The sequence below is a fragment of the Eretmochelys imbricata genome, chromosome 3 (assembly GCF_965152235.1).
Source record: "Eretmochelys imbricata isolate rEreImb1 chromosome 3, rEreImb1.hap1, whole genome shotgun sequence".
NCBI lineage: Eukaryota > Metazoa > Chordata > Testudines > Cheloniidae > Eretmochelys > Eretmochelys imbricata.
In genome coordinates this window covers 39,506,045-39,650,223 of record NC_135574.1, presented here as the reverse complement: position 1 = coordinate 39,650,223, position 144,179 = coordinate 39,506,045, and the positions used below count along the sequence as shown (strand labels likewise).

The 144,179-nt window shown below is 42.2% G+C and overlaps 1 protein-coding gene across 7 annotated transcripts; it reads right to left on the bottom strand.

The window, feature by feature from the left end:
- Positions 1-26,420: 26,420 nt before the first annotated feature.
- Positions 26,421-90,567, bottom strand: FBXO25 (F-box protein 25). 7 transcript variants are annotated; one of them, XM_077812598.1, is made up of 11 exons: positions 90,462-90,567; positions 80,833-80,976; positions 70,635-70,747; positions 69,488-69,537; positions 64,794-64,907; positions 49,802-49,895; positions 48,809-48,993; positions 45,881-46,063; positions 43,338-43,481; positions 33,117-33,143; positions 26,421-27,706 (listed from the first exon to the last, which is right to left on the bottom strand). In XM_077812598.1, exons 2-11 carry the CDS (start codon positions 80,967-80,969, stop codon positions 27,617-27,619), a joined length of 1,137 nt encoding a protein of 378 aa, XP_077668724.1. In that variant the 5' UTR covers positions 80,970-80,976; positions 90,462-90,567; the 3' UTR covers positions 26,421-27,616. The 7 variants fall into 7 exon arrangements, with proteins under 7 accessions (XP_077668724.1, XP_077668725.1, XP_077668726.1 ...); XM_077812599.1 differs by having other exon boundaries at positions 64,794-64,886; XM_077812600.1 differs by lacking the exon at positions 33,117-33,143.
- Between the last annotated feature and the right edge of the window lie 53,612 nt (positions 90,568-144,179).

Genomic DNA, 144,179 nt, shown 5'->3' with positions numbered 1-144,179 from the left:
TCAAATTGTTTAATCTTGGTCCTACGTTTATTTTTTGTAAGAAAGGATCTGATGATGCCCTTTGGCATTTTCAGTATAGCTAAGCAATTGCAAGTACATTCACACACACACAAGCTTTAATGCTTTTTTGTTATAAGGCTCCATCTTATATTGATACTTTTATTTTTAGTGAAAAAGGGGCAAAGCATGAAACTTTACACTAGAGATGTGAGATGTATATAAAACACTAAAAGTGCCTCTTTATAATATGCCATTATTTTAATGACATAATTAGTAGTATGTCCAACATCAGATCTAAAACCAGTTTCCATTTTGTTTCATATATACTGTATAAATACTACTTTAACACTTAGGGAAAAAAACCCCCTAATGTTTCATCAAATACAGATGTTAGGATTTTTCTCTCCTGAATGTTAAACTGGTATTATAAGTTACAAATTAGATAGAGTATAACATATGTCATTTGTAACTCTTTCTATATTATATATTCTACAGCAATACGACTACCATGAGTAGGAAGCTCAAATACCCATTTCAAACAAAATCAAAACCTTTTATAAGAAATTAAAATGTACTGTTAATATGCTAAGCATGTCTTGCTGTATATATATTTTTCACAAGAAGTCTCTGCTAACCAAAAGGATGCTTGCAATTTTCTTTAAACGTTTCTGCTGGTGCCTGTCTTTCCGCTGCCACATTTGCCCCCCAACGCATACACTGATGTATGTCCTTCTGGTTTGCAGTATCCAAATGGATATTCATTTGAAATCAGTGAAATATCTGCTATATAGGTCTGCCTGTATGGAAACAGTGTGTCAAAGCATGTCTTTTTTAAAAATAGAACGTTATGAGACACTGTTTTAAAATTATATAAAGGAACAACAGTGGTAGCTGCTGCAAAACGGGGTCTCTTGGTTTTAGTAAATTTATTATTACAAAAATTAATAGGGGAGAGGGGGCTGGAGTTATATTATGCTGTATACGAGTTAGGTAATATTATTATTTGGCTCCATTAGGAAAAATACAAATTCACCTTAGGCAAGAAACAGGTTTATACAAACTTCTGTCCTGGGCATGAGTATAGAAAATCCTTGCTAATTTTTGTAAAAGATACTCTGTTCTACAGTTCATGGAAAGCATTTGTAGAGCAGGAGCAAAAGTGTGGCATGTTGGCAGTTAGTGCTAACATAAAGGGATTGAAGCAAATCTACTAGGAACCCTGAATGTTTTACTGAGGGAGAAGAGTCAAGGATGCCATTTTTTCCTCCAGTGGAAGCTCCGTTTATACTGTTACCAGTAAAAGTTATGCCTTGCACATTATACTGCTAAGTGCCTGTATTTCACCTTGCTGATGTATTTGTGATGCACAGCTGAACTGAGAAGTTAATTTTCATTTTTTGTTTTTAAATTTCCAATAAAGGATATAGTCTCAAGGCAGAAATTTATTATAAAAGAAAACTGTATCTAAATGGGAACTTGAGATATGTAAATGTAAAGTCTGACTTCCTTAGCTATACAAATGTTTTTAAAAAAGTGGTTTCCTCAGACATAATTCTTTAATTATAAAGACAAATATTAAATTTAATATAATTTATTGTTCTGCTTTGGTAACATTTCTGTTTTGAGAACACAGTGGTGTGACATTTTCTTTTGTAATGTTCATAGACTTTTTGTTAAATATCTATCCAGAGATTATGATTTTTTTTCTTTTTAAATGTTTAGCTACACTATACATTCATGGACTTATGCTGTACATAACTCCATGTGTGGAACAGGAGTAGAATATGCCCCTTAAAATTTGTTTTGAAATTGCATTTCAATCCTATGTGAACTGGCTTAGAAGAAAGATAGCATCAAAATTGTATACTAAGATTGCACAAAATGAATAAAATATTGTTTATATTGCTTTTTCATTGCCAATCTGCATGATTGTTGTCTTGAACTTAATGGGAGTAAGATGCTCCGTAGCTGTAACTAGTCACTTAATAGTAAATGTTCTTTTTCTGGGTGTTTTTATTTATTAGCATCACTTGCAAAAATATAGTATTTTCACATCTTAATAAAGAATCAATTTGAACTGAAATGCCTCATTCCATAATTTTTGTTCCATATTTGTGCCTGTATATGTGATCTGATTTGCCATAAAGCTATGTGATTAGTGTTTGTATGTAACTCTCAGGTTCTTGAGTCATCTTAGAATTCATTCAAAGAAGTGATAGATATGTCTAAACAAATACATATGTATATAATGATGCACGTTTGAATTCTCCTAGAAGTAGCAGATATCCTAGCTATGAAGCATTGCCTGTTCTTGTAGTGAGAGAATTTGACTTGTCTTGACTGATACTCACTTGTTTGTTAATAATTCCATAACTGTTGTGAAAGCAAGAGCAGAATGATACCCTACTGCATTCTGAAGATTTCAAAGTTAGTAATATGCTATCTTTACGTAGGAAGGACATCTCAATATGCTGATTCCTCCTTGCTTGTTTACTGATTTTGTTGGGATTGTGATATATAACAAAGGCTTGAGAGATGTTTAGTGGGTTTTATTGTATGTTTTGGGTTTTTTGCTTGCTGGTTCTTGCTGACTGTTTTTCTTGGCTACAACTAGAAGGATTGTAAGAGTGGTATCCTTTATCATGGCATGCTGGATAATCAACAAATGGATAAAGAGCACAAAGTTGAGAAACAAAGGATATTGAACGTAGTGTACATTTTACTTTAATTTCAGATTTCTCTGTAGGAATAGGGCAGTGAAGCATGTGGTGAAAAATCAGGCAAAAGTGACTAAAATATTTGTATACTCTAATCTCATGTAAACTCTGAGCTAGTTTCACAGGGAAGGAGAAGAACTGCTTGTAAAGTAAATTTCAGATAGACTTGTCCTCTATCTCAGATGGAAGAGGCTATTTACTTCAGAATTTGGGAAGTCAGAGACATCAAATTCTGGCATCCACTGAAAGACACAAGAAAACAATTATATTGTCTTACCTTTACCAGTTTATTAAATGGTTCAAGAACTTGTCTGTTTAAACTTTTATGCTGCTGAGAGCAGGGTGGATAAAAATTGATGATTTATAAAAATCAGATTTTTTTAATACAAATATATTTTTCTTTTAAAAATCTATTTTAAAGTAATTTTTTGAAATTGATAACCTGTGTTACAGCCTAAATTTAATCTATGATATTAATTTAAATAAATAAAAAAATTAAGCAGTAATTGTGTAACCCTTCTGCCAGGTGGCACCAGCAGCAACCAGGACCAAGTTCAATACCTATGGGCTCCTTTCCATCGATACAACACAGAATCAGCTTGAGCCCCCACCCAGTAACCTGGGAAAATTACACAGCACTCTTGGGCACCTCTGAGAGGCAATACTTCCCCACTCACAAGCACAGAATCTGAGAGTAGAAAAGAAACTTCTAATGAAAGGAGAGAAGTTACCTGACATTAATTAGGGAAAACTTTACAAGCAGGATTCATAATCCTAAAACTGTGATAGGACACCCACCCCAGAGTGCGTGGGGCAGTGTCTTTTGCCTCATGTTCCTGAGTTCTACAACCAAAAGTTCCTATTCTGTGCCCCTCTGCTCCCTCACCATACCCCACTCACAGTGGTTGTCCTTGGTCAGTGAGGCGTATTTGGGTGAGTTCACCTCCCACCAGGGGAAGAAAGCACCTTGCTTGCTCTGAGCACTTGTTCTGGCTGGCCGCTCTACCAGCCACTCGTTCCACTCCGCTGGTTCCCTGCCAGCCGCTCGCTCTGACCTCTGCCTCCCCATTTCACTCACCCGTCACCTTTTGCCACCTGCCTCTCTGCTGTGACCTCTGCAAGTCAGTTTCTTGAGGTTTCACCCAGCTCTTAGTGATCTTCAGCTCTTATGCTGGACAGAAACATGGTCCCACCACAAGTGATTGTCAGATCTTTTGAGCACCTAAAATAACAAAAGGCTCCTAATGGAGCTTATTTAGCTCTGTCTTTGAAAAGTGGGGAAGAACAGGTTACACCAGACCGGGGACACTCCTTCTGGCTCGCTATCCCCACTCCTCTTATTTTCACAGGGATCTGGTATTCAAGCCCCTGGCTTAATCACCCTGTCAACTGAGGACAACCCCCTTGTTTGGGACAGGTTAAGCACAGTTCTGCCCCCCTTTATTCATATAATACAGACAATAACACTGATAATATTTCACTACCCCTGCATTCAGTACTAAAGTGATTTGTAACCCAACACCAGCCAAACTTGATCACTTGGAGCTACACAGCTCCTGTCTGCTGGACACTTATGCAAAGTAGGTGTATTAAATACAGTTTGCTCCTGAAGTCTCTCCTCCTCCCAGATAGCTGTCAGGGGAAAACTCGTTTAGACCCAGATTACATCTGCTTGCTGCCAAAGTTTTAAAGCAAGCCAAACTAATGAACAGGCTAAGCACATGAAATCTGTTGTTTTTTTTTTTTTTAAAGTGCTAAACCAGCTTTTGATAGCAATGTCTTCATTTCACTTATTCAGGTAGTTCAGTTCATTTAAAGTTAAGAAACTGATTGGGAGTTGAAAAAGCAGGAAAGCTTGTTTTCCTCTTCCAGTCTATGAATAAAAATTAGGTGTGAGGGGGTGAGATTGACAAATTCTAAAGTCTTGAAGGACATGATGACCAGAAATGATCAGCTAGATACAGGTAATACTACTTTTGTTTAATAAATAAGGTAGCTTTAAATGCAAACCATTCTTTTGTATCCACACATTTAAGATAGTTTAATAAAAGTTTTAAATGCTATTTTTATAATTTTTAATTGAACTCCCAATTTCTATCCAAACCGAGCTTGACATAAATCACAAGTAAAAAATTAATCATCTAATAAATAAGAAATGCATCATTTACCATTTTTGTAACATAATACAAAATTGTAAAAATTAAGACTTTGAATAAATGTATGTACATGGTATGTCCTCCTGATTAGCAGAAAGTACCAACTTTAGTGTAAAGTCTATAGTTAGTTTCAATTCAACACATTTTGATAGTTACCAACCAACAAGAATCAACCTTTCTTTAGGAAAATTATTCAAATACACATGCAAAAAAAGATTAAAATTGATTATTTACGTAAGAACAGCCATATTTGGTCAGACCAATGGTCCATGTAGCCCAGTATCCTGTGTTTCGACAGTGGCCAATGCCAGGTGCTTCAGAGGGAATGAAGAGAACAGGTCCTCATCAAGTGATCCACCCTGTTGCCCCTTCTCAGCCTCTGGCAAACAGAGGCTAGGGACACTTCAGAGCATGATCTGGGTAATAGCCATTGATGGACTTACCCTGCATGAACTTATCTAGTTCTTTTTTGAACCCTGTTTTAGTCTTGGTCTTCACTACATCCTCTGGCAAAGAGTTCCACAGGTTGTCTTTGCATTGTGTGAAGAAATACTTCCTTTTGTTTGTTTTAAACCTGCTGCCTATTAATTTCATTTGGTGACCCCTAGTGCTTGTGTTATGAAAAGGAGTAAATAACACTTCCTTATTTACTTTCTTCACACCGGTCATGATTTTATAGACCTCTGTCATATCCCCTCTTAGTCATCTTTTCTAAACTGAAAAGTTGCAGTCTTCTTATTAATATGTCCTCATAAATCAAGGTTTCCTGCTTGCTGATTTTAAATCAGGATTTAAATCACTTTGATTTAAATCAATCCATTCTGTCTGAGAGTAAAGAATACAGATGAAAATTAACTACTGTAACTTGAATGTGGTTCTGATGGCTTCATTAGCTTCCATTTGTGGAGGTCTCCGATTTCTCTGATTCTAAGGATACAAACATTCAACATGGCCAACTGCTCTCATTCTGGAAGCATGACTACCGAAGGGTTCCAAGGGCACCATAGCAGTTCCCCACATTGCCTTACCAACAGAGCTGGTATCTGGCTCCTTGGACACAGGCTCAACAACAGCAGGATCAACTGGGTTAGTCATAAAAAGAAAAGGAGTACTTGTGGCACCTTAGAGACTAACCAATTTATTTGAGCATAAGCTTTCGTGAGCTACAGCTCACTTCATTGGATGCATACTGTGGAAAGTGTAGAAGATCTTTTTATACACACAAAACATGAAAAAATACCTCCCCCCCGCCCCACTCTCCTGCTGGTAATAGCTTATCTAAAGTGACCACTCTCCTTACAATGTGTATGATAATCAGGTTGGGCCATTTCCAGCACAAATCCAGGGTTTAACAAGAACGTCTGGGGGGTGGGGGGTAGGAAGAAACAAGGGGAAATAGGTTACCTTGCATAATGACTTAGCCACTCCCAGTCTCTATTCAAGCCTAAGTTAATTGTATCCAATTTGCAAATGAATTCCAATTCAACAGTCTCTCGCTGGAGTCTGGATTTGAAGTTTTTTTGTTGTAATATCGCAACTTTCAAAGCCCGTTGCCAACTGCCAACATATCTATTCAGGGGACACCATCACAGGGCCTAATAACATCAGCCACACTATCAGAGGCTCGTTCACCTGCACATCCACCAATGTGATATATGCCATCATGTGCCAGCAATGCCCCTCTGCCATGTACATTGGTCAAACTGGACAGTCTCTACGTAAAAGAATAAATGGACACAAATCAGATGTCAAGAATTATAACATTCATAAACCAGTCGGAGAACACTTCAATCTCTCTGGTCACGCGATTACAGACATGAAAGTTGCGATATTACAACAAAAAAACTTCAAATCCAGACTCCAGCGAGAGACTATTGAATTGGAATTCATTTGCAAATTGGATACAATTACCTTAGGCTTGAATAGAGACTGGGAGTGGCTAAGTCATTATGCAAGGTAACCTATTTCCCCTTGTCTTTTCCTAACCCCTCCCCCCGCAGACGTTCTTGTTAAACCCTGGATTTGTGCTGGAAATGGCCCACCTTGATTATCATACACATTGTAAGGAGAGTGGTCACTTTACATAAGCTATTACCAACAGGAGAGTGGGTGGGGGGGGGGGGGGGAAGAACCTGAATTTGTGCTGGAAGTGGCCCAACTTGATTATCAGACACATTGTAAGGAGAATGATCACTTTAGATAAGCTATTACCAGCAGGAGAGTGTGGGGGGGGAGGTATTTTTTCATGCTTTGTGTGTATAAAAAGATCATCTACACTTTCCACAGTATGCATCCAATGAAGTGAGCTGTAGCTCATGAAAGCTTATGCTCAAATAAATTGGTTAGTCTCTAAGGTGCCACAAGTACTCCTTTTCTTTCTGTGGATACAGACTAACACGGCTGTTACTCTGAAACCTGGGTTAGTCATTAGTATCAGAGGGGTAGCCATGTTAGTCTGTATCCACAAAAACAACAAGGAGTCTGGTGGCACCTTAAAGACTAACAGATTTATTTGCGCCTAAGCTTTCGTGGGTAAAAAATGATTTAAGCTTATGGCCTCAACCCTCGAAAGCTTAGGCGCAAATAAATCTGTTAGTCTTTAAGGTGCCACCAGACTCCTCGCTGTTTTTGTGGGTTGGTCATAGTGGAGCTCATGGCCTCAGTATTCGCTTTCAGAGTGGTCCCGTTCAACTCAGGAGGACTCCCCCATTTTGCCCCCACAACCTTTGTCTTTTGGAAATGGGCTAATCGGTCCATCCTGTAGCCCCAACTCTGATGGTACCAGCAGATCGGGAGAGACTCCCTTTGTTGTCTTCAGATGCTGCCATGTCATTGACACCTTCCTCTCCACCAGATGACTACTGACAGTTTCAAGAGCTGCTACGGATGATAGCCAGGGCTCTTAAGAGCCACTAGAAAAGGTGATGGACAGTCAGCATCAGTCACTAGATATCCTGCAGGCATCTGTACCCACGAGGGTGACTCCCTCAATCAATGAGGCCATTCAATCATTGCACACTCTGTGGCATACCCCAGCCATGTGCATGCCAACCTCAAAGGGAGTCGAGAAAGATACTGTGTCCCCCCATAAGAGATCTGAATTTCTATTTTCTATATTCTCACATCCTCCACCTAACTCCTTGGTGATACAGGCTGTGTCAGCGCAATCCAAACACCACCACCCACCCTTTACCTCGGCAGGCAGGTAGGATAAGAGACTGCACCTCATGATTTGAAAGGTCTTCTTGGCTGGACTACCGTTCCAGATCTCTAACTACTTGGTACTAATGGCCAAGTATGACTTTATAAACTATGGCTGGATGGAAGAATTTGCAGATAAGCTATCTCTGCAGGATTATACTAGATTCCAAATGATTTTACAAGAGGGCAAATTGGTTGCCAGGTCTATACTTGAGGCTGCAGTTGATTCCGCAGACATGTCCTCGCGTGTATTGGTGACTGGAATTGTCATGAGGAGGGAATCCTGGTTACGTGCCTCAGGTTTCCCTAGAGATGTGTAGAACACAACTGAGGCCCTTCTCTTTGACGAAACACATCTCTTTGACAAGAAAACTGATGGTTCCTTACACTTTCTAAAAGACTGTACAGCTACCTTCGGCATATATATATACCGGCACCAAAGAGAAAATTTGATCACCCACCACCCGTCCAATGCTATAGAGCTCCTCACTTCTACCGCCAATGGGCCTATGAACCTCCTCAGAAGCACCCTAAGGTTCACAGAGCCCATCCGTCTGTTCTGGCAATGTTGACCTCTGCAGAACACACTCAGTCATTGCAAAAATGATGCCTAGAGAGCTGTCAGCCACTCTGTATACCGATGCTTCTACCCTCCACACCTTTTGGGGGTCATCTCAAACTTTTGTACCAGCTTGGAGCGCTATAACAATGGACAAGTGGGTCTTAGATGTCGTTTGATGTGGCTACACTAGAGGTTTATGGTGACACCTCCACATCTCCCATTCCAACCCTCCTCAGCGATTCCTCTCATGGCAGTATTCTTAACCTAGAGGTAGACTCCTTTCTACAGAGAGGAGCAGTGAAGCCAGTCCCTGAAGCCTTTTGGGGCATAGGGTTCTATTCCAACTCTTTCCTGGTACCCAAAAAGAAAGGGGGTGCAGACCAATCTTGGATCTCTGACACCTCAACTGTTCAATTAGGAAGCTGAAATTCTGAATGGTCATGCTTGCGGCCATCATTCCCTCACTAGAAAAAGGCATGTAGTTTACGGCTCTCAACATGCAAGATGCCTACTTCCATACTGACATACATCCGACCCACAGAAGGTTCCTGAGATTCAAAGTGGGGCATTGACACTTCCAATACAGAGTTCTCCCATTCAGACTTACCACTGTCCCACAAGTTTTACAAAGGTTTTCTCTGTGGTAGGGACCCATCTGTGACATCAGGGAATGCTAGTCTTCCCATACCTAGAGACTGGCAGCATGTCCCAGATAGGAAGCTTGTGCATCAACCTCCCAGCTTCTTCTACTCCTCTCCTTCATAGGAGTGAGCATCAATGTGAAAAATCAACTTTACTCGGTCCCTGGAATATATATGAGCTTGCATTTATTTGACCTCTGAACAAACTTGTCTACCAAAGAACTGATTACTGGACCAAATAGCCCTGATAACCTCCAACTCTTCGGTCTCAGCCAGGACCTGACTCTCCATCCTAGGTCACATGGCAGTGAACATATATATTATGCCTTTTGCCTGCATATTCCTTTGCTGTCTACAGCTATGGCTGCAAAGAGTCTATTCTCCTATGTACCAGTCAATGAACATCATACTCAACGTTCACTGGAGGTCATCTCTTCTCTCTGTTGGTAGATCAAGTCTGGTCTGGGATGCCCTTCCTCTTATCCTCGCTGACCATGACAGTCATAATGGATGCATCGCTCTCAGGCTGGGGCTCTCACATTGGAGATGACATGACACAAGGCACCTGGACCACGCCAGAGGCCAGGATGCACATAAACATTCTTGAACTTTGGGCAGTACACAAAGCATGTCACGTGTTCTTACCAACTATCCTCTGTCACCACATCCTCGTCATGTCAGATACCACCACCACCACCACCACCACCACCACCACAGTATACTACATAAACAAACAAGGGGGCACAAGGCCCCCAGTGCTGTATATGGAGGTGATTCACCTTTGAGTATGGTGCATCAAACAATATATCCTTTTGGCAGCAGCCTACCTTTCAGGCACCCAGAATGTGATTGCAGATTCTTTCAGCAGGAACTTTGGAACTGACCACAAATGGAAGTTGCACAACACTACAATCATGGAGATCTTTGGTCACTGGGGTACGCCAATCAGAAATCTCTTTGCATCTCACACCAACACCAAGTGCACCCAGTATTGCTCCAGGGGAGGACTCGGTGCCCACTCATTGGGCAACACTCTGGTTGCTGACTTAGTCAGACTGGACAAACAATACCCCCCCCCAACTCCTACCCTGTGCCCTCCACGAACTCCAGCAGGACAAAATGACAGTTATTCTGGTTCTGTTTTTCCCAATTCTGATTCCCTCCTCTTCTCCACATGTTGAAACAACCTCCACTCCTGCTTTAGCCATTTCCGGTGTTGCTGATGCAACACAACGGCAGACTCAGTCATCCAGATCCATGGATGCTACACCGGACAGGATGGTTTTTGAATGGACACCTCCATTAGCATGAGAATGCTCATTGGTGGTGCAAGACATCCTCTCCAGTAGCTGAAAGGACTGCACGAGGTGATCGTATCAGGCCAAATGAACATGGTTTGCCTCCTGGGCATCCCCATGCTCTTCGACTATTTCCTCCATCTGAAAACTCTGGGACATTCTCTCAGCTCTGTCAGCACTTTCCATCCTCCAGTGGAAGAGCATTTGATTTTTAACCACCCCTTGACAACTTGGTTCTGGAAGGGCCTTTTACATAAATACCCATCCATTCAGCCCAGTGCTCCCCAATGGGATCTCAACCTAGTCCTTACCTGTTTAATGAACTCTCCCTTTGAACCCTGGCCTCCTGCCCTCTCTCGCCTCTCAATTTAGGTCCCTTTCTTATTGCCGTTACCTCAGCGAGGAAGGTTGGTGAGCTGGGAGCCATGGTGACAACCCTCCCCACCCTTCCACCACGTTTCATGTGGACAAGGTCTTTATGACTGAATCCCAAGTTTCTGTTAAAGGTGGTTTCCCAATTCCATCTGAACCAACCCGTACATCTGCCAACCTTCTTTCCAAAACCACATGCCTTGAATGAGGAATGGCGGCTTCATTCCCTTGATGTGCGTAGGGCCCTTTTATCTACAAAGGACAAAGCCATTCTATAAGTTTCCCAAGCTATTTATCACCATAGCAGAGAGAATTAAAGGACATGCCCTTTCCACCCAGAGAATCTCTAAGTGGGTCTTAGGCTGCATTACACGCTGCTATCAATTGTCAGGGTGTTCCCCACCAGATGGGATATGAGCTGATTCCACAAGAGTGCAAGCATCAACTATAGCCATGCTCCGCAACATGCCACTTGTGGACATATGCAAGATGGCCACATGGAGTTTGGCACAGACCTTTCCCTCCCAGTATGCTCTAGTATGTGATTCCCCGACAGATGCTTCGTTCAGCGCAGTGGTCCCCTGTTCTGTGATTCCATCATCTTCCTCACATCCGTCTCGTATCTAGGTACTGCTTGTCAATCACCCTGTGTGGAATTACAATAGAGACCATCACTTGAAAAAGAAGGGGAGGTTACTTACCTGTAACTGGCGATTCTTCAAGATGTGTGGTCCCAGTGTGTATTCCTATCCCACCCTCCTCCTCCTCTGCTGCGGATCTGATAAGTCTGTGGTGTAGAAGGAACTGAAGATGCTAGTGGTTTGCCCTGCCCTTTATTGCTTCGAGAAACCATGAGGAAACACAAGGGTGCATGCATGGACCACCAAACAATACTATTTTCAAAAGCTCTGGCTCTGGGATCATGGCGCATGCGCATAACTCTCAGTGGAATATAGAGAAGGGTCACACATCTAGAAGAACCTCCAGTTACAGATAAGTAATCTCCCCTTCCTGCAGATGGGCTTACATTCAGGTTGACTCCTGTAAAAGGTAAATGCTTTACCTTTTAAACATTCAGACAATGTCTTGTAATTTCAGCATATGAGAGAGGCAAACAAAGGAAAACAAATCAAGTATCATTTCCCATTAGGAAGTAAACTATTGTTTCATAGGATGAGGACCTTCATTTCCCTAAATTCTTAAAAGGATTATAAAACTCATACTACAGATCAGTAAAACTTAACTGCAAAATAAATAGGATTGTTATACAAAATTGCAGCATGTACCAAAATAGATGTAATTTGCTTGAAATTTAAGTGTAAATTTCTGACTGAGGAGATATGAGCCATTAGCAATTATCTTTGAAAAGTCATGGAAGAAGGGAGAGGTTATAGAGCACTGGAAAAGGGCAACTATAGTGCCAATCTATAAAAAGGGCAACTATAGTGCCAATCTATAAAAAGGGAAATGAGACAACTTGGAGAATTACAGACCAGTCAGCTTAAATTCAGTACCTGGAAAGATAATGAAGCAATCAGTTTGCAAACACCTAAATATAATAAGGTGATAAGTAACAGAAAACATGGATTTGTCAAGAACAAACCATGTCAAATCAGCCTAATAGGTTTGTTGGACAGGGTAACAAACCTTGTGGATACAGGGGCAGTGATACACGTAGTATATCTTGACTTTTGATACTGTCTCGCATGACTTTCCCATACACAAACTGGGGAAATACAGTCTGGATCGCGCTACTATAAGGTGGGTGCATAACTGGTTAGAAAACCATTTCCAGAGAGTAGTTATTAGTGGTTCACAGTCAAGCTGGAAGGGCATATCTAGTGGGTTCCTACAGGGATCAGTTCTGGGTCTGGTTCTGTTCAGTATCTTCATTAGTGATTTAGATAGTGGCATAAACAGTACACTTATAAATATGTTTGCAGACAATACCAAGATGGGAGAGGTTGCAAGTGCTTTGGAAGATGGGATTAAAATTCAAAATGATCTGGACAAACTGGAGAAATGATATGAAGACTGAGGTGGAGGCCCTGAACTCATCACCTGTGTAGTATTGTGGAAGCTAGGTATGGAGCAAAAAAGGAATGTTAAGGACAAGTGACGGAGTGGATGTGCTGGCATAAGGAACGAAGGAAGGTATGGTGAGGAGTAAGGAAACAGGAGCAAGACGGAATGTAAAATTGGAGACTGCTCTTTTTTTTTTTATTGTTACAATGTCATATTAATTATATTCCATTTTTCTATATGTCAGACAGAGCTATAATACAGGCTCAAACGCATATCCAAACAGGCTCTCTGTTACATGTCAAGTGAAATCATTTAAGAGTAGTTTACCACCTTCTTCGAAAAAAGAAAAGGAGTACTCGTGGCACCTTAGAGACGGTGCCACAAGGACCCCTTTTCTTTTTGCGAATACAGACTAACACGGCTGTTACTCTGACACCTTCTTCGAGTGTTTGCATGTGTATTCCACTGTAGGTGTGTGTGCACCTCGTGCACCGTTGTAAGAGTTTTTTTCCTTCAGCAGTGTGAGCGTCTTAGGGTTTCCTCACCCCACTGTACACAGGTATAAAGGGCCACGCTGCCCATGCCTCCCTCAGTTCTTTCCTACTGCCAGTGACGTTTATTGGACCCATGGTCTTTGCATTTGCAAGTTTTCCTTCCCTTCTTGTGTCTATACAGTACCTGTCATGTTAGTTTTGCCTAGAGTAGTGTTTTTTGTATATGTTTAGTGACTAGAGTAAGTTTAGTTCATTTCTTAATTAAGCTCGGTCTCCAGTGCCTCTTTGGGTACTGGGTCTGGTAGCAAACTAGTGCTGCTTTCTTCTGGCTTCCAGGCCTGTCACTCCTTTGACAAACCTATGCCAGTGAGTGACCCTTGCCCCAGCTGCCTTAAGTGTCTGGGGGAGGCACATATAGGTGACAAATGTTACATTGGTAGAGGGTTGAAACCTTTGTCCCAGAAAGCCTAGGGCTGCCAGGCTCAAATACTTACTCATGGAGCCTGTGCTCTGCTCTCTGTTGGAACATTCCTGCTCAGAACGGGTACCAAGCACGTCCAACTCTGGCAGGAGTGCTCTGCCTAGTCTAGCTGAGCCTTTAGGCATTGGTAGTGAAGAAGAGATTTGGTAAGTCTTCAGAGGATTCCAGGCCGGGACCATTGAAGCCTTCTTGATGTAACTCGGTGCCTTGACTGGATGCTGAAGGGCATTTGAAGAAGAGGCACCCCTGGGTACAGTCTGTTGACTCTGGAGCCCAGGAAAGGTCTATTACACCAGTCAGTATTGTTAGCTGCTACTGTTAGTGTCTTGGTGGCTTCCATCAAGGGGGAAACCTGCTATGGTCTCCCTGGAAAGCAGAGAAGATCAGTCCTAATACCATACATTTAACATGAGGAAAAACCCCAGCCAAGGTACAAAATGGGAGGATATACCTAAACAGCAGCAAGCATCGTATTAAAACAAATTTGTTTTCCTTCTTTTTCCATGCTACTGCCCCTATATTACTTTTTCATCTAGTCCACTACTGTATTATAGTTGTTGCAGGGCAGTTGTGTAATCCACTTTAGGAGGGGAGTGCACGCAAAAGTGTCTGTGGTATTAGTGGATCCCAGGAGGAAAAAGTCTGAGAACCACAGCCACTGCCCCATGCTTGTCAGGATAAAGGGTATTAAAGCAAAGTGGAAAAAAATGCTTTGAGAATGAGGAATTTTGATCCACAATCTGATCATTGTATGGAAACAGAGAAGTATGACTGTGGCAAATTAATTACATTTCCTCCATTACTACTTAGTTTTGAATAATATAGAAAAAGTGACCATTCAAGTGGAAAGAGACTATATAAAGATTAAATACATCCAACTTTAAGTAAGCTCATAATTAAGCAGTAACAGTTTGTGCATGCCTCAGGGATTTTTACATAGGTTTAGAGCTGAAAGTTAAAATTACCCACAAAGTGTACTAATCCCTTAGAAATGGATGCCTGAGCAAGTTTTAATCATATTTTAAACTGAACTTATACAGAAAGAAAACTGAGAAAAACATTCAAAGCCATTTGTTAGCTAAGTGTGATTAGCAGAGTGACTGAAAGACAATTAGACAAGTATATGTGCTTCACATGAGAGAGGCCATATATAGCCTGTGTAGGAGATACAGCATGGCCCAATAGTTAGACTGAGAGCTGGGAGCTCTAGTTTACTCTGCTACTAACTGGCTCAGTTTACCCATCTTTAAAATAGGCCATAGGAAAGTATGATACTATCATACCTCCCTATTGCTATGCCTACATTGGCACATATGTTTGGTTACTTGATCGTATGCATCCTCGCTCATGTTCCCTTCCCCCTGCAGTTTGTCCACATATGCTGTGCTAGAAATGGGTATAACACTATATTTATATGTATACCTGCGTTCATACTGCCACTATTACTATGTGACATCAGCACTACCATTTTAGGGATGGTATCCCAAGGTTTAGTGCATCAAATTTAATTGCTTTGTGGTGTTAGTACTATCCCCCCCGCCCCCTTCGACCATCACACATTTGCTTATGAGAGTTCCTGCTCACATGTCCCTCCTGCCAAACTGGGTGGAAGACATAGCAATTGGATAATGATCTGGTTTTGCTCCTGCTTCTTGTTGTGAGACAATGTTTATGCAGCAGCGTAGGTGATCAGCAACATGCTGATTGGAATTTCTGACACATCCAAGGTGGCTGACTTCGAGGGTGAATGACCATTCATCTGGCTCCCAAGATGAGCTGGTGAATACGGGTACTGCCCAGGGTGGACCGTTGCTTCTGGTGCAGGAGAACGAGCACAGTGTAGTGGGATCATGTCATTTTGGAACCCTGCTGTCACACAGTGGGAATTTTTTTGTAAATATTTTGTATGAGTATTGTGTACCTCAGTTTCGCCTATATCCTGCATTTTCCACCCGAAGGAGTGGAAAAAGGCTGTTTACTCTCAGGCAGGCTACTACACAGATGTAGCTGATGTCCGGCTGTCTCAAGTTTGGGGCCCATGTCATTGGACAGTCCATGAAGACAGTGGCAAAGCCAACCTCCAGGACATTTGCTACCTCGCAATTAAAGACCATGGATAGTCCACCCCTCTGCAGAAAGCCTGCTGTGTTTGACCTGCTGGGAACAAAGGACTGAGGTGGGGACTGGCCTGGGAATTTGAACAAAGAGGACAGAGAGGGAGCCAAGGATGGACACCACTTGGCTGAGACTTTTGGTAATCAGAATGGACCATGCTGTGACTTTTTTCTCTATGCTAACCAAGGACTTTCTAGGTTGTGTTCCAGACATCTAATAAACCCTACTGCTTTTACAATGCTGGCTGAGAGTCACTGCAGATGCCGAAGGTGTGGGGCATTGCTGCCTTTGAATGTAGAAGTATCTCTCAGGTGTCCATCTGAGGTGGACTCACTGACGGGAGCTCCCTGTGTGAAGCAGGGGTGACGAAGGCGTGGAGGTTCAATCCAAGGAGGTGATGAAGCCAAAGTGAAAGAGTGAGATCCTAAGGGGGTCTGTCACACTGAAGGGGTCCTCCCAGGGTCTGTTCCAGAGCTGTTCCAGAGCACCGTCCCTGATGCCTGGAATGACCAGCAGTGGCTTCAGAACTTCTGAATGAGAAACCAGACCTTCATGGAGCTGTGTGAGGAGCCTGCACCACGACTCTAGTGCAAGAGATCTCGATTCAGAGAAGCCATACTGGTTCAGAAGTGGGTAGCTATTGCTGCATGGAAGCTGGCAACACCATACAACTGCCAGTCCATTGCAAACCACTTCAGGGTTGGAAATTCCATTATCAGGGTCAGGATTGTGCAGGTTTGCAAGACAATTAACACTGATCTACCCATGGGTGGTTGCCATAAGCAGAGTTGCAGAACTAATAGCTCAATTACAGAGGATCAGGTTTCCAAACTCTGCCATTGATAGCGCCCACATCCCAATACTGTGCCCGCCAAAAGGGGCGAGTGAGTATGTGAACCTAAATGATTACCATTCACTCGCTCGGCAAGGGTTAATGGACCACAGAGGCAGATTCATCAGTTCCTATGCGGGAAACACTGGAGAGTTTAATGATGCCAGGGTGCTGAGGAGATCGGGATTGTACTTCAAGAAGTATCACAGGGGTAGCTGTGTTAGTCTGGATCTGTAAAAGCGGCAAAGAGTCCTGTGGTACCTTATAGACTAACAGACATATTGGAGCATAAATCCTACCTGTCACATGGGGCCACAACCCCTAACTCACCCAGCAATATTGTCAATCTAACCAGCTATACACTCAGCTCGGAAGAAGTCTGTCCAATCTTGGGGACTCTCTTTCTGCCCGCTACCCCCACAAACATGATACAGTTCTGCTGTGATCTGCAGCCTACTTTCGCCATCTCCAACTCAAAAATACTTTCAAGGTAACACTGATACCCTCCGACCAACAGCACAAGAAGAACAACTCCACATTGACTTCTCCTGAGGGTTGAAATGACAGTCTGGACCTATACGTAGGATGCTTTCGCTGATGTGCACAGGCAGAAATTGTGGAAAAAACAACATCGCTTGCCTCATAACTTAAGTCGTGCAGAATGCAATGCCATCCACAGCCTCAGAAACAACCCTGACATTATAATCAGAGGCTGATAAAGGAGGTGCTGTTGTCATCATGAACAGGTCTGACTACCAAAAGGAGGCTGCCAGACAACTCTCCAATGCCAAATTCTTCAGGCCACTTTCCTCAGATCCCACTGAGGAATACACTAAAAAACCGCACCATCTACTCAGGACACTCCCTACACTAACACAGGAACAAATCAACATTCCCTTAGAATGACCCCGGTTGGGAATCTATCTACTACCCAAGATCCACAAACCCGGAAATCCTGGATGCCCCATCATCTCTGGCATTGGCACTGTCACTGAAGGACCATCTGGATATGTGGACTCTCTACTGAGACCCAACGTCATCAGCACTCCCAGCTATCTCTGTGACCCCACTGATTTCCTGAGAAAACTACAATGCATTGATGATCTTCCAGAAAACACAACCCTAGCCATCATTGATGAAGAGGCTTTCTACACAAACATCCCACACACAGATGGAATACAAGCTGTCAGGAACAGTATCCCTGATGATGCCACAGCACAACTGGTTGCTGAGCTCTGTGACTTTATCCTCACGCACAATTATTTCAAAATTGGTAACAAAATATACCTCCAGACCAGTGGCACCGCTATGGGCACCCGCATAGCCCCACAATATGCCAACATTTTTATGGCTGACATGGAACAACGCTTCCTCAGCTCTCGTCCACTCACGCCCCTTCTCTACCTACGCTACATTGATGACATCTTCATCAGCTAGAGCAGTGGGAAGGAAACCCTGGAAGAATTCCACCACGATTTCAATAGCTTCCACCCCACCATCAACCTCAGCCTGGACCAATCTACACGGAAGGTTCACTTCCTAGACACCACGGTGCAAATAAGTGACAGTCACGTTAACATCACCCTATACCAAAAACCCACCGACCGCTATGCCTACCTTCATGCCTCCAGCTTCCATCCCGGACACACCACACGATCCATTGTCTACAGCCAAAAGAAAAGGAGTACTTGTGGCACCTTAAAGACTAACCAATTTATTTGAGCATAAGCTACAGCCAGGTGCTGAGGTACAACCGCATTTGCTCCAACCCCTCAGACAGAGACCAACACCTACAAGATCTTCACCAAGCATTCTCAAAACTACGATACCCACATGAGGAAATAAGGAAACAGATCAACAGAGCCAGACGTGTGCCCAGAAGCCTCCTGCTGCAAGACAAGCCCAAGAAAGAAACCAACAGAAGTCCCCTGGCCATCACGTACAGTCCTCATCTAAAACCTCTCTAACGCATCATCAGTGATCTACAACCCATCCTGGACAACGATCCCTCAGTTTCACAGGCCTTGGGAGGCAGGCCAGTCCTCGCCCACAGACAACCCGCCAACCTGAAGCATATTCTCACCAGCAACTACACACCGCACTATAGTAACTAACTCAGGAACCAATCCATGCAACAAACCTCGATGCCAACTCTGTCCACATATCTACACCAGTGACACCATCACAGGACCTAACCAAATCAGCCACACCATCACCGGTTCATTCACCTGCATGTCCACCAATGTAATCTACGCCATCATGTGCCAGCAATGCCCCTCTATGTACATTGGCCAAACTGGACAGTCCCTACGTAAAAGGATAAATGGACACAAATCAGATATTAGGAATGGCAATATACAAAAACCTGTAGGAGAACACTTCAACCTCCCTGGACACACAGTAGCAGATTTAAAGGTAGCCATCCTGCAGCAAAAAACCTTCAGGACCAGACTTCAAAGAGAAACTGCTGAGCTTCAGTTCATTTGCAAATTTGACATCATCAGCTCAGGATTAAACAGAGACTGTGAATGGCTCACCAACTGCAAAAGCAGTTTCTCCTTCCTCCCTCCTTCTCTTCACCTCAACTGCTAGAAGCCGGCCTCATCCTCCCTCGTTATCCCTAGCCTGATTCTTGCTTGCATATTTATAGCTGCCTCTGGAAATTTCCACTATATGCATCTAATGAAGTGCGTATTCACCCATGAAAGTTTATGCTCCAATACATCTGTTAGTCTATAAGGTGCCACAGGACTCTTTGCCGCTTTTACTTTAAGAAGGAACTTTGTCTCAGAAATGATTTGGTTCTCTACGGCATATCTGTGCCAACTGTTATTTTGGAATCCTACATACCTGTTCCTAACTTGGCTTGTGAAACCCCAACATGACTGAATCTGGGAAAAGAGAATTTAGTTACAAATGCAATAGCTGCAGAATGATTGTGGAATATGAGTTTTGTAGGCTGAAATCTCAGTGGTGCTGTCCACATGTCTGGATGCCAGCGTGGCCAGTGACATTCATATAACTGTTGCCTGCTGCACTCCCCATAATGTTTGTGAAGGTAAAAGGAAGTGCTTGCCTCCTGTGTGGGCACAGGACAAGTCGGGTTTACAAACTCTGTACAGGCAGCTAGATCTCACCTACATGCATGCTGGTCCTGGGTCCCAGAAGGCAAGGGAAATCAGAGATGCCATATATGCACATATCTTGGCACAGCAGGGAGGCAGAGGATGACATCTACCTGTGCTGAGGCAAAGTGTCACCCAGCTGCTGGAAAAGCACCTGATGGAACATTGCACGTACTTGTGGGGCTACATGGTTTTGTTCACTTGTAGCTGGAGATCATTAGCCCTTCGTTCCTGTGACAGTTCACAAATCACAGACCATTATAACAGGGAATCTCTACTGTGTTATCGTCTTAGTGTTGGGTTAGTGCTGTGCAGGGTGGTGGGTGAGTTGTACTGCAGTCATTGTGCAGAGCTTTCATCTTAGCTTTTCACACTTGTTTCCAAACCTCTGGTATCGGGAGCACTCAATCTCTCCCAATGACCTTATCAACATTTGCTTTATGGAGATCTGTTTTTTAAACCATTCTTTACAGCCGTGCTACCTGCACTTAGCAGATGTTATGGAGCACTCATCCCAGAATTGAAACTGCTTAGAGTTTGGGGGGAGGGGGGAAGAGGGGCTATTTATCACAGGGTAATGGCAGAGGCCTGTATTGTTACTTGGACTGTGCTTTGTTTCCTGCATGTGAATCAAGCCATAAAGACATTTCTCTACCTATTTTTAGTGCTGTGAGTTCTGTTGATTTAAAGCTAGCAGTGCTCTCTGTAAGCACATAACACTAACCACACTTTCACCATTCCTCCCTTGTATCCTTGGTACTGTGGCTATTTCCTAACCTAGGGGAGGAGCGGGTGGGAGTTGTCAGTGTGGGATGGGCAAAATCATGCTTGCACTGTGATGGTACTAGACAGTTGCACTATTCCAGTTCATGTGTTGTGATTCCTGTGACCCAATCCTGAACCTGAAAACATCTTACATTCACCACAGTGAAGGAGGCTCCACAAACAGGTTAAGGAAAGTATAACATCTATTAAAAGTACTGTACAGAATGTGTAATTGAAATATTTTTAAAAGGCAATGTAAACCAGCAAAACATAACGGGGACTGACTCCTTGAGCAACAGCCAAATTTTGATGTCTCTGTACCTATCTCTTTGCTCTTGCCCGACAAGGGGGGAATGATTGGGGACAAACAGAGACATCTCCTGTCTGGGGATTGGGTTTGGGCACTTGGTGGGGTTCAGGGAGTCCTCTTGGCTCATTGTTCTCCTCCTGGTTTAGGGTGCCAGTGGAGGGTGTGGTCCTAGAAATCCTGCAGGCTCCTCCAGGTTGCTCAGGGGGTGGTCTGGGAGGAGGAGGAGGAGGTGGTGGTGGTAATTTAACGAAGATGCAGTGGCTATGGTAGCACGTGGACCCCCAACGCATTAGGGCCCCAGTTCTATCAGTCTTTCCATTATAGCATGCTCCTGTTTCCTATGGTGTAACACCTGCCCTATAAACTGATGCATCAGTGTCTCTTTCTGCTGAAAAGCCTGAACCTCCCATGCCCTATGGCACCTAGACTGGTCCTGGTTTCTCCTGTCCATGCCAATTAACAGGTCCTTCAAGATACTCCTCCCTCTACGGTGCTGCTCCTGCCCACCTGGTGGAATGGTTTTCCTCGTGGGAGCCAGACATCCTGCCAATCCAAAGACAAGGGCAGCATTATTTTTTGTCCTTTGGAAGAAGCCAAGAAATTCCCCCCCATAAGTTTGCTGTGAAAGGCCACAATATTGATACTTTTCAGCATTCCAGAGCTGCAATTGTTAGACTGCCCTGGATTTTCAGACTTTTGCAGTCCATGAGGAAAGAGCAGTGGCTACGAAGGGTAAGATACATGTACTAATGTTTTATGAAATTTCCATAGTGTGTCAAGGGGTGGGGTGGAGTGTGGGTGACAGTTCCTTCCAGGGGCTAAGTTACCAGTTTGCAATTTCTTATTTTTTTTTTAGGCTGGGCAACCTTTGGAGAACATAATGTGTTTTCAAGGTAGCCAGGCTGAAAAGAGAAGTGGCATTCCACTTCTGTGGAGGAAACCTATGCCAGAGAGATGTTTCTACTAAGGGGCAATGTTAGAGGGCTTTCCTTTCACACTCTCCCCTGCTTCTTGTCACGCAGACAGAAAGCAGAAAACCAGAAGTCTGAAGTATAGACAATGCAATGTTTATTGAGGTTAGTTTCCAGCAAACGTGTTCCATAACTCTTGACTCTGCAGAGCCTTGTTTCCCAGTGTCTTGTCCCCCTCCCCCCCCCAGGAGGCATGCTCCCGGTCCCACCCCTTACAACTTAGGGTCATGTTCCATTTTGGGTCTGGGGGTCTTCATCCCACCTCTTTTGTACCCAGTGGGAGGGGTAAGGAGTGAGTTTGTGCTCCAGGTCAGGGACAGGCATTTCTTTGGTCTTTTAGTGTTTTATACCTCCCCTATAAGTCCCTTTGCCCCTCCCAACTGGTTGCTTGCTTTTGCTTTGATAGGTGTTGAGGCAATCTTAAAGTGTGCTCTGAGTAACACTTTAACTGCTCTTATCTATTCCCATTGTATTAACAAATCCATCTGACTAGGCAGAAGCAACATCACAGTGTCTTTGTCTACACATATCAGTAGAAGAGTATCAAAATTCTATCCCAGGCAAACAAACAGACCTATATACTACAAAGCACCCCTCTACCTGTTACTGAATGGAGGGGTTTGGTCACCTATAACAATGGACCAAAATGATTTCCACTTCCATTGAAGCTCAGGATGCAGCTGGAGTTTCTGCTACAACAAAAGTTTGTTGTATATACTTCCGGAACTGGGAGGCAAGTCAACTGGAACTTGACTATATTCTCAGCTAGCATACGGAGCTTTGATGGAAAGGGAAATATGAACCATGAACAATGCGCACACACACCCTCCTCCACCCTGGCATCACCACAAAATCTTGCCCTGTGCCTGCCTAACAATGATGAATTAAACAGAGAAAGAAAAAGACACAGTACAACTTTATTTTTGTACTCTGATGTTTCAGGTCAGCACCAGATCACTCTTGCCTCTCCTCTGCAAAGGGACATCCTCTTGGGTTTATGCAGCTGCCAGGCAGGGTCCTGCCCTCAGCCCCATTTCCTGCAGCATGTCTCAGGGTGGGGCAATGACATACTCAGGAATGGTAAAAATTCTGTTGTCTTCCAAGTGAGAAAGGATCGCTGTGACTAACTTTTCCTCAGACAACCAAAAAGTTTTCCCTTCGCTTTCCTGCGTCTAACCTGCATCTGCCACCTCAACTTCACCTCCATTCTCTGGGTTTCTGATGTAAGGGGACAGTATATTTGGGGTTGGCTGAGAGAACTGAAACTGTATAATCTTCCAAGGGACAAAAGAGAGCTGTTGCTAACTTTAGATAAACAACCATAAGTTTTTTATAATGAACCATCCCCAACTGGGAATCTTTCTAAACCCACTCCCTCTTCCTCTGATCCACACAGCACCAGAACCATCAGTGCCTGCATGTTGGGTGAGAAATGAACAAAGATTGTTTGTTGATCGGCTTTATTGCTTCTGCAAAATGCATAATGGCTAACTGGCAATCAATAAAATGATTGATTTATAGCTGTGTTTTGCTCAGGGAACCTGTAAAGATGGAAGTGGAGTAGGGAGCTGGGCTTAAAATCAGGATTATAGCACCAGAGTAAGAGGGGATATTGGCAGGGAGGGTGGGGCAGTCCATTCTAACTCACCAGCCTTGGGTCTTGCTGTGGTTCAGGTTTGGTGGGGGCAGGGTGTGTGTGGATTTTGTCAACCAGCTTCTTTGGGTAGAGGGGGCAGAGTCACGGGCTCCATGTCCTGCAAGTCTTCCACAACTTCCTTCATGGTCCCTGTTGCCACCTCACCCTGGCCTCCATTGGCATCCCAGCAATGAGGCTGGCAGTGTTGGGGGGTGTGCGTGTGAGCAACTTCAGGCACTGCCCTGGCAGCCCTGGACGGCACCTGGTCCAGCTCATCATAGAAGGGGTATGAACAAGGAGCCTTCCCGGAGTGACTTTTGGAGTCTTTACTGTCCTGTATAAGAGCCTCATGTGCTTGATATGTTCCCATCATTGGGCCAGAGGCCACTGTATGCCCACCTGCAGCAGCCTGCATGAAATCTCCAGGTACAAGTGTATGTTCCTGTTGCTCCGGGGAAAGTTGTAGAGGATGCTGTACCCCAGCCACACACTGATGGGGCCTGGGTGTGGTCAGTGGGCCAGGTGGCTGCTCTCAGAACAGGCTCCATGTTCATGTGTACTGGTTAAAAAAAAAAAAGTGCAGTGGAGAACTGCTCTGGTGTGGTCAGCACAGCTTGCTACTACTGGTGAAAATGGGGCAACAGACAGGGATCTTTATAGATAGGGTAAAGGACAGACAAAAGATTTCAGTGCCCTGTGGGTATTGGAGGACTATGGAAATGCAGAACCAGGTACATGCCCATTGCCTCTATCCACCCAGCCCCCTGGAACATGTACAGGGCCATGCCACAATCCAAGATGGGTCCTTACATACACCCCCTCAAGCATGCTAACTTACCCTGTACTTACATTCAGCTACATGTTTCCAGGGTTTAGCGGTGGAAAGTAGGGGGGCTTCTGGCATGATCACATGCATGGACATGTGTACAGGCACTAGTGATGTTGTAACCTATAAGTGTGAGATTTACTCAACTTTTGTAACGCATTGGGCACCTCAGCTGAAAGCGCTGTGCAAAGTAAGCAGGCAGCTAGTGTGAGGTCAGATAATCTGTGCAGTACTGTAGCATGTTAAGTATGGTGAAACATTTAATAAATAAATATTTACTATGCAATGCGCCAGAGGCCAGAGCACACATTTGTTATAATTTGTGCTAATGCTCTAATCGAATGACAGGGTCTCTACTTTTGCCTTTGAAATGTGAATTGAGCCCCCCCCCCCCCAAAAAAAAAAAAAACCAAAAAACAAACCCAAGTCATCTAAAGTTAGGGTGACCAACTCTAGAAAAAAAAGTTTCAGAGTAACAGCCGTGTTAGTCTGTATTCGCAAAAAGAAAAGGAGTACTTGTGGCACCTTAGAGACTAACCAATTTATTTGAGCATGAGCTTTCGTGAGCTACAGCTCACTTCATCAGATGCATACCGTGGAAAAAGTCTGCTGCAGTTTCCACGGTATGCATCTGATGAAGTGAGCTGTAGCTCACAAAAGCTCATGCTCAAATAAATTGGTTAGTCTCTAAGGTGCCACAAGTACTCCTTTTCTTTTTTCTAGAAAAAAAATCTCCCTTACCTTAGACTAAGCCAAAAGTATTTGAACAAAGGAGCTTCAAGGATCAAGGGCTAAAAATTCACCAATATTAGAAGGGGCAAAGAATAAAGTACTGCAGAACGAGTAAAGTGAACGAATCAGCTTGAATACCTGGACCATATAATAGCTCTTAGGGTTTTGTTGTATCTCCCAACGCTGTAGTCTCTACCTTAATGCAGATTGGTTTAGCGCATCCCTCTATGACCGTCCCCTCCTCTTGTCCCTTCTTTTGTTACACGAAGGGCTGCTTTAGTTAAATCATGCCAGCTATGGTGTGAAAGCTTTCTGAAAAAGGAGACCCTTGTCTTATGTCCTAAAAGTGGTCAGAGGATCTGACTTTCTTGGGGACCTGATTCATAGTCAAATCCCTTAATGAGATGATTGTGTGAAAAATCCTGTAGCCTATGAAGTCAATGGCAAAACTCCCATTGACTTTAATGGGCCCAACATTTAAGCCCTTAAGCTCTGCTTCTTATATGCTTTACCCTGGTCTTACTAAACTGCACTGTCTCAGAGAACACAACTGGCTTGACAGCGTGTGCATGGAGAGAGGGTTACTAGAACTGGCAACAGAAGCACACTAGTGCAGTGGCGTAATTGGAGCCCGGAGGTTGTGTGTGGAGGGTGGTCTGTCCTGTAGAGGAGGTGGCAGCTGCATTCTGCACGAACAGTAAACCCTGCTTCCTTACCGTCCTCCCAAGCATCCCAAGTTAAATGTTAGACTCAAAACAAACACCAACACAACCCCAAAACCAACTGCATCGAGGAGGGAGTCTTATGAGCTCAACATCTGATTTTTATTTATTTCAGCTTTAGGGCAAAAAGGTTTGTTACCTTTCACATGGGCATCGATAAGGACATGGCAGCAGTATGAAACCGAGGGAAGAACAGTTCCCTTACCGTAAAGAGCTAACTTTTCTTTTCAAGCACTTAAATATTCTCTTTCCTGCACAATCCACCCGTGCTAAAGGTCTGGCTCTGTTAATATAAATTAAAAATGATAGGAGAACAGTAGATATCTACATTTTTCTTGTTCGGTTAACAAATGCTAACCTATATTGGTGATGGACACAGAAGCCAGTGCTATAAATTCAAACAGACTCATTTCTAAATGCAAAAGAAATTGCTAGAGAATAATAGGTAAAACATGATTTATTACATTGTGTACAAAACTAGATTCAAAACAAGCAGTGTGATATATAATATGTTTTGTCTTTACATTACACAGTTGGTAAATGACCTCTCCAAAAAACTTTGTGAATAACTTTGTTATTTCTTCCTGTCTCTGGACAGCGCCCCTCCCCTCCTCTGTAATTTACAAGGTATAAGAAGGTAGCTTCCTGCAGAATTCACATCTCTATGGGGTTAGTCAGCAGGAGGTGCTCCAGATCAACAAGCGACCTTTTAGTGCAAAGAATTTCCAGCTCGGAGCCTCAGTTACTAGAACAATATAATACCACCACTGTACCAGAGGCCTAGCAACGTGCTGTATTAATTTTCTGCTCAATAATGTGTCCTTTCTTGAGGATGTCTAAAAGTCCTTCTGCAATAGTTTAACACCAAATGTAAAATAAAAATTAAATAAAAATAAAAGACAGCGGCTACCATTGGAAAAATCCATCATTCTTCAGCGCCACTGAACAGCTTCCCATACTATTTAGGATGTCTTTAAACAGGTTTGATGTAGTTAATAAAATACCTTTTAAGAAAATAAATATTTTGCATAATGTATGTACAGAGGTTGGTTTCCTTCATAACAGGTTCAACAACAGATAATCACAACTCTATATTTTATTCACACACAAACTCACAATGATTAATGCCAACTTGGTAACTGACTTGATATTTATGAAGGAGTCCAAAAAGGTATCAGATGAATATTTATAAATGTGCAAAGTGTATGTAAGTACTTGGAAAATGGTGGCATAAAAAGAGTGAAGGATTAAGACAAATTGCTTTTGGTCACTCCAAGAATAGCCCTTCCAACAACTCTCTCCCCCAAGTCTCAACAGGCTTAATGAAATGTTAAATCAGTACAAAATGGACTTAAAGGCAGGACTAAAAATGTACTCTTTCTTGGATTCAAAAGAGCCTTTTGTAGACATGCCTACAGAATGTGTCTTCATTGGAGATATTTATTCCTCTTCAGTTCATTTCTGCACACAACAGCATTTGGAATACACCTCTCCAATTTCCCCCCTCCCTCCTAGACATCCCTTTTTACTATGAAGTACATTTAAAAAGATACTGCACACAAAGCATAATACATACTGCATGATTCTTCACAAAGATGACCAAAAATAAGAACGAAAACAAGGCCATTGCACCTCTTAAAATTTGAAGAGATCAATGAAGTGCTGTGGAGAAACTGGCATGAAACAGGTGTCTGGATCATTGGCTGTGCAGGGATGCCCTGTATCCTAGCAAAATTAAGAGGAGGGAAAAAAGTTATTTTCTCCTTTAAAAAAATACTCACAAAAACAAAAAGCTGCTGAGTATTGATTTTAAAAGAAAAGAACTGCAAGAATTCACACCTCAGTTTTACATTTTAAAAAGACAAATTAAGTAGCTGGACAGCCGACTAGACCAGTTTTTTAAGTCACTGGCCTTCTGGAACTCTGGTTCAAAGCCTACAAGGCCCTTCCCAAGAAAAAATTGCCAAGAACATATAGTTACTTAGATTGGAAGCTCCTTGGGACAATGACTATCTCTTTTGTTATGTGTACACCGTGCCTATACAGCAACACAATGGGGCTCCAAGCCCTGATTGGGGTTTCTAGGCACTGCTGTGATACAACCAAGAAATCATAGAACAAGCTTCTCCACATTCCCTCTCCCTTTGTCCCAAGGGCTTTTGGACCTGTATAAAACAGACAGAGACAGCCTGTACTCCAGCAAACTTGAAAGCAGAAAAGATGCACTGGGTGGTGAGGAGGAAATAGTTACCTTAGATCCTTACTCTTTAATGTTGCCTGGCTTTAGGCCTTAAGGAAAATGTGAACCTTTACGATGGATATGAAAGGGGGGTGGGAAGGGGGCGGGATTGCACACTGGAATAGGGATGACCCACCATGAAAATAGGGGGTTGCAGCATGGAAAGTAGGGGTTTGCAATGCTGGTGGCACTGGAAGAGAGAATGGGGAATACAATAAGTGATTAGATCTATAGGCAGACAGTTGTGTGGGACTCCGAAAGCAAGGTTGAGAGGTTTAATCTTGACGTGAGGGCCAAGGCAAAGCCAGTGAAGTGATTCAGAAAGGGAAATGACATGGTCTGATCAACCAGCAAGGAGTATAATTTTGGCGGTGACACTTTGAATGGCTTGGAAGGGAAAGAGAGCAGTGCTAAGGCAGTGGTGGTGGGAGTTGCACTAATGGCCAGAGCTGGCGTGGGTATGGATTAGTATTTTAGGTGATATGCCTTAACTCACTTTTGGGCAGATCATTATAGAGAGGAGAGAGTACACAAACAAATGGGAGAAGAACTTTAATTAGAGCTTCGGGATTGGATACCATACATTACAGTATTGGCTTTACACACACACATGCAAACAGTAACATAAACCTACAGGCAGTATGGTTAACATTCTTAAGGCAGAATGACTGGGGAAAGGAAATGGAGAGAAAACTGTAGGGACAGCTAAATAAAAGTAGCAGCATTTACATTTTATCAATCCGAATGCCCAATTGTTTATCTGACATGGCTGGTGGACCAATACGTTTTGGAGCAATATTATTCTTGGAGAACTGTACAGTAGCACTTCTTCTGTTTCTTTTTAATTCTTCCTCCCTAAATAATTATCCCCTCCATTCCCCATCTTTTCTCACTTTAGTGCTAGCTGTGTGCTCAACAAGACAATCCCTACAACAAACATAGTTACACGTGAAGAAACAGAAATACAGGAGACATCTGTTTCTTGTTTTACTTTTTTCCTAGCTGTTTCCCCCTCCCACTTTCCCCTTCTAGTATTAACTATTGGGGGGGAGGGGTGGGGTTGTAACATTTTATTTTTAAAGAAGTAAGAGCAGGAGCAATGTGGAACTTTGCAAGTGGAAAATGCTGCAGAATCAGATTCTCCTGCAATGGACTCCAGTTCTAAAGATTTTCAGTGCTACTTACTGTCCTCTTCTGCAAGGGAGGAAGTGGTCAAGTCATTGAAGGCTACTTCAAATTGTTCCTCAGATCTGTTGGGAAGCTAGGGCAGGAAACTCAGGGCTCTTCCCCTCTACAAATACCATGGATTTGAAGGAACCAGTTACAACATAGTTCTTGTGTTGGAGCAAGCTGTATTTGTAGTGGGGAAAAGGCCCTTTCGTGTGCCTGCCAAGAGGCTTAAAAGGCCGTGGGGATTGCCACATATATCCATTTAGGAGAAACTCTCAAGGAGTAAAAAGAAAAGGAGTACTTGTGGCACCTTAGAGACTAACAAATTTATCTGAGCATAAGATGAAGTGAGCTGTAGCCCACGAAAGCTTCTGCTCAAATAAATGTGTTAGTCTCTAAGGTGTCACAAGTACTCCTTTTCTTTTTGCGAATACAGACTAACACAGCTGCTACTCTGAAACCTCTCAAGGAGTACGCAGTGCTTGTCATTTATCATTTCAATAGCATTACTTTTGAGTTTTAAAGACTTAACACTCTTAATGCTTAAGTGGTAAACTGTGGACAAAAAGCCTTGTGTGGCAGCATAAACTGGAACAGGAGACAGAGGTGAAAGCAGCTATTTTTATTGCGGATCCCCACGCTGCTTCTAACTCACAGCCAACAAGCTGTGCTCTTTTAGTTTTTCCATTTCAACATTTCCTTTATCTTCTGAAAAATTACTTTCAGAAGAAGGATGATAGGAAACTGAAAACAAAAACTGTCAAAATGTATTAGTTGTAATTAAACTGGGACACGTCCTAATTTCCATGCTTTGAGCTGTAAGGAGACCAACATGCACGCTTCTGGGTAGTTTTTAAGAACTCCTTCCCTGCCATGGTTATTTTACTATTTTCTTATATTTCACTGTACCAACATAAAATGCCAACAGCATTCAGAAGGAATGTGAGACAGAGTGTGTTTTAAAGTTATGTGCATTTTGGTTAATATCTCTTGCAAATACTCAAACATATACTAAGCATGCATAAAATGCCAATCATACCTTCAGTATTTTATCATGCATACTTATTTTCGGTGATTAGATTCAACAAGTCTAAAATATCCTAGCAAAGGCTTGCTAAATTTGACACTTTAAAATGCAAGCTTTCATAACAGTGGAAAAATCATAGAAATTGGATCACTCCTCCTCACCCCCCCCCCCCACTGTACTGTATTTAATTATTTGGGAAGATACAAGGTTGATGTCCCATTTCCCATATGTCTCCCCCCCCACACACACACACACAAAAGAAGGGCAGCAGCAGAGCAAGCTTCCTGCACTGCTGTGGTCCTTGTTCTAGACAGAATATTTGTAGCAGGGGTGAGGAGAGTGTAATTCGCACCCAATTCTCAGTTTCTCCACAGATACAGCCAGTTGTGACACTGGAGGAATGGCTGACAGATCTCCAGTTTGTTTTGCATATGGCATTTTCAGTCACTGACTTTTGATCTATACTGGACTGGTCAGGGTTTAAATTGTGACCTCAAGTTGAAAGGCTCCGTCAATGCTATCCCACTGAGCCATCTGGTTTTGCTTTAAAACTAATGTTATTGAGAGCCTAGCCTCAGCATGAGGCTCTTGTATTGCTGAAAAACATTTAGGATTTGAGTTAATTTTATGATTAAATGCTCACATGCCTTTTGTAACCTGTAACAACCATTATCAGAAGGAAATGCTATAGCTGCAGTAAGCACAAAGTCCTGAACAAGTCTGGATAGTGAGGTGAGTAAATATCTTAAAAGACAATGTTCATAAAGCTCATAAACACCTGCTTTTTAGTGTACTTGCTACGTATAACCATAAATCCAGTGTGTTGAGCAGAAAGGCTCAAAGAAGATAAAAACACAGTAAAGAAATCATACAGCCTCTACCATTAACGTTACACACCACTGCTGTCAATGGAAGTATTCCACTGACATTTCAATGAGGAAAAAACGGAACTGTATTTCACAGAAAGCAAGAACTTAAAAATGGGAGCTCTGAATTCAAGTCCTTAAAATCTAGGGATGGAAGCACACATATGTAGGCACAATAGTGCAAGCTAAGGATGAAGCATCCATTTTAAATGGCGGTCTAGATGCCATGGAACTTTTGAAAGGGAGAGTCTCATTCTCTAAAAATAAATACCTTAGTCTAGGTTTAAAGAAAAAAAGTGTTAAATGAGATTTTAAAATGAAGATTATTTATGTCCCTTCTTTTGCTTACTGTCTAAGGACAGAGTCTGAGAGCAGGGTGCTCTTTTAATGACATGGGAAGCAGGGAGAAAAGCTGATAAAAAAGTGAACATCTCACAATAAGGTCCCTAACTGAACTGCCTTCAGAGACAGGGAGGATAGGAGATGCTGCAGTCAGCACAGAAAGATGCCAAGGGCTTGGAACAGATGAAAGCTGAACCTCACTTATTCTCTTGAGAAGGGCTCTTCTACAAACTGCAATGGCAGAGGAGTCTTTCTCCCTGGAAATCAGATACTGTAACTAGCCAGCTAGCACCCACCTTCTCCCCATTGCCATCAGAACTCATTTCCCAGCTTCTGGGACCTCTGCCTACCAGAGCTAGATTCCTGGAGAAGAGTTAGTTTTGTTGCCCTCCACAGTCTTTCTAAATGTAATTCTAAGCCACAGCCTGTCAGGTGTTGTCTGTTTTGTTCGTCACAACAGCATGAAAAACACCTTCCCAAGCTCCTCCTTTCAGTCAGGAAGAGAAGTCTGAAGAACAATCAACTAAAATCCATTTTTGTTTTTTAAACCCAGATAGCAATATTACTATGGAAGAGCGTTATGGATTTGAAGAGCTATATGCATGTTTTTATCAGAGGTAAGGCATTGCATATCCGCTGGTGAATCTGAATGCTCTTGCTTCTGAGAGTTATTTTGATTTAAAATCTTGCTCATGCATAATGATTCACTTCCAATTGAATTTCAAGAAATCTATTTAACTAGATCAAAACAAATGTAAGTTGAAAGAAAATGTGCACTGCCTACAAGGAGCACCGAATGATAAATATTATTGTTTTCTTCTCAAAATTTCAGCTTCATTGCAAATTATGAAGTTCCCATGACAACCATAGGCCTCCAGTGCTCTAATGTGTAATTCTTTTCTGTAAATGTCTCATTCAGAAAGCAATGTCATCATTTCCTTTTCCTCCAATCACAAGAGGTCTTTTTTAAAAAACTACTATTTGTAGAAGGTCTTCGAGTAAAACAGGTTAAAGTGTCATTAAATTATTCAGTGGGGTAAAAGCAATTCCAGTACCTTTGTTTCATATTGCAGAGACAGAATTCTGTAATGTTGCCTTTACTGTTCTCAGATTTCAGTGCTGAACTAAATCCATTAGAATGTGGAAACAGCCATTAATGCCTACTTTGTGCAAAATTCATCCTTCGTGTAAGAGGGCATAAATTTCTGAGTTCAGTGACAGCTGCACCTGCTTACATCAGAGGCTGAATTTAGTGCCTTGAGTTGAAACAGTACAGTGAGGAACACTGCAATAAAAATAGCAACAACAGCAAAAAGTGCAAAGCTGAGCTTGGAAGATTACAGTATCTAAATAGTGTCAACAGCTGCAGAAATAGCTTGTTCTTAGCCCATCATGACAAACCGAAACATCAATTACAATTGAACATCTTGTTCACTTCAACATTACAGAATCAGCATCGATAAAAGCAGGGATGAAACACATATGAAATACCTTGAATAACAAAGCAAGGTGGTAGTCCTTTGGGATCATGAAGGAAGAAGCAGGAAGGAGTGCAATAAAGTAAAAGAGAGGAAACATTAAGATTTATTGGACTGGCAGTCATTTGGAATAAGAAGCTTAGTATATGATTTTGATTATTATTTGCCATAGGAATATTCTGCACTAGATTATTTTAATCCGTTGGCAAACAAAGCCTACATAACAAACTACTGCGAAAACTCAGAGGAGTAAGAACAGGTGTTAGAGCACATCATCTGCTTGAAATATCTTTTAGTCACTGCATAGTGCTTCAATGATCTGTTTACCGTTGAAAAAATTACCATTAAAGAAGGACAAATATTCCATCAGTCATGTCCAGCTCTAGACCTGCTGAAATGTATTATCCAGTTAGCAATGGAAGAAATTTACCCACATTGGTGACACCACATAATAGTATGGAAGAGTTATGATATAAACAAAAAGCGCTCACAAAGATGCATCACTTAATAGTACTAGATGCCAGCATTTTTACTCCACTGAGTAATTACATAGTTAGTCTATATTAAAAATGATCAGTCTTTTTTTGAAAAATCACTTCTCAAAGTGTCATTTGAGATGTTGAGTGTGCGCTATATTCATTTCCTCTTTTAATATTAAAGAGTACAAGATGTTCTTTTATATATTACCACACCTCCTATGAAGTAGTTAGTAATGATTTCACTTCTGTATTTAAGTTTTCTACGATCATTTGTTTTAAAGGAATACTATCAATAAAAAAACCCTATACATTGCTGTCTGAAGGTTTTATAAAACTATTGTTACAAATAACAGCTATGATTACTAGAACTGAATGACTGAAAAACTGAAAAGTGAGAAAATTTTCTTTACTGTCTGTGTGTGTGTGTGTCACTGTTTCCATGTATAGTCAGCTATTCTCCTTTTTGTGTGAGTTTTTCACATAACAGGAGATAAAACAACTTTTTTGTTTTAAGATAGGAAAACAACTGTAAAACAAAAACAAAAAAAGAGCAAAGGGTCCAAAATTACTTTGAACTTTTAAAAAAATGACCAGATTTTGAATTATTGGTATCCAATTAAGAAAACATCTTCCTTTATTTTCTTCATAGTATGTACTGATAATATATAATTTAACAAACTCTTATCAGTTCCCCTCTGCCCCCACAAAATTTAAAGTAACTAGCTAGCGTTTTTCCTTTAAAAAAATAAAACACATGGAAATTTTAAAGTTCCAGAATAAATCAAACATTTAGAAAACGTGTCCAAAAGCATTGTAAAGGATCAATTTTCAGTTTGGAAAAAATAGGTGTTAATTACAGATACTATAATGATATTAGCCAACCACTGTACTGTATGCAATTTATTGACACCAAGTTAAAACCATGTACCACACTGACCCCTAACAGAGAGTTTGTCACAACTTGGGTTACTATCATTAATATATTTAAACTGGTATACCTCTTTTTCCAGTTAAGATAGCTGTTTCCAAAGAGCACAAAGTCTCATCAGAGATGACAAGACCAAAAGTTTCATTTCCCTTGGTTGATTTCTCTTTTTTTGGTTAAAAAGCTTGTGAAAGGGTCTGAGCAAGAAGGCAATTCAGGCTCCATGCTGATCAAGCCTTTGGCAGGCATCTCTGCCAACAAGGGTGCCACTTATAGTGTAGAAATCATCCATTTAATATGAAGTAACACCACTAATTATTTCAGCACTATCAAACATTTGTCAGATGGTATTGATGTGGTTCACATTCCAATGCTGTAGAGGAGATAAACCTCCATATCTTATCACTAATCCCAAAAGACATCCATGCTTATTCCACACCAGAAATCATAATCCTATCTGATATCACGATCAGTTGCTATGGAGGTGATTATGGTGTCACAAAGATTACTACATTTGCATTTGGAGAAATGTGTTTATTAACTCTGCAGCCATACCACTTCTACTAGATCCCTCAAGTCAGCAGGATCAGGCATGGTCACAGTACTGGAATGAGAAAAGGAGGAACTGTGGCACCTTAGAGACTTAACAAATTTATTTTAACAAATTTGTTCTGAGTACTGGAATGGTAATTCAGTCTTCTTAGTGTATGTGCAACATGAATCTTGGTCACGTGTCACCTGAGGCACCACCGAATTTGGTCCTCTGGTTGGATCATTAGCTTCCCCTGTTTGGGCTGCATACTGACCGGGTCCACCTGGTCATACCAAATGGACTGAAGGTGAAAAATCCATTGCTATCTACATATTGCACAGATCACAGTGAGAGATTATGCCACACACTATCAAAGAAACTGAGGAAGCACCTGATCAGCATCCTATACAGCAAACAGGAAAACGTCAAAAAAGAGCTCTCCAACCTGGAGACTCTCATAAATAACCAACCTTCCATACGAACGGACTTTACTAAAATAAGACAGGAGATCTACATTACATGCTTCACCTCTCTACAAAGGAAAAAGGACTGTAAGCTGTCTAAAATCCTACCTGCCAAAAGGGGCCACAACAGTGGTACCCCAACTCACCCAGCAATATCGTCAATCTACCCAGCTACACACTCAGGCCAGAAGAAGAGTCTGTCCTATCTCGGGGACTCTCTTTCTGCCCCGCCACCCCCACAAACATGATATAGTTCTGTGGTGATCTGGAAGCCTACTTTCGCCGTCTCCGACTCAAAGAATACTTTCAAGGTAACACTGAACAGCACACTGATACACAGATACCCTCCCATCAACAGCACAAAAAGAACTCCACATGGACTCCTCCTGAGGGTCGAAATGACAGTCTGGACCTATACATAGGATGCTTCCGCTGACGTGCACAGGCAGAAGTTGTGGAAAAAACAACATCGCTTGCCTCAGAACTTAAGTCGTGCAGAACGCAATGCCATCCACAGCCTCAGAAACAACCCTGACATTATAATCAGAGGCTGATAAAGGAGGTGCTATTGTCATCATGAACAGGTCTGACTACCAAAAGGAGGCTGCCAGACAACTCTCCAATACCAAATTCTACAGGCCGCTTTCCTCAGATCCCATGGAGGAATACACTAAGAAACCGCACCATCTACTCAGGACACTCCCTACACTAACACAGGAACAAATCAACATACCCTTAGATCCCCAACCAGGGTTATTCTATCTATTACCCAAGATCCACAAACCCGGAAATCCTGGACACCCCGTCATCTCAGACATTGGCACTCTCACTGAAGGACTGTCCGGATATGTGGACTGTCTACTCAAACCCTACGCCACCAGCACTCCCAGCTATCTCCGTGACACCACTGATTTCCTGAGAAAACGACAATGCATTTGTAGTTAGTCTCTAAGTACTCCTTTTCTTTTTACAATGCATTGGTGATCTTCCAGAAAACACCATCCTAGCCACCATGGATGTAAAAGCTCTCTACACAAACATACCACACACAGATGGAATACAAGCTGCCAAGAACAGTATCCCTTATGATGCCACAGCACAACTGGTTGCTGAGCTCTGTAACTTTATCCTCACGCACAATGATTTCAAATTTGGTGACAAAATATACCTCCAGACCAGTGGCACCGCTATGGGCACCCGCATAGCCCCACAATATGCCAATACTTTTATGGCTGACCTGGAACAACACTTCCTCAGCTCTCGTCCACTCACGCCCCTTCTCTACCTATGCTACATTGCTGACATCTTCATCATCTAGACCCAGGGGAAGGAAACCCTGGAAGAATTCCCCCATGATTTCAATAAGTTCCACCCCACCATCAACCTCAGCCTGGACCAATCTACACGGAAGGTCCACTTCCTAGACACCACGGTGCAAATAAGTGACTGTCACGTACCACCACCCTATACCGAAAACCCACCGACTGCTATGCCTACCTTCATGCCTCCAGCTTCCATCCCGGACAAACCACACGATCCATTGTCTACAGCCAGGTGCTGAGGTACAACCGCATTTGCTCCAACCCCTCAGACAGAGACCAACACTTACAAGATCTTCACTAAGCATTCTCAAAACTACGATACCCATATGAGGAAATAAGGAAACAGATCAACAGAGCCAGACGTGTAGCCAGTAGCCTCCTGCTGCAAGACAAGCCCAAGAAAGAAACCAACAGAACTCCCCTGGCCATCACGTACAGTCCTCATCTAAAACCTCTCCAATGCATCATCAGTGATCTACAACCCATCCTGGACAACGATCCCTCAGTTTCACAGGCCTTGGGAGGCAGGCCAGTCCTCGCCCACAGACAACCCGCCAACCTGAAGCATATTCTCACCAGCAACTACACACCGCACCATAGTAACTCTAACTCAGGAACCAATCCATGAAACAAACCTCGATGCCAACTCTGTCCACATATCTACACCAGCGACACCATCACAGTACCTAGCCAGATCAGCCACACCATCACTGATTCATTCACCTGCATGTCCACCAATGTAATCTATGCCATCATGTGCCAGCAATGCCCCTCTGCTATGTACATCGACCAAACTGGACAGTCCCTACGTAAAAGGATAAATGGACACAAATCAGATATTAGGAATGGCAATATACAAAAACCTGTAGGAGAACACTTCAACCTCCCTGGACACACAGTAGCAGATTTAAAGGTAGCCATCCTGCAGCAAAAAACCTTCAGGACCAGACTTCAAAGAGAAACTGCTGAGCTTCAGTTCATTTGCAAATTTGACATCATCAGCTCAGGATTAAACAGAGACTGTGAATGGCTAACCAACTACAAAAGCAGTTTCTCCTTCCTCCCTCCTTCTCTTCACCTCAACTGCTAGAAGCCAGCCTCATCCTCCCTCGTTATCCCTAGCCTGATTCTTGCTTGCATATTTATAGCTGCCTCTGGAAATTTCCACTATATGCATCCGACGAAATGGGTATTCACCCACGAAAGCTTATGCTCCAATACGTCTGTTAGTCTATAAGGTGCCACAGGACTCTTTGCCACTTTTACAGATCCAGACTAACACAGCTACCCCTCTGATTCTGACCGGGAGTGTGACATGAATGCTGATCCATGCTCCCTGGTAATTCAGTAAGTTGCCCTCTTCTCTCAGGTTTAGTGCTGAACCAATAACGCACAACAAAGTTTTGAAGGTGTGTGTGTTTGTGTGTGTGTGTTCTGCTACAGCTACCATCTTTTGGATGATGTAAACCAGAGATTCTGAGTCACTAACAGTCATAATACACTTCCTACAAGAAAAAAGTATTAGCTTTGGTACGCTGGCTGGTTGGAGGAGTTATTAAAAAGGTGCACAATACACAGAAGACACTCAACTTTACAGCACCTTCATATCAGAGACAAACAGCACATTCTCCCAGTGACCCAAGAGCTCGGCTGACATCAGCAACTGGAGGAAATGCAGCTGGCTGAAGCGGAATCCTGGAAAGACTGAAATGATGCTGGTGGAATGACAGAAACACTCCAAAAAACTCACTATTTTTATATCACCATCTTCCTTTGAGGGCATTTGCTTTCAGATAGTTCTAGTTCATAGCCTCAGTGGGCACTGGGCCTGTGGAGGCCAAAACTGCCACTGCTGCAAAAACCTCCTTCTTCATTCATAGCTGGTGGGAAACCTATTCAGATTTAGCCACGGTGTCCAATCATAGAATCATAGAATATCAGGGTTGGAAGGGACCTCAGGAGGTCATCTAGTCCACCCCCCTGCTCAAAGCAGGACCAATCCCCAGTTAAATCATCCCAGCCAGGGCTTAGTCAAGCCTGACCTTAAAAACTTCTAAGGAAGGAGATTCTACCACCTCCCTAGGTAACGCATTCCAGTGTTTCATCACCCTCCTAGTGAAAACGTTTTTCCTAATATCCAACCTAAACCTCCCCCACTGCAACTTGAGACCATTACTCCTTGTCCTGTCCTCTTCTACCACTGAGAATAGTCTAGAACCATCCTCTCTGGAACCACCTCTCAGGTAGTTGAAAGCAGCTATCAAATCCCCCCTCATTCTTCTCTTCTGCAGACTAAACAATCCCAGTTCCCTCAGCCTCTCCTCATAAGTCATGTGTTCCAGACCCCTAATCATTTTTGTTGCCCTTCGCTGGACTCTCTCCAATTTATCCACATCCTTCTTGTAGTGTGGGGCCCAAAACTGGACACAGTACTCCAGATGAGGCCTCACCAATGTCGAATATAGGGGAACGATCACGTCCCTCGATCTGCTCGCTATGCCCCTACTTATACATCCCAAAATGCCATTGGCCTTCTTGGCAGCAAGGGCACACTGTTGACTCGTATCCAGCTTCTCGTCCACTGTCACCCCTAAGTCCTTTTCCGCAGAACTGCTGCCTAGCCATTCGGTCCCTAGTCTGTAGCTGTGCATTGGGTTCTTCCGTCCTAAGTGCAGGACCCTGCACTTATCCTTATTGAACCTCATCAGATTTCTTTTGGCCCAATCCTCCAATTTGTCCAGGTCCCTCTGTATCCTATCCCTGCCCTCCACCGTATCTACCACTCCTCCCAGTTTAGTATCATCCGTAAATTTCCTGAGAGTGCAATCCACACCATCCTCCAGATCATTTATGAAGATATTGAACAAAACCGGTCCCAGGACCGACCCTTGGGGCACTCCACTTGACACCGGCTGCCAACTAGACATGGAGCCATTGATCACTACCCGTTGAGCACGACAATCTAGCCAACTTTCTACCCACCTTATAGTGCATTCATCCAGCCCATACTTCTTTAACTTGCTGACAAGAATACTGTGGGAGACCGTATCAAAAGCTTTGCTAAAGTCAAGAAACAATACATCCACTGCTTTCCCTTCATCCACAGAACCAGTAATCTCATCATAGAAGGCGATTAGATTAGTCAGGCATGACCTTCCCTTGGTGAATCCATGCTGACTGTTCCTGATCACTTTCCTCTCATGTAAGTGCTTCAGGATTGATTCCTTGAGGACCTGCTCCATGATTTTTCCGGGGACTGAGGTGAGGCTGACTGGCCTGTAGTTCCCAGGATCCTCCTTCTTCCCTTTTTTAAAGATTGGCACTACATTAGCCTTTTTCCAGTCATCTGGGACTTCCCCCGTTCGCCACAAGTTTTCAAAGATAACGGCCAATGGCTCTGCAATCACAGCTGCCAATTCCTTTAGCACTCTCGGATGCAACTCGTCCGGCCCCATGGACTTGTGCACGTCCAGCTTTTCTAAATAGTCCCTAACCACCTCTTTCTCCACAGAGGGCTGGCCATCTATTCCCCATGTTGTGATGCCCAGCGCAGCAGTCTGGGAGCTGTCCTTGTTAGTGAAGACAGAGGCAAAGAAAGCATTGAGCACATTAGCTTTTTCCACATCCTCTGTCACTAGGTTGCCTCCCTCATTCAGTAAGGGGCCCACACTTTCCTTGGCTTTCTTCTTGTTGCCAACATACCTGAAGAAACTCTTCTTGTTACTCTTGACATCTCTTGCTAGCTGCAGCTCCAGGTGCGATTTGGCCCTCCTGATTTCATTCCTACATGCCCGAGCAATATTTTTATACTCTTCCCTGGTCATATGTCCAAACTTCCACTTCTTGCAAGCTTCTTTTTTATGTTTAAGATGAGCTAGGATTTCACCGTTAAGCCAAGCTGGTCGCCTGCCATATTTACTATTCTTTCGACTCATTGGGATGGTTTGTCCCTGTAACCTCAACAGGGATTCCTTGAAATACAGCCAGCTCTCCTGGACTCCTTTCCCCTTCATGTTAGTCCCCCAGGGGATCGTACCCATGATTGGCATGTTCATCACCTTGAAGCTTGACTATTGTAATCCTCTGCACCCAAGTCCAAAACCCACCAAATAGAAAAGCTACTACTGGTTCAGAACACCTTAGCCTCTGTGCTCAGCCACAATGGTTGCTCAGTGCTCTGCCTCCTGCTCTTGCTCCCCTTGGATTCAAGGTTTTCATCCACTGCTTCAAATGTCTTGATGTGGCTGTCACAAGTTACCAACAGGACCTCTCCATCCTGCATGATCATGACCTCCCATCAAACCTACATTCCAGTGGAACTGGAAACATCAAAGTGAAACATGCAGAAGATGTAGATTTTTTGCCCATAGGACCATGAATTTTGAACCTGCTCCCTCATGAGATCAGGGTGCCAACAAACTTCAGTACCTTAAGAACCAAATGCAACCCTCCCCACCCTCCTCCTTCTTTGACCTAGCCACCTTAAGCTAACACAACAATAAAAAGTCCCACCAAAACAGAGTTAGTAGCACTAAGCTGAGCTGTTAGACCACTTTGCATAGAGAAAGAATTCGTTCCCCACTACCATCAAACTTTAGTAATTATTTTAAAAAGGTGAAGATTTTTGTCACATTCCCATATCCGCTTTTTCTGAGAGCCTGAAAACTAAAGCCACTCCTTAATCTGAGAACAGTTTAAAAACTATCTGAAAGAAGTTATGAAAATCCACAGTCAGCCCAATCAAACAACGCACTTCTGTATATGAAGTCTTGCAACAGCAATCACTAGTGCCAGTGCCAGCAAGAAATTATTGTTACTCCTGTCTGGGAATTGATCTGCAGAACAGCACTCAGAACTCCTACCATAGGAGGATGGAATCAATAAATACACTTGCATGGAATACTCCACAATTCTTATTATCTAGCCATTCTATCCATGTACGTGGCATTTCTGCTTCCTCCTATACTCCCCCATGATCCTTGAACTTAAGCTCCAGACTCTTAGGAATACCACGAATTTGGTCTTTCCCAGCATTAAATGCACTACACTGTGAAACATAACAGTAGCAAACATCTGAACGGAGGCAAAATGTCAAACAGTATCCAGTTATCCCCTTACACAGGAATACCCCAGCAACAAAAGCCTTTAGAAATCAGAAAGAGAACTAGTATACACAAGAATTGAAAAACCCAACTCTCTCATAACTGCACAGTCATGTAACCATCGACATTTTATCAGGGGAAAACTGTCTCCTACTGACTAGGTAGCAAGTTACAGGACAGTCTCTACTGCAATGGACAGCTTTTATTCCCTAGCAAACCTTTATCAGAAGTGAAAGAACTATACATCAATAGTTTGTCCAGACTTTTTTAAAGCAGACACCTATACTGACTGCATGTTTTTGTACTGCTGATGTAATTATTAAGGTCTGCAGGTACAGACAAGATAACAAGGATATTCACATTCAGAATGACATGATTCATACATTGCTATTGGCATACATGCTATTACTCCTCACTGGACAAATTACAAAGTCATGCAGAGGACCCATAGTCACACAGGAAGAATTATCTTCTTTGGGAGGAGAGGGAGGAAAGAGCAGAAAATAAATCTTACACAGTCTTGCTTTCACGTAAATGTCTTTAGAATTTCAGAATAATGGAAAAACAACAAAATATAATGTATAAAAGCAAAATGATTTCTCAGGAGAAGATTTTTCAAGGTTTCCAAGCAACTCTTGCTTCTTATTTTCCATTTAAAATCATAATCTACTGTAGTCTTTGGGCTGCAAATTGAAGTCAGTCAGAAAGAGGCATCTAATCCACTTTTCCAGCCATCAAATGTTAAACCAAAATGGGATTATTATGACTTCAGGTGAGAGTTAAGAAACAGATTACCCAAGATCCTCCTTCAAGGCCAAATATACTTACTACCAAACAGCAAGATAAGGGAAACGCAAAATGTATGTTTAGAAAGATCATTTCTAACAAGTTCTTCAATGCTTTTCACAAGACACAGCTGGTTACTAAATCATGTAAAATATTACATCACTGCTGTGGAAATACTGTGGTAAAATGTTTTTACTATTGATCCTTTTTATTGGCTGCCATAATGTTGAAGCTAGTCCTCTGCCTGCTTCCCCCACATCCCTGCGCATTAGTGCATTACAGCTGTGTAACAAAAAGGCTGCTGGAAGGTAGGGAGTAACACTCTAATCATCTTTCTTTCTAAACACACAGAGTATCAATTTCTGGTACAGATTTTAAAACTATAAATAGCACAGAAATTGAACTTTTGATTTCTCATTTTGGCTGGAAACATCTTTTGGAACAACACACCAACCTATGTAGGTGTGACCACTTTACTTAGTTTGATTTACGGCCCAATTAACTTTTCACCTGAGATGGCACACAATTATACAACACTAACATTTCCCCAGTCAATGATATTTTTTTCAGTAGCTAACTCTCAAAGTATTTTCTAATATTAAATTATACATTTCCAGTTCTTACCTTCCAAAACAGAATACTACAATGTCGACAAAAATGTAACGTGTCCCCATATTGTTCCTTTATTGGATAACATTTCTGAAGTGCAAAGTACATCAGCTTCCAGTCAATGTGACCTTTTTCCGACAGGATCAAATGCCTACAGAACTGAACATAAAATTAATATTTTAATTTAAACTGTTAGCAGAAAGTAATCAAGCCAATCAAAGGCTGAAGTATAAAAGAATAGTTCAAGATAAATTATTTTATAAATGGGGCTCTCTCAGGCTAATATTCTGACTCATATACACAACTTCATGGAGTGTCAACTAGAAACTCTGAAGCACAGTTTTAGAGACCCATCCATATAAAGGTGATTTATACCATATTCTAGCCTGTACCCCTCTAAATATTTGAGGCCTTCCCAAGCCAACTAAGTTAGGTAGATCAATACAAAACAGAAACTACAGATTTGTTAAGCTACGCTGGGCCATACTCATCATTGGGGCAACTCCATTGACTTGAAAGAGCCAAGTTAATAATTCTCTTGTTGCATATGAGTACTATTTTAAGAGTTATATAGAAAAAAATTGCACTGAATATTTTCTTCACTTATAAACTGATGAAAGATGATCATGTATTACAACTAGTGGCTTATTGTAAGGACTGTAGCTGTAAAATACTCCCCTGTAAAGTACAGGCAAAGCAACCAAGGCTTTAGACTTTATAAATGTAGTCTTAGGCTACATATTTTTCACAATTAAGGCCTTTTACACAATTATTAGAAACTTAAATAATTCTTTTCTTTTAATTTTAAATAAATGCATGTTAGTCTTACTTGCACATGCTTTGTATATCTTTTTTGGGAGCATGGGACATTGAAGCACATGGATAGATGTACTGCCTAATTTTTCCAAGCAACAGTGCAAGAATCCTTCAGATCAATGTGGTTGCTACTGGTGAAGGTTAAGGTCTTACTGCTGCTTGTAAAGTGACACATTTTTAACATGAGGCAAATTACAGTTAAATAGCTGCCCAAAACCCCTACAGATTCAGTTAGGTTATTAGTCCACTTAAAAGCTGCTTGGAAACTACATGTTAGAGTTCAGAGAGACTTTTTTTTACAGAAGTATTTTTACACGAGTATTTAGAGATCCTGTATCTGACATGCTACACTGATGTGCTGGAGTGATTTTTATTTCTTATATAATCTTAAGATAACAGCTTCCTCTCCAGCCATTGTGATCGTTGTTCAAAATCCTTCTCCTCTTCCCCTCCTCAAAATTCCCTGTCTTTGTACATCAAATTCAAAATGCTCAACCCCACCCCGCCTACTTCTTCCTATGCCTGCTCCCATGGCCTACATTTACCCCTCCTGAGCTCTCCTTTGGAGTACTACTTCTATTCCCCTGCCTTTGCATCTTTTGCCAAGGTGCCATGTCAGTTTGAGACTCCTTCCATCCCTCTCTTGTGAAACAATCACCATTTATTTATTAGTTAAGATCCATTTTGAGCTCAGTGGTATACAGTCAATCGCAGCTCCCACTAGCCGCGGTTCGCTGTTCCAGGCCAATGGGGGCTGCGGGAAGCGGCGTGGGCCAAGGGATGTGCTGGCCGCTGCTTCCTGCAGCTCCCATCAGCCCGGAACAGCAAACCGTGGTCAGTGGGAGCTGCGATCGGCTGAACCTGTGTACACGGGAAGTAAACAAATCATCCCAGCCTGTCAGCAGATTTCCCTGAGGGGCCCGGTGCCAAAGGTTGCCGATCCCTGTTCTACACTATTCTCCTCTTTGACAATTAGGAGTGGAAGGAGGGTCAATTTTTCTAAGTTTAGTCTAAGGCCTTAGAGTTCATACAATGTAACAGGAAGAGGCTATTCTGACTCACTTCCAACCAGTACTGGATTTTCTTTGACAGTTGTTTGGAAAGCAGCTCAGACTCTTAGCCTTGTGTGTTAAAGGGCAATGGTATATGTGTACACATATACACACACACCCCGCTAGTGGGACTTTAAAGAATGGGTAGGTTCAAGTCCAGATGGTCATGAATATCAATGTTATCAGGTAAACTCTGAGACTAATAAATGCGTGGTAAAAGTTACTTGTATGCAAGAAAATCTACTCATAATAGTCTAGGTAGAGAAATATAATCTAGAAGATCATGACTGACTGTTCAGACTTGTATAATTTATGAAAAATCTTAGCTTGAAACACCTATTACCTTGGCATCTAAAATGCATATACTAAAGCTTTAAAAGTCCAATCTGCCACAGTTGGCAGGAATTATGGGAAATATGGAGGAAAAAAAGCTTAGTGTAGACATTGCCTCCACTGCACTCCCCTCCACTGCGCGGGAAACATCCGGATAGAGTCTCTTGGGTTGATGTACAGAGCACATTTCTCACAGAAATCAATGGGAACTGAGGGTAGACACCGCCTCTAAAAAAACATCACTTTCCCGTTACCCACATTGCTATGGTTCAATGTGAAAGCAAGGGCAAAGTCACTGAGGAATTCATACTGAGATCATCAGTATCAGATTTAACACACACAACTCTCTCTCGTTACCTGTTTTTCTGCAAAATGGTACTGGCAAAGTTTTTTCCATAACTGCCTGTCTTCGCTGAGCATGTACAGTGTTGGGGTCACTTGACCTAGGGTAATAATGTCCCAGCCATCTGAGAACCTGTATAAAATGTTATTCAGCATATGCAGAGGAAGATCGCTGAGCGTGAGACCATTGTTGACTTGCTGAAAAAAAAGAGTTAACTTTTAACTGCATGGAGTTGTTAGTATAACATAAGAAGGGTTTTCAATTTTAGGTTTAAACCAATATAGCTACCTCAGTTATTTTTATTTCACTTTTTAAAATTTTATATATTTTATAATTATATGTATGTATGTGTGTTTCCCTGAAAAAATATGGACCTGTTTTGGTTTTTTTTGCCAGTTTGATATTTTGATCATTTGGTTTTCAATGTTTGTTAGATTATTCTGCAAGTTTGTTATTGAAAATTAAATATCTCAAGGAACAGAAGTTGAATAATGTGGTTTTGCAGCTCTTAGTTTTTCTGGTGTTAAGTGAATGAAAATTCTTAGAACGTAAAGTTATGCTTTGGATGAAAAAGCTTTGGAAATTAAAAGCAAAAAAATAAAAATAAAAATAAAAAATCCAAAATATGCAGTCTGAAAATTAGTTAAAAGTTGCATACAACACCAACTTTCAGAAAAATGCACACTCTAAAAACTTTAGTTAAAGAGTCAGAGAAACCACTGTTAAAATTAAGCACTGAAGTTTATGTCAATTATTCAACAGATGTACAATACATAGATATGGAATGTAAAAGTCAGAGGGAAGAGAGTAGGACAAATCCCACCTCTGCAGAGCCTCCCAACAGATGAAATAGTGATTCTGGCACACTGATAGGAGAGCAAATATAGAGTGGGCGACCCAAGGGAGTATGTATACCTGACCAGAGTCCTCTTCTATGGGGTCTCTGTGCAGCAGCACCTAGGGTGGGGATTAGAGAGGTTCTCTTCCTTGCAGCAGGGGCATGGGAGATGTAAAAAGTGCCTCTCCCTTTCCTCTACTTGAACCTAATGAAAGGGGGCTGGGCACAACAAGAGACATGGTTAGGGACTATATAGAGCTAGCACTGCTGTCAGTGTTTTGTGCAAGGGATGACAGTGACCCCACCTAGTGGGGCTGACCAGATGCAAAGGGAACATATGCAATCTTATTACAACAGCTGCACCCCCTAGGGTAGCTGGGTCCAATAGACAGCTCTAGCTTAATGCCACAATTTAGTTCATTACACTCATTAGTCTTGCTTATAGAATATACTTTCTGTAGTGACATCTTGTGTATAGTTTTTGAGAGATCATCATGCTCAGGCACCTGTGAACATAATGACTCCAATCTTGCACTTGTAATACATAACTAAAGAAAAATCACTCAGTGGAAGTTACTGACATAAAATAAAGGAAACAACAAGTCAAGCACCTGTTATCTGTCAAGCAAGGATGGTGTTTTAGTTTGTTGGCCACGTGACAAATATCTTCAAGGCTGAATTTCCCCTTTTTTTGTGTGATCTATCTTCTATTTCAAAATTTGTTGTGATTTATTCAGGGCAGAATGATAAAGTAACAAGACAGAGGGATGTGTTGGCTGCTGCTTCCTGCAGCCCCCATTGGCCTGGAACAGCGAACCGCGGCCAGTGGGAGCTGCAATCAGCCAAACCTGCGGACATTGCAGGTACACAAACCGTCCTGGCCCGCCAGCGGATTTCCCTGATAGGCCGCATACCAAAGATTGCTGATCCCTGTTCTAGGTGCTTAGCCAGTGACTTCTACCAGTTTGGTGGTTTCACTTTCTTTAAAACTTCACTAGCAAATGTGTGCTGTTAAATATTATTTATTTAAATGATTTAAAGAGATTATAATAAATGTAGATCTTAACATATGTAGTCTCTTTCAAATTTAGTTCTAAACAGGTTTATTTTTAAAAAGAAAAATGTATTTAATTTAAATCCGATTTAAACCAAAACAATGTGATTTAAGTTAAAAAAAAGATTTTTTAAATAAATGTGTATCCCCCATGATTATCACATAGACCCTTAGAAACTTCAGACATCTTATTTTCAAAAATTGCCATTGTAAATGCTTAAAGTGATGGACACAGCATTGGGGTGGGTAGTGGAACTGGGTGAGATGGCGGGCTAGTACTCCACCCCTAAGTAAGCTTGCGCACACCTGAGGGAGGAGTGGACTGGCGGAGGCAAGAGCCCGGAAGCAGAGAGAAACACCTGGGACTCTCCTTCCTAGCCTGCAGCTGACTGCCCTTCCTCCTACTCCCCTCACCAAGTCTCAGTACCTCCCTTCGCTTCCTCTCCTAACCCTCTGTCGCCCCCTACAGTATGCTAAAAAAAAAAAAAGCTGTGACCCAAGTCCAAACTTTTAAAGCTTCCAGAAGTCCATAAGTTACCTAGTTTCATAGAAAAAAACCCTGTTGGATTGCAAAGCTTTGGAATCGCTACTTCAATGCTTTAGTCATGTTTTTTTGGTCCCTCTCTAATCTTGGATTTCAGGTCTGTCTCTCCTTAGTAAGGTAGAGTTATCATATGTCTCTGACCAGTGAATAATTATCTCTAAATAGTCAGATTAAGGTCGACAGCGAGCTATCCGTTTTGAAATTTATGGTTGGGCTATCAGAAAATCAAGTCTGTGAACATCCGTCAGGAGTCAGTTAATGCATGTTGCTAAAATTACTGTTGTGCTTTTCACAAAAAAAGGATATTAAAATACTTAGTGAGCGTGAAAAAATTTAACTTTAATTTTATATCTTTATGTCATCATTTGTGCTGAATAACTAATGAAGTCAAGTAAAAGTGGCTTTAGACATATTTAAAACTTTGCTTGTACACAGATTAAAAGCCAGTATTCAAAGCACCTTCTCCCTCTTTACCTCATATTTCTGATTTAACAAATTTAATATACCTTGTTCATCTGAAGATTTTTTAGCTGTTGTTGCCATGTAAGGATAGTTTCTAATCGGCAAATCCAAATATTGATGTTCCCCACCAACACAGATTTCCCTACTCCCCTAATCAGTATACAGAGAGTAGAACTCAGATCCTGAAGAAGATCTTTGATTAAGCGTGGATTGTGTTGGTCTTCCAAAACTGGAAAAGAAAAATAAGAGGTACTCTTTTGATTTGTTACCATTAACCCAAGTTATTGACATTTCCCTATCTGAACTAACTCAAACTGCAGCTGAGCAGTGGTTTCACTTCCAAACTAAATGTCCTGATCCCACAATGGAATTTGCCCTGGCAGGTCCCACAGATGCAGGATTGATGCTTAAGACAATACTGCTATCAAGGCATCAGTGCAACACTTTGTGCCATGCGTTAATAAAATTAATGCTGCATCTTAGTTTTTCAAGTGGATTTCCTATTTTCAGTAGATAGTATTAAATGTCTTCCAAATACAATGGTCACCTTTAAAAAAACCCAACATTTTCCAACATTAATATGCAAGAGCCCAGTTTTCTTATTATACACACCAGGAATAATTGCAGTTTCTTGCATACCTCTGTTGGGTAACTTGGCAAATTTGGACTAAAATGTTTTAGTTCATCATGTAAAGGAATTTTTAAAAAAAGACATACACAGGTATTCATGTTAATAAAAACAGGAATAATTTTGTTCAGAACTAAGAAATTTTAGATTTGACAAAGAGTACAGAATAGTAAAAGAGAAACCATGAACTTCTGACTGTGAAGGATAATCTCTGATTTCACTTTATACATTTGTTTTGAATGATATTCTTCAATGTTAAGAAACTGGTTAAAAAGTATATTAGATTTCCACTAATTAAATATGCCATTACCTTTGTTTTGTGACATAAAGCAGTACATATAAAAATAATGAAACTAACTGAAAGGTCAGAAAAAGTAACTCAGTCAATGCTAATGAACCACGAACATACCCTTTCGTACAATTTTGTCCAAAATATTGAAGTAGTTCTTCTGTGCTGCACCACTCAGTGAGGTTAGCTGAGATTTTGCAATTAGCTGCAACAACTAAATCAGAAAAAATTAACATTAGAATGAAGGACTATAAAAATCGCGCATGCTTTAAATAGATATTCTTCTATGAAAGACTGTAGCATCACAGTTTTGGCTTATGAAAACATTAGTAGCTACAGTTCTAGGGAGAGAAAAAAGGATATAAATTAAAGAAAACTGAAAGTGTACATAAGGTTCCATTATTTAAATAACCTCCCATTAGTAACTCATATTGAGACATACATTTTCAGTGTACTGTACAAATATTAATTATATTTCTGAGGTTACTACCAAATAGACTTAAAAAAAAATCCACAGTAAGATTAGTAAAATATAGTTACATTTCTTGCAGCTCCTGGGGTAATTCCTCTCTTCACCTCAGTTCTTAGAAAAGCTACCATGTACAAATGCAAAGGGCGCATAATTCAAAACTTGCTTTAAGCGTTAAGTTTTCTGACAGAGCATGTACACTGATGGTTATAATTTTTTCCCTTTTTAATCTTCACATTCTGATTTTGTTTTAAATTGCCATGCCAAACTGAAAATTCCACAGCGATCAGATTGAAGGACTGACTCTAAACAAAGTTAACAGAAGCCATATAGCTGTCTGAAAGGCGCTACTCCTGAGAATTCTCAGAAAGGGTAGCTGTGCATCTAAGAGCTTTCTGCAGCTCCATCATGGCAGTATTCAATTGCTCATGAGATAAATTACATTTGCCTAGTGAGGTCCACTGAACATCATGGAGTGGTATTACTTTAGATGGGATACATAGGCCAAAGGCATTAACATAACTCAGTCATTATCCAACATTCATAATAGTTTAAACAAGGTTCAGGATTTGGTACGCAGAGACCTCAGCCTGCACAGTACCGTAGCAAAAAAAAAAAAAAAAAAAAAATTAAATATCCTTTAAACTTTTTACTAAAATTATAGAAAAGAAGGAAAAACAGTTAAAGCTTTTGAAATGTAGAGTATTACATAAGGCTTTCATTTTAACAACTTCCCTTTCTCTATAGCTGCAGAAAGCTTTCAGAAGAATAATATACCCTGTGTTTGACTGTCTTTTTTAGATGGTATCAAAGATGGCAATAACAATCCTTTCTGATAGAGCCCTGCACGGATATGTAATTTGTATCTGCATCCGATCTGTGGATATCCACATCCCCGGATGTGGAGATCTGTGAATATAAGTGAATATCTGCAGATTTGCAAAGCTGTAGTTTTTGGGAAAAGAAGTTACCTGAGATGGGCTGAAGCTGTCATTGTTGCTGTTAAAGTCTAGAGGAAGGAACAGAAAGGACAGAAGATGCAGCTTCTGCCTCTGAAATGATTCTCATTTGCAACCTCACTGCTGGAGAAACACACGTAGAGCTCACAGAGTATGTCTTCACTACCCGCCGGATCGGCAGGCAGCAATCGATCCAGTGGGGATCGATTTATCGCGTCTAGTCTAGATGCGATAAATCGACCCCCCAAGCACTCTCCCGTCAACTCCTGTACTCCAGTGCTGTGAGAGGCGCAGGCAGAGTTGACTGGGGAGCGGCAGCAGTCGACTCACCACGGTGAAGACACCACGGTAAGTCCATCTAAGTACGTCGACTTCAGCTACGTTATTCACGTAGCTGAAGTTGCGTAACTTATATCGATTCCACCCCCCCAGTGTAGACCAGGGCTCAGTCTTATCACCATTGTGAGACATGCAAAACATAAACCAGCATCAGGCTCTTTAGGGTATTGCTCTTAGTTGCTCATTCCTGGTCACAGGCTTACAGCAGTATTATATAATATATAGTCTTGGCCAGATAAACCAGACTCTTATTAGACAGAAGGAAAAAGGAGGGAAGGTAGGAAAGAGAAAAAATAAGCGGGGGGAGAAAAAGGATACATGTGGGCTGGGGGAGACAAAGTCTCACATCCCAGGTGGTGACTGAGATTCAGGCAGAGGTGGCAGTGTCATATGGGTGTCTCTCTCTAGCCTGGTCTGGATAGGACATCTCTCAGGAAGATGAAGGCCTGAGGTCCCAGGTGGCAGTGGAGGTAGCAGCCATGATGGTGAAGCTCATTCCAGTAGCCAATTTTTCTCCCAAAGTCTTTTTCTTTAAGGATCCTAAAAGGGAATGGTGGGTGGAATAGCCCATCCCCTAATTATTTTGTCCACCATTTAAGGCTAGTTTCTGACACACTAGTTTTGATGCTTTCTGGTTCCACAGTTCTTTTATTCACCATGCATGATTTTAGCAGTCCTTGGTTCTGTCAGCAGACCTTTTGTTTGTACTAATTCAGTCTGTCTCCCTTTCATATCTTTTCCCATCAACATTTGTAATAGGCTGTTGTGACATCTTATGAACTTATACCTCACTTTTTACAGTTGAACTCACACTTAGAATAAACCTGTAGGCTCAATTAGTACAGACCAAACCATACTGATAATGTGAGAAAGCTCTTTCAAAGGGTCTTGTAGCATGCACAAATGTGGCCAGGCTGATGTCCAGTCTCCTCTGGAAGCTTGTTTCACAGCTAGCCACTTCACTGAGAATACTTCATCTCTGCTCTCACATATTCCATCACAGTCTTTGTAAGCTACAGGGAGACAGTAAAGGCCGCTGTCTTGGAGGTTCATGGATGGAGATGTGGACTCTGATATGTATGGGTCCTGGCTCATTGAAAGATTTGAGGATCAGGTTTTGAATACAAAACGGTAGTCAGTATACTGACTGGAGCACGGGCATGATGCGCTCATCATGGTGCATCCTGCTCAAGAGGGAAGCTGCCACATTCCTCATGAACTGGAGGCCCCAGCATTGCTTCCACCTTCAGCCCTAGGAAAAGATAACTGCAGTAATCTGATGATGAATGGTGTGCATATAATCATATTACCACAAAAGTTATACAGTACTTGAATAGAAGCCAAAATGGATATGAATATTCATAAATAAATATTAATTTGAGAAATTTGCAATAATATTCTAAGAATTAAACCCCATCTCTTGAAACACAGGTGAGTCTGGTGCTGATCTAGAGCACACTGAAATGCAGATGGAGAACTTTGCTTTTGACCTTAGTGTACAGTTAGTATTTGAAGATAACAATCATAGCTACTGACTGATTTTCTCACTTCTACAAATGATGAGACTTGCTGTTATTTTCCTCCTATTTCAGCTCAAATGGTCTCCACCCCTCAGGCTAGGGAAAACTGTTGTCGGAACGGCCAGAATGCAGTTGCATGGCAGCTCACAGAATTCCCTCTAGGAAACTCTCAATGATAGGTGGGTGGTGAGAAGAAGGGTTGGAGTTGGCCTGAAAGGGGATGCAGCCAGAGATGATCAAAGTCCTTCTGCACATGAATGTCCAGCTTTTAAAAAGTCAGGAGCGATTTTTCCCCTCTGTGTTTTTTTTCTTCTTCTTTCTTTAAAGTTGTAGCCTTCCCTTGTTTTGAAGCTGAAGAGTGTGCTAACTCCTGGACAAAGAGATAGGCTGCTCTGAGCCCTTAAGCAGTATAAAGGAGCTTCAATTTGAATGCATGCAAAGGAAATCCTGGTGCAAGTGACACCATTAAAACCCATTTCCACTGAGCTCTTAGGCAGTTCTGTTACAAAGAACAGAAGGCACGTCTAAGAAAAAAAATGCATTTTGTCACAATGAATATCAAATTGCATTAAAGGTAACGTAGAAAATAAGAAGTTAGATGTTGGGGCCTACATTAATGATAAATCAGAAGTTGGAGATGGAAATGAGACAGTACAGAATTTTGATACTGGCACAAATAACTTATTTGCATAGTGAGACATCAGAACAAAAACAAAAGACTTATTCACAGCTGCAATCACTATATTAAAATGCTTTTATAGATCAGCTTTCTAGATGAGTTGATTGAATTCACACTCATCTCCGACCAATACTACAATGGGAAAACTAGGTAGTTTGCTACTCACTCTACTGATTCTCTTAATTTCTCATCAGGTTTCGGTATTCATAATAGAAGAGAATATGCATATAAAGAATATGCATATGCATAGAATATGCATATAAAGAGCTTGTTTAGATAGACTTTTTCCTAAAGGAAAAAAGTAGAGGTTGCAATTTCCAGCACTCACAAGCTGACGTTTAACTAATGTGCACTAAGTGTGCTCAGCCATTTTAATTTCATTACTTTAAAAAGGAGATCCAAGGTCAATTCTTTCTGACTACACTGTAGTTAAGTCACATTATGAAAGAGAACTTTTTGAACTTGGGCCTGGACAATTTCAGCAAAGCTCAATCAACATTTTCCAGGATCTCACACTTCAAAGGTGGTATTCCCAATCCCTTGAAAAGCCGTACAGAGAGTTTTATTCTATACTATAGTACCTTCCTAATTGGTGCTAATAAATGGGAAGCCCATTGCCATTTTGAACGTGAACAAATAAAATGCATTAAAGCTTTTAAAGTACATATAAAAATACATTTTATTGTTCTGGACTATGGTGGTTGTTTTGTTACTGCATAATGTATTAAAGCATATTTTACAAATATAAGTGATGTCATAAGACTTTATTATAAAACCTCACTACAAAACTCTACTAAATACTTGCTTGAGAAGTAGGGGGAATAGACTGCTAGGTTTGCTGGGGATTTTTAGTACAGATTAGGACTGTAGTTTTCTTAATGGGGCTTACATTTATGCTCCTAAAATATTAATCTCCAGCTCCTTCTCAGAGAAGATAAGATCCTACCAAAGGGGAGATGCATTAGGTCATTAAGTAGGAGTTAAAAAAACAACAGAGATAGAGAATACCCTTCTGGCACCTAAGGGGAAGAAAAAGGAGATCTAATGCCACTTCATGAAACACTAACTCAATTTAGATAAATTTTGGAACTGTGAGCAACTGATAATTGGGGATTATTTTATTTCAAGCAAATCCACATGAAGCCTTCGGACCTTGCTGCAGCAAATGTGCAGGCAATTTGTGGTGACCAGCTATGGAGATAAGAGAGTCAGCAAATCCTAGACCAGAACAACCACTATCTGCTGAGCTAACGGCTGACTGCTTCTTCTCTCCTTCCTTCGACACCACTGAATGCAAATCCACAAGATGTGGCAGTTTTTTAGGAATCCAAAAGCACAGAGCACAAGAACTTAAAAGATGTATTTAGGATGAGATTTTAAAACATTTTTCTAGACACTCCTATAAATTCCACTGCAGAATGGTGCATATAAGTGAAGGAAAATGAAACTCTAAGCTTTCCTACGCAGTATGAGCTTCATAATTGGTTGACCCTTTTACAAACATTGCAGCGATTTGCAGACATCACTGACCGTTGGGGGATTCCAATGTTGTTACAATAGACCTAAGAAAGGAATGGAGTAGAACTTGCACTGTGATTTTGTTTTTATTGAGAGCCCGGAGACATCCAGAAAGGGGCTTTTACAATTTTTCAACAAAACAAGTGTCATTCCCCACACCATAAATAGGTTTGCCAACGGTCTAATCACAAAAACTCAAACTCTCTTGCCTGCCCCACCCCTTCCTTGAGACCCCACTCGTGTCCTGCCCCTTTTCTGAGGCCCCGCTCTGCTCATTCCATCCCCCCTCCCTCTGTTGCTCGCTTTCCCACACCCTCACTCACTTTCACCGGGCTGAGGCAGGCGGTTGGGGTGTGGACTCTGGGCTGCGGCCGAGGGGTTCGGAGTATGGAAGGCGGTGCAAACTCTGGGAGGGAGTTTGGGTGCAGGAGGGGGCTCAGGACTGGGGCAGGGGATTGGGATGGAGGAGGTGAGCGGTGTGAGTTCTGGGACGGAGTTTGGGCGCAGGAGAAGGCTCCAGGCTGGGGTAGGGGTGCAGGAGGGGATGCGGGCTCTGGAAGGGAGTTTGGGTGCAGGAGGGGCCTCCGAGGTGGGGGCTGGAGTGTGGAAGGGGATGAGGGGTCCAGGCCCCGGCCGTGTGGCACTTACCTCAGGCAGCTCCTGGTCAGTGGTACAGCCTGCCCTGGCTCCACGCTGCTCCTGGAAGCACCTGGCACATCTAGCAGTGGCTCCTAGGTGGAGGTGGGGCCAGGGGGTCTCTGTGCGCTGCCCCAGCCCTGAGCGCTGACTCCGTAGCTCCCCTTGGCCAGGAACAGTGGCATCAGGATCTGTGGCAGCGACACTTGCGGGTGCGGGAAACGTGTGGAGTCCCCTGTGCCTCCCAGGGGCCGCAGGGATGTGCCAGCCGCTTCCGGGAGCAGCATGGAGCCAGGGCAGCCAGGGAGCCTGCCTTAGCCCTGCTGCACTGCCAGACTTTTAGCAGCCTAAAATCTCCCGGTTTGGCTTCAGTAGCCTCCGGGATATAGAGCCTGATTCCGGGAGACTCCTGGCGAAACCAGGAGGGTTGGCAACCCTAACCATAAAGAATGGTGTCTTCCCCTTCTGGACAAAAAAGCTTTCCTGCACATTCTGCTCACCATCCTCATGTCAGGACAAGAACTTTGCCCATATTAATTATTTTGGAAATAAAGTCTTAATTGAGAGAGTTGCAGCTCTGGTTGGAAAATGCTGTTTCTCACAGTCATCTTTTCTGATTTTATTACTGATTTCGCAACAAAAAAGCCAGATGACTGTTCTGTGTTTGTTTACACTTAGCCATAATACAGGCACTCGCACAGAGCTGAACTGGGGCCTCAGAAGAGTTACTTCGTTCCACATGGCAATGGAAGAAATTCTTGAATTATATCATACTGCTTTAACTTGACACAGCAAACAGAAGTATGTTACAAACACACTGTATAAACATAGTCAGCATTAGGTCTATTAACAACTAAATGTTACTCTTGGACAACAGAAGAAGACTGCAACATAGGAACGGTCATACTGAATCAGAACTGAGGTTCATCTAGTCCACTATTCTGTCTCCAAGAGAGGCCAACACCAGAAGCTTCAGTAGAAGATGTAAGAAATCTGCAACAGGAAGATGTGGGGTAATCTGCCCCCCTGCATTAGGTCTTTTTTTGATTTCCAATAGTTAAAAGATAGGCCTAAGCACTGAAGCATGAGGTATAATACCCCTTCCAAAATTTATCATAAAATATCACTATTTTGGATATTCTTGATATCCATATAAATATCCAATCCCATCTGAGCCTTGATAAGTTCTTGGCCTCAACAACTTCCTGTGGCTGAGAGTTCCACAACTTAATTACAGGTTATGTGAAAAAGTATTTCTTTTTATTGTTTTTTTACTTCCCCAACTCTTACCTTAATCCAATATTCCTTTGTTCTTGTGTTATGAGACAGCAAAAGCCTAGGTTTCTAATTACCATCTCTCTATTATTTATTTTATATACTTTTACCTTGGGTCACAAAAGGACAGGATATCTCTGTATTCACCTGCTACACACTACTGCAATGATATTTGTACAAAACATGTGTTGTGGGGTATCATTTGAAAATTAATATCACAGTGGTCAATATCATCATTGTAAAAATATATGTAACATTGTATGCAAAGTTATGAATTCTCTCTGTGTGATGTTATTAGAATGTGTTTAAAACCAGGCGGTCTAGCCTGGGAAGAGGCAATAAACAGGTTTGTCTTAGACAAAGAAATGTGGGTTTATCTCAATTTACATATTAGCAATAAACAAAGCCATCAAGCTAAACCAGCAGGGAACATCCTGAGACTGACCTCGGGAGATGGAGAATTAGCATGGCTCCTGCACCACAGAGAGACATAGGAGACTGAATCCCTAGGAGACCTTCCTGACTTTCAAGACAAAAAAAATTCTGTTGGGAATGTAAGGGACAGATAGAGACTCCATCTTTATCTTACCTCGCAGGAGAAAAAGAAACCAAGCAGTCTGTGTTCCATTTGTTGGGTCCTGGCCAGAGTGCCTGCTCAAAGAATGACTAGTGAGAAAACTACCTTGAGCAAAGTCTGTAGCTTTTTAAGGACGGTCTTAGCCATTAGAAAGCATATTTTAACTTTGGTTTGTTTGTAACCTGTTCTACCTCCAATATTTTCTACTTTGTATCACTTAACCCATGTCCTTTTGTTAATGAACTTGTTTTACTTTTAATCTAAACCAACCTAGTGCTGTATTTGAATTTAAGTGATTGTTAACTCCAGTTAAAGTGATAAGCTGTACTTTGGTCTCTTTAAAAAAGCATCAAACATTATTATTTCTCTGTGTGTTCCAGGAGAGGGCTGGACACAGTCCAGACCAGTGAGAGGTTATATAACTGCCTGCTGTGGTCTTCTGCTATGGCTCACATCCTGGACACCAATAGCCAGCTGACAAGCATGTACGTAGTTCCCTGAGTCTATGTGCTGTACAGCCCTGATGCAAGACTGACCACAGCAGCCTACTTATAACAAAACAGCTGCCCCTGGTCTTCACCAGCCTTCATTACAACTTGCAGGGTGATTCCAATGCACCCCCCGTCCCAATTTCCCCACAACCATCTGCCCTGAAACACACAGAGAAACTTTAGAGCCTTCAAGTCCACTCAGTCCTACTTCTCATTCAGCCAATCGCTAAGACAAACAAGTTTGTTTACATTTACAGGAGATAATGTTACCCACTTCTTATTTACAAGGTCACCAGAAAGTAGATCAGGCGTTCGCATGGCACTCTTGTAGCCGGCACTGCAAGTATTTATGTGCCAGATATGCTAAATATTCATATGCCCCTTCATGCTTTGGCCACCATTCTAGAGGACATGCTTTCATGCTGATGACGCTCATTAAAAAAAATAATGTGTTGATTAAATTTGTGACTGAACTCCTTGGAGGAGAATTGTCTGTCTCCGGCTCTATTTTACCTGCATTCTGTCATATAGTTCATATTAATAGTAGTCTCGGATGATGACTCAGCACATGTTCATTTTAAGAACACTTTCGCTCCAGATTTGACAATATGCAAAGAAGGTACTAATGTGAGATTTCTAAAGATAGCTACATCGCTCGACCCCAGGTTTCAGAATCTGAAGTGCCTTCCAAAATCTAAGAGGGATGAGGTGTTGTCATAAATATAAAGGGAAGGGTAAACACCTTTAAATTCCTCCTGGCCAGAGGAAAAACCCTTTCACCTGTAAAGGGTTAAGAAGCTAAGATAACCTCGCAGGCACCTGACCAAAATGACCAATGAGGAGACAAGATACTTTCAAAGCTAGTGGGGAGGGCGGGGACAAAGGGTCCTGTCTGTCTGCGTGATGCTTTTGCCGGGACCAGAGCAAGAATGCAGGTCAGAACTCCTGTTAAGAGTTAGTAAGCAATCTAGTTAGATATGTGTTAGATTCTGTTTTGTTTAAATGGCTGATAAAATAAGTTGTGCTGAATGGAATGTATATTTCTGTTTTTGTGTCTTTTTGTAACGTAAGGTTTTGCCTAGAGAGATTCTCTATGTTTTGAATCTGATTACCCTGTAAGGTATTTACCATCCTGATTTTAAAGAGGTGATTCTTTTACTTTTTCTTCAATTAAAATTCTTCTTTTAAGAACCTGATTGCTTTTTCATTGTTCTTAAGATCCAAGGGTTTGGGTCTGTGTTCACCTATGCAAACTGGTGAGGATTTTTACCAAGCCTTCCCCAGGAAAGGGGGTGTAGTGCTTGGGGGAGTACTGGGGGGGGGGGGGAGACGTTTCCAAGTGGACACTTCCCCTGTTATTCTTTGTGTAACACTTTGGTGATGGCAGCTTTTAACCTAAGCTGGTAAGAATAAGCTTACGGGGTCTTTCATGAAGGTCCCCACATCTGTACCCTAGAGTTCAGAGTGGGGAAGGAACCTTGACAGGTGTGGAGCATGCTTTCAGAAGTCTTAAAAGAGCAACACTCCGATGCGGGAACTACAGAACCCAAACCACCAAAAGAGAAAATCAACTTTCTGCTGGTGGCATCTGACTCAGATGATGAAAATGAACATGCGTCAGTCTGCACTGCTTTGGATTGTTATTGAGCAGAGCCTGTCATCTGCATGCACGAATGTCCTCTAGAATGGTGGTTGAAGCATGAGGGTCATATGAATCTTTAGCGCATCTGGCATGTAAATATCTTGCGTCGCTGGCTACAAAAGTGCCATGAGAACACCTGTTCTCACCTTTCGGGTGACACTGTGAACAAGAAGCAGGGAGCATTATCTCCTCCAAATGTAAACAAACGTGTTTGTCTGCGTGACTGGCTGAACAAGAAATAGAACTGAGTGGACTTCTAGGCTCTAAAGTTTTACATTCCTTTATTTTTTGAATGCAGTTATTTTTTGTACATAAGTCTACATTTGTAAGTTCAACTTTCATAATAATGAGATTGCACTACAGTACTTGTATTAGGTGAATTGAAAAATACGATTTCTTTTGTTTTTTTACAGTGCAAATATTTGTAAACAAAAAAAAATATAAAGTGAGCACTGTCACTTTGCATTATGTGTTGTAATTGAAATGAATATATTTGAAAATGTAGAAAACATCCATAAATATTTAAATAAATGGTATTCTGTTACTGTTTAACATTGCAATTAATTGGGCAATTACTTTTTTTAATCATGCGATTCATCGCTTGACAGTCCTATTAGTAACATTTGCAAATGTTACTATTTCATTACTTGCTGCCATTTCCAAATCATTAATAAATGCATTAATCACAGAACCTAGAATGGAACCTTGAGATACCCTGCTGGGAACCTTCTGCCATGATGAAAATTGACCATTTAATTTTACTCTTTTTGCTTTCTGTCTCCCAGCTAGTTTTTAATCCATGACAATATGTTGCCTGTCACCCTGTGACTACTTCACTTCCTTAGTAGCCTCTTGTTTGTGACCTTGTCAATCGCTTTTTGGAAATCTGAAGAAATGGTTATACACAAAAACTACATCAGAAATATTAAGATTACAATTCAAACACTCAGATTAAGAAACGCTGCAATTAAGGTTGACTGTGCCAACTTTTAACGTAATACTTTTGAATATAGTTTCCTAGATTTTTAACAAAGAAAATTGAAAAAACAAATATCACATTGCATCATACTCATACCGAAATGGGTCAGTAGCAGGGCTGGAACCTTTAGATCCACAGCACAGACCTCTAACACTTGAGCTAATGGAGTAAATCGATAGTAGTAGGCTGTCCTCCTGTGTAGTTATGGCAGGGTGGACTAGGTCCAGAGGCCCCCTGCTCAAGAACTCACGGCCCTGCATCACCCTGTCCCAGAACAGAGCAGCGGAAAGTTCTCCAGGCAGCCTAGAATTGTGTTTGCAGGCACTATCGGCCAAAAAAAGGGGGCACACATGAGAGGCAGGTGCTGACTCCGTTACATTATGGTAGCAAAAGTGGGATCTTCAGACTGAACTTCTCCAAAAGGGGTCAGGTCAGATACAACTGTTTTACTGGGGCAAGCTTTTAACTGTTTTACTGCAAGCTTTTAACTGTTTTATTGTGTGAGGCCAGAGGCAGAGGTCAAAGGAGGACCAGAGGCAGATGCAGCCATGGAAAACAGGCAAGATTTTAATTATTTATTGAGCAGAGGCCGAAGTGAGCCAGAGGCAGAGGTAGCCCAAGCGGAGTACAACCTGACTAAGGGGGACATGAGAAAAGACTGAGTGGAAGAACCGCCACCCCAAATCTGCCTTGCCGCCTGCGTCACCCTGTCCCAGAATAGAACAGCAAGTAGTCCTCCAGGGAGTCTAGAGTGGCTGCAGAAAAGCGGCCAATCAGAGGGGCTGCTGGAGCGACCAATAAGGGGCCAGAAGGGACCATTAAAAGGCAAGTAGCACAGCAGAGCCTTCAGTTGCTGGAGCTTGATGAGGCAGGCTGAGCCCAGGACCCAGCCAGACCAGGCAGCACTGAGATGGGCCCTGACTGGGTGGTTGAAGAAGGCAGTGCCTCTGGGAAGAAGACTTAGAGCTATGGCTCCATACCAGGGCCGAGAAAGAACTTGGACTTTATAAATTGGAAGGGGGGACAGGGTGTGGCTCAGCCAGAGGACTGAGCAGCCGAAGGCCCGCCGAGAGAACTAGCAGCTGGGGGTGATGCTCGCGAGAAGCAGGTGCCAGCCTGATGTAAGACCAAAAAAGAAAAGCAGGCTCACACCTAACCGAGAGAAAGGGGGCCATCCACAAGAAGACATGAAAAGAACTGTGTTTGCAGGCACTATCAGCCAGACAAAAAAGGGGGCATGCATGAGAGGCGGGTGCTGGCCCCGTTACAGTAGTCCAGTAGTGGAGAAGAATTGGGACACACACTTTGCCAGAGGCTTTCAGAGAGATTTGTTGACAGAGGAATGATAATACTAAGGAATCTTGGGTTCTATTCCAGGTTATGGAGGGGAATGGGCACAGATCATTGTGCCACTGTTCCACCCACCAAACCTGAACCCTCCTGAATCAGTCCCAGTCTTGTCTCTCCCCTTCAGCATACAGTTAAATTTTGGAAAAGCTATAAGCCACTGAAAACAGGTTTTATAAATGGGAAGAATTATGTAACCTTAACTAAGGCAGATCTGGTTGCACTGCTTATAATGCCAACCAGTTCTCCTTTATTTACTACTTTTGACATGTTCTTTGATTAGTTGTGTGCGGAGACCCAGCTGCTTAGACTTTATTATATCATGATCTTCCATGTACTTTGTTAATCTTTTGCTAAATTATTGTTTCAACCAATCTGACAGGTACATATGTAAGGCTTACTAGACTGTAAATTCACTGGATCAACCTCTGGAGCTTCTGCTTTTTTTTTTTTTTTTTTAAAAGCTTGATACCCTACAATCCTCTGAACAGTGCCTATTTTTAATTATTGCATGTTTTTGTTAACAGCTCAGCTACTTCTACTTAGACTTCTTCAGAACTCTTGGTTTACCATTTGGGCCTGGTAACTTACTCTTTTTTAAATCAACAATTTGCTCCAACATCTATTCTGACACGTCTGAATAGATCACCTTTATTACAAGTAAAGAACAGGTCCTGACTAAGAAGTTCTCCAGCATTCTCGGTGGTGAAGATTGAGGCAAAGAAATGTCCTTATCATCCTTAATTGTCCCCTTCAACTATTGATGATTCGGTGGACACACTGATTCTTCTGCAGGCTTCCTGCTTTTGATATTTTTTTTTAAAGTATCTCTTTGTTTTTATCTTTAGCTGTTTGTTCTTTGAAATCCATTTTGGGCCTTCTAGTTCCATCTCTTATTGGCTGCTGTAATTTATGCGCCTGTTTATTGGCTTTACTACGGTCAGATTTCCAAGTTTTGAAGTATTTCTGTTTGCTCAAGTAGCCTCTTGAGCACTGTCATTTAGCCATATTTGTTTAAATACTCTTCGCTTTCTCGCAGTAAACATTTTCTGAGATTGTTACTGTTTTTGAGTACCATCCCTGCATTCACCAAGGATTTAAATTTCTTTATTTTTACTTCAGGGCCTTTTTGACTAACCTTCTCATTTGACTGAAACCTCACTTTTTCAAGTTTAATGTCACTGTCACTTTATAGTACATTATCTGCCCCTTGGCTTTTGAATCTAGATAACAGTGTGTTACTTAAAACTAAGTTAAGGCTAGCCTCTCTTGTTAGATGCTCTAGAACAAATTGTTCCAAGAAGCAATCACTAAAAGGTGTTGAGAAATTGCTTCTCTAAAACTTTGCCCTGTTCTGTCATTTGTGAAATAGACGAAGATAAACATGGCAAGAACAGCGTCTCATTAAAGTAATTTTTGGAAGATGGACAGGCTAGAAGATTTTTAAAAATCTGGGTGCTGCTCCCAAAGTTTTAGGGGAAATAATAATAGTAGAAAGGGAATACCACTTATCTCACTAAATGCCTGCCACTTATAAAGCATGTGCTGCAGCAAAGATTGACAGAGTGGTGTAATGACACCTCATAGCTAGGGTTGTCAACTTTCTAAGTACAGAAAACTGAACCCCTTTGCTCCACCCCTACCCTGTTTCTTCCCCCAAGGCCCTGCCCTCTGCTCACCCTCACCCCCCTCCCTCAGTTGCTCACTCTCCACCCCCGCATTTTGCTCACTCCCCCCCTCTCATGGGATGCACTTGCTGCCTGCAGAGTCAGGCTCGGAGGAGCTGACATGGAACCTGCCCACCTGCAAAATCGGGGCACAGCGGTGGGCGATCCCTAGAGCAAGGAGCTGGGGGGAGGGGTCGGTTCCTGTAGCGAGGGGTTAGGGCTCGGGCAATCAGGGCATGCTGGGACAGAATGGGGGTGGACAGGATCCCTCCTCCCCCTGGGTGGCGGGACCTACCTCTTGGAACCTGGTCTGGAAACAAGCCACCACTCTGTCAGGCATCAGCAGCTGAGCAGAGAGCAGGCTCTTCTATGTGGCTCCAGCCACGACAGCTCCTCTTCCCACCCCCTAGCAGCAGAGACCAGTTACTGCGGCCAAGTGGACTTTTAGTGCCCGGTCAGCTGTGCTGACCAGACGCTGCTAGGTTCCCTTTTCGGACAGACGTTCCCGTCGAAAACCAGACACCTGGCAACCCTACTCATAGCACTCACACTTCGTTGTTTTAAAAAAACAATACGCTACAGAAAATTTTCTAATTCATAATGCATTATCAAAAATTATTAAAATTGCAGTTGTGAAAATAATTTAAACAAACGTATTATAGTTTATTTTGCAGAATATTAATAGTGGGGTCTTAATTTGCTGTTTTATGAATTTTTTATAATGCAAAAAACTAACTACTGAAGTTACCATCAATGTTTCTCTGAAAAGCCATCAGAAAAGAGTTATTGGCCTATTTTCTTCCTTCTGCAGTCTGAGGCGTTTCACAGTATAATAAATCAGTTTTCAACACACAAAAATAAAAGTTTACTTCAGAACTTGGGTATTTTTATATATATTTTTAAATGCATATTTTTATGCAAACAGCTTATTTATGTAGTTGCATATTACCAATGTATAATTATACTAGACAAACCAGCAAAACATTTATGAAATATATAATATAAACAGCTTACTTTGACCACATAATTGAACCTTCTGATGTCCTGAATTGCACTTGAAAAATCTAAACGATTAAAAGCTTCTCCCAATGTGCAATAGCCATGTCTCTTGAAAAAGAAGAAAACATACTTTAAGAGCAAACAAAGAAAAAAATGGTTCAGTTAATCATCACTAATGTTCTGAATCAAGAAAGCTCTTAAGCATGTACTTAGAGTTAAACTTATGCCTAAGCACCCTTATGGAACAGGGATACTTTCCTGAATCTAGGCCAAGCATTCATTTGATTTCTTAGAGCAGGAATCGGCAACCTTTGGCCCGCGGCCTGCCAGGGCCAATGAGGGCTGCGGAAAGCGGTGGCCTGCACATTCATTGGCCTGTGCCGCTTCCCGCAGCCCCCATTGGCCTAGAACAGCGAACTGCGGCCACTGGGAGCTGCGATCAACTGAACCTGCGAACATGGCAGGTAAACAAACTGGCCCAGCCTGCCTTACCCTGGTGGGCCACGTGCCAAAGGTTGCCGATCCCTGTCTTCGAGAGAAAAGATGAGGAAATTACAACCGCTCCGTTTTGAACTAAAAACTAAAATGCCACACATTAGTAAGGCCTTATCTTCATTCCATGTGAATACTCCGGGGAGAATTCTGAGGCAAAAATAAAAAATTCTGTGCACAATACTTTAAAATTCTGCATATTTTATTTGTCAAAATAACACAATTTAATCACACCAGTTTCAATTTTGGTAATTTATTTCAAAATACCTGTTAGCAAGTATGTCTGTAACAACAGAGACAACAAAAGAGATTCAGGAAATGTTTTTTTGACAAATAGATTCCTTACAAGGCATATTATTACAGAAATTGATGTATCTTTGTTGACTGTTATCTTCTATTTCAGTGAAATTAAATATTTCATTTAAACAAAGTCATTACACAAATGTACTGTAACGTCCTGGCCTAAGGGGGTGCTAGCATCCTTACGGACTATTTTGCGTCTGTCTGTCATGTCCTGTTCAAGTTCAAACTTCTGTGTGTATTGTAAGGTTTTAGGGCCAAGCTACTGAGGCAGGAATGGGGGTTGGTGAGTTAGCAGTAGTTTAGTTGTAGGATAGTGGTGGTTAGCATGGGGAAATGGAGAACTCGGGTAGTGTGTATGTGTTGGGGCAAGTGTGCACATAAGTGTGTTTGTATGGACCTGGCCGTATACATGGTTCAGGCTCATGTGCGCACAGACGTTACGTGTATACATAACTAATACATCTGAAACATGCAAAACTGGAAAATGGAAACAATTTGGTGGAACTCACAAATTCTGCATGAAAAATAAAATTCTATGAGGAACATTAATTCTGCACAAAATCTGCATTTTGCAGTGGCGCATAATTTCAGCAGGAATATGTGCAAGCCATGGGATAAGTAAACATGTGCTTGTAAGTGCCTGGTAGCCTACCTCACTACTACACAATCATTGTGGACATCAGTACATTGCTGTCATGTCCCGTGTCTGTACTGTCATTGTATGTAGCAGTAACAAGCAATACAATTATCTTGGCTCGTATCTTGAGATTGTGTCACTCTGTGCAGGGTGCTGTAGGACAACTTGTCTGTTCACTCTTGGGACTGTGGGAGGAAATGGTCTAGGCCCACAAAATTCATTTACTGGCAGTAACCAAGCAGTAATCAAGCTGATGTAGTGGTGTGCCGTTTGGCTCCCTAATCACCACGGCCAAGAACTACTGTTTTTTATGGATGCAATGTTTTGTTTTTGTGCCTCTGCACTAGCTGCTAGGAGATGTGGGCAGGGATTTCAGAGGCTGTTTTGGGGCTAGAGGAAATTGAGGTAGCAACATGCAGTCAGAAGTAGCATACAAGGAATTGGACACGGCCAAGTGGACATGGACTGAGACGATGTTGTTTTTAAATGGCAGATAATCCCAACTTCTGTGTAGGAACACACCCACACACTGGTGGGAGCACATGATGATGGAAACATGGGATGACTAGCCATGAGTAAGGCTGCGAGGCTGTCACAGAGGTCACGGATTCCATGACTTTCTGTGACCTCTGCAGCAGTAACAGTTTGGGTGTGTGGGAGGGGTCTATGGGCGAGGGGGGGTGCAGGGCTCCCCAGCTCCCATAGTCATGGCCCTGCAGCTCCTAAGTGGAGAGACCAGGGGGCCCCACGTGCTGCCCTTGCCAACAAGCCCCACCCCCACAGCTCCCATTGGCTGCAGTTCCCAGCCAATGGGAGTTGCGCAGATGGCGCTTGTGTTGGGAGCAGTGTGTTGATCCCCCTGGCCCCTCTGCTGCCTAGGAGCTGCAGGGACATGTGGAGACAGGTAGGGAGCCTGCTAGCCCTGCCAACCCTCCCCTCCCAGCATCACACGGCCTGGATCCTTCCCCCCCAGAGCACCCACAGCCCCCCCGACCATCTCCCCAGAGGACTCGTGGGACCCCAGGAACACACCCTCCCCCCAGAGCACCCGCAGGCCCCCTCCCTCCCACCGAAGTTTTAGTTAGGGGTATATAGTAAAAGTCATGAACAGGTCATGGACCATGAATTTCTGTTTACTGCCCATGACCTGTCCATGACTTTTACTAAAAATACCCGTGATGAAAATGTAGCCTTAGCCATGAGGCCAGAACTTTACACAGACCACTACTTCTGGGTAGTATGACAAAGCTCCGAGCCTGTATTGGTGGGTCCCATGCCTCCAGGCGGATTCAGTGGCCTCAGAAGCGCGCTAAGGCCCTCAATATGATCTCCCTTTCCCTGTATAGCAGCAAAGGTCACAGCTTATTGAGCTACTTTCATCACAGGCCAGTATGGGAGGTGGGAAGGTGGAATACCCACAGTCTCTGTTGCTCCTTAGAGGTCAGTAGGTGCAGTTTGTCCTCCCTCCTGGACCAAAGTCTGCTTCCCCTCTCAAGGGGATCTCTGTAGATCATGGGGAGGGGAGAAGGGGAGAACCCGGGCCCGCCCTCTACTTCGGGTTCCAGTGCAGGTACCCTAATGGTAGCAGCTGTTGGCGGCTTTCCCTTCACCACTGATGCTGCTTTGATTCCCTGGGCCACTTCCCCGTGGTCCCCTTTTCCACGCTTCACCCTTACCTCAGGACTCAACAATGCTTCCTCTCCTCCAGCCCCTTTCACCTGGGCTTCTCCCGAGAAAACTGGAAAGGAGAGCTTTTAAGCAGTATGAGTGGGACCTTAATTGGTTCCAGCTGTCTCCATTAGCCCCTAACTGCCTCTTTGCCAGTTAATTGAGGTCAGGTGCCGGCATTAGCCTAATGACCTTAACTAGTTTAAATTGGCGTCAGGTGTCTTGATTGGCCTGGAGTAGCCTTTGTTTGGCTATCCTGGGAACAAGGACCTGCTCATTCTGAGGCTGATATACTGGCCTTCCACTATTCTCTTATATCTTTCTGGTCTGAGTCTGTCACAGTAGGAACACAAGCACATTATGAAGGAAACATAGGATGACTAGCCATGAGCCCAGAACTTTCACATGAAGAACCACACATTCATGGAACTGAGTAAGGTGCTTCCCTGGCGTTTAAGAGACAGAGCACCCAGATGTGAGAACGAATAGTGGTTTAGAAGAGCGTTTCTATTGCCCTTTATAAACTGCCAACTTCAGACTGTTGCAGATCTGTTGGTAATCAGATAAGATGCTGAGTTCTCCCCTACTTCTTCAGTGTGCATACTCTCTACCACACTGTGCTCTTCTAGGGATGTTTAAGGGAACATCTCTTGTGAATCGGACACAAGCTTGTGGATGAGACTATAGCCATCCACATCTCTGCCTCTCCCTCTCCTTGCTGGCTGGGCTAGGTCATATCTCCATGGACATCCAAATTCTGAACCCTCACCCCTCCTAGCTCCACATATGAGTCCGTGCTGAAACAGGTCTCCGCGCTCACAGGGCTGCTCAGAACACAGCCCATTTCACTGTAAAATGAACATGTTGCTGGGGCATTACCACACTTCTTATTCTTTTTCCTGGTCTTCTAGGAGTTCACCTCGAACCCCTGTATTCTCTCTCTGCACTGCTGTTTGGTCTGCTCAATCCCGTGATCAGCCAGCAGCTCCTCAGACATACCTTTTGTACAGTTTGACATTCCTCTTTGTACAGTTAAAGATGGGGGTTTGGTTTACTTCAGCCCAAAGCTGCAGCAAGATGCTGGTGCGTTCATAAGGCCAGGAGGCTGCATGCCAATACGCATGCTTCTTAGGGGCCATTGTTCTGCTGTTTCAAACACTGGGGATAGAATAGCTGGGGAAACTGCAAGCAGGGTGGGACTATGCACTTTCCTGAGCAGAGGGAAGTGAAGGGAAACCATCTTTGGTCAGGGCTCAGGGCACAGAGAGATGGAAAGGTAGAACACATGAATAGGTACCCAATGGGCTTATGGGAATTAATTGAAGGACTAGGATATCTCAATTGTTGAGCAGCTACAGATACCCTTGTTTTAACTACATTGACCTTGTGGTAGAAACATGTGCTAAAAACTACCTTGTGGTCTGCCCTATTGTTCAGAGTGTGATGGCTGCCCCACTGTAAGATTGTCTGAATGTGTTTGGGGGTGGGGGGGCACCCAGAGCTGAGTATGAGGTTAGCATGCAGTGAAGATAAGGTTTAAGATGTGTACTTAAACACCACATGTAATCAGGCAGCAAATAAGGACTGCAAGACAGCACAGGACACTTACTTCTCTGGTGCTTTCTTTGTGAACATAGATCCATTTTTCACGATAAAAACCTAAAAACAAATAAATTAATGTAACAATTTTAACTTTCAGCACATTGGGTAATATTTATTAAATAAAAAGTTACACAAATGTATCATTCTTAATAAAACTCTTTGCAAATGAGAGGGGGTTTTTAAGATAGTTTTAATGAAGGCTACTTACAAAAGTTTGAAACAGCTGATGGATAAACCGTTCCAAAAGTACCTAAGTGACTTAGGCACTTGGATAAAATTTTATCCTATGTAGTAAATTACACATACAAAAAACTAAGCAAAAAGAAAACTATTTAGGTTGCAAAGCCAAGCATTCAAAGTAAGGAAACTCCAGATTTTAGGCTGCACCAGCAACCTATGTTCTGTCCTCTTGTGAGTATACATTAGGATACAGTTTTAATTACATGATCGCATGTTTTACAGGACCCCACCCTCATTCTGTGCACATATTCTGCTGTCTCCCCTGAATATTCTGTGCCCTGGGGTTCCCCCGTGTTGTCCCCTCAACCCTGAGCAATTTGTGCCTCCTACCTCCACCCTCAGTGTTCTGTATGCCCCTTTCTGTCTCTCCATGATCTGTGTCTTCAAGGATTGTGAATAACTGTATCCCCCCACAGTTTTTTTTTAAATCACTAAGTACTCTAGATGCTGTGATTAAAAGTAAAGAAAAAAAAAATTCAATAAAAATTCATTTTTCCAAGAGCTGTTTCACTACCGACAAGTTGAATTAAAATTACATATAAGATTAGCTTAAACTTATAAAGACAGTAACTAAAAAGTAAGTTTACATATTCAGAAGAACCTCAGTTTAAAGAAAAAAACAGAAAAAGAAAGTAAAAGCAGCATCAGTAGACTCTGATTATTAGAATGGTATCACAATTCACAAATGTATTTTCATTAGGATCATCAAGATCTCATGCTTGCTGATTAATGATAGAGTAGTTTAGAAAAGCTGTATCGTTTATGTATGCATTATTAATACTGAGTGTTTGTAGAAGCAGTACTAACAAGGATTAGTGAATTATGCCCTTATGAGTAAGCTTTATAGAAATATTTAAATACTTTAAAGTTATAAAACATCCTCCAAACTAGAACTAAAAGCAATCTAGTCTTACATTGTGATTTTGATTTATTCCGAAAATGGTCTTTTTTCCTTTTCTTGGCTGCAAATTCACAATCTTCAGTTCTGTATATTTCTTCATCATCATCATCATCATCAGCTAAGATGCTGAAATAAACATACATTTAATTAAAGAACCATCTAATGATAAATATTTAACTATAGAGGGCTTGCACCTCACTCTGTCAATTGGAAATTCACAATTTAAAGAGAACATCATGTCAGGTGGTCCCCAAATATTACCACAGCAGGGATCTTAGCAGAGAAATTGTCATGTTCAGCACTTCCTCTCTCATTTTCATGATTGTGTAGTATTCTTGTTTCAAATACAGTAATAACTTCCATAGGAAATTAATATTAAGAACATATTTAAAACTTTTAAAAGTGTAATTTAGGAGGAGAAACTAATGAGGAGCCAGCATCATATGATCAAGCACCTTTCTTCAAACCGCTATTGTGTGCGCATAGATCACCACTGGCTCATGGACTACAGTCTGGAAACCACTGCAGTATATCAAGGTTCTCAGATTCCAAGACCAGAAAGAACCACTGTGTTCCTGGAGCATATGACTCTTGGGAAAATTGTTTCAATAATTAATTACCCTCACTGTTAAAAATGCATAGCTTATATCCAGTCTGAATTTGTCTAGTTTCAACTTCCAGCCATTGGAATGAGGTTATATCTTTCTCTGTTAGACTGAAGAGCCCATTATTAAATATTTGTTCCCCATGTAGGTACTTATAAACTGTAATCAAGTCACTTCTTCTTGTTCTCCTTGTTAAGCTACATAGATGGAAGAAGCTCAATCTATCGCTATAAAGCATGTTTTCTAATCCTTTAATCTTTTTTGTGACTTTTCTCTGAAATCTCTCCAATTTATGAACATCTTTCTTAAATTGTGGATACCTGAATGGGACACAGTATTCGAGCGGTGGTTGCACCGGTGCTAAATACTGAGGTAAAATAACTTCTCTACTCCAACTTGAGATACCCATTTATGGATCCAAGGATTGCATTATCCACAGCACTGCATTGGAAGTTCATGTTCAGCTGATTATCCACCATGACCTCCAAATCTTTTTCAGAGTCACTGCTTCCCAGGACAGAGTATCCTGTCCTGAAAGCACGGCCTACATTCTTTGTCCTTAGATGTAGGCATTTATTTTTAGTCATACTAAAACACATTGTTTTATTGCACCCAGCTTACCTAGTGATCCAGATTGTTCTGTGTAAGATACCTGTCATCTTCATTATTTGCCACTCCCCCAATTTTTGAGTCATTTGCAAACTTTATCAATGATGATTTTATGTTTCCTCCCAGGTCATTAGTAAAAATGTTAAGCAGCGTATGGCCAAGAACCAATCTCAACATCCTTAATACCACACCATTTAAAGATGATTCCCCTTTTACAACTACATTTTGAGATCTATGAATTAGCCAGTTTTTAATCCATTTAATGTGTGCCAAGTTAATTTTATATCATTCTAGCTTTTTTAACCATAATGTCATGCAGTACCGAATCAAATGCCTTACAGAAATCTAAGTATATTAAAATTAACACACTGTTTCCTTTATCATAAAAAAAAGGTAACAAGTTAGTTTGACAGGATCTGTTTTTTCATAAACCCATGCAGACTGGCATTAATTATATATTCTCCTTTATTTCTTAATCAAATCTCATATCAGCTGCTCCATTATCTTGATTGGGATCAATGTCATACTGACAGGCCTATAATTACCTGGGTCATCCTGTTTACCTTTTTTAAACATTAGCACAACATTAGATTTCTTCCAATCTTATGGAACTTCCCTGGTGTTCCAAGACTTAGTGAAAGCAACATTAAGGTCCAGTAAGCTCCTCAGCCTGCTCTTTTAAAACTCTTGGACACAAGTTACCAGACCTGCTGATTTTAAAAATGTCTAACTTTGGTAGCTGCTGTTTAACATCCTGCTGAGATACTAGTGGAATGGAAAGAGTGATATCAGATATATATCAGCTATGACTACATACCCCTCCACCCCCCACCAAATACAGAAGAGAAATATTTATTGACCCTTTCAGACTTTTCTGCATTATTATTGATAATTCTATGATTTCCATATAGTAATAGACCAATACCATTGTTAGGATTCTTTTTATTTCTAATATACTTGAACTCCTTATTTGTTTTTAATTCTACCAACCATACATATCTTTGTATCCATTTGCTTCCTTTATACATTTTTTAGAATTCTTAGTTTCTCATTACTATCAACTTCCCTTTTCTTCCATTCACATATATTATTTTGAGGAAGGCCAGTAACAAGCTTTGGCACTCTAAGGGAACATGATCTCTTGCAGGAAAAACTGATGAGAATACGTTTTTTCCATTTACTAAATGTCACAGAAACACAGTATACAACTGAAACGCCACTGCTACAATTTAGCAAAGCTTTCAGTGAAGTGATCGTTGTAGCAGAGATTATCTGACTAGGATCACAACATTAGTTATTTTAGGCTCTCTCTACAATATTGAGGAAAGTGCTATTGTACTAGAGATTTTCGGGGGTGGGGTGGGTTTGGAGGGATAGCAATCTAATTGCAAAATGATATCATTATCCTCAACAATGTATGTCTGCACCAATACGTCCCTATGAAGTAACCAAAACAGGAAAATCATTTTTTTAAAAATTACCATGCTTTTGTTGAGGTGGGAAATTAATTTTAGTGATGTATTTTGACTTTCACATACTAACTTTGTGTGTGTGCGCGTGCGCACGTGTGTGTATATATATATACACACACACCAGGTAGCGAGAGTATAACAGTAATATAGAAACATGTACCATAATGGACCTTAAAGTCTATTCTTGAACAGTAATTCACTACACAGTTAAGCTTCCCTGCCAAAAAAACAGTTGAAGTGTTTGGTAACAACTAAAGCAAGTTTTATATCCCCCCAAATCCTGGATTATTTTTATCTTCTCTACAATTAATGAAAGAACTATCAATAGGGTGTTAGGAGAAAAAACACTGTAGACCCTAGAGCTGAATTTTTCCAAATTTTGATTTTTCAAATAAATTTTTACAAAAAAAGTTTTCTGCTCTGCTAAATGCAAAGAACAAAATGCTAATACAAACCTCTTTACTTTGTAACACAATGCACATTTTTATGCCTTGATCTAAGTGTTTCATCCACTATTTGAATACGTTAACACGAATTACAGCACATATGTATTGTGCTAAATTGTGATTTATTTTAAAGCAAAGGTGTTACAATTATGTCTAAGGCACAGAAAACTTAGCAAGATGGTGATACAATTCCCCCAAAACAAAGACTTAGAGAGTTATTTTGCAGAAGGGAAATTTCTGACTGAAGGCTAGTTTTTATATAACTACGGCTTAAGAAAAACCAGTAGCTGTATTTACTTTTAAGGTAGTAAATCCTTCTTGGAGCGTGATCAAATGAGAGACACAATACATATCAGATAACTTTCAACTTTAAAAGGAGGAATTCTGATCAAGTGCAGAATTTATTGCCTGATTTATTTAATTACTCACTTATTTTACAGCCAATAATGTTGAATCGTAAATCATATGAGACTGCTTCAGCCAGTCAAGAAACTGGAAATGTAATATTATACATTAATGTCAAAACACAAATAAAAAATCACTTTGTTTAAGTTACACAAGTAAGAGAGTAAAGGCATTTACAAATAAATAGATCCAATAAAATATCTACCTTATTGATAGACATTTGAATACCTGCCACGGATTTTGTTGAGCTCCCCCACCTGGACACTTACCAGACTGCTGTGAGGAGATCCAACCCTGAATCCCACCTGCCCCTAGCTTGATGCTGTTAGGCAGAGCTTTGACCAGTTGTTCTCAAATTTTTGTATTGGTGATCCCTTTCACACAGTAAGCCTCTGATTATATATTATATACCCCCTTATAAATTAAAACATATTTTTTATATTTAACACTATTATAAATGCTAGAGGTGAACCGGGGTTTGCGGGTGGATGTTGACAGCTCGCTACCCCCCGCCATGTAATAACCTTGCAACCCCCTAAGGGGTCACAACGCCCAGTTTGAGAACCCCTGTCTTAGGCACTGTCCCAGGCTTTGAGCCTCTAGGCCTGCACTCCAGGTGCAGACCTCATGTCTGACACCACTCTTTATAGTGGAAATCCTGCAGTCCAATTGCCTAAGGCCCTGCAACTAGTGTTGTCTTCCCATTGCCTTCCCCAGCAGTTTTTGAGTGTTTCTCAGAATCTCCTCTTCTGGTTTGCAGTTTACCTCTTCAGAGGTACAAAATAGTGAAAGCAAACAGACAGACATTGTACAAGATCATCAAATATCATTACTCTTCACTTATGTGGCATAACAAATATACAGATCTATAAAAAAAAAAATGAACACACCCGTGTGTTTTTCCCTGCTTCAGGTTCCTTACCACTCTAGAGAGTTCTTTGGGCCTGGCCAGAGCTTTCTGCAGTGTTTGGGATCCTTTTCCTGCAGCTCATGGGTCTCTCCAAAATCATGGAGCGTTCCTAGGTCAGCTAGCTTTATCTACCTTGATTGGTTCCGCAAACGCACACAACCCTCCCACAAAAGCATACCAATTTCTTCCCATCTCCTGCACAAAGCTTCCTGTCTCAGTGAATCTCTTGAGTTTATAGTTATATGTCTCACCACTAGCACCTGGTTCCTTTGTTGTAACTGCTGTGAATTTTCTTCTCTCCACTTCTCCACCCTCCTGCAGAGAAAAATGGTTGAACTGGTTCTCCTAGGCTTCAGCCAACCCATTGTACCAAAGTGCTTCCACCTAAATAGGTGACCATTACAGACTAACAATCTACCACTGTACTTAGTCTGGGAGAGACATGCTACAGGTGTCACCAAATGGTGGATTTCACATCTGCATAGAGGCATTTAATAGTACAACTACCACCACAATTCATAAGTCCTACATAAACAGATTCCCCAAATTGTCACAACCTTAAATGATGTATATATAGTCCAGTGATAAGAGGGTGACCCAAGAAGATTATCTGAAGAACTATATTAGAAGCTCTGATCATGCTGTTTTGCAATGGTTTTACATACTTAATATACTCTCAAGAAGCAAAAAATTAAGAGTCCCTCCAGCTCCCATTCCTCTTTTTATCACATTTATATATTTTTTTTAAAAAAAAGCCAATGAACCAAAGAAAAAAACTACTCACCTGTACATTAAAAAATCTTTTTTTTTAAGCTGAGAAAAAAACTCCAGAGCCCAGCATAAAGTCAAAGCAGTTTCTTAAAGTAAGGCTTTTCTTTCCAGGTCAGCAGATAACTAGAGGAAACAGCAACGCTAACCATACAAAGACATAAAGATAAGCAAGAGTGCTTACTTTTACAAAACACTGATAACTAAGATTGTTTTCACTGTGAAGGCAGCCAACCTTGTGTAGATAAACAGAATCGCTAAAGCTATAGGTCAGTGGTTCTCAAATTAGGGCTGCCGCTTGTTCAGGGAAAGCCCCTGATGGGCTGGGCCGGTTTGTTTACCTGCTGCGTCTGCAGGTTCGGCTGATCGCGGCTCCCACTGGCTGTGGTTCGCCGCTCCAGGCCAATGGGGGCTGCGGGAAGGGCAACCAGCACATCCCTCGGCCCACGTCGCTTCCCACAGCCCCCACTGGCCTGGAGCAGCAAACCGCAGCCAGCGGGAGTCGCGATCGGCCGAACCTGCGGATGCGGCAGGTAAACAAACTGGCCCGGCCCACCAGGGGCTTTCCCTCAACAAGCGGCGGCCCTAGTTTGAGAACCACTGCTATAGGGCACTGAAGCTCAACAATGAGTAAAATTGCTTTTATTTCCCCAGCATCATTCTTTGACAGAAAAAGTGTATACAAGGCTTATACCACTCATGAGTATTCATTTATATTAAAACAGCTGAGTTTGCCATATGAATCTATTTTTCATTGTCAGTTTAGATGTAAGAAGCATCAGCAATAGCCTAGATGTTGTAAGTCACCAGGGCAAGTAAAAGTGCATTTGAAAACAACCCATGCCTAGGCATTAAAAGGCAAACATTAAATTACATCAATCCATAGCTATTTGTTGATACTAAATAGTTAAATCCAGCATTGAGTGTTAAACTGTCTTTTATCAAAGTGACGTAACACAGGACACTGGAAGCTTTTAGATGAAGATCTTTTTAACACCAGAAATATTGTCCTACACAGCAAAAACTATGTTTAGCTTTTGCCCTGCAGAAATTCAAGTCACAGAAACAGACTCACAAAGCAAGTTAAACAACTTCACTCACCCGCACACACTTCCATTCCTCTCCCAGTGATGGATTTTAGAGAGAGGGAAATAGCATCGCAATTACCTTTTACTGCAGTTTAAGCCTAAGGAAATAGTCCATTACCATTACATAGTAACTGTCCTTGAAAGACTATGTTTGAATTTTATATATAAAAACCAACAAAAGTTCTTATTTGAAATTGATGTTCCCCAAAGCCAGCAAACTTCCAAGTACTATAATTAGTGTTATTGTAGACTTTTTAAAAAAATTTTTGGTAAATCCACTTTTGGAGAATAGACTTTTTTTTTTTAATAGACTTGTTAGAAACCTGTCTAAAATGAGAAGTATAGCTCTTGCCTACCCACTTACACAGACTGCAAAGGAACAGTTAGACTGCTAAGCACAGTTGTCCCTTTATAAAGAAAGCACACAGCATATTCATGGATGCAGTATAATATAATACTACTCAAGGACCACTTACAACATGCTACTTCCATTAGCTGAAATTAATTGTCCCACATTTTATCAAGCTTTATTCTTCCTCATTCAGTGCTACATTCCATTTTCTAAAGTAAAAAGGGGTTGATGGGATTAGTTGTCATTCAATTTCTGTATTTTTTTTTTGTTTCAAAGGAGCTTAGAGTGCTATAGTAGAACCAGTAAGCAAAAATGGATGTATGGTTTCATGTTGCACAAATAATTACATATACGGTGTTTAACAGTGAGAATGGAATTCTATAGATGGACATTCAAGTTTAAAGGGAATTCAACAAATTATTACAGAACAGATGCAAAGTCCACAGTAACTCTAAGTATTTCATATGCAATCACTTGGAAGTGTCCTAATTCACCACAGCGTCTGTTTAGAAATTTAAAAACTTAAAATTATCCTTCTATAACTATATCTAGTTTCATGTTAAGTTTAACAGATACTTAAGAAAAAATGTTTCAAATAGCAGCAGATTAGTTCCTTTGAAAAGAAAGCTATAGAATTTCAAGATCAATAGACTTCTAAGAGCTCAAGCTGGACCATTTCCTAACTGTGAAGAGGAAACTAAGTACAAAAAGAGAAATTAAGGTTTTTTTTCCAGTCAACACTGGAATCAAATAAAATATGAAGATACAAACAGAACAAAGTCCTTGACAATTTAAATGTTTGCTTACAAGAACAGAAACATATAATTCATATGTATAGTACTAAGAAACTTCCATTAAGTTAACACAAAGAAATCTCTACAAGTAGGTCATAAGAATTACATAACTTTACATATACTCTTTCACAAAATGCCACAGAGTTAAGTCTCCTGTTTTTATTTTTCAACTGCAACTATTATTTAAGGGATACAGGCAAAGGAGCAAGGATCTGTTTCAGAAGATATCTGAAGGCAAGAGTTGATAAGATGAAAGGATAACCGAATACTGTTCCAGACAACAAGAGCAGTTACAGAAAAGGAGCCTTTCACACTCATTCTAGGGAAATTGTCTGAAAAAACAGAAAGGTCTGTGATAGCTAAGCACAGAGAGAAGGATGGTATGTAGAAAGCAGCAACGTCTGAGATGTAGGCAAGTCTCAAGACGGGTTTAAAAGAGATGGGCATAGAACTCACTCTTTGGTCACTCAACAATTTAGGATTGCATTTTGCACATGACCAATTGAAAAAAGAAAAGGAGTACTTGTGGCACCTTAGAGACTAACAAATTTATCAGAGCATAAGCTTTCGTGAGCTACAGCTCACTACTTCATCGATGAAGTGAGCTGTAGCTCACGAAAGCTTATGCTCAAATAAATTGGTTAGTCTCTAAGGTGCCACAGGTACTCCTTTTCTTTTTGCGAAAACAGACTAACACAGCTGCTAGTCTGAAACATGACCAGTTGAGGCATTTTTAGAGCACAGGGTGCACATCGACACAAGGTTTTCCATATTTGCTAATAAATTACCTTTTCAGTTATTTTTTCCACACCCAAATCAATTAACATACTGTGCTCATTCGTACATTAATTGCCATTTTCAATGAACTAATGACTTGAACACTGTATGCTCCCTTTCCTCAGGATGATAAACTGGTTACACTGCAGGTCCTAACCAAGAGCACTGTCCTCCGACTAATTTTGGGGGAAAGGAACGAATATAAATTCAGCAGGAACAGAACTACAGAAAGACAGATCATTTATTCCATAAAAGTTTACTAAAATTTGCAATATATACTATTCCACTCTCAAATTAACTAACACATTAAACAGGTTTATTTCTCAATGGATCTCAAGAGCCAAATGCATGCTTGACTCATTGCAGAGAATTTCCAGTAATATCAATGATGTTTGCGTATGGGTTAAAGGCACAAAGTGGCAGCTTTAAATTAGGGTCTGATCAAATGCCAGTTAAAGTTAACAGAAAGTCTTCCGGCTACCACTGAAGTTGGTGGACCAGGGTTTTAATGCCTAACATTTGAATCCTGAAAACCCTATCAATGATGTCTGAGGATGACTTTGGTAAATAAGTCAGATACAAACAATGGTACCTAGAATCAGACTGAATGTGGGCAAGAGTTCTGAAAGCTTCACACTGCACTATTAAAGCATCTTAATCTGTAGTGCTCCTACGTAGAATACATTTCAATTACTGTCCTAAGAGAAGACTGTAGTTGTAGCCATGTCAGTCCCAGGATATTAGAGAGAGACAAGCTGGGTGAGGTAATATCTTTCATTGGATCAACTTCTGTTGGTGAGAGAGACAAACTTCAGGTCAGAGGAAGAACTCTGTGTAGCTCAAAGGCTTGTCTCTCTCACCAACAGAAGTTGGTCCAATAAAAGATATTATCTCAACCACATTGTCTCTCTAAGACAGTGGTTCTCAACTCTGGTCCACCGCTTGTTCAGGGAAAGCCCCTGGCGCGCCGGGCCAGTTTGTTTACCTGCCGCATCTGTAGGTTCGGCCGATCGCAGCTCCCACTGACCGCGGTTCACCGCTCTAGGCCAATGGGGGCTGCGGGAAGGGTGGCCAGCACATCCCTCGGCCTGCGCCGCTTTCTGCAGCCCCCATTGGCCTGGAGCGGCGAACCGCGGCCAGTGGGAGCCACGATCGGCCGAACCTGTGGACGCAGCAGGTAAACAAACCTGCCCGGTGTGCCAGGGGCTTTCCCTGAACAAGTGGTGGACCAGAGTTGAGAACCACTGCTCTAAGAGAAAATTGCCATTCATGACATATTGCCTAGCAGTTCTGATCTGGGCAACATTCCAATAAGGACTATTATGAGGCCATCAACTTTCACTTGTAACAGTGGCTAAATTTGACCCCAGTTTTCCAGAGATGCTAAACTAACACCCTATTCCACCTTGTCCCGACACATGAAAATACTAGAAGTCTTGCAAAAGTTGTATACCTTTTAGTTGTAATATACTATTAAGTACGTAAATTATCCAAGTTTACTAAGATATCTAGAGCAGCCATTTGGCAAGTGAACATCACCGCAAGGTGGACAGATGTTACTTAAAAAAAAAGAAGTAAATTTTACCAACTACCTCGTATAATTGCTACACTCTAGATAATCATATCATCTTCCTTAAAATATTGATTAAAAGTTATGGTAATGTTTTCCCATTATTCTAGGAGACTATAAATTTTGAATATAAGAATTAATCACATATCAAGTGAGCCTCTTCCTTGCCCCCCCCCCACCAAAGTTGGAGTTTCAAATAATTTCCTCTCATCAAAATGCTGATTGACATTCCCTGTCCAAGGTGCTTGTGATTACAGCTCTGCATTGCTAATAAGTGCAGATGAGAAGAACGTGCGGAACACAAAAAAAGTTTCAGTTTGAATAAGACACACCCTGTTACAGCAAACTTTAAACTATGAACACAATCCTTCCTACTTCCTGGTTGAATTTTATTAATCTTTGTTCTGAAACTTACACAGTGTGACTGATGTTGTTGAGCTGGCTGCTCTCATCCTCAAGTTCTGGACTGAAGGAGTCACATCTTTTCCAACCATCTTCTGTTTTAATCCATCTCCATCCTGGAGATCTCCAGTCTTGGCCCAAAAATGGCATGGTTTCCCTATAAGCAATAAGTAGTTTATTCGTGACAGGTATATTTTAAATTTAAATATTCCTGGAAATGTTTCAGAAACTCCCTCACACTTCCTAATTCATTACTCCACCTTCCCCCATTTTAAACAGGGCAATCAAGTTTTGGAAAAATTAGGTTTCTACAGTTAACAGTGTCTGGCAAAGAAAAAGCTGTTCCTTTTTCTCCTTTGTGATGCATAAAAGGATGACCTGCAATTTTATAAAACAAACTTTTTACTGCATTAGAAATTCAGGAGTCATGTACCTTCCCCCCCGCTAGAATTCTGAAAGAGAGGGAGAACTAGTAAGTTTGACAAAGATACAAGAGAACTGAAAGCTGATTAAATTGAGAAAGGAAATGATTTTTATTCAGATAATTTAAGAGCTGTTTTGTTAACATGTATTTAATGCAAACAAGTCAAAAAGATGAAAGAAAAACTTGTTAAAGATACAAAAGCTCCTTCTGTTAAGGAGTTAGTGAGTTTCCAATCTACAATTCTTGATTTTCCAAGTTCTCTCCCAGAAAACAGGCAAGATTAAACATGACATTCATGATATTTCTAAGGCACAAATGCAGCACATATGTTTGAAAATTGTGGGGGACTTTTTAAACTCAGTTATTTAATAAATCAGCAAGAGGGCACACACCCAAATCCCACCTCTCTCAACCCCAGGTTCCCTTCAAAATACCTGCAGTAAGAAATGAAGTGTTTCCTTCATGTGTAAAATGCATGAACAGGAGATTGTTAGGTCAGAGATCATTACTGTTCTGGAAGTAAGAGAACTTCATGAAAGATAGTAAATTGGAGTTACTACACGTGAGGATACAATACAATAAAAAGAAATTAGAAACAAAAACAAAAAATGGAAAACTACATGCTAATAAATCTTGGGAATTTTCCACCTCCCCATATTAAAAAAAAAAGTGAAAAATCTATGAAAGATTTATGAACAAAAGACACTATGTGATTCAGTGGATGTTTATTCCTGAGACATACAAAGAAAAGTATACTATTCAAAATAAAACGTTTGTGAACTTTAAGTGAAACACAGGAGTTCCCAGTCAATTAAATACTAATATTATGTCTACACTATCCCACAGTTTGGACTAAGAAGGTGTGAACAGCAGTGCGCACCAAAGAGCTGCACTGTAATTCCTCTGTGTGGTCCCCTTGGGACATTTAAGTTTGCACTTCCAGTGCCAGAGGGGAGTTATAGTGCAGCACTTTTGCGTGCACAGCTATTCACATCCCCTTAGTCCAGGGGTGGCCAACCTGTGGCTCTGGAACCACATGCGGCCCTTCAGAAGTTAATATGTGGCTCCTTGAATAGGCACTGACTCTGGGGCTGGAACTACAGGTGCCAACTTTTCAATGTGCCACGAGGTGCTCACTGATCAATCCCTGGTTCTGCCACAGGCCCTGCCCCCACCCCACCCATTCCCGCCCCCTCCCCTCAGCCTGCAGTGCCCTCGCTTCTCCTTCCTTTCCCCCAGAGCCTCCTGCACGCCGATACAGCTGATTGGGAGGTGTGGGGAGGGAGGGGTAGGTGCTGATTGGCGGGGCTGCTGGTAGGTGGGAGGCACTGGGGGAAGGTGGGTGGGGGAGCTGATGGGGAGCTGCTGACATATTACTGTGGCTCCTTGGCAATGTACATTGGTAAATTCTGGCTCCTTCTCAGGCTCAGGTTGGCCATCCCTGTCTTAGTCCACACTGCGGGGGAGCGTAAACATGCCCTAAATGGCTGGACAGAAGTGCAGATTTTGTAAAACTGACAATTATAATTCATCTCTCCTGGCTTCCATGAATTTGCTTATACAATTTTGCACCAAATTGGTTGAAGGAACTATGCACCCTAAGTGGGGGCTTGGGTTCAAGTCCCTGCTCCAGAGTGTGGACCTGAATCTGGGTCTCCCACATCAGTTCCCTAACCACTGGGCTACTGGGTATTAAGAGGGTGGCACCATCTCCTCCTTGTTGGGTTTTGTGAATGATGCCTATATGCTCTTAAACATCTAGCCCCCAAATTTGAAATGTTTCATTTTGATGTTTGGTTTGACATTTCCAAAGTTCTCTTTTTTTTTTTTGTTTTGACCAAATAATTTTGGCCAGTTCTACTCAGGATTATGCTCCAGACACCACATTTTAGTCTCTTATTATGAGATCAGTCATGTTGGCTAAGTAATAGAAAAGTTCAACGCCTTTTCCTAATATATTTTCAGTGTTGTCATATATACTTCCAGTTCTTCATTGCAAACCAGATCAAGCCAGATTTCAATTGAGAGTCCCACAGTAGCATTAGCAAATTGTAAGGTGCTCCAAAACATCCTTTGGCTATGTTTTTAAATGCAGTAGTTCGCTGTAGAGCTCGTTACTGTTTAACGTGAGCTGTGATTAAAGCCTCTTCATATGAATTGCAATACACTTATGACAGCCGGATACTAGTACAGAGACACAATCATCCTGAGAGTTCTAATGTGTCATAAGGAAATTGAGCCATTAATATCTTTATTCGGTCAATTAAACATGAGGCTGATGATGGGTTATATTTATTTTATATTTTTGAAATTCTACAATCTGTTATAGAGATCTGGTAAAAAAATGAAAAAGAGTTTTGAGACATGGAACAACTTCTTTATTCCAAAATTTTAAACAAAATACTTTTGAAAAAAAAATGAATTTTCTAAATATTGGATTTGTTTTTCTCTCTTTCTTTGACAGAGTGGCAAATTTACTCTGTTTCATTTTTCCTTTTGCCACTAATTTCTCCAACTTTGGAAAAGGTTTGAAAATTTATAGAATGGCAAAAAGAAAAAGTCTAGATTTCATTTTATTGTTTTCAGTAGGAAAGAAAACAAAAAGAAAGGTGAGAAACGGAAAAGACAAAGTCCAAAACGCTAAAAAAAATAAATTTGATTTTCAAAACCTGAAAACCAAACAAAAAATTTAAATTCCAAGTGAAAAATTTCCATTTTGATGTTTCCTAATTTTTGCAAGGGATCATACACCTCAAATTTGTTTAATAAAACACCCTTCATTTTTCTAATGGGAAAATGTTTTGGTTGAAAATATTAAACTGTTCTATGCGGGAGGCATTACCCATATTTTCCTCCATGAGTGTTAAATAGTGTGCTGAACAACTTCATAATATAGGTTGTGCAAATGGCATAAGCTGCAATTATATTTTCCTAGATTCCTTAATGGCAATCTGGACACAATATTCTGTAGGGTTTTTTTGTTTGTTTTTTGTTTTTTAGGAGAGAGGGAGAGAGAGAAAGTCAATTAGGGCTGCTAATTTTGGTTGGAGGTTCCTGGAGATTTCATCACATGACATAATCTTCAATTAAAGATTACTCTTTAATTCTTGGAGACTCCACGACAATCCTGGAGGGCTGGAAACCCTAAAATCAATAGCATTAAATAGGACAATCAGAAGCCTTAATCAGGACGCTTCTCATGTTCAAACCATCTTGTATTAATGTCAATGTTCCTACTTTTAGTTCTGCCTTTAATTTCTCCTGTTTCTTCACTTGCAGCTTCTAGTAGGTGAACTTCAATTTTTAAATCTGTCCGCAGGAGTACATCTCTCTCCAAGGCAGAGTGTTTCAGTCATTTCTTTAAACTGCATACATTGTGCTGCACTGAAGGCAATGTTGTTCCTATAAAAGGCTGTTTTATCCTTCTTATCAAATATCTGGCGTTCAGGTGTTTGTGACAGTCACCATCTGAGCTATGCCACTAGAGTGTCAAAGGAAAAAAAATAGATCCAGCTACATTAAGTCAATGTGTTAAGTGCTACAGAAAGAACTGGAACATAGACAAAATAATCACCAGTTAATGTTTGTTTTTGGGCATCTCATTACCAGAAAGATACTGACAACATGGGAGGAGTTCAGAGCATCAAAAGTCATTACAGACTGGATGGAATGCATGTGAATAGTCTCACTAAAGTTATGAAGACATTTAAGAACATGAATGGGAATGTTAAGGCAGCAAAGAAATTCAATATAGAGAGATTCAAGTATTGCTTTGTGATCTTGTATAGGGCTTGATTAGTTACTACTAGCATCACATTGTTTTAAAAAAGAAGAAATTGAACTCTCTTTTTAATGTTTAACTTATTTCCTTTATTGGCAGCAGAAGTATTGATATTAAAGACTCTAAAGATGACAAAGGGCTGCACTGGCTTCTGGGATTACCATAGTTTTCTCCACAAATAAATGTAAAGGTTTGTTCCCTCCTCCCTCCCATATCAAGCAATGGGCTTCCTCACATCCATAAAGGTAAGCAGGCGTGCAAGTATATGGGTAGGACTTGAACTTAAAACTGTGTCATTCAAATTTTACATCAAACGGGAAGGATATAAAATGGAACAACTGATTATCAGTGAAACCCTAGTAAAATAGCGAATAAATTCAATTCTTTTAAAAAAAAAGTTAATTTTTCTTTTTTTAAGCTCTTGAACTTTGAGAGACTGAGTCAGTCAGAGTGAGTCAGTACAATTATGCATAAACACTCCTATAAAAGTTGTGTCTGCTTCAAAACAACATGCCTTAGTATACATGGTCAATAAACTCTTGATTACTTTATAGCCTTAAAGATGACCTGCAAACCAATGGGACTGAAATGAAAGTCTTCATTAGGAAATAAAAATTCAGTAAATGTTTTCTCTACCCCCTACAAAACTGATAGCTGGATTGAAGGTTTTAAAAATACTAATGGAAGTGGCAGCCAAATGCACACATCAGACAATACTTTTGCTGCTCCTACATAAACTTTAGAAACTTGTATCTAGAATCTGGATCACTTAGGTCCTTCTTTCTTACACTTTTATGACCTCCCATGTTTAGGGCAAGTAAGCATATTTATACTTCCCGGGTGGAACAAAACAAAACAAAAAATCACTAGGAAACAACTAATTTAATTAGCAATAAAACTCTTGTGGAGAAAGCCATAGTGAGACACAGCCACAGAAAGTCAATAACTCCATGTGAGATTAGCACATGATGACCTGAATTTTCTATTAAAAAAAAAAAAGAGAACAAAAATATTGTTTTTCTATTAAAAAAAGAGAACATTTAATATTGCACAAGATGAAAATATCTATCTATCTCAGGGGCGTGCAAACTTTTTGGCCTGAAGGCCACATCGGGTTTCCAAAATTGTATGGAGGGCCGGTTAGGGGAGGCTGTGTCTCCCCAGACAGCTAGGTGTGGCCTTGCCTCTGCCTCCTATCCGACCCCCCTGCTTCTCGCCCACTGACAGCTCCCCCGGGACTCCTATCCCATCCACAACCCACTGCTCCCTGTCCCCTGACTGCCCCCAGAACCTCTGCCCCTGACTGCCCCCCGCCACCCCATCCAACCCCCCCGCTTCCTGACTGCCCCCTGGAAACCCTGCCCCATCCAACCCCCTGTTCTCCGCCCTCTGACCACCCCAATCCCATCCACACCCCCAATCCCTGACCACCCCCCCCCCCAATTCCCCTGCCCTCTATCCAACCCCCCCCGCTCCCTGCCCCCTTACCACGCCGCCCAGAGCACCGGGTCAGGTCGCAGCTCTGCAACTGCGCTGCCCGGCCGCCCAGAGCGTTGTGCCAGCGGCGCGGCATGCTGAGGCTGTGGGGGAGGGGGAACAGCAGGGAGGGGCTAGGGACTAGCCACCCAGGCCAGGAGCCGGGCAGGAGGGTCCTGCGGGGCAGATGTGGCTCACGGGCTGTAGTTTGTCCACCTCTGGTCTAGCTCTAGCTAAAAATGCTGCAACATGCTTCTCACCCATCTTTATTTGAGAAACAGTAACTCCTCACTTAACGTTGTAGTTATGTTCTTGAAAAATGCGACTTTAAGTGGACTATAAGGTGGATAGAAAGTTGGCTAGATTGTCGGGCTCAACAATTGTTGGCTCAATTGTCGGGTAGTGATCAATAGCTCCATGTCTAGTTGGCAGCCGGTATCAAGTGGAGTGCCCCAAGAGTCAGTCCTGGGGCCGGTTTTGTTCAATATCTTCATAAATGATCTGGAGGATGGTGTGGATTGCACCCTCAGCAAGTTTGCAGATGACACTAAACTGGGAGGAGAGGTAGATACGCTGGAGGGTAGGGATAGGATACAGAGGGCCCTAGATAAATTAGAGGATTGGGCCAAAAGAAATCTGATGAGGTTCAACAAGTGCAAAGTCCTGCACTTAGGATGGAAGAATCCCACGTACCGCTACAGACTAGGGACCGAATGGCTAGGCAGCAGTTCTGCAGAAAAGGATCTAGGGGTTACAGTGGACGAGAAGCTGGATATGAGTCAACAGTGTGCCCTTGTTGCCAAGAAGGCCAATGGCTTTTTGGGATGTATATGTAGGGGCATTGCCAGCAGATCGAGGGACGTGATCATTCCCCTCTATTCGACATTGGTGAGGTCTCATCTGGAGTACTGTGTCCAGTTTTGGGCCCCACACTACAAGAAGGATGTGGAAAAATTGGAAAGAGTCCAGTGGAGGGCAACAAAAATGATTAGGGGACTGGAACACATGACTTATGAGGAGAGGCTGAGGGAACTGGGACTGTTTAGTCTGCAGAAGAGAAGAATGAGGGGGGATTTATAGCTGCTTTCAACTACCTGAAAGGGGGTTCCAAAGAGGATGGATCTAGACTGTTCTCAGTGGCAGCTGATGACAGAACAAGGAGTAATCGTTGCACTCAGGTTGCAGTGGGGGAGGTTTAGGTTGGATATTAGGAAAAACTTTTTCACTAGGAGGGTGGTGAAACACTGGAATGCGTTACCTAGGGAGGTGGTGGAATCTCCTTCCTTAGGAATTTTTAAGGTCAGGCTTGACAAAACCCTGACTGGGATGATTTGGTTGGGGATTGGTCCTGCTTTGAGCAGGGGGTTGGACTAGATGACCTCCTGAGGTCCCTTCCAACCCTGATATTCTATGATTCTAAGTGAAACGATGCTAAGTGAATCCAATTTCCCCATAAGAATGAATGTAAACGGGGGGGGGTTAGTTCCAGGAAAACTTTTTTTTGCCATACAGTACAGTACTATAAGTTGGGAGGTACCCCCGCCTTACCCCACACAGGCACAGCCCACTGGCACTGGAGACAATGAGGCAGGCAAGGAGGCTGAAGGTGCTGTAGGCTAGGAGAAGCATGTTGCGCAGCCAGCAGCTTCCCCTACTCTGCAAGCACCAGGGGTGGGGGAGGGGGGGCTCAACCCTCAGCCCACGCACTCCACCCCTTCCCCCAAGCCCCCACCCTTAACCCGCCTCTTCTTTCCCCCCATTTTTACTCTGCATGCCACGTCCTTGCTCCTCCCCGCTCCTCCCCTGCCTTCTGCCCACGGCAATCAGCTGGTTTGTGGCATTCTGTAGGGAGGGATCAGGAGCAAGGACTTGGCATGCGGGCTCCCCCTCCCTCACTCCCTCCCCTGCCTCTCAAATGCCGCAAGCCAGCTGATTGCCGAGGGCAGGAGGCAGGGGAGGTGCGCCACATCCTCACTCCTCCCCCTCCCCGCAGCAATCAGCTGGTTTGCGGTGTTTGCGCGGCAGGGGAGGGAGGGGGAGCCTGCACGCTGAGTCCTTGCTCCTCCCCCCTCCCTACAGAATGCCGCAAGCCAGCTGATTGCCGCGGGCAGGAGGCAGGGGGAGGAGGGGGAAGGCACTGATCCACGGGGTCTGCCTGCAGGTGGGAGGCATTGTGGGGTGGAGGAGACGTGGAGGGGATCTGATAGGGGGACGGCCAGCTGTGGACAAAGCAGGCAGCCAAACAAGGTTATAGCGAAGCACTGCACAACTTTAAATGGAGCATGTTCTGTAATTGACCACGGATGTAAGATTGAAACAATGTTAAGTGAGAGGATGTTAAGTGGGGCGTTACTGTACATAGACCATGGAGATTATAACCCGCTATGCAGTGATCTGCTTTTATGAACTTGGCTTCTCTCCTGGAGCATCTCAGGCTCAAAACTCTTACAGATATGCCAGAAAACAAGAGAAGCTGCATTTAAGGAAATTAGAGCCAACAGGGCCCTACATTAGAAAATGGTCCAGCTGCAGAATTGAGCCTTCGCTTTGATCCTCCTCATCTCCTGGAAAACTACTAACATAGCCCTCAGCTGAACAAAGTTTCGCTATTCCTGAACTCACCAGTTTTAAGAGCTGCCAGCCCATATGAACTTTATACAATTATAAATACCTCTTACATAGAGTGAGATTTTCATGATCTCATTACCTCATGCGGAGAAAACTCCTTTGCACCACCACAGCAAGAATAGAGTTCTCTAGACTTTTGAATGTTGGACCCATTATATTTTTGTTTTCCTCACATCTCTTTCCCTGAAAAACTTACCCTCCAACTTCACACAACAGATAATTTACAATAAACTTGGTTATTTGATTTGCAGTGATTGGCACTACAGAAAAAAACAGATATTGTTTAGCTTCTGGGTTTCCAAGCACTGAAAGCACAAATAAGAGTTGGTTTCTTGGGTTTTTTGGGTCTCCACCCTTTCCTCAAAAGAAATGGGAAATCTTGACAGAGTAAAGAATTGCAAGGCATTTTTGAGATTGTTTTGCTTGTGGTGGGGTGGATAAAGCATCACACATGAAACTGACAGCACTTAAAGTCCCATTAACAGAACAGAAAATCCCTCATCAGACAAAGTTAGAAAGATGTGATCCTATACTACTCCATCCCTCCCCGTTCAGCACTCTGGACTCTGCACCATGAGGACTTCCCTGCTGAAAAGCCATCTCCTCATTTTCTATCACCAGCCCTGCTCACTCCCCGGCTCCTTCTCAGTAATCAAGGAATACAGCATCCTCCCTTGAATTCCCAGAGTTTTCATGGCCTCCCATCGCAAGTCTCCCATGCCTCCCCATGACAGACAGCTGCCTCGCTCAAACCCAGAAACCCATCTGCCACTCCCTACCCTGGACCACTAGGCCTATGCCTCTAATTCACCTCTTCCCTAATCTGCAGGCTCCTAAATGTACCCGGTTTCTAACTCCAGCAACTCCTGCCCCCAGCAACCTAGGGTAAAAATCTGTTCCCCCAACTGCCTTCACTTCGCACACTGCCCAACCACACAGCCCACTGCTATCCTATTCCTTGCTCCTCTAGACATCCCCAGCCTCTTGATCCCAGCAACCCTCTCTCCATGTTCAGCCCCATCCAAACAACACCGTTGCCCCCTCCTGTCCCGTCCCAGCCCTCCCGATCCCTGCCCCTCCCATCCCAGCCCCCCAATCCCTGTCCCAGCCCAGCCCCCGATTCCTTCCCTCTCCTACTCCAGCCCTCCCCCCCACACCTCAGCCCAGCCCCCTCTTGCCCCAGCCCCCTCCTGCTCTGGTTCCCACCCGCTCAGGCCCCCGCCCCATTCAGCGCCAGCCCCGCCCCCAGCAGCCCTACCCCGCAAACCCCGGCCTGGCTCCCGCTGCCCTGGCCCCGCGGCAGGCCCGGGGAAGCGCGGCGCGCAGCGCTCACCTGACGGAACCCAAGCAGCTCCAGGGCTGATGATGGAACTAACAGCGAGGCTAAAGTCCCCACCCTCCCGCTCCCGCTGATTGGCCGCTTGCCGCGGCGCTTGTTGCTACCCGGAAGTATGCTTTTCGATTGGTTACGACGTTTGTGACGTCACGGGCTTGCTAAACCGGCCGCGTCACGTGACTGTGGAGCGCGAGAAGCACATGTCAATGTTTTGGTTGGCGGCGGAGAGGCCCGGCTCCGCTCTGTGAGCGGGCTGGGCGGGACAGGGGGCGTGTCCCGGGTTCTGAGGCAGCAGGAGCCGCGGCACCGCGGGAGTCCGTTCTCTAAGGGTCCATTGTGACGTCACCAGACCAAACCCCCTTCCCTAGGGTCGCGAGCTGGAGGCTCGGCCTCGCCCCAGGGTGACTGGTGTGGGGCAGCGGCTCCCCCTGAGCCCCCTAGCGGTAAGGCTGGGGCGGTAACGAGCCACCCCGGTTGCCAGAGCCTTTCTGCTCCGGCTCGTTTCCAGCCCGCACGTGGCTTGGTGCCTGGGCTCCTGCTCGGGAGAGCTGGGCGCGCAGAGGAGGGGTTGCTCTTGGTAGGGGCGGTTTGTTGGGTTTGAACTATCCAGGCTGCTGTCTGTGTACTTATGTTAGAGAAAGTCAGGACAAAGCAATGCGCTTGGAGCAAGAGGTGGTGAGGTTTGTGAATGGCCTTAGTTCCTGGGGTGGCTAGTTCCACGCTCTCAAGCCTGCCCTAAAAGGTGTATTTAAACTGCAATTAAAAACCCAGGGCTGGCCCATGCCAGCTGACCAGACCTCCCAGCGCTCTGGGGCACCATTTCAGATTGCGGGGCAACTTTAACTGTGATTCCAAACACTAGTTGGGCACCTGAAAACTTTCTTGGTTGTTTTTTTTTTAAGATAATAACTTAGATACAGTGCTCCTGTCAGATAATAATTTCCAATTCCTATATAAAGAAAGAAAATTAAATAAATATTAGACCCACTCAGCTCTAATAGGAAGGTGTTCTGACATCTTGTGTCAATTCACTTAAGGGATGCTGGTTCAGTTTAAAAAATTAATGTATATTTTTACTTTGTTACTAACTCTTTGAATATAACAATTGAAACAATTGTAGAAAAGACTAGATTACTTTCTATCACATTTTTGCAGTTCATCAGGCTTGGAATAGATCATTTAACTTTTGGAAACATCCTATTGGGGCAAGGCCCTGTGAGTTTATACTGCTCCAGCTTGGGGCTCTAGGGGTGTTACCCCACTACAAATAATAGACTAGAAAATGACTTTAGCAGGCATGAAACTGACACTCTCAAGTCATTTTCATAGTATTGCCAACCCCAAATGTTCAAAAATCAAGAATCAGGCTCACCAAAAATCATGAGATTGGCTTTAAAATAATGAGAGTATGTAAAAATAATAGATTTGGTGTTCTTTTTATTTACATTCTTCTTTTTGAGCCTTTAAGGTGCACTGGTGTCACATTTTGAAGCTTCTCCACAGCCACAAGGGCTAGAAACTGCATTATTTTTTTTTAAAGAATGAAGGCTGAAATCATTACATATCACTTGACTCCAGCAGCTGGGACTTTAAGGAAAACAGTTATCATGAGACTCATGACAAAATCATGAGTTAACAACACTGCTTTCTGTTTAAAGGCTAGTTACTTTCCAGAAGGCTCTTAAACACAACACTGCAGTGATTGAGTTGCAGTTTTCACAGGAGAATATTTTAAATCAAACACCAAGAAAATTCAATGTTTTGAAGTTGGGGAAAAAATTGAGACTTCTGAGGTATATCAGGGCCACTGCAGGCAGGAAAGGAAAATAGGCACAGGAGCTCTAGGCAGCTCTCTGTGAAAGAAAGTTGGAGGGTCAAATCTTCTAGTCCTTAATCAAGTAAAATTTCTGTTGCCCTCAGTGCCTCCATTCATAGATATAAACATCACAGTGACCATGTGTGGTCAATAACTATACACTTCATACTTAAATATCTGAGCCATCTTATCCAGAGTTACACGTCTTGTATGCATTGGCTCAGGGACTACATTTTCTTGCATATTCTGAACAGTGCTGAGCGCACAGATTGTGCCCAGTGAATAACACAAATCATGACAATAATGGTCGATTTTATGGACTTTGTGGATAAAATTTCTGTTCTTTGGCCTGAATACAGCTGAAACCCTAAGAATTTCATGTATAATCACATCTGATACTCAGATGACACTTCCTCATTCCTTCCTTTTCTCAAACTCAGAACAAAAAAGGACAAAACAAAATGGTTTTCAGTTAAAATCTAAAATTGCAAAGCAGGCATTGCTGTACAACTCAGCCTGGGGCAGAACCTGCCACCCATTGGCAGTTAAGTGCTCTTCTCTCATCTGACTCTCATTCTCTTACTTTCTTCATCTTTCCTGACCTCTTTGTTGCTTTTGATACTGCAACCATGACATTGTTCCCAATCACCTGGAACCATGTGCTGGAGTCCCAGAGAACTGGCCTTTTTGTTTTTTCTCCCATCCATCAGAGGCCTCTTTTACGCAGCATGCAGCCAAGAGAAAGGCTAGTCCAGTGGATAGGGAGCTAGCCCTCAGAGACCTGGGTTCTACTCTCCCCTCCACCCCACATGGACTTCTTGCATGACCTCAGGTCAGTGCCTTAGGGACAGAGTTTAAAATGTTTTTAAGCACTCAAAGATGTAGCTAGGGTATCTAGTGGGGTTTACAAAGCATGTAGCCTTTTAGGCACTTTTGAAAATCCCATTAGGTGCCTAAAGACTTTTGAAAATCTGGCTGTTAGTCTCTCTGTGCCTCAGTGCCCCATCTGTACACTGGGGATACTGCTCTGCCTCACCAAGGGGATGTGATGTGAGGTGCTCAGATACTACAGTGATAGGGCCATATAAGTACCAGAGGTAGAGTGGGAACTTCTTTATACCACTGCTATCCCTTCCCTAGGTTTTGGCCCCTTCTTTTCACTTATGGCCCTCATATATTCCTCTTTTTTGAATGTAACCCCGTTGGCTCAGAAGGCTTGGCTGTATCTCTCTTCAACTCCATTTCCCCCCAAGGGATTCCTGTTTTACAGGTTCATTTAAGGACTGCCAGATCCTTAATTTAATTATCAGCCTTGACTTATCTTAATCACCCTGCCTCTGTTTGTAAACAAAACACTGACTCCCTTCTCCAGGGACACAAGCTGGGAGAAGCACCTCTCTGCAGAACTCATACTCCGCACTATTTTTGAGCAGTTAAGAGCTCTGCCTGGAAGCACACCCCCTGTATGAAACTCCGGGGGAGGTGGGTCAGTAGTCCCCCTCTGCCCTATCTAAATGGCACCCTTGCCGGTGCTTGGGCTGTGAGTAGGGTTACCACCTGGTCGGTATTTGAATGGGCTGGCTGGTTTTTTATGGAGTTGCCAGAAAAATAATTTAAGCTCCCTTTTCTTTTCCCATGGATCTAAAGATTTGCATTATCATTACAATACACTGGGTTTTAGCTAATGTTAAAAGTTTAGTATCAGAGGGGTAGCTGTGTTAGTCTGGATCTGTAAAAGTGGCAAAGAGTCCTGTGGCACCTTATAGACTAACAGACATATTGGAGCATAAGCTTTTGTGGGTGAATACCCACTTCGTCGGATGCATGTAGTGGAAATTTCCAGAGACAGGTACAAATATGCAAGCAAGAATCAGGCTAGGGATAATGAGGTTTGTTCAATCAGGGAGGATGAGGCCCTCTTCTAGCAGTTGTGGTGTGAACACCAAGGGAGGAGAAACTGCTTTTGCAGTTGGTGAGCCATTCACAGTCTTTGTTTAATCCTGAGCTGATGGTGTCAGATTTGCAAATGAACTGAAGCTCAACAAGAAAAGGAGTACTTGTGGCACCTTAGAGACTAACCAATTTATTTGAGCATGAGCTTTCGTGAGCTACAGCTCACTTCGTTTCTCTTTGAAGCCTGGTCCTGAAGTTTTTTTGCTGCAGGATGGCTACCTTTAAATCTGCTAGTGTGTGTCCAGGGAGGTTGAAGTGTTCTCCTACAGGTTTTTGTATATTGCCTTTCCCAATATCTGATTTGTGTCCATTTATCCTTTTACGTAGGGACTGTCCAGTTTGGCCGATGTACATAGCAGAGGGGCATTGCTGGCACATGATGGCGTAGGTTACATTGGTGGACTTGCAGGTGAATGAACCGGTGATGGTGTGGCTGATCTGGCTAGGTCCTGTGATGGTGTCGCTGGTGTAGATACGTGCACAGAGTTGGCATCGAGGTTTGTGGCATGGATTGGTTCCTGAGTTAGAGTTACTATGGTGCGGTGTGTAGTTGCTGGTGAGAATATGCTTCAGGTTGGCGGGTTGTCTGTGGGCGAGGACTGGCCTGCCTCCCAAGGCCTGTGAAAGTGAGGGATCGTTGTCCAGGATGGGTTGTAGATCATGTGTGTGTGTGAGAGGGTTTGAGTCACGGGGGAGTGAGGAGATGTGTGATGTTATCAATCTTCATCTATACATTTTGTCTCTCTAGACACTATCAGTGGCTTGTGAAGGAGGGGTTTGTGGAGTTGGCTTGTGGTTGGGGTTGTGGTGGGTTTGCCTTATGTGGGGGCATGCCGGATTTTTTGCATTTCAAAGGTGGTAATTCTAGCTGTGGGGCTGTTGAACTGCGGTGTAGACATTCAAGCTTGGGCTGGAGACCAGGCTGTAGGACCTTGTGAGGGTCTGAGAGCTCAGGCTGGAGCCTGAGGCTGAATGTCTACACTGCAATTAGCTTGCATCTTAGCCCAAGCCCTGTGAGCCTGAGTCAGCTGGCATGGGCTAGCCACACGTTCTTAGCTGCAGTATAGACATACCCTAAGACAGACTACTGTACCCCTTTCCAGACTACCCCTTTCAGGTGTCTGATTTGTCTTGTGTACCTCCAAGTTTCACCTGACTTAAAAACTACTTGCTTACAAAATCACACATAAAAATACAAAAGGGTCACAGCGCATTATTATTAAAAAATTGCTTACTTTCTCATTTTTACCATATAATTATAAAATAAATCAATGTGAATGTAAATATTGTACTTACATGTCAGTATATAGCGTATAGAGCAATATAAACAAGTCATTGTGTGAAATTTTAGTTTGTATTGATTTCTGTAGTGCTTTTTATCTAGATGAGTTGATGTACCCTCTGGAAGATCTTTGCGTACCCCCAAGAGTACGCATCCCCCTCGCTGAGAACCATTGCTCTGAGAAAGTTCTGTTTACCACACAAACGAACTTTACCCCATCTTGTGAAGAGTGCCATTGCAACAGAGGAGCATAGTTGTCAACCACAGTCTTCATCCCAGAGCTTTAGGCACTTTGACATGTGCTGTCCTTTCACTGTGGTACCCATCCCCAGTTCAGCACACCAGAACACTGACTGTGTGTAGTGAATGCTTGACAAGCGTGTGTGTAATCCAAAACAAGGACTAAAAGGATGTGTAACTGGAGCTATATAAGCAAACTAGTGGAGACATGCAAGCAAGAAAGGGATATATAAATGGAATATTTTCAGGTAAAATTTAGCATTCTACTACCAAGCCCTATTTGGGTATTCTGTGTTACCATTCCCATGCCTAACCATGTTTGGATTTATTGAATAAATCAAATACACAAATATGAAAATATATCCAGTGTTGCCAGTCACTCAACTGTGTTGTAAATTTTACAGAATGTGGTGATTTTCTGAATGCCCCAGCTCTTGCAGTCATGTGATTATGTGAGAATCTCAGTTTTCGTTTCAAAAATGAGTTTCTAGCCCTTATGGTGTGGAGAAAAAATTGAAAAGATGAAGCCCAAAGACTCAAAAACCAGAAGGTAATTAAAAATCATGCAAAATGTATATTTTTAAAATTTCATTGTTAAGCCAGTCTTATATTTTCTGTGGGGACTGATTCATATACTTGGGGATGCCAATACTGCTTTACTCCATCTACCAGTATAGTAGGCCCCAATCCTGCAACTAACTCTCAAAGGAAGTATCCCTGAATTTTCATGAAGTCCCATTGAAATACAGAGCTCTAGCTCACAATCTTGCAATGAGCTCCACAGGGGTATAGAAGTGTGCCTGCACAGAGCTCATTGCAGAGTCAAGACTTTAGTGTATATCTATACTTGAAGATGGGGTGTTATTCCTAACTTGAGAAGACATATTTGTGTCAATTCTGATCAAGCTAACATGCTAAAAATAGAATGTAGCCCTGGCACCACAGAAAGGGCTCGCCACCCTGAATATGTACTTAGTGTCTTTGACAGGCACTCCCTTAGGGTGGTTAGGCCCTCCTGCTGGCTAGGCTGCCACAGCTACATGATATTTTTAGCACACTATTTCAATCAGAGCTAGTGTGAGTATGCCCCCTTGAGCTGGGTATCACACCCTTAACGTATAAGGTCCTCCTCACTGTGTACAGGCCTGGTTTTGCAATCTCTCATGTAAGTAGGTCTCTGTAAGCCAGGATTTACAGGATCTGTTCCTCATCATGACATTTTTATTACGTACTTGAATGTCTGATGGAATACTTTAACTATCTGTGAAAATACTGTTCAACTGAGTAAAGTAGTAAAAGTTACAAAGATAGCATGCTAATATTTTTTAAAGGATAGATGTTAGTGCTGTTTTGCTGTGGATTTTTCCACAAGGTGGATTACGCATACAATAACGGAGGAATTCATTAATTTGTATCAGAGTAACAGCCGTGTTAGTCTGTATCTGCAAAAAGAAAAGGAGTACTTGTGGGACCTTAGAGACTAGCAAATTTATTTGAGCGTAAGCTTTCGTGAGCTACAGCTCACTTCATCGGATGCATGCAGTGGAAAATAGATACATCCAATGAAGTGAGCTGTAGCTCATGAAAGCTTATGCTCAAATAAATTTGCTAGTCTCTCAGGTGCCACAAGTACTCCTTTTCTTTTTAATTTGTATGTATTTGTTCATTTTTGTCTGATCATAAATTCATGGATTTTAAGATCAAAAGCAACTGTAATGATCATCTAGTGACCAGTGACTCTCAACCTATTTACCATTGGAGGCCGCATCCAATACTATCTGTATGGTCCTGAGGATGTCATGTGGGCTGCAGATGTGTGCTGATTGAGCTGCAGGTTGAGCACCACTGATTCTAGTCTGACCTCCTGCATAACATGGGCCACAGTACCTCCTCCAATAATGGCTGCAGTGGAAAGAATTATTCTTTCCTGCTTTGTAAATGTTATGTAAGTTGTAATTATTATATTAAATTGTTTATGAAATCAATGAAATATTTTGTAAAAATTGTAAATCCTGTGATTTTTAAGAGTAATAGTTTTCTAAATCCAGTTCAGGGGTGACCCATGTCAAAAGTGATAGAAAGCTGTTGATCTTTGGTGGCTGATGTGAAATAGTTTGATGATCTGACTCTTAGTTCCTGGCGGACTAGCATCAACATCACCCTCATATTTGATGTAATGGTGGATGCCTCAACAGAGAAGCCAATGATTAAGTGGCCATTACTAATAGTTAGTCTTCAGACCCATAATTCCCTTGGATATTATGGGAGGTGAAGGGAAAGAGATGGGATCCAGAGGATATTATTATTACAGGGGGTATTGTTATTACAGAAAGTAAAAGAACTGATTAACTCCACTGACTTACACACTGGTGTAAATGAAATTAGCACCAGTCCCATTTCAGAGAATTATAGATTTTTAGGGCCGGAAGGTACAATTATGATTATCTAGTCTGACCTCCTGTATATCACAGTCCATAGAACTTCCCCAAAATTATTCTTAGAGCATAGCTTTTAGAAAAAACATCCTATTTTGATTTAAAAATTGTCAATGGGTAACTATTGTTAATTATTCTCACCATTAAAAACTTACTCCTTATTACCAGTTCGAATTGGTCCAGCTTCAACTTCCATCTATTGGATTCTATTATACCTTTCTCTGCTAGATTGATGAGCCCGTTATTAAATATTTGTTCCTTATCTAGGTACTTATAGACTGTAATCAAGTCACCCATTAACCTTCTCTTTGTTAAGTGAAGTAGCGTGAGCTCCTTGAGTCTATCACTATAGTAATTACAATCCTTCAGTCATTTTTGTGACTCTTTTCTGAACCCTTTCCAATTTATCAACATCTTTCTTGAATTGTGGACACCAGAACTGGACGTTATATGCCAGCAGTGGTTGGACCAGTGCCACATAGAGAGGTAAAATAATCTCTCTACTCCTACTTGAGATTCCCCTGTTTATGCATCCCAGGATCACATTCCCACACTGTCACACTGGGAGTTAATGTTCAGCTGATTATGCACCACGACCCCCAAATCTTTTTCAGAGTCATTGCTTCTCAGAATAGAGTCCTCCATCCTGTACATATGGCCTACATTCTTTGTTCCTAGATGTGTGCATTTACATTAGCCGTATTGAAATGCATGTTGTTTGCTTGCACCTCATATACCAAGCAATCCAAATCGCTCTGAATCAGTCACCTGTCCTCTCCATTATTTACCACTCCCCCAATTTTTGTGTCATCTGCAAACTTTATCAGTGATGATTTTTATGTTTTTGTCCAAAAATGTTAAATAGCGTAGCACCAAGAACCAATCCCTGTGGTATCCCACTGGAAACAGATCCGCTCAATGACAATTCCTTGTTTACAGTTATAGTTTGAGAACTATTAGTTAGCCAGTTTTTAATCCGTGTAAAATGTGGCATGTTAATTTTATATCATTATAGTTTTTTAATCAAAATGTGGTTTGGTACCAAGTCAAGTGCCTTAGAGAAGTCTAAATATAGTATGTCAATACTGTAACCTTTATCAACTGTGACAAAGTTCCTCCTCTGCCTTGGTGGGTCCTGCGCTTATTGCAGGATTTGCTTTCCTCAGAGATTAACGGCAGCGCTCAGTTTGGCCAGTTTTGCTAGTGGCTCAAACCTGACGTTCACTCAGCTAACCTCATCCCTGCCCAGCATGGGGAAAAGGAAGGAAAACAATCCCCGCAGTTTCTGCTGGTCCACCTAGTGGGTTGGGGGACAGGCCAGGGACCTTCCCCTCTTGTGGGACCCACAGTCCAGGTCAACTCCTCCGGTTTCCAATAGGGAGTTGGGAGGATGGGGGGAACCCGGGCCCGCTCTCTACTCCGGGTTCGAGCCGAGGTTCCTGTCAATCACAGTGTCCACAGTGTTTCATGTAAACCCTGTGTGATAGTTACAACTCCGTGGGCTACATCCCTATAGCCTCCTCCCAACACCTTCTGTGTCCTCACCACAGGACCTTCCTCCTGAGTCAGACAGCGTTTGTACTCCTCAGTCCTCCAGCAGCACACCCTTTTACTCTCAGCTCCTTGCGCACCCCCCACTGACTGAAGTGAGGTCCTTTTTAAACCAGGTGCCCTGATTAGCCTGCCTGTTTTAATTGATTCTAGCAGCTTCTTAATTGGCTCCAAGTGTCCTAATTAGCCTGTTTGCCTTAATTGGTTCCAGCAAGTTCCTGATTGTTCTGGAACGGTCCCTGTTACCTTACCCAGGGAAAAGGGACCTGCTTAACCTGGGGCTAATATATCTGCCTTCTATCACTCTCCTGTAGCCATCTGGCCTTACCCTGTCATACAACCAAGCTTGTAATCTCATAAAAAATATATCAAGTTAGTTTGACAGGATCTATTTTCCATAAACAATGTAAATTAACATCAAATAACATTACCCTCATTTAGTTCTTTATTAATTGAGTGTCATATCAGTCACTACATTATCTTGCCCAGGATCGATGTCAGGCTGACAGGCCTATAATTACCTGGGTCAGCTCATTTACTTTTTTTAAAAAATTCATACAACTTTAGCTTTCTTCCAGTCTTCTGGAACTTTCCAGTGCTCCGGTTGCTATTGAAAAGCAATATTAATGGTCAAGTGAGCTTCTCAGCCATCTCTTTTAAGACTCTTGGATGAAAGTTGTCTGGACCTGGTGATTTAAAAGGTCTAACTTTAGTTACTTCTGTTTAAGATCCTCCAGAGATATTAGTGGAATGGAAAGAATATTATCACTATATGATGAGACTGTATCATCTGTTTTTTCCCCAAATGCAGACCAGAAATGAATTGAACACCTCTGCCGTTTCTGCATTATTATTGATAATTCTACTATCTCCATCTAGTAAGGGATGAATACCATTGTCAGAATTCTTTTTGATCCTAATATATTTAAAAACCTCCTTATTTTCCGTAATGCATTGATTTCGCCTTGTGTTCCTTGACTTCCCTTATCAATTTTCTACAATTAATAACTTCTGATTTATATACTATCAGCTTCTCCTGTCTTCCATTTATTATGTATGTTTTTTGTTTTTTTACACCTGTCTTCTCTTTCCCTCTAAATGAGGTCAATTTTTTAACCAGCACAACCTTCTTCCTTGATTCTGGGATTGTGGATTTTTGGGCTTCTAGTAAAGTGTTCTTAAACATTTCCCAATTATCATTCTTATTTTTCTGATTAAATTCTTCCTTCCAGCTGATTTGGCTCATAATTGTTTTCAGCTTTGTGCAGCTGGCCCTATTAAAGCACCAAGTATATTTATTACTGGTCTGGATTTTATTCTGCTTGCATATTATAAATGTGACCGAGTCATGGTCTCTCGTACGTAAGTGTGACATCCCCCAGGGTACAATCTGGACTGCTGAACTGCTGTGTCCCTTTAACTCTCCAGCCCAGGGTGCCTTTTACATTGCTTTGCAAGTGAAAAGCAGACCTCTCCAGGTTCTGATCACTCACAGCCATCATGTAAAGTCAGTCCCAACTAAGTTACACGAATGCTGTCCCAGCCTCTAATGAACTACCTATAAGATGACCCCTGAAAATTCTTATTCCCAGCCATGCAGCCCAAAAATGTACATCTTGTACTGTCCAGCACGTTACTGAACAATGCAAGCTCATTAATAGTCCATCATTTCATCAAAGGAAACGATTATGCAACCTTTGTTAACCTGAGTAGACATTTCCCAAACACTTCAATCAAACACACTGGTTTAGATAAAGCAGTAGAACAAGTTTATTAATTAGAGATAGATAGATTTTAAGTGATTAAAGTTTAAGGCATAAAACTTAGAGTTGGTTACAAAGGAAATAAAAAGATAAAACTGTAATTTAATTCCTAAACTTTACCAAGCTAAATAAGATTTGAAAGCAAGAAGGTTTCTCTCACCCAAAAAATCTTCCGCAGTCCATACTAACTGGAAAGCCTTCCAGCTAAGACCACTCCCCTCCCGTTCAAAGATGCTCCTATTGTCTTTCAAGTGATCTTGCTGTCATGAGTAGAGATGGGGGAGGAGAGGTGGCCAGAGGCCTTTTTTCCTCCCTTCTTGTTTCTGACCCTTTGTACTGGAAAAGTCTTTGCTGGGTCATGGGGTCAGCAGTTCCATTGCATATGTGCATTGCCAGCAGTCCTTCAGGTGATTTGTAAATACTTTGTTTATAACTCTCTGATTAAACCGTTAATGGCCTTTTAGCACCTAGCTCATGTGCCAATATGCCTTCATCTTTGAGAAAATGCTCTGAGGGCATCACCCAGAACTACAGCATATTTCAGTAACAATCATAAATAAAATCGCATAGCTCCACATACAGTGTTGATACACACTTTTTAACAGGACAATGATGTTCAGCAGATTATGTATTTTTAAATGATACCTCACAAGGCATAATTTTGCACAAAATATATCAAAACCATATAACAGGGGTGAACATGGGGTACAAGGTGTCACAGAAAGCTACCATTGATTGTAGTAGAATTTTTATGTCCAGAAAAATCTTTTGCAAATGAAAACTTTGAGAAGCTGCTAACATCAAACCTTTTCTAGTCAAACTTCCCAGTCATAACCAAATAAACAAATACCCCAAATAACTGGTAAGGTGAAAGGTAGATGTTTGCACCCTTTATAGTTTTATGCTTCATCCAATAACTGTGATGAAAGCAGTAATATAATATTCTTGCACACATAGTATGCTATCTTTTTAATTATCTGGAACAGGCTATTACTTAATTGTATCTTTGTTATAATCTTGGCAGAACTGTGAGTGACCCGAGTGAATAATATGTTTGAAATTTAAATATAAGCAGGCAAATTCGTATTGTTTATGGGATAATATGCTTTATGCTTTCCTTTTTTCCTTTCACAGTTGTTGAATGAATATGTTTGTGGCTGCTACTAATTGTTGACTTGCTGGAGTGACACATTTGTGCCAACTCCCTTCCTCCTTGATTGTAGACTATAATTAAAAGGTTTGACTTGGTGCCAACTATTACAGTATTTTTCCCTTCAGCCTTCTAACCCTAGTTATATATTTGTGGGAATTATAACAACATGCCTTTTTTGGTAATTATATTTGTTCTAGCACAAGAATGTTAGTTATTTGGGACAGTAACTTTAACCTTTTCTGTGTCCAGGATTTTAATCCAAATGGATCAAAAACTTTTACCAAATAAATGTTCTTATTATAGAACGACTGTTGCCAACACCATAGTTAGTGTTGAGACATCCTTTCCATTTTAAAGATAATTTTGGCAATCTTTGTATTCCAATAAAAGTCCTTTCAGCTTCAAATTTGGTATATGTGTTCTATGACCATCTGACAATATTTTGACTAAATTTGACATTCTTCAGAAAAGTCATTTTTGAGAGATAGGACATAGAAAAAAAATCAGTGATAATCATGTTCATGTTTGAAATTCTAATACTTTTTTGCCAAATCCTAGCTACAAAACAATTTGTCTAAGTGTCTTCAAATAAAATATATTTGAAAGATGTTGGCAAGATGTAGAACACAATGCCTGAGATGTAGAAAAGCAAATGTAATAACTCATTCATTTTCAGTTTGGGAGCATAAGAATAGTCTATTGGTATTTGAGAAATTAAGAGGGCTCCAATCAGCATTAGAAAATTTGCCTGATTCCTTATAATATTTGCTAATACTCTGTCTTAGATATAGTGTCTGTAGACACAGATGAACACTGGCCCACCCAGCCCTGTGCTGCCAGCATGCCCCTTCCCCTTGGGGGTGGGCCCATGCCATGTCCCACAGCCCCCGACTCCCTGTGCCCAGCGTCCCCTGGAACTGTTATGCCCAGCAGCCCCCCACACAGACCCTCCAGCACAAATGCACACCACCACACAGCGGCCTGCACACCACCACCGCTGCCCAGCACCCTCTCCCACACCCACACCACTACTGCCCAATGCATTTCCCCACAGCCCACCACCACAACTACAGAGCTCCCCACTCAGACCCCCCTCTTCCCAGCATCCCAACACACACTCCTCCTCCACCGCCCCTCAAGAGACCCCCCCACTGGCCAGCAGCTCCCCCACACACACCTCCAGAGACCCACTCCCTCACACCCTGCCCCCTGGCCATACTCACCGGCCCTGCTGGAAGGTGACGGCATCTGCCAGGCTGAGCTGGCAGCGCGGCCAGGACCAGTCCAGTGCCGGGGGGGGAATCACTCTGGCCTCTCAGGAGTGGCACGATTAGCCAGGCCAGGGTCTGCCCCAGCCCGTGCTGGACTCCCTCAGGACCCACTTGCCTGGAGATAGGATGACCATACATCCCCGTTTGGCTGGGACAGTTACCTTTTTAAGCTCTGTCCTGGCCATCCTGACTTTTTTGACAAAAACGGGCATTTATCCTGTTCAACAAATGCCCAGTTTACCAAAAAAGTCTGGTGCACCCCCCTAGTGGGGTGTGGAGGAACATGTGTGTGGGGGCTGGCAACATGAGGTGTCAGGCAGCAGGGCTTGGGGGAAGCCCCAGCCCCAGGTAGAATGGAGCTTGTCGGGGTTAGGGGCCAGCCCCAGCCCCTGGCAGTGGTGTGGGATATCAGCCCCAGCCCCTGGCAGTGGTGCGGGGAGCTGGAGCGAAGGAGGGGGTCAGCCCCATCTTGGCAGTGGCATGCGGAGCTCGGGAAGGGGGGCGTCAGCCCCTGGCTGCAGCGTGGGGAGCTGTGGGGAATGGGTCAGCCCCAGTGGCAGATTTAGAGTTAGTGGGGCCCTGTGCCCAGCTTCATTTTTGGGGCCCCTCCTTGGGACCCAGCCAAGAAAAAGAACATTCTCTCTTATCTCCCCCCCGCCCCTGTTTTTCATTCTTTTTTTCTTCATCCTCCTCCTATAAGTAATAGCAAGTAAATGAAAATAAAGTGAGGTACCTTGGTTGTTTTTGTACTCTAACTTATTTTTCCACAGACCACTTGAAAATCACAGAGGGTCTCGGCAGGCCACTTAATGGTCTTTCCAAATATTGTTTAAACTATTAGCTAACTAGTGTAAAGCGCTTGGGATAAGAGTGCTTTGTAAAAAAAAAATGTAAAAAAACGTTGGGGTACGGGGTCTGGCCAGGACTTTGGGTGCGGGAGGGGGCTCAGGGCTGGGGGTGCAGGGTCTGGGAGGGGGTTGGGGTAGGAGGTTGGGGTGTGGAGCGCTTACCTGGGGCAGCTCCATTGGGTGCAAGGGGTGCAGGTGGGGATGTGGGGGGGTGTAGGAGCTCCTGTTTGGTGCTCAGGGTGGGGTTGGGGATGTGGGGGGGAGTGCAGGAGTCAGGGCTGGGATTGTGGGTGTGTGTGAGAGGGGTGCAGGAGTCAGGGCAGGGAGCTGGGGCCTTGCGGTGCTTGGTGCTCCGTGCTCCCAACCCCACCCTGCACCACCCCAACCCCCTGCCCTGAGAGGCTCACGGCAGGGGGCTGGAGGAGGTATGTGTAGGGGCCCCTGCCTTTGCTCAGCCCTGCCCTGATTCCACCCCCTTCCCCAAGGCCCCCCCATGCCTCTTCTCCGCCTCCTCCCCAGAGCGTGCTGTGGCCCCACTCCTCCCCCTCCTTCCAGGAGCACTGGAAAACAGCCGTTTGGTGGTGGAGGAAGCTCTGGGAGGGGGAGGGGCGGGAACATGGCACGCTTTGTGGGAGGAGGTGGGGAGCGGGGAAGAGCTGACAGGGCCTTGGACTGCAGCCCAAGCAGAGTGGGCTGGGCCAGGGCCCCTTTGGAGCCTGGGCCCAGCGCTGTGGTGCTATTGTAAAACCAGTACTGACAGGAGCACACCGACCCCTTGTAAGACGAGGATAGGATGACAGGATAATGGATAAGAATGTTCTGTTTGAACTAGCAGATGCAAGGTGTAGGGTTGGTAACTAATCACATAAGGAGTGTAACTTGTTTGTATCAATGTACAAAAGGAGACGTCATAGAAGGGGCAGTATGGCCAGCGTACTAGGGGACAGCATCCTGGTGTGCTGACTGAGCTGGTACCATTGTCGCAGGCATACATGTGTTAGTGTACCTGTAGCTCCTATGGGGCACTAACACTGTGCTTTGTTGACAATAAACCTGGCCAAGTGCCTTAGCCATTGAACTGATCCTGTGACCTTTCTGATGAATAACATTGAGGTCTGCTGAATTAACACGCTGCACTGTCCGCTAGTGCAGCTGGCATCAGTGCTCCAAGAACAGTAACAGTACTGCAGCAGCAACAACATTCCTCAGCACTTAACAACAGCACGACGCCCCTAAGGTGTGCTGACGGAATTTAGGAATTTGACAGTATTGGAGAAGGTATGGAAAGACTCTGACCCTCTTTCAGCTACTACTCTCCAAGTCCCTGAATGGCCTTCACATTTGTGTCAACCTCCACTGTTCACCCCTCCACTCTCGTGGCTTCTCCTGGTACCCATCACATTTGATCAAATCCTAAAGCATTTTGGGACCACGGTTTCACTGAGTGCTCATTGCTTATAGTGGGGAACGCTGAATCAATAGATCTGTTAGTTCAAGAGCCTTTGGTTTTGCTGGGTCATAGATTCATAGATATTAAGGTCAGAAGGGACCATTATGATCATCTAGTCTGACCCCCTGCACAATGTAGGCCACAAAATCTCACCCACCCATTCCTGCGATAAACCTCTCACCTCTGGCTGAGCTATTGAAGTCCTCAAATCATGGTTTAAAGACTTCAAGGAGCAGAGAATCCTCCAGCAAGTGACCCATGCCCTGTGCTACAGAGGAAGGCAAAAAACCTCCAGGGCCTCTTCCAATCTGCCCTGGAGGAAAATTCCTTCCTGACCCCAAATATGGTGATCAGCTGAACCCTGAGCATATGGGCAAGATTCACCAGCCAGATACCCAGGACAGAATTCTCTGTAGTAACTCAGATCCCACCCCATCTAACATCCCATCACAGGCCATTGGGCCTATTTACCATGAATATTTAAAGATCAATTAATTGTCAAAATCATGTTATCCCATCATACCATCTCCTCCATAAACTTATCAAGTTAAATCTTACAGCCAGATAGGTCTTTTGTCCCCACTGCTTCCCTTGGATGGCTATTCCAAAACTTCACTCCTCTGATGGTTAGAAACTTTCGTCAAATTTCAAGTCTAAACTTCCCGATGACCAGTTTATATCCATTTGTTCTTGTGTCCACATCGGTACTGAGTTTAAATAATTCCTCTCCCTCTCCGGTATTTATCCCTCTAATATATTTATAGAGAGCAATCATATCTCCCCTCAACCTTCTTTTGGTTAGGCTAAAGAAGCCAAGCTCCTTGAGTCTCCTTTCATAAGACAGGTTTCAGAGTAGCAGCCATGTTAGTCTGTATTTCACAAAAAGAAATGGAGTACTTGTGGCACCTTAGAGACTAACAAATTTGTTAGTCTCTAAGGTGCCACAAGTACTCCTTTTCTTTTTTCATAAGACAGGTTTTCCATTCCTCGAATCATCCTAGTAGCCCTTCTCTGTACCTGTTCCAGTTTGAATTCATCTTTCTTAAACATGGGAGACCAGAACTACACATAGTATTCCAGGTGAGGTCTCAACAGTGCCTTGTATAATGGTACTAAAACCTCCTTATCTCTACTGGAAATACCTCACCTAATGCATCCCAAGACCGCATTAGCTTTTTTCACGGCCATATCACATTGGCGGCTCATAGTCATCCTGTGATCGACCAATACTCCAAGGTTCTTCTCCTCTTCTGTTACTTCTAATTGATGCGTCCCCAGCTTATAACTAAAATTTTTGTTATTAATCCCTAAATGCATGACCTTACAGTTCTCACTATTAAATTTCATCCTATTACTGTTATTCCAGTTTACAAGGTCATCCAGATCTTCCTGTATGGTACCCCGGTCTCTCTCTAAATTAGCAATACCTCCCAGCTTTGTATCATCCGCAAACTTTATTAGCACACTCCCACTTTTTGTGCCAAGATCAGTAGTAAAAAGATTAAATAAGATTGATCCCCAAACTGATCCCTGAAGAACTCTACTGGTAACCTCCCTCCAGCCTGACAGTTCACCTTTCAGTGTGACCTGCTGTAGTCTCCCCTGTAACCAATTCCTTATCCACCTTTCAATTTTCATATTGATCCCCATCTTTTCCAATTTAACTAATAATTCCCCATGTGGCACAGTATCAAACGGCTTACTGAAATCTAGGTAAATTAGATCCACTGCGTTTCCTTTGTCTACAAAATCTGCTGCTTTCTCAAAGAAGAGATTAGGTTTGTTTGGCACCATCTACCTTTTGTAAAACCATGTTGTATTTTGTCCCATTTACCATTGACCTCAATGTCCTTAACTACTTTCCCCTTCAAAATTTTTTCCAAGACCTTGTATAGTACAGATGTCAAACTAACAGGCCTGTAGTTACCCGGATCACTTTTTTTTCCCTTTCTTAAAAATAGGAACTATGTTAGCAATTCTCCAGTCATACGGTACAACCCCTGAGTTTACAGATTCGTTAAAAATTCTTGCTAATGGGGTTGTAATTTCATGCGCCAATTCCTTTAATATTCTTGGATGAAGATTATCTGGGCCCCCCGATTTAGTACCATTAAGTTGTTCGAGTTTCTCTTCTACCTCAGATATGGTAATGTCTACGTCCATATCCTCATTCCCATTTGTCATGCTACCATTATCCCTAAGATCCTCATTAGCCTTATTAAAGACTGAGGCAAAGTATTTGTTTAGATATTGGGCCATGCCTAGATTATCCTTAACCTCCACTCCATCCTCAGTGTTTAGCGGTCCCACTTCTTCTTTCTTTGTTTTCTTCTTATTTATATGGCTATAGAACTTTTTACTATTGGTTTTAATTCCCTTTGCAAGGTCCAACTCTACTTGACTTTTAGCCTGTCTCACTTTATCCCTACATGTTCTGACCTCAATAAGGTAGCTTTCCTTGCTGATCCCTCCCATCTTCCACTCCCGGTAGGCTCTGTTTTTTCTTAATCACCTCTCTGAGATGCTTGCTCATCCAGCTTGGTCTACAACTCCTGCCTATGATTTTTTTCCCCTTTCTTGGGATGCAGGCTTCCGATGGCTTCTGCAGCTTTGATTTAAAGTAATCCCAGGCCTCCTCTGCCTTTAGATCCATAAGTTCTTCAGTCCAATCGACTTCCCTAACTAATTTCCTTAATTTTTGAAAGTCAACCCTTTTGAAATCAAAAACCCTAGTCAGAGATTTATTTTTGTTTATCCTTCCGTTCAGTTTGAACTTAATTAGCTCAGGATCACTTGAACCAAGGTTGTCCCTTACAACCATTTCTTCTATGAGGTCCTCACTACTCACCAAAACCAAATCTAAAATGGCATCCCCTCTAGTCAGTTCAGCAACTACTTGCTGAAGGAATCCATCAGCTATCGCATCTAGGAAAATCTGAGCCCTATTATTATTACTAGCACTCGTCCTCCAGTCTATACCTGGGAAGTTAAAGTCTCCCATAATCACGCAGTTTCCATTAGTATTTACTTCATTAAAAACATTAAAGAGGGCTCTATCCATATCCAAATTAGATCCCGGCGGTCTATAGCACACCCCAAGCACTATCCCAGGGGAGGCTCTAGTAGTTTTCTTCCCCAATGTAATTTTTGCCCAGACGGACTTTCCATCCATCCAGCCCATTCCATCGCTTCTTATTTCTTTACATTCTACCTCATCATTGACATACAATGCTACTCCACCACCTTTACCTTTATTTCTGTCTTTCCTAAACAGCACATACCCTTCAATGCCTGTAGTCCAGTCATGAATACTATTCCACCATGTTTCTGTTATCCCTATAGTATCTGGTTTCACTTCCTGCACCAGTAGCTCTAGTTCCTCCATTTTGTTACCTAGGCTCCTCGCATTGGTGTACAAACATCTTAATTTTTGATGTTTGGCCTCGCTCACATTCTGTACCCGATTAGGCACAGTCGTTCTACAGCCAGTATGACCTTTTAAACTGCCCTTCCTCCTTATGTTCATTCTCTGCCCTTCCTCCTTATGTCCATTCTCCTACCCACAGCTGTGTCCTTTCTTACTTTGTTTTCTTCCCTCTCAATGCTAAAATCCGGCATGGAGATTACCTGGACATCTCTCAACCATCTCTCCCAAATTCCTAGTTTAAAGCTCTCTTAATCAGTTGTGCCAGCATCCATCTTAGATGTCTATTTCCTTCCCTACTCAGATGAAGTCCATCCCGAGAGAGCTGTCCTCTGTCCATGAACACCTCTCAGTGGCCATACATGCCAAAGCCCTCCTTATAGCACCACTGCCTAAGCCATCTGTTGATAGTCATAATCTTGTCACACCTTTGTTGCCCTTCTCTAGGAACAGGCAGAATCCCACTAAAGATCACCTGAGCCTTGATTTCCTTAAGCGTCTTCCCCAGCCTAGGATAGTCTCCCTTGATACGTTCTAGCAAGAAGCTACTGGTGTCATTTGTTCCCACATGAAGGATAATTAGGAGATTCTTTCCCACTCCCTTTAGGATCCTTTTCAACCTCAGGTCTACATCCCGAATCTTAGCACCTGGAAGACAGCACACCCTTCTATTCTCTGGATCAGCTGTGGTTACAGGCCTGTTTATTCTTCTCAGTAAAGAGTTCCCAGTCATGTAGACCTGCCTTTTCCTGGTGACGGTGCTATTCTCCAGTCTATCCCTATTCCCTCAGGCTGCAAGTTCTTTCTATTCCTATTCTCCCTTGTAATCCTCTTCAACCCATTCTGTATCTTCCTGGACTCATATTTGGTGTAGTCTCCATTGACTCTTCCCCTTTTCCTATAGGACTAGCTACTCTTCTCTTCTACCTTGTCCTTCCACCTTCAGTGACCACCTGCTGAGCCCCTTCTTCATTTTTCAACTCTGCAAACCTATTCTTGAGCTCTATTTGTCCTTCACTAGCCTGTCTTTTCCTCTGCCTGGTTCTCTTAGTCACATGCTTCCACTTTCCTCACCCAGCAGTCTCCCCTCAGAATTCTTCAGTCCTGCTTCTATCTACAAGTTTGAGCTTTTCCCTTCAGCTGCCTCATGCCTTTGCTCCATAATCCGCTTGACCCCCCTTCTAAACTCAACCAGACTTTCCACCTGCATCTCCAATCCTCGGATCTTTTCCTCCATCAGCTCTATTAGACGGCATTTCATGCAGACAAAACTCTTACCAGGTAGCCCCTCCAGGAACGTATACATACCGCAGCTTCCACATCCAGTCATCTTCATTGTGTCTTCTACCACATGGGTCACTCCCACTGCTGCCTCTATATCTGTCATAGCCTTCCCACCTAAATCCTGTTAATCTGGGAAACACAAACCACACCAAAACACCACCACCCACAGCAAAAAACAACCCCAAACAAGTACCACAGTACAAACTCCCACTGAAACTCCCCTGTTTACAGCTCTGTTTGCTGGCTCCTGTGCCACTGCCTGACTGGCTGGCTACCTTTATAGGACTCCTACTCAGAGACACCCCGCCCCCTAATCAGGGCTCAGCTTCTCTCCCAGCACAAAACCCCTACAAGCCTCTACACATACAAATAATACAAATACAAAACCAAATACAAATACCTTCTCCTCCAACAGAACTGCCACTGAAACTTGGATAAGACTGTAGGATTACATTAAAATCAGGCTGACTGCTGATTTATGGAGATGGATAGTGACCCTGTTTTTCTGACCAGGCTTCTGAGAATGAGGTCTACGGCGAATGCCCCTGGGACATTTCTAACTGAGCCTCACTGCTTTTGACACAGTCACCTCTGATATTATAAGGATTCTGTTGATTCACCTATGTTTATATTTAAATATGGGGAGAAATTGCAGAAAATAACATGAGCTGATTTGGTTACTTAGCACCTGGACTAAATCCAGTCTCCAGGGGATTGATGAAGACAATACAAAGAGGTGAGATGTTTATAGTTGGTGAGAAACAAGGAAGTGATAGAGCAGCAAGAAAACAGGAAACAGCAGCAGAGTCCTTGAAAGTAATAAAGACAGATATCATAAGGTTTCCTAGGAAAGCTGGAAAAGGGTGGCTAATCCAGGAAATTTTCACTATTCCAAGGAATTGGAGATTTGCTGGCACGGGTAGTTATTTTTTTCAGGAAAAATCTCAAACTAGTATAAGAACAAAGCTTGGACAAAAGCCGTACTGTCCCGAAGATTATTTGTCGTATTTTTTCCAACTTATCACACCAGCTCCTCAGAACTTTTCTTCACTGCTGGCATCAGCTTTTCCAAACACTTCCCATCAGCACCATTTACTCAGGGTCATCTTGCCACTGTTTCTTCGTGTCAGAACATGCTATATTACCGATCTGCCAAAATTATGATAGCATAATATTTCCGGGTCACACAGATTAAGAAAACAATAAGGGTGACAATGGCCCTTTAAGAGAGAGGGAGGCTAGTGCACTTGTGACTGGTCAGCTGACTGCCAACTGGGCTTCAAAGAAGACACCTAGGTCCTAGAGGGGAGAGATTGGCAGGTGAGAACTGCCAGAGATCAGGAGTCATAGAGTTTAAGACCAGAAGGGACCACTAGATCATCCAGTCTGACCTCCTCTCACAGGCTACCAACACCACCCAGCACCCGCACACTAAACCTGACACCAAAATGAGACCAAAATATTATAACCCACAGGAGACCACACTGTTACGTGCCACAGGCAGAGAATAGGGGGTGCTTGCGTCCTTGATAATGGCAAGGAAATGATTAAGTGAGATGTATACAGATAATCCTGGTAAGTAACCTGCACTCACACATTTCAGAGGAAGGTGAAAAACTCACAAGGTCACTGCCAGTCTGACATTGGGGAAAAATCCTTTCCAATCTCACCTACAGTGATCAGCGAAAATCTGAGCATGTGAGCAAGAACCAGCCAGCCAAGCACCTGAGAGAAGAAATGCTCAGTGTCACCTCAGAGCCCTGGCCCACCCTGCCCATTGTCCCATTTCCAGCCATGGCCATCCTGATGCTTCAGAGGAAGGAGATAAAAATCCCTCCCAGAATATATGGGTGCTGGGAGAGAATCCCTTCCTGATCCCAGTAGGTGGCTGGCTGAAACCCTGAAGCATGAGCTTTAGGAACATAAGACATAAACTGGAAGTGAGCCCAGGGCTGTTGAGCCCTTCGCCTTACCTTCACAAGCAAACCTGTCATACAACTGCACTCATAAATTTGTCCAGCTCTATCATAAAATTAATTAGATTGTTTTCCCTCACAATTCCTATTGGGAAGCTATTCCAGAACCTCATCCCTCTGATGGTTAGAAACCTTCTAATTTCCCACCTGAATTTGTTCATGGCCAGCTTATATCCATTTGCTCTTGTGCCAACATTGTCCTTTATCTTAAATAGCTTAAATTCACCTTCCCTGGCATTTAGCCTTGTAATGCATTTATAGAGAGGAGTCATATCCCCTCTCTTTCTTTTTCTTAGACTAAACAAGCCAAGTCTTACAGTCTCCTCTCATAAGATAGGCTCTCCATTCCCCATGTCATTCTAGTAGCTCTTTTCTGCACCTGTTCTATTTTAAATTAGTCATTCTTGAATATGGGTGACCAGAATTGTACACACTATTCCAAATGAAGTCTTACCAGTGCCTTGTACAATGGCATTAATACTAATCTATTGGAAATGCCTCGCCTAATACATCGTAGGATCGCATATGCCTTTTTCACAGACATATCACATTGGTGGCTCATAGACATCCTGTGATCAACCCACACACATAGGTCTCTCTCCTCCTTTGTTGCTTCCTATTGATGAGCTTGTTGCAGAAATTCTTATTATTAGGCCCTAAGTGCATGACCTTGCACTTTGTACTATTGAATTTCACCCATTTCGGTCACTCCTGTCTTCAAGGTCATCCAAATCTTTCTGTATAATATTCCGATCCTCCTCAGTCTTGACGATGCCTCCCAATTTTGTATCATCAGCAAATTTATTTAGCACACTCCTACTTTTTGTACCAAGGTCTTAATAAAAATATTGAATTAGATTGGTTTCAAGATGGATTCTTGAGGCACTCCACTACTAACCTCCCTCCAGTCCAATAATTCACCTTTCAGCACAACCCATTGCCTTCTCCCCTTTATCCAAATCCTTACCTATCTTACACTGCTTGTACTAATTTAACTAATAATTCTCCACGTGGTACTGTGTCAAATGCTTTACTGAAGTCCAAATATATTAGATCTGCTGCACCTGCCTTATCTAAAAAATCAGTTTTTTTCTCAAAGAAGGAGAACAGGTTAGTCTGGTGTGATCTACATTTGGAAAACCCATGTTGCATTACATTCTCTTTACCAATTACTCCTATGCATTTAAGTATTCTTTCTCATGCAATTTGTTCTAAAACCTTGCATTACTACTGCAAAATCTTGCAAGACTAACAGGTCTGTCACTGCCTGGATCACTTTCCCCCACCCCCCGCCATTTCCTACATGTAGATACAACATTAGCCATTCTCCATTCATATCATACTATCCCCAAAAGATAGATTCATTAAAAATCCTTGCTATTGAACTAGCAATCCCATGTGCCAGTTCATTCAATAGTCTGAATTGGAAATTATCCAGTCCCCCCAGTTGAAGCTCTTTAAACTCATTAAGATTTTCTTCCACCATAGATGTGATAATTTCCATTTCTAGACACTCTTTCGCATCAGCTGGACTGCCTTCATGCACATATTCCATATCATCGTCATTATTGAAAACTGAGACAAAGTATTCATTTAGTTTTGGGGACATACTTAGATTATCTTTAATCTCCTTTCTATCTCCACTGCAATAGCTGCCCAACCTCATCCTTCTGTCTTCTCTTTTTATTTATATCACTAAAAAAAATTTATTATTTATTTTAATTTCCGTGGCAAGAGCTAATTCTCCTTGACTTTTAGCAATTCTCACTTTATTCCTACATTTCCTAATCTCCACAATGCGGCTTTCTTTGCTGACTGACCCCTTTTTTCAATTCCAAACAGGCTCTCTGCCTACTCATAATAACCTCTGAAACTTTTGGGGGTGGTTATTCATCCAGCTAGGTCTGGAGCCTTTCCCTACAAGTTTTTTCCCTTGCTTGAGATGCAGATTTCATATAGTTTTTGTATAGCTGATTTGAAGAAATTCAGAACTTCCTGCACATTTAAGTCCTTGAGGTCTTCAGTCCAGCTGGCTTCTTTATCTAATTCCTTTAATATCCCAAACTTGAAATGAAAAGGAGTCTGTAGGAGGGCTCTGAAGGAAGCTGTAGGTGGTTCTGGGGAGAGGCTGAAGACCAGAGAGCAGCAAAGGGAGTTCCCTGCTGATTTCTAAGATTGAGAGGGCTGAAGGCAGGGGATCAGCAGAGGGGCTTACCTGCTGATGCTCCATGCTGGAGCTAGAGAGGTAGAGAGGTCTGAGGACCAGCAGGAGTGAGGCATGCTCCCCTGGTGAGGATGAACTCACAGATGAGAGGCTGTGGGGGTACCTGCTGGAAGGAGCGGGGTTGCAGTCCAGCTGGAAAGGCTGGGGTGGGTCCTTTTAAAAAGGACAGGAGAGGACTGAAGAAGAGCCTAGGTGTGGGGGAAGATGCAGGAGTGTGATATATGCTATGTTCATGGACTACAGCAGTGGTGGGCAACCTATGACCCATCAGAGTAAACCACTGGCGGGTCTCCAGGCAATTTGTTTACATTTGCACAGCCACCCGCAGCTCCCTGTGGCTGCGGTTCGCTGTTCCCAGCCAATGGGAGCTGCGGGAAGCAGCGGCCAGCACGTCTCTGCAACCCGCGCCACTTCCTGCAGCCCCCATTGGCCGGGAATAGCAAACCATGGCCACTGGGAGCTGCGGGCAGCCGTGCAAATGTAAACAAACTGTCTGGCAGCCCACATACCACAGGTTGCCCATCACTGGACCAGAGGATGTGGAGTTTTAAGGACTATATACTCTGGGTGTGAGAAATGGACTATGTTTGGAACTTTTGTTATGGATTATTTGAACTATATTTTGGTAATAAACTGGCTCAAAAGAGGGGTATTATTAAGACAAGAAAGCCTGTGTGTAGTTTCTGAGGAAACTGAGGCAGCCATGCACCTGTTCTGTCTCTGAAGGGTGCTCAGGGCAGAGCTGCCCCATGATACTCTGCCAGGATTGTTAGCAATGCCCTCTATCCCTTCTTGGGTAAGACCCTTGACACACCTTTTCTCTATATAATTCAGTGGAAAAGTCATATGTTAACATTTTAAAATTAAATAATGAACAAAGAAAAAATATACTACTGTGTTGATTATCCTAGTCAATTTCAACTTTCCTCTTTCTAAATTTTATGGTCAAGTTTTTCTTTGCTAATTGAAACTTTCTGTGGATTCACACACACGTAAATAAAACTTTGCCTAGTCTAAACTTTGTCCCCATTTCTAATATGTCCCAAGAAATCCAAGTTTTCTCATAATGCATTGGTCCAATATTGTCGCCACTCTGCCCATAGATTTTCTATTGAATTCAATTAGAGTTCTATGAAAGAAGCAGCAACAAAATAGGACCCTTCAAAGCTGTAAAAAGGGGTTTTCCATAAATTTCTAATTCTGAAAATATCTGTGCTGCAATTCTAAGAGTTATAAACTGCAAGGGAAATGGGGTATCCTGGGAATTCTAAACTTTATATAAAAATATTGCAAAAAAAATTTCTAGGGTAAAAAAATTACTTAAAGAAAAGAGAAACTGCTGTCTAAGAGGAAGATAAGTAACAGCAAACATACCAAAGAAAGTTAGAGATTTGTAGGTTTTTTTGTTTGTTTTTGTTTTTAAATCCTAATAAACATTGTGTCCTGAGGGGCATTAAGAGTTATCAAAAGATGCAAGTATTTTTGGTAAGGATGCATAAACAAAAGTAGTGTAGGTAGGATTTAGTATAAAAGGAGGTTTATTAGAAATAACCTATGGCTAGATGTTAACTTGTACTGGTGGGAAAAATTAGAGGTAAGTATTGGGCAAAGATTTTTGAGAACTGATGATTGTTCTGAGAGTAAATTGTCAACAACTTGCAAGGGAAATAGTAATAAAGGTGAAGCAGAGTGAGTCAGTAATGCATTAGGGACCCTGGTTCCTCCCTGAGAGGCAGGGCTTAAATTCAGCCAGAGCTGCCTGGAGTAATATTTTCAACCCCGCTGGAAAATACTCTGTGAGAATTTAAGCCCTGCTGAGAGGAATATTGAGAGTAAAACACTGGAGAGAAAATGTTAAGTACAGTGAGTATTTATCTGGAAAGACATATTAAAATGTAAGTACTGGGAAATTAACAGAAATCGCACTGGTTGATAAAAGGCAGGGTGCATGGTAACACTGGTTAATTCAAAGTAAAAAAAATGGGATATGAGAAATGATTTAGAGCAGAAATTTTAAACTTCCCAGATTAATGTCTGTATTGATGCTGTATTGAAATAACTGTGTTTTAAGAGCAGCAATACATTCTTCTAGAAAATTGCTATGCTGGGTGGACTGTGGCTGGATTCAGTGGAGAAATCAATGGGAGTCAAGTTACTAAGATTCATGGTTTTGGTGCTTATGAAGCATAGCAGGAGCTTCCCCTGTGACCTACATAAAGTACAATATTATCTTCTCTCAAGATACCAATAAAGAGTCTTAGAGCCACAGTATTTGATTGGATTTGACTACTTCCTCCAGATTTTTACACATTTGATTCTAAAAATTCATCCTTTGAACCAATAAATCTATCTTATGGTCAAAGACTTAAAATGTGTTTCTAAAGCATTAACAGCTGGTAAAATTGTGTCAAATGTTGCTTTAGATTACAAGATGGAAGGGGTGGAATGATAAGAGGCCAATTTATCAGCAGTAGGAAGAGGGGAATGTGATTGTGTTGGGAGAATGAGCGCAGTGTTCAATTTTACCCCATTACTTTTGGGAGTTGCAGGGTCTGAAACTACAGATTTTCTCTTTGGGAGGCTAGGAAATTGTTTCTTCCTTTTTGGAGATGACGGTAATGAGGAAGCAGGGTTAAAAGCTTTTTCTTTCTGTAATTTTCCCGTTTAAATATTATGATTTCCTGAGGGGTCTTTATTGAAATAAATTATATCAGTTTTGGCAGCAGCAGGGTCTACACTGGACAATGGATTTTAGTGGTGTGGTGAGTGTTCCTATATTGTGTCAGGTTGTGCTTAAAATATAATCTTTTATCTTCTTTCTCTCCCTCTCCTTTCCGATCTGATATCTCTCTGTCTTTAAAGAGACAATTAAAAACAAAAAAGTATGTATCAAAGACAGTGCACTATAAATAAGATTTCCTGGAATCACTTCAACTTCCTACAGTCATACACTTTTAATTCCTGTTCTCCAGCCCCTGCAAGAGGTACTATTTTTAATTTATTTCCATTCATACTGTATTACTTGCTATATCTAGCCATAATTAAAGTATCTAGCCATATCACGTTTATTTCCTATCTAGCAATCTCTCTTCTAAAATAACCATTGCTTAATAGAATAACATAAAACCAAACTGGATAAGTATTGTTATGAGTGATGCTATCAATGTCTCAAAGGTTGTAACCATATCTGTTACAGTAGAATCATTCTTTGGATAAACAGGATCAGACAGGAAGCAAAATGACAACAATGAAAAAAAACTTTTGTAGCTGTAATCAGGGGCTGAATGAGCTCTTCCCTGTCATCTGTTGGTGAACTGGGGGAAAAGACCCCAGGAGCAGACCACATTTGCATAAACACACCTACGTTACCTAGGCGATCAACAGATAGACCTGCTTTGTTAAAGTGATCAATTTTGGCTGTTTTGGGTTAAAATTCAATTTACTTGTGGATGTGGGGGTAATGAAATGTTGTTATCCTTATTGTATGACTAAGTGCAATAGATTTAGTATGCTCTACTTGAGGAGGTCACTTTAAATGTAACTTCTCTCACTAGTGTATGGTAGTCATAGAATATCAGGGTTGGAAGAGACCTCAGGATCTAGTCCAACCCCCTGCTCAAAGCAGGACCAATCCCCAATTTTTGCCCTAGATCCCTAAATGGCCCTCCCTCAAGGACTGAACTCACAACCCTGGGTTTAGCAGGCCAATGCTCAAACCATTGAGCTATCGCTCCCTCTGCAAAACCACTCAAAAGTCAGAGGGATAGGTGTTTCCAGTGCTTAATTTGTAATGAAAGAGATGCTGGGACTCAAGCAACTTTTTTTTACATTCATAACTGATGCAGCAAGCCCAGAGGCACTGGGGCTATGAACTGCTAAGCCTTGAGGTGCCGGGGCTCAGCCCTGGCAAGTCCTGGCATAAATTAAGCACTGGGTGTTCCTACCTGGCAGTGTAAACTCGGTTTGAGTACCATCCTTGGCCCATTTGCCTACACTCCCCTTCCAGTCTTTAAAGACTGTGCTGATCAGAGTCAATTTAGACTTCTGGCTTCTGCTCAGGTATAACTAGAGGTGAAATCACTGATGGACAGGTCTAAGGTGCTGAACCTTAGACTTGGTGTTGGGACAGTGTTGCAGCGAAAGACATCACAGAGGCTGCAGTGGCCATGCGGTTCCCCTCTACCTGCTGAAATCATTAAGAGCTGAAATCACCGAAGAGCTAGGCTAAGTGGTGGAACCTCAGAACATGGCATTGTAACAGAGGCAGCATGAGCAGTGAGTGGTAACAGCAGTAGAGGCATTGCTTGATACTCCCCCACCCTGTGAATGCACTCTTACCTTCTGGGATTTTGCTGACCTTAGACAACAAACCATGACCGGGGTGCTGTGGAAGGAAAAGGGAAGTGGTGTGTTAAGGGGACATTGACACAGATAATGGGAAACTGAGGCAAAGGGTACTGCCCAAGATAAAGTGGGGCAGGTGTTTTACTTATTGTTACTTTATTATTGGTACTTACTTTTGAGTTATTGTTCAGTGTTTTCCCAAATTAACATCGTGTTTCCTTCTGTTTTTAGGAAGTTTTCTTTTGTCATGCATGGACTCAGTGCTTGCAAGTGGGGAGGTATTGCCTCTTAGAGGCACCCTGGGGTGGTGTTTAGTTTTCCAAGATTTCTGGGTGGGGGTCTGAGCCAGTTTTGTTTTGTAATGTTAAGAGGAACCCCTAAATATTGAATTTGGCCGTTGCTGCCAATGCTACATAGCAGGAGGGATACATGATTATGAACCTTTTACTGCTTTCACTTCAACTGATGTAGCTCCATTGACTTCCGTTATTCCTGTCTTACATCAGATGGGTGGGAATAGAATCAGGTTCTATGGCTTATCCCTAAGGTTTATGACAACAAATTGGACTTGTGCTGCTGAACATTTTTATTTTATTGGAAAGGTAACAAATACCCTTGGTTATATTTATTACCTCACCTTAAAATTTAAAAAAAATCAGATTGAGTGGCTTTGTGACAACCCCTTATACCACTGACATTTCATTGGAAAAGGAGCACTGAGTGCTGGTGCTGTCATTGTAGGGATCTTACTATCTTTCAGATTAGTTTTCATTGCTGCTCTTCAGGATGCATTATTGCTGTTGTATGCAATGACAGGCAGATACTGTTTGTCTTCATCCCCCACCACTCAAGAGTCCATTGAACCACTTTGCAGCCTCTTTCCCTCCCATTTTTACTCTCTCCTTTCTCAGGAGGTGCGGAGTTATGCCGGCCTTCCCTCCAATGATGAGACGCAGATTAGCTCAGTCCTGAGCCCTTCAACACTGTTAGGGGCGTTGCTCAGAGGATTCACTTGCAAATATAAGGAGGTTCTCATTCCCTCTGGGGGCTAAGTGCACTGTCCTCACAATCTCTGACAGCTGTGGGAGACTAAGGGCTTGGCTACACTTGCGAGTTACAGAGCAATAAAGGAGCCCCAGGTGCACTAGCTCACTACCTGTCCACACTGGCAAAGCACATAGAACGCTCTGACTCCGTGGCTACAGCGCTGCTGGTACTCCACCTCGGCGAGTGGAATAACATTTGCTTTACCCCCGATGGAGCGCCATGGCACCAGTGTGAATGAGGTGTTGCTTTACTGCACTCTGATCAGCCTCCGAAAACATCCCATAATCCCCGTAAATCAAGTGGCCACTCTTGTCACTGTTTGGAATCGGCTGTAGGAATGCGGAAATGCCCATTGAAAGCTCCGTTTCTGACAGCCAGCTGCTTATCTCCTCCGAGACAAAGCAACCATTACTGTGAATGCTGTGTGTGAGAGAGAGAGGCCGGGGGGAGGGGGGTCTGATGCTGTCTGAACTTACATGACAGCATGCTGACATGCTCTGAGCACCCCAAAAACCCACTCTCTCTCCCCCCACATACACACAACACACTCCCTGTCACACTCCACTCCCCCCCCATTTGAAAAGCACGTTGCAGCCACTTGCATGCTGGGATAGCTGCCCATAATGCACCGCTCCCAATGCTGCTGCAAGTGCCGCAAATGTGGCCATGCCAGTGCGCTTGAAGCTGTCACTGTGGACAGACTGCAGCGCTTTCCCTACTGCGCTCTATGAAGGCTGGTGTAACTCAAAGCACTCTACGTCTGCAAGGTAAGCCATGCCTTACACTCATATAAACCCACCTATTAGTCTTTAAAAGAAATAAAATGTGTTATAATTAACATTGTCAAGTTGTTTTTTAAGGAGTAACTTGCAGTGCTGCAGAAGGAGAGTTGCGCTAGTGGAATATCAATCTCACCAGAGATGAGAAAGCACAGAGAGAACAAGCAAGTTGATAGATGCAGTTCCTTACAAGCCCTGTGGCTGATAAGCTTTGAAGGTATTAAAGTGAAGAAGCTCAGAATAATTTTAGTCTCTCTTTGAAAGACATGAAGATAAATGATTCTAATTAGAATGAAATTAAAACCTGAAGGTCAAATAAGATATGAGTTATGGTATGTGAAGCTAATTAGACTGCTCCAAAACTCACTGCAGAAATACAGTAATAGCTTATGGTTACCAACCCTATAAACTCTTGCAGCTGTAATAGAGTTTCCCTTTGGAAGTGCTGTATTGAGAAAGCATTTAAAGTAATATACATTTAAAAATTGGAATACAAAATACATTTATTGTCTTTATTCCCAGACTCATTCACCATTTAATTACAGTCTCTAAATTCCCATTGCCTACTGAAGAGCGTAGAAAGCTGGCTTTATTATTATTGTGAGTCCAATAAAAAAGTCACCTGTAACTCCCTGGGTTTTAGTTGCTTATTCTCTGCTTACTGTGTTAATATGATCACCACTTTGCATCTCGTACTCTCATAAGAACTACCCCACTCCCACTGAGGTCAGTAGAAGTCTTGCCCTTGATTTCAGTAGAACAAGATCAGGCTCATGATGTAATAAACTTAATTGCACACAGATGGGTTATTTTTGCAGTTCATTGCTGAGTGCCTGGCCCTAAGATACACCGGGGTTGCATCTACACTAGTAAACTTTGTATCTGTAATTCAACACTAGACCAGCAGTGGTGGAAGCTGTAGGGTTGACAAGACTCATTGATAAAAAGCTTGTTTCACGCTGGGAGCAAGGCAGAAACAAGGACTAAATTGTAACTCCAAGTCTGCCCCCTGGTCTGCACCTAGCTCAGGGCACACTCATTCCCCATGAGTGCAGGGGACTGGACTAGATGACCTCTCGAGATTTCTCCAGTTCTATGATTCTCACGTTCTAGCCCTAAATAGGAGTCCATAGCAGTTGATCTTGAATATATGTTCTCTCTCCCTCTCAACAGGTACGTTTAGAATTTGATTTTTACATGTAGCTTTAAAATATGCAATCACTATCTTATTAAATGGAAACGAAAGCTTAGAAACTTTTAGGGGAGACAGTCCAGTTGCCTTGGCCCTATACAGTGTAATCCCTTTTCCTGGCACATTTTGGTAGAAAGGAAAATGTGCCAGTTAAGTATATCCCATTGTCAGAGGCTCCTAGTGTTAGGAGATTATCATTCTTACTTCATTAATTCCTTTAAAACACAGCAATGTGCAAAACATTAAATTATTTTTTAAAATTAAGATAAAACTGACTCACTTACAGCCATATTAGAACAGAGAAGCAGCATGAAGTGAACAAATTGCCTTAGAGTAGGAAATTTATGCTAGCAAACACCAATAAACAACTGTGAATAGGCATGCAGATAGCATCAGGCATGCCATTTAAACTGACTTAGCACAGCTGGATATTCAGTTCTCCCACAGTCTAGAGCCACTGAAATACATTACATTACATTTTTTGTCTTGTATCCATCCCAATTAAGTGAGCATACCATTTGTCAAAGTGCTGGTTAAATTCTTAACTCCCAAAGGATGCATAAACACATCTTTATGGTCTAAGGTGAGGGACAGAAGCCACATTTAATGGCTTACCATTCTCTTCTTGTCTACCTGCCCTGCTTCTCTCTGACAGCTGAACCCCGAAGCTTCAGGAACTTCATGTTGATGGCCCATCTCCTCTGTGCTGTCTGTTGGCCTCTGGAAGTATGTCTACACTGCAAATGAGAGTGTGCCTCCCAGTGCAGACAGACAGACTCACTTGAGCTAGTGTGCTAAAAAATAGCCGTGTGGATGTTGTGGCTCTGGTAAGGTGAGTTGAGCAAGCCACCGAGCTCGGACCCAGGGGGTCAGACAGGTTCGGGCTCGGGTGGGGAGCCTGAGCCTCTGCTGGAGGTGCAATGTCCACACTGCTATTTTTAGTATGCTAACTTGAGCTAAGCTAGTGTGAGTCTGTCTGCCCACCCTGGGAGGCTTGCTCCCAGCTGCAGTGTAGACATGCTCTAGGTTCCGTGGTGGATTCTCTTCTTCATCAGCCTACCCAGAGAAAGGGCAAGCTACCCCAGACCAACTTCCCCCCACACTCCTTCTCTCACCATAGCACCTCTTGTACAACTCTGAAAAGGCTGGGGGGTGGGGGGGGTTGTATTTTGGGTCAGGATGTGCCATCCTTACTTGAGCTGAGTAATATGAGACTACACATAGAGTAAGGTACCACTCAACTTGATAAAAGATGGCAAGATCTGATCCTCTTGATTTGGCTATTATCTTTAAGGTTGAGGATCCAATTCTGCAGTCCTGGAACAAGGAAAACCTATATTAAAGTTAACGGGAGTTTTGCCTAAGTAACAGCTATAGGATCAGGCCCTAATTGGATTCTGCTGTATGTGATCCATCTTATTTTTAAATCAATATGTTTAACAGAACATATTGACATTTACACTAGAACTTGTCACCGTTAACCTCAACCATCATATTAATTCTTCAACTTTGGAAAGATGCAGCAATTACATATTGATAATTAGATTCATCACATCTTCTTGATTTACAGACTTGAAAGATACTATGCATTTAAGCAAAATAAAGGAGAAGTTTCTCAATGTTAAATTTAAAAAGTCTGTAGTTGCTTTCCTGTATTCGTTTGTATTAAAGAGATAATGTTCTGTTACAAATGCTGAGTTTCTAAAATGTCAGCATACACAAGGTACTATTTTTGTATGCTTTGGAATATGTTTATATTTAGATATTCGATTCAACTTAAATAAAATCTGAAGAAGGAAGTTATCTGGATCCTACATACTGGATCTTCTGATTCCAGTCCTTGGATCTGGACAAGCTGTGCATAGCAGAGTGCCTGGAGGATGGGAGACAAGGTTAGCCCATCTTTGTGCTTTCTCAATCCATATGGCTGCTGGGGGTTGGTCTGAATCCTCCCATAAGTCGGAGCAGCCTCAGAGCTACTCTAGTTTATGGTGGCAGATGGGTTGCATGCATGTGGAGATCACTGGAGAGCAACAGAGCTTTGAATATGCCCCTTCCCGGGCAACCTTTGGCATGCACCCAGTATGACATGTCCCCTATGCTGGAGGATACCACAAGACTGTGGTTCTGTCTGTTCAGCTCTGTCCCACCCAGGTCTTCCCCAGAGCAGGGGGATTCTCAGCTGCCTGGTTATAGTAGGAGCCACACCAACCCCCAGCAGCCATATGGATTGCGGAAGTGCAAAGGAAAGCACTAACTCCTAAGAAATTATAAAGGAGGAAGCACTGCCTATGTGACTCCCCAAAAAAACAAACCAAAACAAGACAGAAACAATGTTTGTGATGCTTCTGCTGTCTCAGCAGTTAATTAACAAACATTATTCGCAGAACTGTGCTGACGTCTATTAACATTGGGCTTGATCCAGCAGTTCTCAGTCAAGCATAAAGTCCCATGACAGTCAATGGGCCAATTCCACTGCTGATGTAACTTGGTGCAATTGTTTTGCCAGCTTACACCAGTGGTGGTATTGTCCCAGTGACTTTAATAATTTGTTAAGGATACTGAGGAGAAGTCATATCATTCCCTACACTGGCTATTGCTGTGGAAAGGGCAGGGAACAATGAGTCTGCATCTGTAGAATTTCTATCCCATTGTTCTGCAGCAGTGGGGAGGGTTTGTGTCAAGATAACTGAGAATTTTGCACTCAAAACCAGTGTCTCCTGTAGTCTGTGGAGGTGAGGCATATTCACATGGAAACTATGTACCTTCACAATAGTTCCCACCTCCTTGCTGTCTCCAGGCTCCATGACAGCATGGCTCCTCCAGGAGCTGCACTTCCACTGACTGCTGCCCATGAACCCTCTCAGGGAATTAACCATTACAGGGGAATCAGCTGATAAATACGCGCTGAGAAAGTCAACGCTAACTCAGTGGGTTTGCTAGGATGATGGTGCTATGGATCGTGGCCCCATCCACTGGGCCCTGCCCTGGCCCAACATCCTCCCCTATTTCAAATCCAGATCCCTGCAGAGCACACACCTAGGGGCTCTCTGGGCTCAGTGAAAAAGGGAGAATGATGCAAGAGAGCACACACTGTGTACTTCCAGTGCTTCTTCTAATCTGAATCTATTGGGGGCAGGGGGGAAGTGTTCTTATCTCCACCTCCTGTAACACCCTTGATTTTTATAAGTATTATTGAAAAACCAAGAGTGGCTAGTTAGTCCCTAGGTAGAATTGTCAATAATGCAGAAAAGGAAGAAGTGTTCAATAAATATTTCTGTTCTGTATTTGGGAAGAAAAACAGATGATGGAAGCATATGATATAATGATGAAACACTTATCGCTCCAACAGTAACTCAGGAGGACGTTAACCTTAGAAGTTGCTGTTAAACATTTTGAAATCAGCATGTCCAGATAACTAGCATTCAAGACTGTTGAAAGAGCTGGCCAAAGAGCTCCCTGGACTGTTAATATTGAGTTTTAATAACTCTTGGAACAGGGGACGTTTCAGAGAACTGGAAGAAAACTGTTGTGCCAATATTCAAAAAAGGTAAACCGGATAACCTGGGTAATTATAGGCTTGTCATTCTGATATTGATCCTGGGTAAAATATTGAAATGGCTAATAGGGGATTCGATCAATAAAGGATTAAAAGAGGGTAATGTAATTAATGCCAGTCAAGATGGGTTTATGGAAAACAGATCCTGTCAAACTTGATATCTTTTTTTGATGAGATGAAAAGTTTGGTTGATAAAGGTAATAGTGTTGACATAATATGTTTAGACTTCTGTAAGGCATTTGATTTGGTATGACAACATTTTGATTTAAGAAATTACAATGATATAAAATTAAGATGGCACACATTAAATGGATTAAAAGCTGGCTAAAGTATAGACCTCAGAATGTAATTGTAAATGGGGAATAATCAATGAAATGGGTGTGTTTCTAGAGATTGGTTCTATACTATGTAATGTTTTTATCAGTGATCTAGAAGGAAACATACAATCATCACTGACAAAGTTTGCAGACAACACAAAAAGTGGGGGTGTGGTAAATAATGAAGAGGACAGGTCCTGATACTTTGTAAACTGCAAAAAGAATGAGGAGTACTTGTGGCACCTTAGAGACTAACAACTTTATTTGAGCATAAGCTTTCATGAGCTAAAACCCAGTTCATCGGATGCATGGAGTGGAAAATACAGTAGGAAAATATATATTGTGACAAAGTTCCTTCTCTGCCTTGGTGGGTCCTGCGCTTATTGGCGGATTTGCTCGCCTCAGAGGTTCACGGCAGCCCTCAGTTTGGCCACTTTTGTGGCTCAAATCTGCTGTTCACTCAGTTAGCCTCATCACTGGCCAGCATGGGGAAAAGGAAGAAGAACAATCCCCGCAGTCTCTGCTGATCCACCTAGTGGATCGGGGAACAGGCCAGAGACTTTCCCCTCTGGTGGAACCCACAGTTCAGGTCAACTCCTCTGGTAACAGGTAGGGAGTTGGGAGGATGGAGGGATGGGGGGAACCCGGGCCTGCCCTCTATTCTGGCTTACAGCCCAAGGCCCTGTGGATTGAAGCTGTCTACAGTGACTCCTGTAACAGTTGCGTGACAGCTACAACTCCTTGGGCTACTTCCCCATGGCCTCCTCCCAACACCTTCTTTATTCTCACCACAGGACCTTCCTTCTGATGTCTGATAATGATTGTACTTCTCAGGCCTGGTCTACACTAGGTGGGGGGATCGATCTAAGATACGCATCTTCAGCTACGAGAACAGTGTAGCTGAAGTCGACGTATGTTAGATCGACTTAGAATCACTTACTTCGTATCCTTGCAGCGTGGGATCGATGGCCGCCACTCCCCCGTCAACTCCGCTTCTGCCTCTTGCCATGGTGGAGTTCCGGAGTCGATGGTAGGGTAATCGGGGATCGATTTATCACGTCTACACTAGATGTGATAAATTGATCCCTGATAGATCGATCACTACCCGCCGATCCAGTGGGTAGTGTAGACATGGCCTCAGTCTTCCAGTAGTATGCCTTCTCACTCTCAGCTTCTTGTGTCTCTTGCTCCCAGCTCCTTGCACACACACCACAAACTGAAGTGAGCTCCTTTTTAAACCCAGGTGCCCTGATTAGCCTGACTGTCTTAATTGATTCTAGCAGCTTCTTGATTGGGTGAAGGTGTTCTAATCAGCCTGTCTGCCTTAATTGTTTCCAGAAAGTTCCTGATTGTTCTGGAACCTTCCCTGTTACTTTACCCAGGGAAAAAGGACCTACTTAACCTGGGGCTAATATATCTGCCTTCTATCACTGTCTTGTAGCCATCTGGCCCGACCCTGTCACAATATATACACACAGAACATGAAAAAATGGATGTGTCCATACCCACTATAACGAGAATGTTCGGTTAAGGTGAGCAATTATCGGCAGGAGACAAAAAAAAACCTTTTGTAGCGATAATCAGGATGGCCCATTTCCAACAGTTGACAATTTGGAAATGGGCCATCCTGATTATCACTACAAAAGGTTTTTGTTTTTCCTCCTGCTGATAATAGCTCACCTTAACTGATCACTCTCGTTATAGTGGGTATGTCAACAGCCATTTTTTCATGTTCTCTGTGTATATATATATATCTTTCTACTGTATTTTCCACTGCATGCATCCAATGAAGTGGGTTTTAGTCCATGAAAGCTTATGCTCAAATAAATTTGTTTGTCTCTAAGGTGCCACAAGTCCTCCTAGTTCTTTTTGCTGATACAGACTAACACAGCTACCACTCTGAAATTTGTAAACTACTATGCAAGCACACTGTGCATTTCAATGTAGCCAAATATAAATATGTACATCTAGAAACAAAGAATGCAGGCCATACTTACAGGATGGGGGGACTCTAGTTTAGGAAGCAATGACTCTGAAAAAGATAAGGGGGGTCATATTCGATAATCAGCTGAACCTGAGATTGAGCTTCTAATGTGTTGCTGTTGCCAAAAGGACTAATACAATCCTCTGATGTATAAACAGGCAAATTTAAGTAGGAGTAAGAAGGTTATTTTTATATCTATATTTGGCACTGGTGCAATGGCTACTGGAATACTGTGTGTTCGCAATTCAAGAAGGATTTTGGAATCAGATTGGAAAAGGTCCAGAGAAGAGCCATAAGTATGAGTAAAGGCTTGAAAAAACATTCCTTATAGCAAAAGACTCAAAGAGATCAATCTGATTAGTTTACCAAAGAGAAAGTTAAGGTGTGATTTGATCACAATTTCTAAGTACCTACAGAGGGGGAACAAAAATTTGATAATGAGCTCTTCAGTCTGATAGTCAAAGGCATAATGCAATCTAATGGTTGAAGCCAGACAAATTCCAACTGTAAATACAGTGTAAATTTTAACAGTGAGGATAATTAATCATTAGAACAATTTATTGAGTGTTGTGGTGAATTCTCTATGATTGGCATTTTAAAAATCAAGTCTGGATATTTTTCTAAAAGATACGCTGTAGTTCAGTGGCTCTGAACCTTTCCGGACTACTGTACCCCTTTCAGGAGGCTGATTAATCTTGCGTACCCCCAAGTTTCACGGCACTTAAAAACTACTTGATTACAAAACCAGATAAAAATACAAAACTGTCACAACACAATATTACTAAATATTGCTTACTTTCTCATTTTTACCACATAATTATAAAATAAATCAACTGGAATATCAATATTGTACTTACATTTCAGTGCATAGTATATAGAGCAGTATAAACAAGTCATTGTCTGTATGACATTTTAGTTTTTACTGACTTCACTAGTGTTTTTTATGTAGCCTGTTGTAAAACTAGGCAAATATCTAGATCAGTTGATGTACCCCCTGGAAGACCTCTGTGTACTCTGAGGGGTATGTGTACCCCTGGTTGAGAACCACTGCTGTAGTTCAGGCAAGAAGTAATTTTGGGCAAGCTGTGATGTGCGCAGGAGGTCAGACCAGATGGTCATAATAGTCCGTTCTGGTTTTCCAATCTATGGCTATATATTACAGTTCCGTAGAGGAGAAGTCAAGAATTGTTAAATAGGACTTAATCAGTATGAGTGTAAATGTTTTTATTTTCATGTTATCTAGAGTTATTAAATTAAAACCAATTTGAGATTTTGTACATTTCCCTGCAGACAACTGTTTAATTTATAGCAATACTGGCTTTTGAACTGATTTTTTAAAAGTTGTATTTGGTACATCCATAACTTCAGCAGGTGGCATAAATTAAAACAGCCTTCACAGAAAGGTTGTTAAGAAAATATATCCAACATCAGCAAGATGAAATGAGTCACAATAACTGGAGGCCTGAGTGATGGCAGAATTGCATCTCTAATCCATCCCAGACGTGGCAGCAATTCAGGAGTTGTAAAACTCTGAAGTCAGAGGATGAAAAAGCATTAGGGAAATGCAACATTCATTCATCAATTCACTACTGGAGAGTCTGGAGACTCCTGCTCCTTTCATGAAGTCATCTTTTAGTGGCATCAGCACAAATGTTTTGGAAGACGATTTAGACAAACGTTTGCGCTGATGTTGCTAAAAGGTGACTTCAATGACAAAACTCCCATTAACTTTAATGAGGCCAGGATTTCACCTTTAGTGCACACAGAACTGTAAAATCTCATTAGAATTAATGGGAGGTATCCATAGCCTCTGTCAAGGCCAAGAGAGAACAGATCTAGATTAAATAGAGGCACTAAAAACAGGAATACATAGGGGTACTTAGTTTTACAATAAATGGAAAATATTATTTAAGTACATTGCTTGGTTTTGACACTAGATGGCAACAGCATACGCTGGAAATAATCATTTACTAAACCAGAAAAAATAAACATGCTCTAAAGAAGTGAACTGAGTAGAAAATCAGCCAGTTTTGCAAAATCGTTTCTGCATGAAATTAGAACAAATTAAAATAAGGCTTAAGTACCATATGTTTCAGCAATCAGCTTAGAGATCCTAAAGAGAGTCTGAGACCTGCCAGTCATATATTTGAGCTGTTTATACTTCCTTTAGGTCAAAATATGCCCTCATTTACTCCCATTAAACAATCTTTATTGGGGTTTTGTTGGTTCAAGTAAAGGCAGAATTTAGCCCTTAAATGTTGGAATATTATGGAACCAGATATAGGGTCTGATGCTCAGTTGCCTGTGTACCTAAAATTCCTATAGAAGTCAGTGGATGAACCAGTGTCTGGCTCTTAAAAGCATGTTAATGCATAGAATGATGGCAAATAACGTTTTACAGCTTAGTAATCAAATGATAATAATCTACAACAGGGGATAGCAGATATCTATTGTACGTTTCATTTACAAAACTACTTATCAAGATATTCAGGACTAAAAATATCTGTGAAGAGTTTGGTAACAGGCCGGATTGTGCCATTCAGGAAGAGTCTTTGGTGAGGGAGGATAGATAGAGGCTGTACACTCATTGCTAAGACTAAGATTTTGTCACGGATATTTTTAGTAAAGAAAAATTCATGCAAGCCCGTGACCTGCCCCTGACTTTTACTAAAAATATCCATGACAAAATGAGGAGCTCAGCTGCAAGGTCCCCACACCGCCCCACTGTGGCTAGGCAGCTGCGGGGGCTGCTCGGAGCTCTGGGGGCTCCCACTGCCTGCAGAAGCTCAAAGCTACAGCATGCCCTCGCCGTCTGCGGTGGCCTGGAGCTACAAGGGACCCCCGCTGCCTGCGGTAGCTGGGAGCTGTGGGAGGTGGCAGGGGATCCTGCAGTTCCCGGCTGCCGTGGGCTGAAGTCACGAAGGTCACTGGAAGTCATGGATTCTGTGACTTCCGCAATCTCTGTGAAAAAAATCGTAGCCTTACTCATTGCCTCATCCCTTTGGGGGTACAGCTCACACCCTCCTTCACAGCTAGTCACCCCCCCACTTGCCGTTCGTAGGGATAAGGAGGAGTGAAGCTATGGGCACTGCCAGCTCCTTTCCCTTCCCTGACTCATTCGGGGCACTGTGCAATCCCAGGGAGAGGGACTGGAAATCTCTGGGCCCCTACCCAGTTGCTGGAGCATAGTGGGGAGAAGAAGGATCCTTGCATACTTCTCCTCCCTCCTGTTCATCTGTGTAAGGCAAAATCTGGCCCTTAAGAGTATAAGCGTACCCTCATTTGCATGTGCATGACTCCCACTTCAATGGGAGACTCAAGTGCAGGGCTGGACTGGGGCCCTGTGCATTATGGAAATTGAGGGACTCCCACCTCCACTCCAATTTGGCCCTGTCATCCTTCCCCTATCATGATGGAGGGGTGGCTGGGCCAAGCCTGAGTGGCACTGCAACCTTGCTCTAGCTCTGCTCCGGCTGCTGCCACTCCCTGCCCCATACAGATCCCTGAATGCCCGTCTCACCCCACATATACCCCAACAACCCTCCAACAGTCCCCACTTATCCTGACAGCTGCCCCACACATCCCAGAAGCCCTGACATACGTCCTACTCACAGCAGTCCCTAACACCTTAGCTCCCACTAGTCACAGCCCTCAACTTCTGCCACTGACCACCAACATCCCAGTCCCCAATTCCCCCAAGAAGCCTCCATTCCTACCACAACCCCCACAACTCACCCACCTCCCCGCAACATCCCCCACTCGCCCCTCCCACAACACTTCCCACTCATCCCATAGTCCACCAACAACTCTCCCCTAGGCCCTCACACCTCTGAGACCTTCCTGGCTGCTCACTGGTGTCTCCATCCCCTAGCTCAGTACTTTTCTCCTGATCTGGTTCTGATCCTGATCCCCGCAATCTCAGCCACCAAGTGGCTCTGCTCACTCCCATCACCTGTCCCACACTCACATGGCATAGGCCAAACCTGAATGAGTGGCATTACCAGATTGTAACACTACAGACTCAAATTTGGCCTGGTTGCCCCTCGTCATGATGAAGTGGTGGCCAGGCCAAACGTGAGTGGTGCTGTGATCCTGCACATCACAATGCCACTCACTCAAATTTGGCTTGGTCACCCCTCCATCACTGGGGGCAGCCAAGCCAAGTTTGAGTGAGTGGCATTGTGACCTGGCTTGTGGGGTTGCAGCACTGTTCAGGTTTGGCCCTGTGCCAAGTGCACTGAGTTCTGCTCGAGTGTTGACACTAGGTAGTTTCATGATATTATTTTGGTATAAGCTTGTTTTCTTAACTCACTGGGAAATTTGGGTCTGTGAGGAATGCAAGGCTGGGCTCCCTTGAGGATAACCAATGTGTGGGAGTAACCTTCCAAGTCCACACACAGAGAAAATATTTCCTATAAATCTCATTTATTTTGAAAGTTATTGTGATGGGAAATGGCCAAGTTTGCTGAAAAACCAACTCATGAGTGAACACATCAACATAAAGTAGACATTCTTATTTGGGGCTCATCTGTGCTTGTGCTTTTATGAGAGACTCTATTTTCAAGATAGGGAGATCAAATTTTTCATATTTAAATGGACCATTTAATTCTTTTGATGCAAAAATCATACAGTAGAATGCATTGTGAATATAATTCTGCATAGCCACAATACTTATTTAGTAATTCTATAAAAGGAAAAACATCTAGTCTATAAAAGCTTAGACACAAACATATATATATATATAGAGAGAGAGAGAGAGAGAGCGTTTTTCGTATCTAAGGATTCCAAAGTGTATGTACTAATAATAATACTTAGCATTTATATAGTACTTTTCATCTTCAAAATGCTTGTCTAATTCTCACCTCCCTGTTGTGAAGCAGGTAAAGTATTGTCATCTTAATTGCATCTAAGAAACCGAGGCAATGAGGTTAAGTGTCTTGCCCAACTTGACAGAGGGTAAGTTTCAGAGCCAGAATTACAACTCAGGAGCACCTGGCTACAGTTACTGTGCTCAGACCATGAGATCATATCTCTTTCATATAGAAAAGACTGCAAGCACCACGGATATGCAAACATATCTGGGGTGAAACACAACAACAGTATTAGGACAGGAAGCGAAGGACACTGTATCCAATTAAAACAACAAAGGAAGTATTAGGTAGGCAGATTATAATTACTAAAACTGAACTAGGACATGTCAGGATGAGCAAGAGTGTCTGACCCTGGCTTTAAGTAATTAATCTTCACAACATGGCTTTGCTATGGGCAAATAAATATTTCTATCCTTATTGTACAGACGAGGGTTCTGAGGCAGAGAGGTTAGGTGAACTGCTCAAGGCAACAGACCATTTGTAACAAAGCCCAGATTAGAAGGCAGGAATTGCTGACTCTTAGTACTGTGCTTTAATACCTCTGTCTGGGGTAACAAGCCTATGAACCATCTTAAAAGCCAACAATAGTGCTTTATGAGGCTCACCATTGCAAATGCTAGTGGTACCAGTGAGGGGACTTATTGAAGAATATACAGTAATAACAATTCTTAGCACTTGCATTGCATTTTCCCATATTCAAAGCTCTTTAAAATCCAAATCTAACTGAACATGTGTGTTCACAACCCCATTTTCCTCAGAGCAGTCCATGGGTCTGCTTTTATCCAAAAAATCTTACTATTGTTGCTTTGCAAAAAGTAGCTTCCCAAGGCTATATAACTGTCTCTGAAGGCATGTCAGCATGCTGAAGCCTCCTCTCTTCCCCCACCCCCTCCCTAAAACTTATTTGCAAGATGCAGTAAGCTTCTCAGTGGCAGCAGTGCACAGAGAATAAAAGCAATCTTAATGCGGGTTGTCATTTTTCAGTCCATGTCTCTATTTGGTTCTGCTTGACTGATAATAGCAGCTTTTCTCAGTGCTCCTCCAGATGTGAACAATTTGATTCTCTCTGGATGGTGAAGGATGGGGATGGGAGGAATCCTGCCCACTTGCCCCCCTCTGCTGGCTGACCCATTGGAGCAGAAGGCTCAGGATAAGGCTGAAATGGTACGTTTCCCTGCTTGGAGAAGGAAGGAGAATTTGGGGAGTCTGGACAGGGTGGAATGGATCTCCAGGCATCTATGGAGGGGAAGGTGCACCAGGGGCTTCTTCAGCCTTTAGGACCTGATTCAGTAAAGCACTTATGCACATGCTTAACTTCAAGCATGTCAAAGTCCCACTGATGTCAATGGGACTTAAGCACATGCTTAAGTGCTTTGTTGAATCGGGACCTTAGGCTACAGTAACAATGTGGGAGGACTCCATCTCCCTGCAAACTTCCCCAGTGCACAACATACTCACCTGGGCTGTGGCTGGGCTTTGATGATTTAGACTCTAATGTTTATGGTGAAAGGAAAGGAGAACATATTGGCAATATCTCAGCAAATGTCTCGGATTGAAGTTCAGCCAGTTTTGCTTCTTGAGATTTTAAAAGTACTGAGGGAGCTTTGGCTTGCGATCTGCAGGTTGGACCCACACCCTACGTGGCTGGCACAGGACTGCACTGGCTCCTTATCTGCTTGCAAGGGTTGACTGACCCATAAAGCCCTGCATGGTTTGAATTCTGATTACCTTTTCCCCAATGTCCCACCACTGGAGTTGAGGCCAGATGGGTTGCCTTGATTAACTTCCCTGGATTTGAACATCTGAGGGTGGATGTCAAAGAGCATGATTCTTTTCTGACTTACGCCTGTGTAAATCAGGAGCCACTGTGTGAGAGGGGAGTCAGGTCCAAAATGTTCCCAGGGCAGATCCCTTGACTCTCAAATTCACTTTCCTAGCTGGACTGACAGAGTCCTAGTTCACTGATCTTCAGGGGATACACTGACTTAGTCCCCAAATAGATAGTTTTTATGTCCCTCTGTTCTACATCACTCCTGTCCCAGCCCTAGCATCGGAGGTATATCAGGGTCATGGAGCAGCTTATCAGGGATGTGGCTGGAGCATACTGTGCTCTGGTAATCCCCAGCTGGTAGATGGCCCCTTAGAGGCCATAGTCAGATGACATAGATTGGCTTGATATCAGGACAGGGGTCAGAGCTGGCATAGAACTGACTCCAGGATCAGGGAGCCATAATCTACTCCCTTGCACCTTCCCCCCCACCCCCAACTTGTGTCTATGGACCACTTTGCTCACATGTAAATGACTACATAGCTGCAAAGCACTGGAGAATCAGTCCTACTGTAGCGATCATAGTCTATTTAGAATATTTGCATGCATAATATAAAGCAAACTACCTGCAGAGTTAAACAGCTTAACACATTGTACATGACCACATTCACTTTTAAGCTTCAAGCAAAACAAGAAGTTCTATATTGAATACAATAACTTGAGTGTTAGACATTTTGGAGGCCTCTATGTCTGACAAGTACGGCACTGCCATCTTTCGTCTGGAAACAAGAAAGGGTTTTCTGTATTGTTAGTAAGTTATAACTTGACTTTCAGACATGAGCTCATGCAAACATTTAACTAGAAAATCTGCACAGGGCTGTTTCCATACAAACAAACACTAGAACTTATTAGCTTTAACTCTTTAGATAATCGTTTCAATTTTTAAAGTCACAATGTGCACCCTTAATATTTCATCAGAATTATATTGTGCACCCTATGACCGCTTGACCATTATTGAACAGAGATCTGCACACACATATCTAGCAACCTATATAATTAGTCCAGTTGAAGCTAACACCAGTCGATGACTGACATATGTATTTATAATGAACATGTGTTCTTGACATTTGAAAAGATATCCTGAGGCTCCTTACATATTCAATTTTTGTTTGTATAGATGCTAGGATAAATTATATTTCCAATGCAAACATGTGCCCACAGAAATTGGTGTTAGGCAATATCCCCTAGTGATTAGGGCAGGGAACTAGATGTGCAAGGATATGGATTCTAGTCCTAAGTCTGCTACTGACTCACTGTTTGACCTTAGTCAAGTTGATTAAATGCTCTTAGTTGTATAATTCTCAGATTTGTCAAGCATCATAAGATGCTCAAGTGAATGTATTGGTATAGTACACTGTAAATGCCAAGTATTTGACATCTTTTAGCCAGTATCTATAAAGATTACATTTCTAATTTAGAATAAAACAGAATAAAACAATAGAACAAAACTTTATGACTAATACAAGGTATCATTGTATCTTCTTCAGTTGCTTTGTAACTACTGCATATCACCTGAAACTGTGATCTTATTAAATTTAAACAGCCAAGTGGTTTAGATCTAGTCAGTATTTGGAGGAGAAGCCACGGGTGCTATAAAAAGAGATGCTGGTGATTCAGTGACCCTGTTTCTGCTCTTACTTACACTGCTGTAAAAATCAATGTGACTCCACTGGCTTATTTACACAGGTGTAAGAGGAGAAGCAAGCTCTGAAGGTGGAACTCTTCCCTCTGAATTAGGATAAGTCTACACTGGAGCAGGAGGTGTAATTCCAAGTGCAGGTAGACATACCAGCACTACCTCTGATCTAGCTAGCATGCTAAAAATAGAAGTGTAGCTGTGGCGGCGTGAGTGGCAGGACTGGCTAGCTGCCTTGAATACCATCCCATCTATGATGGAGTCCTGAGGGTGCAAACTGGACTGTGGGACCACTGAGACCTCCAAACCCACCAACCTGGGTTGCCTCTCACACTGTGATGTCAAGATACAAACCTCTGATAGGCTCTGTACTTACCACCGATATCCACAGGCAGGGACACACCCAACTGTGTTACATGAATGATCTCCCAGCCACTCATAAACCATCAATACAGAAGCTCCAGCCAATTCCCCCAGCTCTCCAGCCTTACACCCCAAAACTGTACCATCTTGCACTGGTCAGAAGCCTGGCCAGTGTCAGTTCATTACCTAGTTCACCACTCCGACAAAAGGGTAGTGGCTGTGCATCAGCCCTTGTTAGCCTGAGCTTAGATTTCCCAAGCACTTCAACCAAAACACACCTAACATATAAAACAGATTTATGAACTACAGAAAGATAGATTTTAAGTGACTATAAGAGGTAGGCATGAAGGTCAGAGATAGGTATCTTAAGAAAATAACAAGTAAACATGCTTTCTAAATCCTAAATTTTTAGTCTAAGCAAGAGTTGAATTGAACAGCTATTGAGCATTTTTAAGTGAGTAACCCAGAATATTCATACTATAACAAAAACTATTTACTCAACACCCCCAATAAAAGACCTGCCTGCTTAATAGGGAAGAAGCTTAGTACATCTAGTTCACTTACATGAGTCAGTTGGTGTGGCCCACTATCCTCACACAACAGTTATAACTTATGATCTGCTTTTCCTTTGCTTTGCACCTTTGGTGGCCATTTGCAACTGCAATGTGAGTGCAACACCCTCACAAATAAGAATTCTCCACTCGCCAAGATTATTTCTGTCAATTTTGCATTCATTTTGAAAAGTGTAAACGCCAGATTCTGATGTCATACACCAGTGTGACTCCAGTGAAGTCAATGGAGTTACTCCAGATTGACCTAAATGACTATACAAGGTGCAGAGCAATGTAGAATTGGATGCTGTAAACTCTTGGAAACCGTGTACTCTTATCCATTTCTGGTGTAGCCAAGTTAGTCATTTAGCAGCCATTACCGAGGAGTGTAAAATGATGAGAGGGACACAGGCAAGGGATGTATGCTCAGATATAGAGCTTACATATTAGCAATACCACTGCAGCTGAACAGTTGCTGAAAAAAGGCATGAAATTTCCAAGGGAAGATGCATTGTATAGATGTGAACTACTGTTTAGTAGCAACAGAAGCTGGATATTTCATAAAATTTGTGGACAGACAGAGATATACAGAATGTGTTCCTGATCACATCTTGATCAGTTTAGAAATTATGAACTGTCCCTATTAAAAATAAAAGCTGAACTGAAGAATTCAGTTACAGTTGGAATAATAATTTCAAGTTCTAAATTTTAGTCACTAAGAATATTCAATGTTATTTTTTTATTTCAAAGGATTTAACTTCTTTCTCCTCCCACTGAGCAAGTGTAGGCTGTATTCACATATTTACATCCTATAGATGATTCGTTTGAAAGAGAAAGAGAAGATGTAAGATCTTCAAATGATCTTCAGGTTGCACGGCCCCAGGTTTTCTAGTATCCAGCTGACCTGCAATACAGAGTAGTTTTCCAGGGGCAAGCAGTAGTATCTTTTAAAAACTCATCCCTAATTCAGTGCTCTGTGCAAAAACATTCCCTCCCTCCCACATATTGGAATACAGGGCTCTCACAAAGTGTGCCCATCCTAGGGCCTGAACCAAATTCCATTGAATTCAATGGGAGTCTTTATATTGACTTCAATGGCCTTTAGATCAGGCACATAGTCTGCAAATCAGTACAGTTGGGTAGGGCTAACCACAGATAGCCAGAGATCGCCAAAGTAGGCATTCTAAAAGAGAGGTGTTTGCTTTCCAGAACTGGGAACAGCTTCCTTAGCTATGGAATTCAAGAATTTCAGGCCTTTGTGGACTAGCAGCAGGGGTGAAAGTAATATTAAATTCTGAGCGGTATGGGGGCCCGGCTCTGGACAGCGACATTAAGGAGGGTCCTTTTCGGTGGCAGTGCTTTAACATTGGCTGGGGAAGGGCCGGTACCGGCTTCTTACCAGTATGCCGTACTGGCCCATATTGGTCCACTTTCACCCCTGACTAGCAGCTCAATAGGCTGCTTTCTGCAGACTTGGCTCCTTTGTTTTAGGACCAAAGAGGTGGTATGAAATTTGGGCCTGAGACTGCAGTGGGAAATTATTATTTTAACTTTTCAGTTAAAATCCAGGTACTTTTCATTGCATCTGTCAGTAAAATTATGTTCTAAGAAGCACATTTATGTGAAACATGACTCACTTCTTTTAATTAGAAAAGTTGGCAAAACTAATAGAGAACTTGTCTTCTGGTAACATTAATTTTACAAATTACATTCAATTACTGCCAAACTTTGTGTCATCTCAGTTGATTATGAAGGTCCATTAGAAACATGTCTTTTGGTTTACCAGGACTTTAAGGGCTTACTTTCCCAGCAATACAAGGGTGATATATGAAGGTAACTCCCTTTAGTACTAATTGAAATTAAGGGCCCAATCCTGTGAGACGCTGGGCCATTAGATTTTATTGGGAACTGAAGGTGTTTAGCACATCACAGAATTAGTCTCATATGCATAAATTTCCTATGTATCCAGAGGAGAATACCCTTTAGAATATATTTATCAATGTTTTTAAATGACAGAGCCATTTTTGAAGTATTTTTGTAAATCATACCTGGCTGTGTTCCTTAGTGCAGGTTTTTTAATGACCTCTGTAGATTGTATTAAGAAAAATGTTAGTAGACAATATTATTTTAAAGTCATCTTTACTGTAGACCTTTCCGGGCTTCAGTCTGTGGTTTTTCTTTTAGCATTCAGATGATAGAGTGTTCAGAAAAAGTACTGAAGATAAGAAATGCTCCCTTAAGAAAACCCACTGGAGTGCTGAGTATTTTTTCCAGCCTGCTCTTGTATGGTTCCATCAGAGTCTAGGAATAGGGATTATTCTGGGGATCATCACTCCTATCCAAGTAAGAATGCGGTGGCGTTGGCTATTTGGGAAGTTTCCAAGAACTCTGCAGAAGACTGTAATGGTCAGCCTCCGACAGAGGTGGCCCCGCTGAAGTCACACATCGTGCCTACCCAATCACTGTTCGCATTTTTTTTCTTTTTTGACTTATATAGCTCTGCTTTATTTCCCTACTCTCGATTTTGTATTTTGAAGGTTTTTTTCATCTTTATTGTACCACTTGTGCATTTGCTAATAATAATAATAACGGGGGAACTGGGCCATTGCTATTGCAATATGTGCATGCACATGGAAATGAATACATACATATGTAATACACCTAATTAAGATGAACTAGAGATGTCCAGATAATAATTAAAATACATTTATTTGGTTCTGGTAGCATTCATGTGCTTTCCAAACATTCAGGAAGGGGTGGTCCCTGCTGCTAAGAGCTCACAGTCTAAGGACAAACAGGCAAGTAGAGAAAGGGTATGGAGAAAAGGAACAATAATAGGCAATGTAAATACTTGACAAATCAGTCACTGTAAGCAACACAGCAGAAGTTGATTTAAATATGAACTAGGTAGGGGCCTTGCAGATGAGCTCAGGGAAGTCATACCATGCATAGGGACTGTGTGGGTGAAAGGTAGAGAGGTGGTTATATGAGAAGCTGGGAAATAGAGGGATGAAGCTAGGAACGCTACTGGAGCAGAGGGGAGACAAAATTCTATAAGGGCGGCTAAGCAGAGAGGGGCAATATTATATAAAGCTTTTAAAGCTGATAGTAGAAGCCTAAATATCATGCAGTACCTGATGGGGAGCCAGTGGGGGGATTCAAAGAGGAAAATCACATGGCTGAATCGATAGACAAAGAAGATGACTATAGTGGCTCCATTTTGTTTGGAATGGTGGGGGGCAATATAGGGAGTGTTTGGGCTGGGGAGATGGAAAGAAAAGGATGGATCTTGGAGATGTTGAGGAAGACAAAGCACTGGGAATTGGATATGGCCCGGATGTGTGAGACGAGGAAATAGGAGGCGTGAACTCCCCCTCTCTCCCGAGATTATGAGTCAGAATGATAGGGATGAAGGTGGTGGCATTAAAAGACAGAAATACCTAGTGAAATTATGAAAGTAAATTAAGATAGATGCAGTATCGAGAAGCCATCAAGCCCAATAGTATGTAACACAGAACATTTTTGTGTTAAGTGAAAATGAAGAGAAAAAAAAGCAATAGACCTTACAGAAAAGTGAAAGGATGCACAAACAGTTTAATTGTCTTATACAAAATATTGTGAGGATCAGACTGTGAGGAACTATAACTACAAGGAGAATTACATGAGTTGTGGTGCTATGTTTGTCAATTAGTCATGATTTTTACTTTATCAATTGCTTCTGTCCTTTTGGAAACATAGAAAAAATGGTAATAATAATAAGTCAGCAGAAAGGACCAATAACTAGGTGGTAAATGAAAGTTTTATAGTTTTCCTATTTGCTGAGTAAAGTCTGGGAATAAAGAACATTTAGTTCACTTCTTGGGCATTGCTAAAAAAAATTCATAGGGGAACTATTGGTAAAACACCTGCCTAGGTATATTTGGTCCTGCCTCAGTACAGTGGGATGGACTAGATTACCTCATGTCTATGACGCTAAAACTCCAGGAGAGGCCTTAAGGATTTTCCTTCCTCAGTGACTGTGAATTTGACTCCCTGGCAATAATTTCATATGTAAGTTGGAAGTATTGCTTTACTTTCATAGCTAGAATTCTTGGAATGTTTGGCCACATATAAACACAGTATCAGAGGCCTAAGGCATTTTCATTTCTTAGTATGCCTAGGGGAGGAACACTGTTTACATTATTATTTTTATACTACCTGCAAAAAGGAATGAAGAATGGCAGCAGCAGTAGCAAAGATGGTCTCATGCAAAACCCCCACAATGCATTGCTCTCAGAAAGAGGCAGCAGTTTCAAGGGTTGTATTAGACTTGGGGTAGGAAACACTGTTTCCATCATTACACAGTTTTTACAAATAGCACAGATCTGTTGCCCTTAAATACATAATAACTGAACTGAAAATTCTACACAAGGACCAAGCCGTCAAAGCAGCAGAAGGCAGACACTGGTACAAGTCTGGTGATTCTGATAATTGTATTGTGCCATCTCATGAATAGGGTGACATTGACACTGATGATGGAAAAGCCATGGGACTGGATTCAGAGCTGTGGCTAGTATTGGCTAGGCGCAGCAGAGGAAGGGGATTGCAAAGGAGACAGCTGTAGCTCTCTGACAGGGGACAATTCTGTGCCTGCTTTGCATGTACTTAAGAGCAATATCAGGTCTGCTTTTAAATTGTGCCAGACTGTAACAGCTCCCAAAGGTGTGTCTGTTGGCCAGGGATCACTGGAGCACAGTAGTATTTTGGCCACCCTACCTCCTGCCCCCAACACATCCTGTAAACCAGGGATTACTGTAATGCTGTAATGCAAATTGTGGAAACTGGCTACACCACCTCTACCCTATCTGGGTCTGGACCTGATTTTGTGAGATGCACAACACCCTCAACTTTTGTGGAAATCAATGGAAGGTGAATGTCCTGAGCAGCTTAAAAGAGCAATCTTCTAATTCTTAACATTAGCACCACAACGTTATTGAAAATGCAGACCTAATATGGAAGGGCAGGAAGAATCTCATATTACTAGGGGTTGACACTAGCATTGTGTGGCACATTCATGTCATATGTATAGGGGATATGGAGAGAGGACCACACTCCCAACCAATGTGATACCCTGTACTCAGCATTTCTCTCATGGTATTGACTGTGAAAATTTGATGCAGCAGTCGTTCACAATTTCCAGGGAAGCCTATTTAATGCTGTTGAAGTTATCCCAAAATAACCCTGTTGTCATGGGTAGACTCTGGTGTTGAGAAGTCTGGGACAGCTGGCCCAATTCATCCTTTGTGTAACTCCACTGAGGTAATTCTAGCATTTTCAATTTCTCTTGGAAAGTGTGAAGTGTGACCACAATGCACAAGCTGTACTGAAAAAAAGGGTCAGGATGCCAAACAATTATTGTGGTTACGGTGGATAGGTCTATGCTGCATACCCCCACTATAGCATGTGGAGGACAGCACTAAGAAATTTAAACATATTGTCAAACTTTAATGCTAGGGTTCGGTTGGTTATTAAATGAAAAGAAAATTATTTAATTGAACCATAGTTTAATTGAACCATAGTTAAAGGAACCATAGTTCCTTTCCTCCCTCAGAAAGGCATATAAATCACCTTGTGTTGCATTGTGGAAAATGCTCTTCAGATTCACCAAATGTTCCTCTTCTCTGAACGTATCTTGATAATTGCAGCCTGCTGCCCGCATGTCTTTAGACAAGGAATATATTTAATATGTTAATTTTTCAGTTCTTAAAGGCTGAAGGGATTTTGTAGACCATTTTTCTTTTCACTCATGTCTAAATTAATGTTAAGGGCTGCTGCTGCTGCTGCTACCTGAAACTTTTTGTTTAATAACTCAGGCATCATTCAGATTACAGTTACAACTGACTCAGAATTAGCATCTAACAAGTCATAACTTATTCCAAATGTGACCTTTACTTCAAAGGCATTTCAATGGCAAATTGTACACCAGGGGTCAGATCCACAGCTGATTGAAATCTGTATAACTCAATGAAGGTAATGGAGGAGTGCCAAGTTACACTGACTGAGAATCTGTCCCATGATTCCTTTTTCTATTTTTTCCACCGTGAAAGTCTGGAGCTTTTGTATTTCTCAAATGTATAAGGCAATAGATGTATACCTGGTGGGGAGAACATGCTAACACCTTCTCCTTTGATTTGTTCATGAATAATATTATCGGGAACTCATATTCAAGCAAAATCTCTATATCGTTTGTTTTTGTTTTGAGAACAGGGAACTTCTGGCTGGCTGGAAGTCTATTCCAAAGCGATTTGGACAACAGTGGGACAAATTCCTCCTTACTGTAACTACCGAGATTGGAATTACCACCAGGATCACTTTGGCCAATGCTCCTTTGTGGATTGGTTGGCACCAGTGCTCTAATGAAGGGGCTGAACTTGCAGAGTTCAACTCCTATTGATTTCAGTTGATATTTGGGGCATTAGCACCTTGAATTAGGTGCCCATGACCTTTTAAGATGGGACCCTAACTAGTTCTCTGAAAAATGGCTCCACAAACCGGAAAGTTTCTGCCAAGAAGTTTTTTGGCATCCAGTGAGGAG

Coding starts and splice junctions, on each gene's coding strand:
- FBXO25 (XM_077812598.1), bottom strand. CDS start 80,969: ATGCCATTTTTGGGCCAAGACTGGAGATCTCCAGGATGGAGATGGATT. Junction 43,482..45,880: donor ACCATTTTGCAGAAAAACAG/GTAACGAGAGAG, acceptor TTTTATGTTCAG/TTCTGTAGGCATTTGATCCT. Junction 27,707..33,116: donor ACCTTGCTTTGTTATTCAAG/GTATTTCATATG, acceptor TAATTTTGCTAG/GATACAGGGCATCCCTGCAC.